Here is a 144179-nt window from a genome sequence, read left to right as displayed (position 1 = left end):
AACATGTGGGTCAAGAATAGGGCCGTACCGTCACCTATGTATCCACCACCAAGACACTACACTTGGAGGGCCATCATACTCTGATGAGGAATAGCCTAAGTAAGGACACAGCAATCCAGATGAAATCTGACTAAAAAGAATAGCGTGGGACTATATTCGCCTCGAACTAGGCACTATACTTGGTGCAGACACATTACTTTCACCCTCTACCGGAATCCAAGAATATATTGGGAAACACATCTTGCATGCCTCAGTCAGCCAGGAAAAAACCCACTCTACCAACTTCATTTTGAAGTTTCATGGGAATAAGACTTGCAGGACTGAATTGTAGAATGATAATAGAGTGGGAAGGTAATTGCTATAATTCAAATGTCAAGGAACTAGTCAACCTATTGTCTCCTCTCTCTCCTCCTCCTCTCCTGCATTTGTGCTTTTCCACCTGCTGTAACCCTGCCTCATTTCAATGGCAGCGACTTGGCACCCTCTCCTGTTAAAACAAGATAATTTTCTCCCTCATCTCCGGCATTCAGAGCACATTTCAAAGCCAAGCAATATCTTTTTTAAAAAGAATTAAAATGGACTTGCAAATCAGTTTCAGCACGGCACAAAAAAATCCCAACAAGTCTTTCTTCTCTTTCTTGTTGAAATTGATTCTGTTTAAGGGAGAATTTAACATGACATGACAGATGGAGTATTTTAGAGGATGCTCTCAAAGTCTCATTTCACCTCAGAATCCCACAGATGCCAGCATCATCCTGGCACTGTCATATTTGGCTCCATTTTTTAACTCTTATTAGGAGTCTGTTAGATTACCTCAATTTTTATCCTTAAAGTTCTGGCAGCTTATGCAAACATTTTCAATTTCACATTGTTAAAAGAAGTTGGAGCTGGGAACACAAAGGATTTCCCCAGGAAGTATTATATAAATCCCTCCATTAGCTGGAATGCCATTCTAGCTTTTCTTTGAAATTTAGGTAAGGCAAGAAAATGTGGAACAGTCACACTTCATCCTTCCTCAGCACATGGTCTATAGGAGCACAAGCAACTGCCCCATTGGAAATCATATCTTCCCCGCACAAAACAGGAACAAAAGCTATATCGGTCTCAGGAAAGGAGAGAAGAACTGGAGGTCTTTATCATTCCTTTCAAGAGAAAGCAAGGGCTAAATCCAAACAACAGTGGCATACACTATGGTTTCATCCCAGGACCCATCTGTTGATACCAAAATCCATGGATACTCAAGTCCCGTTATGTACATTGTTAGTGAAATGGTGTCCCTTATATAAAATGGCAAAATTACTGGATTACTGCAACGCGCTCTACGTGGGGCTGCCTTTGAAGATGGCCCGGAAGCTCCAATAAGTACAACGGCCGGCAGCCAGATTGTTAACTGGGGCGGCTTACAGGGAGCATACTACTCCCTTGTTAAGCCAGCTCCACTGGTTGCCGATATGCTACCGAGCCCAATTCAAAGTGCTGGTCTTGGCCTACAAAGCCCTTAAATGGTTCTGGTCCAATTTACCTGTCCGAACGTATCTTCCCCTATGAGCCCACAAGAACCTTAAGATCTTCTGGAGAGGCCCTGCTCATAGAATCATAGAATCATAGAATCATAGAATAGTAGAGTTGGAAGAGACCTCATGGGCCATCCAGTCCAACCCCCTGCTAAGAAGCAGGAAATCGCATTCAAAGCACCCCCGATAGATGGCCATCCAGCCTCTGTTTAAAAGCCTCCAAAGAAGGAGCCTCTAACACGGCCCGGGGGAGAGAGTTCCACTGTCGAACAGCTCTCACAGTGAGGAAGTTCTTCCTGATGTTCAGGTGGAATCTCCTTCCCTGTAGTTTGAAGCCATTGTTCCGTGTCCTAGTCTGCAGGGCAGCAGAAAACAAGCTTGCTCCCTCCTCCCTATGACTTCCCCTCACGTATTTGTACATGGCTATCATGTCTCCTCTCAGCCTTCTCTTCTGCAGGCTAAACATGCCCAATTCTTTAAGCCGCTCCTCATAGGGCTTGTTCTCCAGACCCTTAATCATTTTAGTCGCCCTCCTCTGGACGCTTTCCAGCTTGTCAACAGGCACGGCGGGTGGGGACGAGAGACAGGGCCTTCTCGGTGGTGGCTCCCCGGCTGTGGAACTCCCTCCCCAGTGACATTCGGCAGGCCCCATCCCTTTTGGGGTTCAGAAAAAAACTGAAGACCTGGCTATGTATGCAGGCATTTGAAGAATAAGCATGTGTTGGCTTCGACTTGGTCTGAATTACAGCTCTTGTATAACGTCTGGTGGATGAATGGCATAAGCACTTTGCATTGTTTTAAACTTTGTATATTGTATTTTATGACTATTTTATGACTATTTTATGATTGTTTTAACTGTTTTAATCATTTTAGTTTATTGTATATCCGTGTAACGGCATCAATTGCCACTTGTAAGCCGCCCTGAGTCCCCTCGGGTGAGAAGGGTGGGGTATAAATAACTGAAATAAATAAATAAATAAATAAATAAATAAATAAATAAATAAATAAATCCAGGCTTGCTTTTCAGATTTTTTGTTTCACAATTTTAAACAGTGGATGGTTGAATCTGTGGATACAGAATCTGTGGATATGGAGGGCCAGCTGTATTCTTTCATTCTTTTCTGCAGCCAATTTTCTTTTTTGTTCTGAGTGGCAATTTGTGTTGATGACATAAATTATTTTTGTCAGTGGAGCAGAAGGATAAGAAAACACAATTCAATGCGGGCGGGGGGGGGGGGTGTAGAGTGATTTAAATAAGATATTACATTTCTGATAAAGGTATAATGATATATTTCACACCAGAACTGAGATCCTACATCAGCATAGTGTAAATATTCACCGGTGGAGATAAATTGTATAAGTCCTATACTGAATACCAATGTAGATCAGCATATAATGGTTGATGTGCATGGCTGACAAAATATTGTGGAACTACGATATACAAAGGCATTGAATAACTGCAATGTGCTTTCATATGCTATTCTGTGTACTTTCATGTGTTACTGCATGCACTGCAATCTCACATATGAAATTTAGCTTATGCCATTGCCAGTTGTATATACCCAATGCAAATTGTCCAAAATCACTTCACATACATAGTGCAGCTTATTCCTGTATACGTCACTAACAGGAGTCCATCCTAACAGCACCATATTAGTTATGGCCAGAATCCTGTTGGAGTCCTATGCATATGATGGTGTCTTTGCATCCTCTGTTATGGAAACTATTTGACATTTTTGTCTGATGAAAAACACCTGCATTGAGTTTAAAAAGTGACAGAGGTGGAGTTTCACATGCAATACCACTGAGCACACAAATGTGCATGCACACACATGTGTGTGTTTAGGTATGTATTTATCTGTGCAACATTGCCATTCAAAATGAGGGCTGACTAGTACAATCAGGGCACAATTTCACATGCAGAGATTTACAATATGCAATGCACATATTTTTTTCTCAATCCCTGTTGTTTGGTGGCTTAAACCTTCAAGGCAGTTTTCTTCTGACTGCAGCTTTGTTCTAATTTCCGGGAAGGGGGGCGTGGGGTGAAATGTCTATGGAAGACAATAGAAGTCTAAAATATAGGACTTTGTTGCATGGGGCAGGCAAAACCTGCACTGAAGCTGGACTTCTGGCCGGGCTGTGGCATAGGCTGGTTAGTAGCCATCTGCAATAAATGACCAAGAGGTCATGAGTTCGAAGCCAACCCGTGGCAGAGTGAGCACCCAACCATTAAAATAAAAAAATAGCCCTGCTCGTTGTTGAACCAAGCACCCTGAAAGATAGTTGCATCTATCAAGTAGGAAATTTAGGTACCATTTATATGTAGGGAGGCTAATTTAACTAATTTACAACACCATAAAAATTGTTCATCAATGTTTGGAATGAGGAAGTCGGCATCACAGTGGATTATGAAGCAGCTGCTCCCCCTGTGGCCGGAATCGAGCATACCCTCAGGATGCTGGAAGCTGGAGAAGGTTAAATTGCCTCTGTGTTTGTCTCTGTCTCTGTCTCTATGTTTATATAGCATTGAATGTTTGCCTTGTATGTGTACATTGTGATCCGCCCTGAGTTCCCTTTGGGATGAGAATGGAGGAATATAAATACTGTAAATAAATAATAAATAAATATTATATGAGGTCATGCACACTCCACTGCTACTCTGCATCCCCCCAGCAACTAACCTGCACTGTTCAAACTGATGTGTAAAACCCATATATAGCTTGCAATCCCACAATGTTCCCATAGGCTACCTTGTGCAATGTGTCTGTTCTGCTTCTGTGCCAGCATGCCAACAATAAAAGGATGCCAGTTGGATTTTCCTCCTCCCTTACTATTGCCAGGCTCTGTGTTTTTATGATTGTTCAATTGTTTGTTTGTTTGTTTGTTTGTTTACATCATTTCTATCCCACCTTTCTCACCCGAGGGGACTCAAGGCAGCTTACATATGTGGCAAGACTCAATGCCAATAAAACAACAGTACAATAGAGTAAAAACATCAAGCAATAAAAACAATTAGGAATTAGAACACATGAAACAATATACAAAACTTAAGACATCTAAAATGCATAAATCCATTTGTCCAAAAACCTTGTGCATAATCCATGAACCAGTTATGTTTTTCTCTTTTATTTTTCATTGCTAAAACTATGAAAATAAAGGTGAAATTTTAAAAATTATGAAGCAATGGAAGTGTAGAAAGGTGTGCGGAAGTACACTCATGGGACCATAGGCTGTCAAACTGGCACAATGGCATGAATGAAGAGAGGTGTGATGTTAAAGCTACTCATCTTGATATGTATCACTCTCTATGATAGTATGGTTCCCGTGAAACAGTGACTTCATGTGATAAAATTCATAGTGTAACATACCCAAGAATGAAAGCTTTTGACTGCAGAATGAGAGAATGAAATGAGTGAGAGACTAAAATTTGTGATACCTAGGTGTCTCATATTTTCCGTGTTCACATTCCTTAGGTAACATCACCTGCTCTTTATCTTTGGATGCTATTTAGAAACTATGTTTCTAAATGCTCAATTCAGGGTTGTTTTTTTTGTCAAATATTTTTATTGAAAATTTTATATTAAAGAATATGAGAAAGAGAAAGAAAAAAAGTTTGCACATCGAAAGTGGTAGAACATTGTTTGTTTATAGTAAAGTAGGAAATAAGGTAGAAGAGAGAGAGAAAAAGAAAAAAAATGAAAAAAAAATTTGCACATCGAAAGTGGTAGAACATTGTTTGTTTATAGTAAAGTAGGAAATAAGATAGAAGAAAGAGAGAAAAAAAAGGTTTTGTTGACTTCCATCTAACTTTAACTGGTTCATCCTAAAAAAACAACTATATATATAAAAATTCATAAATCACCATATCCCCTTCGTCATCGATAACCTCAAAGATTGTCTCTAAATCAGCAGATAGGTTCCAATTTCATTTGTTTTAGATAGTCCTTTACCAAGTCCCAATTAGTCTCTTTCTTCGGTAAACCTTGATTTGAAGATAACCAATATGTGAGTTTGTCCATGTTCATCACCTCCATAACTTTATTTAGCCATTCTTCCTTATTCAGAATCTCCTTTCGTCTCCAAAACTTGGCATATGTTATTCTGGCGGCCGTTACCAAGTAGCTAAACAGAATCTCTTTATTTTTGTCCTGATCAATGTCTAACATTCCCAGTAAGAAAAACTCTGGTTCTCTTTTGATTTTTATCTTTAAAATTGTTTGTATGGCTTCACTGATGTCTCTCCAGTAAAGTTGAGCTTTTGGGCATGTCCACCATAAATGATAGAAAGTGCCCGTCTGTTGTTCACACTTCCAGCATTTGTCCGATGCGTTCTTATAACATTTAGAAATTTTATAGGGGGTGGTATACCACCTATATTGCATCTTTAGCCAATTCTCTCGCATATCGTATGCATATGTATATCTAAGGCCCTGGTTCCAGATCTTCTCCCAACTTTTTAATTGAATCTGATGCCCCACATTCTGTGCCCATTTCACCATACATCCCTTTATCTGATTTTCTACAGTGGCCCAATCTAATAGTTTTTAATATAATTTTGTAATTAGTTTTTGCTCATTCTTCATTATGTTATCCCAAAAACCATCTCTTTCTGCAAAACCTGTCTCTTTATCTACCCTAAAAAGATCGTACACCTGCCTGTAATAGAACCAGGAACATTTTGGAAACAAAAGTTTAATGTCTCTCTCCTCTTTTAATTCAAATTTTCCTTTTTGTTTTTTTAACAAATCTTCATAAGTAGGCCAAATTCTCCATCCCAGTTCTCTCCTCTGAAAAGCTTCCAGAGGGGAAACCCACAAAGGAATTTTTGTGTAAAATTTCAATTTGTATCTGTCCCAAATTCTTATCAGACTGGCTCTAATAAAATGGTTCGAAAAATTTCTTTCTATCTTTGACTTGTCATACCAAACGTAGGCATGCCAGCCCTTCCGTAAGTCGAAACCCTCCAGGGTCAAGATGTTTCGCCTTTTCAAAGTCGTCCATTCTCTTAACCAGCTTAGGCCCGCTGCTTCATAGTAGAGTCATAGGTCTGGAAGGCCAAATCCATCTCTTTTTTTTCATCTATTAAATTTTTCCGATTTATCCTTGGTTTTTTGTTTTGCCATATAAATTTGGAAATATCTTTGTACCACTTGTTAAATATACCTACATTTCTTATAATTGGAAGTGACTGGAATAAATAGAGCAATTTAGGTAGCACGTTCATTTTAATAATTGAGATTCTATCAACAAGAGATAATTTCAAATTTTTCAAATTTTCTAGGTCCTTTTTCACTTCCTTCCATTTTTGTTCGTAATTATTTTTCATCAATTGTGAATTTTTGCCTGTTATCGTTAAACATAGATATTGAATTTTGTCAACCACCCGGAGCCCAGAAAGTTTGGCTAGTTTTTCCTTTTTGTCATTTGTCATATTTTTAGTCAAGGCCATCGATTTCTTTTTATTTAACTTGAGACCTGCCACTTTACCATACTCTTCTATTTTTTCAATCCAATTTGCTATGTTTTCTAATGGATTGCTAATGATACAAATCATGTCGTCCGCATAGGCTCTTATCTTAAATTCTTCATTTTTTATTTTTAGTCCCCTGAGCTTAGAATCTTGTCTAATCTCGTTTAACAAAATTTCCAATGACATAATAAATAATAATGGTGACAGGGGACACCCCTGTCTAGTTCCTTTACCTATGTTAAATGTTTCAGAATCTTGCAGGTTAATTGTTATTTTCGCCTCCTGTTGGTTGTATATTGCCTCTATGGCATTTATAAATTGAAACCCAAAATCCAATTCTTTCAATAATAATTTTAGGAAATCCCAGTTTAAATGATCAAATGCTTTTTCCACGTCCAAACTTAACAGGGCTAACTCTTCTTGATTATTTTTCTCATAATATTCAATAACATTTAAAATCGTGCTTACATTGTCTCTAACTTGGCGTGAGGGAAGAAAGCCCACCTGCTCTTCCTTTATCCAGTCCTTTAAAAAGAATTTAAGTCTTCCTGCTAATATAATTGCAAAGATTTTGTAATCTACATTAAGAAGCGAGATAGGCCTATAATTCTTCACATCTTTGGGATCTTGTCCTTCTTTCTTTAACATTGTAATAGTGGTCTTTTGCCATGAGTCAGGGGGCTTTTGCCCCTGAAGTATTGCGTTCATAATTTTGTGTAAATATGGTGTTACTTCTTCAATCATTACCTTATAATAACTTGCTGAGAACCCGTCTGGGCCAGGGGCCTTATTTGAGTCCATCACCTTTATGGCCTTTTTTATTTCCTCTACAGTAATCTCTTTGTTTAGTCTCTCTCTTTGTTGTTCCGTTATTTTTTCAAGGTTCTGCCTATTTAGAAAGGCCGTTATATTCTTTTTCTTTATCGTATCTTTAGTATATAAATTCTTATAGAATTTAGTAAATTGATTCCATATGTCCTGGTCATTTGTATAAGTTCTTCCCTCTGAGTCTATTTCTGTGATAAACTGCACTTGTTTCTTTTTTCTGATTTTCCTGGAAAGCCATCGGCCTGGTTTGTTTGCGTTCTGAAAATTATACTGTTTAATGAACTTCAATTGCTTGGCTATTTGTTCCGTTTCTAAGTAGTCTTTCTGTGTTTGCCAAAAATTCAAATCTTGTTTTAATTTCTTATTTGATGGGTTTTCTTTTAGACTTGTTTCTAATTTAGTTATTTGTTCCACAACCTTATCATATTTTTCTCTCTTAAGTTTATTTTTCCTGGCATTCTGCTGGATGAAATGCCCCCGCATAACAGCTTTACTCGCATCCCAAATTATTTGGATTGGAGTCTCCTGGTTCAAGTTCAGATGGAAGTATTCCTTTAGAATTTCTCTATTTTTTTATATCTTCTTCTGATTTTAACATATTCTCATTAAATCTCCATTTAAAGTTAATTCTTCTCTCATCTAATCTAAATTCCAATGGGCAATGGTCAGAGATATTCCTTGGTAATATTTTAACTCTGGATATTCTTGTTGAAATGGAATGTGTGGCCCAAACCATGTCGATCCTCGACCACGACTGATGTCTGTCTGAATAAAAAGTAAAGTCTTTATCTTTTTGGTGCGATGTTCTCCATACATCAATTAAATCTAATTCTTCCATCAAATTCTTGAATTGTTTAGGCAGTTGACTCGCAATATTCCCCAATCTATTTTTTTGGTTTTGGGATTTATCCAATTGAGAGTCCAATACCCCATTAAAATCTCCCACAATTATCAGATTATCAAATTGTTGGCTCAATATTTTTTCTCTTAAATCTTTCACGAAAGCTGTTTTGGGGCCGTTTGGGGCATAAATATTACAAAACAATGTAATCTGGTTATTCTGTTTTAAAGTAATTGCTATTATTCGACCATCTTGGTCTCTAAAAGCTAATTTAGAATCAAGTCTCAGATTGATATAAATAACTACCCCTCTCTTTTTTCACTTGCTGATGAGTGGAATTCTTTCCCAATATTTTTTTGAATTAAATTTGAAATATGTTTCTGACATATATGTGTCTCTTGAAGCGCCACAATATCATACTTCTCTCTTTTAATTTGATTAAATAATTTCCTTCTCTTATTCGGGGAGTTCAGACCATTAACATTATTACTCCAACACTTAATTTGCATGATGGATCTTTATTTTAATATTTTATGAATTATACTTTAATTTGTTTCCAAATCCGGTTGAGGTATCTTCTTATTTGTAAGGTTCGGTTCCAAATCCACTTGGGGAGAGCTCTTATTTATAAGGGTCGGTGAGAGAAATCTAGCTCGTTTCTTCCTTCTCTCTTCTTCCTCCTCTGGTGACACCCCGCTGTCTTGGTCTTTCATCAATCTCTCAAAAATGCTTTAGCCTTGTCCTCTGAAGTAATCCAAAATCTCTAATCTCTGTACGAGACCATCATTCCTTCACTCCTCTCCCATCGGAAGCAAATATCTCTTTTCCTCAGTTCATCCGCCAGGAAGTTATATTTCCTTCTCTTCACCAGTATGGAAGCTGGATGTTCTTTGAGAATAGAAATTTTACAGCCCTTGTACTGCTGGGGGTTTTGACTGTTGCTTCTCAGTATTTCTTCCCTCAGATTTCTCCTCGCCAAATGAACAATAATGTCATGAGCCACTTTGTGTTTTCTTGAATAATTTGTCGTAATTCTATATACCTTTTCAATATTTTCAATCATCTCTTCTTCTGGACGTTGCGTCATCTTAGCAGTGATTTTACTTATAATCTCCTTCAGATTCTCATTTGCTTCCTCTTGGACATTTCTGAATCTCAGCTGAAATTCTGTTTCTCTCTGTTCTATTCTTTCTTGTCTAGCTTCCAATTTTGTGCTTAAAGTCTCTAATTTATCCATTCTCACTTGCATTTCTTCTTGAGTCTGTTCAATTTTTTGTTTATCTTGTTTTATCTCCTTTATTTCTTGCTGGACTTGATCAAAATTCCTTTTAATAGTACTGAGTTCGTCTGTAATTTCCTTTCTCATATTCAGCATTTGTTCCTGGAACGTGTTCTGACTTTCGGATAATTTCATTAACTCTCTCATAATATCTTTGAGCCCCAGATTCTCTGGAAGGGATTGTCTACGTTGTAATAACTTAGCTTCATCTTTCACCTTGGGGGTTGCCATTCTTCTGGGTTATTGTCACTCGTTGTCCCTCGTTGTTCTTCGGCCTTCAATTATCTCACCCTCACCCGAACTGTTTTCCCTACCTCTCCAACTCAGAATTGTTATCTCGCTCCTTCTCCCTCGTCCAGTCCTCCGCAGCCCCTCGATCTCAAATAAATTGCCACTCCAACTTTTCTTTTATATATTACATTCACTCAGTCTCTCAGCTCTATATTCCCATCTAGAACATCAGGGGTCAATTATTAATGTTGTTATTATTAATGTTGCTGTTATTTATTCTTTTTTGGCCAAGGGAATCTCTAATCTATTGCTGGGGTCTATAGGCCTCTTTCCTTGTCGCTCTATCTCACGTCTTCCTGTCTCTATGGCTCTTCTTTCTCGATTTTCCCTCTGAGTGCCATCATTTTAATCTTCTTGAGTTTTTCTATATTTAAATGTCTGGCTGAATTAATTTATTCTTTTTTATTACAGAAGGTAGTCAGTCAATTCTCCAATTATCTTCTTTAAACTCTCATTTGATTCTGGAATAAGTTTATTTTTATATTATTCTTTCGTTCAGTTTGTTAAGCAATCAAAGTAGAAGGTAGAATAGAATGGATATAGTGGACAGTGATTCCTTTCCTCCTTTAGCTTATTTCTGAAATTGTGCTAGACTAGTATAAATTAAATACTCCTGTAAATGGGTCTGAGCAATTCTCTTTAATTCTTCTTATTTATTTACTTGTTTTATTATTATTATTATTTTGTAAACTTTGGTTTGAAATTTATTCGTTTTATTTTCTAATAGTTAATGGTTGGTGACTTGGAAAGTTGTTTGATGCTTGTTATCTTACTTGTTTGTTTTTTGTTATTATTGTTATTTCCTATTCTCTTGTCTTCCTCTCTGTTTCTTCTATGTGTCTATTTATGGGTTAATCTTAAATATATTGTGAGTTATTTTTTTTTCTCCAGTAGGGGGTGTGGAAGTACTGTCTTCTTTCACTCTTCTATTCGAATTGTATTATTCCCCTCCTTTCACTTTTGTCTGTAGATTGACTTTCCTTCTTTCCTTCTCCTTTCTTCTCCGGATAGTTGAATGGTTAGGTATTTATTCTGTCCTTTTATTCTTCTATAATCTATATTGCTGTATATTCTTGTATTTCTTATCCCGCAATATTTGATCACGTCGTAAGCCAGCCCACCAGTTTCAGTTTGTTTAAAGAAAGGATTGCGGTAGACACAACTATCTTCAGCCAAGGTCAGTAAAAGAACTTGTTATCAGTGTTGGGAGATTCAAAATGTCGGCTCCGTCTCCCTTCTCCCTTATCTCCCTTCTTCCTCTTTTTAAAAGGAGTACAATTGCTTTTTGTTCCCTTGAGTTAATTTAATTAAGTTGATTCTTTTTCTTAATCATCCATGTAGTATAAAAGACTCGGAGTTAATATCACATTCCCAACCGCTTATTCACCTTTCTTCTCTGCCAATCTTTAAATAATCACAGCAAATTAAATTCCCAATTGCGGAGGGGTATTAAACCAGTAAAGCAGATTCCTTCATTATAACTACTCACTCTTACGGTGCCTCTTCTTGATAACAGAAAGTGGATGGAAAGGCAGTCAAACGGACTCTGTCCGGATCACTCTCCCTGCAGTCCGCTTACCCGTGGTGTGCCTTATGCCGGATCCGTGGACCCCTGCCCTTGAGGAGCAGGAGACACTTGGACCGTCGGCAGCACCCCTGTGGGTTTAGCTGTCTATCAGACTTAAAATTCTGTCTAATAGAGGGGGCCTTCTGGCTCTACCCGACCGCTTGGATTGTGGTGTCCTGGGAGCTCACAGGGCACCCGTCCTGCCTCCATGGCATCCACCCGGAAGTCCAATGCTCAATTCAGGTTTTAAGATATTGCAATGCTATACATTTGGGGATAAAGGAACAATTTCATTTTGAGAAGCAGAATTCTTGTCTTGGAGGCAATGCCTTTACTTAGTGCCTCATATAACTAAAACTAAATGTAAAAGGGAGTTAGTTCCGAGTCATAAAATCATAGAATCATAGAGTTGGAAGAGACCACATGGGCCATCTACCCTGTTTCCCCTAAAATAAGACATCCCCAGAAAATAAGACCTAGTAGAGGTTTTGCTGAATTGCTAAATATAAGGCTTCCCCTGAAAGTAAGACCTAGCAAAGTTTTTGTTTGGGAGCATGCCCGCCGAACAGAACACCAGAGCATGCAGGATCGGTCAATGTACCTACCATAGATTGTTGTACATGGAAATAATGGTAGTAACAAGAAATTCTTGATAGGATTTCACAGTTTGTCTGGTTATGCTGGTTTGTGATGACAACTATTGTACAGTATATAATAAATTTTCATTTTTTTGTTCAACAATACATGTGAATTCTTCTTCATGGAAAAATAAGACATCCCCTGAAAATAAGACCTAGAGCATCTTTGGGAGCAAAAATTAATATAAAGCACTGTCTTATTTTCAGGGAAACACGGTAGTCTAACCCCTTGTCATGCAGGAAATGCATGATCAAAGCACCCCCAGAAAGATGACCATCCAGCCTCTGTTTAAAGCCTCTAAGGAAGGAGCTTCCACCACACTCCAAGGCAGAGAGTTCCACTGTTGAACAGCTCTTACAGCCTTGCAGTATCCTTGGTTCCTACTTGAACCAACAGGAAAGGTGGATGGTCAGTGGGCTTCATTAGTCCCATCAGCCAGTCAGTTACATGGTGGATTTTTGCCCCAGGGAAACAGCTTACTTCTCAAGACACCCTATCATGTTTGCAATTCTCCACTTCTGTTCCCCTCAGGAGGGAGTCCTCTAACACCAGCACACGACTCTTGTTGGGACTGACACTTTCTTGTAATGTGCTGTACAGGACTCCTGAGAACTGGCCCTGTTGCTCTTGGCTGCTATGAATTTTCCAGGCTGTATGGCCATGTTCCAGAAACATTCTCTCCTGACATTTCAACCACATCTATGGCAGGAATCCTCAGAGGTTGTGAGGTCTGATGGAAATTAGGCAAACAGGGTTTATATGTCTGTGGAATGTCCAGGGTGGGAGAAAGAATTCTTTGTCTGTTTGAGGCAGGTGTGAATGTTGTAATTGGCCACCTTGATAAGCACTGAATGGTCTTGCAGCTTCAAAGCCTGGCTGCTTCCTGCCTGAGGGAATCCTTTGTTGGGAGGTGCTAGCTGGCCCTGATAGTTTCCTGTCTGGAATTCCCCTGTTTTTTGTGGGGTTTTTTCTTCTTCTTTATTTACTGCTGCTCTTGTTCCTGTGCCTCTTCACTTTTGACTGAATTCTGTAGCTTTAAACTGACTTCCTCCTCAGAGACATCCCCCATGCATTCATCAAGGACTATCCAGTCAGACATGTCCAAGACCCCTCCAGTATGTTCTGTATCGTCTGTGATTCTTTAACTCCATATTCTGTGTTTGTGAACTCTTCTCTTCCTCAGAGACATCCCAAATGCAGTCAAGGTGGCTGCATGCTCCCAACCACCAACACCACCCAGTCTGTACCAGTGTCATTAGTGCAAACTAATTTTTACCCACATATTCTGTTCCAAGACTTTAAACATATTCAGAGGGAAATAGGCAGATTGCTACTTAAGGGTGAGATAAATCTTCATTTCTTTCAATGCCTTCTCAAGACTATGCAAACCATTGTTGGGTATCACAGGGAGTTAATGAGCAGGAAGATATTCCAAAGTATTATACTAAATTCTGGACCTCTCTGACCAGCTAATAAATGGATAGGATGACTACAGTCGCCTGGAGGGCTTTGCTATCACTTTAGTGATGTGATGTTCATAATGTCTAGAAGCAAAAGTCCATATAAGTAAGAGCTTTAAAATGTAAGGGCTCAAGCAATTAGAATAATAGCATTTGGGGTTGAAATCAAACCAAGGCTCCTGCTCAGTGTACAATTCCGTGTTTTCATCTTTTCAAAAAGTGCATCTCCTTAGCAACAGGAAACACATTTCTTCTTCCCTAAGGTCATCCTGCTCCCAAATGGTCTGTTTGAAATGGAAGGGCTTTTAATAGTGTTGAAACTATATCTCAATATGTGAGGCAGATTAACTGTCCTTGAACTCAGTGGGCTGCCTACAAAGGCTGTTCAAAATGGATTAGATTCCCTCTACTTCAGAAGACAGGGTCAAGGATCATGGCAGTCAATATAATCAGATCCAATATAATGTAACCCTTAATTGAGCCCCATGATTCTTATGGGTCTGTTGGGCTGGAGGGAAGGTTCAATTGGATCCAGGGCTTGGAGGAGCAAGACTTGTCCCAGAAACACAGGTACTGGCATTTTGGTGGCCAGCATTTTCTCATCTATATTTGACATGACAATACTAAGCCCAATGATCTAGTTATTCTGAATCCTTTCTTCCTTTCTTTTTTTAATTTTTTTTTTTTTTTTGCAATGAACATAAGCACAATTAGCATTGTAATTGAACCCTTTTGCAGAGGTGGGGAATTGATAGTCCTCCTCCAGATATTGTTGGACTCCAACATCCATCTGCCAACGCCAATATAGCCCATGAGGAATGGCCCAAGAAGCTACAGTCTAGCAGCATCTGGAACAATACACTTTCCTCACCCCTGATTTAAGGGATCTAGACATTATTCTCACAAATAATACTGAATTTTTTTTTGGTTGCAAAGCCTGTTTCTTGTATATGGATCTACAAAGCTTTCTTCTCCTCCATTCAGTTCTGGGTGACAAATTAAAGACCGGGATGTATTCACACACATACAGATTTGTGATCTTAAGACTTTTATTATAGATCCCCTGGACACTTACCTCAGGCCCTCCTTGTTTTCCCTGTCCTTTTGGCATAAAGACATGGTGGCCTGCTGCATTCTTATGCAGAAAGGACACGGGAGGAAGGCATGCGGCAGCTGAGAGCCCTCTGGAGTGCTCTCAGCCACCATGTGTCTCGCCCTCCTCCCAACATAAGGACAGTGTGAACAACCCTGTGCCTCTCCCAGGAGGACGTCTCAAGGAAGGCATGCAGTGGTTGAGACCCACCTAGCGTGTGCCCAGATGCCCTCCCTCCCAGCCAGGCCCACAATATGGCCCCAAGGCAAAAAAGTTTGCCCATGCCTGGTATAGATTATGGTTGTGGTGGTGGTGGTGGTGGTGCCAATTACTAGTAAATATTCATTAAAAGTGAAACTCTAGAAATTATTCAACTGATGACTGCAATAAGACTAGATCTTATGCATGTGTCCAGGCTCAGAATATATCCTACTGAGCTGAACGGAGGGATTTTTGTAAACATTGACCTAAATTCAAAAAGCATGTTGACAGAATGCCAGCCTTCAGTAGGGAATTTATAGCATTGTTTCGGAATGGAAAATTCTCCTTTGTTCCTATTTGGTCTCCAGCTGTAGGGTTTCTGGTTGCAGCATTATCTCCCAGCCACTGCACAGATGCAGGGGTGATTTGGGAGTGTTGTGGCAGCGCTGTGTACCCATAGAAGATACAGGAGTGTCAGAACCCTGCTACTAGAGCCTGGGTATGGCTCTGAGTTTCAGGGTCACTGACAATGTGGACTGATAAGACACCTGCATCTCGGGAGAAGAAACAGCTGCTGGACTTGGCGGGGAAACTTTGCGGGGTTTTGTTGGGCGGGAAATGCGTTTTCAAATGAGGGGGGAGGGTATATAAAGGAATGCTGGCAGACGCCTCCCATTCTTGGCTTTTTCCATGTCAATGTTTCCTGCAGTAAACTTTCTGGTGACAACACAGCTAGTCTGGTGTATTCATACATTCAGGAGCGGCTGTAGTGAGCCGACACAGGAGCCTCCGGTGGCCTAGGGGATAAAAGCCTCATGACTTGAAGGTTGGGTTGCTGACCTGAAAGCTGCCAGGTTTGAATCCCACCCGGGGAGAGCACGGATGAGCTCCCTCTATCAGCTCCAGCTCCATACGGGGACATGAGAGAAGCCTCCCACAAGGATGGTAAAACATCAAAACATCCGGGCATCCCCTGGGCAACATTCTTGCAGAGGGCCAATTCTCTCACTCCAGAAGCAACTCCGGTTGCTCCTGACATGAAAAAAAAATTAATCTGCAAAGTAAAATAGCTTTTTTATTTTTTTTTCCTTCCTGGAAACTCACTAGGAAGCAGCAGCAGCTAATGGCTTGAGACTGTCACTGGTTCATGGATCACCATATTGAGTAGCACTGATCTACAGAATGTTGGGCATGTTTATCAGCTTAAAGAAATACCATTTTCATGCTGCTTCAGTGATTTCTTTTAAATTTGATTATGCAGCTTCTCTATGTAGAGTAAGCATAGAGTTTTGTATGTAGCCAGCAGAAAATCCTGCGATAGGTTCATCTTAGGACCGCCACAAGTCAGAAACTCACAGCAAAAGAATTTCCAGAATTGACTTTGCTAATATTCTGCAACATCCATACAGAAATAATTAGTTATGTAGCAAGTAGCAACATCATTATTCTCTCATCTCATTCACTATGCATCCACGTATCACCTGCAATCACTTGATGTGACCATAAACTTCATTTGCGTTCAGCATCATCAATGGATCATTTACACAGGAGTTGGACTGCATGCCCTTTGTGGTCTCTTCCAACTCTTTGATTGTGTTATTTTTTCCCTGGTGAGCCAGGCAAAGAGAATTGTTAAAAACTGGTCAGGAGATAATGATCATGGAACTTTTACACTGTGTGTGTTTCAGCCCTTGCATTCTCTATAAGCAAGCCTATTATTCACTGAAGCTAGAGCTTAGTTCAAAAAGAGTTCTGAAATCACTACAAGATTCTTTTGGTTTGGAAGCAACATTTGTTGGCTGAGAATCAACAAGTTTAGGGGTCAGATACAGACAGCTTTTATGTTTTAGCTAGTTAGGACAATGTTTCTTATATGCTCTCAGCTTTCTGAATAAGATTTCATAACATCAAACCCAACTTAGCAATTGCATTTTTAGCCACATAGTTACAATCTGTATAAAGTTTTGTTACTCTCCTCCACCCAATAAAAATAGCAGCTCACACCTCTCCAACACAGCAATTGCTGCTTTTGTTCTTGGAAAAGGTACAGTGTATAAAATCAGGTATTTTTAAGTCTTAAAATGGTTTTTTTTAATTAAGCTCTTTGGGGAAAAATAAAAAAATAAAATTCTTGCCACTTGATTTACAGCATTAATATTCTGAAACTTGATTCATCAACATTAATATTCTGAAACGTATAAAATCAACACATTTGCACAGCATGTAGGTGTGTCAGGAGGAGGTCTCCCTGGGGAGGACTGTATGGTTGCTAAGAAAGGAGCAGGCTTCTCTCACCCGAGAGCCACGTGCCTGCCTTGACTAGAAGACAAGTGGAGCCCTATAGAGAAGAGCTTGAGGGATACAGTATTCCAAGCATTTATCTGAACATGAGAGTTATAAGTGGATAGAGGGATGGAGCCACATGCATTGCCCTCCTTCTGTTTTCCCACTGAGCAGGGAGATCTGACGAAGAATGCAGCTTTGTTCACTCAGGCCTCTTTTACACGGTCATATAAAATCCTGATTATCTGCTTTGAACTGCATTATATGGCATCGTGATATTTTGGTGCTAAGTTCGTAAATACAGTAATTATTACATAGCATTACTGCGTATTGAACTACTTTTTCTGTCAAATTTGTTGTATAACATGATGTTTTGGTGCTTAATTTGTAAAATCATAACCTAATTTGATGTTTAATAGGCTTTTTCTTAATCCCTCCTTATTATCCAACATATTCGCTTACCAACATTCTGCTGGCCCGTTTATGTTGGATAAGTGAGACTCTACTGTAGTAAATTTCAACTGCCAGCCTGGGGAACATTCATACATAGAATGGAAGAAGGGTACCATCTTGTCCTTGGACACACATTACAAAATGCCATGGGCAACAGTGAGCATTTTCCTCTTCACTTATCAAAAGTTGTTGTTGTGAATGCATTCACATCTCATTTTGTGTCAAATAGGGACTGGTGATTTGAAAAGCTACATTTTGAACGACAGAGTCCCCTAGGCATGCTGGCTGCTGGCTTTTCCAAGCTCCATTTCTAAGCCTTGGGGAAGGACCACTGGTGAACCCTGGAGCTTCTGTTAATATCCTGTCATTTTAGTGTGGAATCAGTCCTCCCATCTACCTATTATAGGGAAAGCAACATCTGAGCAGGGAACTGCTCTTTGTGTCATGCTATAGGCTTCTAAGCCATACCTTCCCATGCTGGGATACGTTCACAATCCATAGCTTGTAAGCTGCACTGAGCTCTGCCAAATTAGAATTGTGCTGCCTCCCCTGCATTTGCCACATAGGGACTGAGCATGAGCGGTGGCGGCAATTAAACACACACACCTCCTCAGGGATAAGGGTTCCGATCCCAACTAAGCCACCGGTGAAAATAAGCTCACTAGAGCCTGTCCTTGCCTCTTTTTGCAATTTGCTACAGTTCATAATAATTGGCAGCTGGCACCTAGGAAGAGGCTAAGGAACGGATTAGCACATTTGCTGTAGGTCAAGATTGAGTCAGCTTGGCAAAGCCAAGTCGGGGGGAGGGGGGGTTCGGTCCGCAGCCATCGCTTCTCTAAAGAGGACGGGAAAGATACAAGACAAGGGATTGCAAGGGATATTGAGGGTTTAAATGGCAGGAGAAAGGAAAGTATTAAAGCAAACGGCTGACTTGGCCCAGCTTGCCTTAGATTTCATACTGTGAAGATAACACAATCCTCCTCCTCCTCCTTCTTTTGCCTGACAGTTCAAAAAGGTAGCAAACAGTAAATTCAAGTTGTTGGTGTTTAGGGAGCCAGGCCCTGGTTCAGCTTCTGTATGCTGCTGCAAAGGGATGGAGGTGGAAGGACTGGGAATGTGTATGAGTGCTAAAGATATGCCTGCCTAGGTCAGTGATAAATGAAAACTGTTTATCCCCTAGCTCTAGAAACAAAGCAGCTTCATGCATTAAGGAAGGAGGATGTAAATACATTCCATCTCACTCACTTTTCGTTAGCAATGGAACTGCCTGGCAAAGAAAGATGTTGATGCCATTGGGAGGTTAGAAACAACTAAAGCTTGCAAAGCTGACTGGGCATGAAATGTGTTCATATCTCTGTCCATGGAGTTAGACAGCTCCTGCTGCATAGACTGTGAGCTGAATGTCATTCAGAGCATAGGATGCCATCTGGTACTGAATGAAAATAGTGGGACATTTAGCCCATTGATATCTACTAAAAAGACAGGTTTACAGGAACAAGATACAGAAAACATACAAAACTTCCTTGTTGCAACAGGTACCAGTGTATTTCCAGACAATTTAAAATGCTGGTTGTGACTTGTAAAGCCCTATATGGTTTGGGTGCAAGCTATCTGAAGGGTTATGTGAACCTATCCGAGACCTGAACTCTTCAGAGAAGCCCTTCCTCTCTAGTTCATTGTCTTCATAAGAATGTCTGTTGGGGACACAAAATAGGGCCTTCTAAGTGACTACTCCAGGCTTTGAAACTAGGATGGTGCCCTCCTTGCACTCATTTCCATAGCAAGTGGGTTTTTCCATTCTGCCAAGTTTTTAGGAAGTTCTACTTATTTTTGTCTTTTTAATAGATTTGTTTTAAATGGTTTTCATTCTGTAGATAGTTTAAGGGAATGTTAACCATAATTTTTGTGTGTTTTTACATATGTACTGGCCAGTACTTTAATCTGCATTTATTTTAATTTCTGTAAGCTATTCTGAGCCCCAGTTTTGGGGAAAAGGTGAGATGAGTGAATGTAACAACTGGCAGATCAAAATGAGTCTCAACTTGCCTGTTATTGTATTCACTTATTCCAATAATAATCCAAATAGCCTGGCCCCAAGTTGATTGCAATAGCAGTAAAACTACAGTAGAGTCTTACTTATCCAACATAAACGGGCTGGCAGAATGTTGGATAAGCGAAAATGTTGGATAATAAGGAGGGATTAAGGAAAAGCCTATTAAACATCAAATTACATTATTATTTTACAAATTAAGCACCAAAACATCATGTTCTACAACAAATGGACAGAAAAGGCAGTTCAATACATGGTAATGTTATGTAGTAATTACCGTATTTATGAATTTAGCATCAAAACTTCGCAATGTATTGAAAATATTGACTACAAAAACATTGGCTACTAACAAATTGACTACCCATAAAGATAGAATTGCATAAAATGAACTTACAGTAAAAACATTGTTGGAAATTAAATGCATAAAAAGTTCAGACCTTGCTGCCTAGAGAAATAGTTGTGGATAAGGCCAGGAGGCAGACTGCGTTGGATAATCCAGAATGTTGGATAAGTGAATGTTGGAAAAGTGAGACTCTACTGTACTAGCATTGCAATGTATAATGATAAAAGCCAATGGTATCCACAGGTGTGAGTTACCACTAAAGCTCCAAATCTGTGAAACCTAGACAATACATAAGACATAAAGAAATGTTCCTGATGAAATACAATTGATACTATAGTCCACAAAAGCTTATACTAGAAATTTTATATTTCCAGTGAGTCTCCAAAGTTCTTCCAGACTCCTGGATTTGAAATGTGGAAAGGCCTACCATGCAGAAGTTGGAATGAGCTTGTTTTCTGCTGTTCTAGAGGGTAGGAGCCAAACCAATGGATTCAAATTCAATTCCAAGTAGATATTTCAAAGGGCTTTTTGTGATAAGAGCTACTGGACAACAGAATAGAGACCCTCTGAATAGATATTAGATGGCTACATTGCAGGAGTGCTTTAGCAGTGGATGCTTCTATGGCAAAAAGTTAGACGTGGCACCCTTTGTATTTCCTTCTAGCTCTAATAGTTTATGATAGTAAACTAGACACTCAAAATTATCTCTCTCCTTCATGGTGAGGTCAACAGATCTCAAAAGGCGCAAGCAAATAAAAGATTTCCTACCATCAGAGAGCTATGCCAATTTTCCAGAGATGCTGGGAACTGAACCCGAGATCTTTATGTATTTATGTATGTTGCCCAAATGTGAATCTGAGCCCTTCTGCATACAATGTTCGAGCACCGAGGGATAGCTCCATGGTGCTTGAAAAGCTTTACAGGGGTGTCACAAAATCATCTGTCGTGTGTTGTCATTGTTTTTGTTCTTTTGAAACTCTGCTGTCTCCTTCTCATTCCTGAGAGCACATTTTCCAGGAGCAGCCTCATCCTTCAGTAAAACTATCTATGAAAATGATTCTTATTCCCCGCATTTTTCATTAGGTGTCAAGAGGGTACAATACAGTTGGAGCTGAATGGAAAGAGCATAGCTAAACCTCTTTGCAAATGGGTATCATTGAGAAATACACAAAGAAAAATGCCTTGAACTTGAAAACAAAGCCGGCACTTTCTCCATCGCTCTTCCTATGTCAAGCTAATGTCTGCCACCTTCTGGTTTATTGGGAGCATTATCTAAATGTATGGAATACTGCTGAGAGCAATGTTTTCTCATGGACATGTGTATACGCATTGCAACGACTCTGAAAATCTAACCCTTGTGCTCTCATTATATGCTCCAGTCATTGGTGCGTGATTAATTTATGAAAAACACAGGAGTTTATCTTTCAACTGTAAATATTTGTCCCATAAATAGCCAACTGCCTTGCAACACCAACAACTCCCTAACGGGTTTTATAGCCTCTGTGGAGTCTGAGCATTTTCTCTGTGTTTCACAGCAAGATCTGTGTAAAATACTTGCTCATGCATCCATGAATTCTAGCTCTGGCATGATTTCAAGATACCAGTAAGTTGAAATTCATGACATACATAGTTGACAATCAAGACATAGCTATTAACAAGTTTGAGTTCTGCCTCAATCCCAAATGTAAGGTTTGATCTCAGGTCAATTCGTCACATGTTTCTCCACAAAATTAGCATAATGTCCACATTCTTCAATTACACAATATGCACATTTCTGTCTTTATAAAGAGTCCACACCCCAAAAAGAGCAAGATTTTCAGGCATCTTGTTGCGTCTATATAAAAGGCAAAAATTCACTATAAATGGTGGGATATCATTTGAAGCAACAAGTAGTAAGAGACAACAAGTAGTAGCTTTCTAGTTCTCAAATTATCTTATAATAAGAGATAGCTGGCAACCATATTGAATCCATACATCTGAATCCATTCCTTGTTGCAGGAAAGATGGTATGATAATGAAGCGAAATCATTAAAAAAAAAAACGTGTCCACCATTACATATTTGAATGCACACCCTCCTCTTTTTGCAAATCTATATAGGCTAGTTTAATGAATTCCTTAATAGTGGTGCAAACCTGTGGCCCTCCAAGCATTTTGGACTTCAGCTCCCAGAATTTCTGACCATTGGACATGCTGGCCAGGGTTTCTGGGAGGTGGAGTCTCAAACACCTGGAAGGGCACAGGTTGTGCAACACTGTCCTAAAGGGTTATTCATATGGCTGATAGGCCACTCTTAGTTTTGTTCATCCCCCATGTTGTGGCAGATTGGTCTGTAACTGAATTATTGGGTGTCAAGACCCAGGCTGCAGAGCACCAATAACCATGTGCAGAGACCAGAATCTATCTAATATCTTTATTAAAGGAATATATAAAGTCAATAAAAACAAGTGAAGAATAAAGTTCAGAAGTAGACCTTTCAGGAAAGGTCAAATATAGTCCAGGAAATCAATGTCCAATATGAGATATTAGAATCCAAAGTTATAATCCAATAACCGAAACACACACTTGCCGAGCAAGTGTGGGGAAATGACAAGGTCTTTTAGTCCAATGGAGCTTGACAACAAGGCTGGAAAACAAACTAGATTCTTGGCAAACAAGACTTGATACGTGGCAACAAGAAGCAAGAAGCAAGAACGAGGTCCGAGGCGAGGTCCGGGGAACAAGGCAGGCTTGGAAACAGAACAAGGTCCGTGGCAAGGTCCTGGAAACAAGGAACTGGAGTAGCGTAGTCCACACACGGTCTCACTCCTGAAGCTGACGAATTGACTCCGCAAGGATCTCCTTGCGGGTAAACACCCATATAGGATCTTGTTTTCCCGCCAAGGAACACTTTCCCTGGGGAACAAGAAGTGAAACCCATACTGTGTCCAGATGCATGACTCCTTAAGATTTCCCAAGGGAAACAGGCTTAATCAGCTAATTGTCTGGCAGCGATTCTGGCGCTTCGGCGCTTCGCCTCCCTAGCGCCTCTATCTCGATTATAATTATCCTTACGAGAGAACGGGGGAGAATTCTGCCCAAGGCTTGTTTGGCTGACTTCTGGAGGGCAAACATCCTGCAGGTGCAAGGGCTCCAATTCTGGCTGAAACGGTGGGAAACCAAAGTTTTCCTCTTCGTCTGCCACAATAGTACTAGGAACGGGACTACAAGGCCCATGAGACATCACATTGGGATAGAAAGTTGTGGTATTCATCCCTTTGAGCTCATATTCTTGCAACCTTATACATCTGGGTTTATTCCATCCCCTTCCATAGCTTGGAGAAATTAATTTTGTGGATTAAAAGTATCTATGGTAGAGCTGAGGTTCCGGAGGGACGTCAAATAGAAAGCTTTGAGAATGGGATTTAAGTTGGCCTTAAAAATAATTCTTCCCCCCCCCCTTCCACCACCCCTCAAATTTTTCTTCAGTCATCATATTTCTAACACAAAAGTAATTTTTAAATCCAATTGAGCTCTCTGAGGCAGTTCAGCAGTTGAACTCTCTGGCCCGGAGTGTGGTAGAGACTCCTTCTTTGGAGGCTTTTAAGCAGAGGCTGGATGGCCATCGTTCGGGGGATCTTTGAATGCAATTTTCCTGCTTCTTGGTACAGGGTTGGACTGGGTGGCCCATAAGGTCTCTTCCAACGCTATGATTCCGTGATTCTATGAACCTTTGCTTAGGCATCCAAAGGAAAGGGGCAGGCAAAGTTACCAAGGGAATGTGAACCCAGAAAATTTGAAAATTCTAGGTATTAAATATCTTCAAAGTCCTCCTCTCTTCCATGTTTAGAATTTGGGGACTAATGGAACATTTCATCGGGGAAAGCAAAATTATTGTTTGAGGGGCAATGCCCTTAGTCTCCCCTGTCTGTAGCTATATCCTTAAATCTTGCAAAGACTGGAGACAATTTAGTGTGGTTGAGCATAATAGGCTAGAACGTTTATGAATGAATTAATTTCTTTTCTTATAAGGAGCGACTTGAGAAACTACAAGTCACTTCTGCTGTGAGAGAATTGTCTGTCTGCAAGGACATTGCCCAGGGGACGCCCGGATGTTTTACCATCCTGTGGGAGGCTTTTCTCATGTCTCCACATGAGAAGCTAGAGCTGAAAGACAGGAGCTCACCCCACTCCCAAGATTTAAACCACCATCCTTTTGGTCAGAAGTCCTGCTGGCATAAGGGTTTAACCCATTGCGTCACCGGGTGCTCTAAATGAATGAATGAAACTTTATTTATTTCCTACTCTATCTCTCCAAGAGGACTCAGGGTGGCTTACAACAAATATACAGAGATGTTGTCTTTCAAATAGTCTGGGCCCGAACTATTTAGCGCAGTGGTTCTCAACCTGTGGGTCCCCAGATATTTTGGCCTTCAACTCCCAGAAATCGTAACAGCTGGTAAACTGGCTGGGATTTCTGGGAGTTGTAGGCCAAAACACCTGGGGAACCACAGGTTGAGAACCACTGGTTTGGGGGTTCATGGGTAATGACTGCCTCTTTGTCTTTAGCCTGGAAGCAGATAGGCAGCCAGTGGAGCTGCCGTAACATAGCTGTCCGGTCCCTGTACGGCACTCCAGTTAGTAATCTGGCTTTCAATCTCTGAACCAATTGCAGCTTCTGGACTGTCTTCAAAGGCAGCCCCACGTAGAGAGTGTTGCAGTACTACAAAGGGGATATGACCAAGGTGTGGATTACTATGGCCAAGTCTTGCATCTCAAGGTACACATGTTTTATTTCTGCGAAGGTGCTCCTGGCCTGCCGACACGTGGGGTTCTAGGGTCAGCAATGAGTTAGGATCACCCCCAGACTGCGAACCTGTGTCTTCAGAGGGAGTGTGACCCGTCCAACACAGGCTGTAATCCCATACCCTGTTCCGCCTTTCGACTGACCAGGAGTACTTCCGTTTTGTCTGGATTTAAAGGTAAAGGTTTCCCCTGACGTTAAGTCCAGTCGTGTCCGGCTCTGGGGGTTGATGCTCATCTCCATTTCTAAGCCAAAGAGCCGGCGTTGTCCGTAGACACCTCCAAGGTCATGTGGCCGGCATGACTGCATGTAACGCCGTTACCTTCCCGCCAGAGCGGTACCTATTGATCTACTCACATTGGCATCTTTTCGAACTGCTAGGTTGGCAGAAGCTGGGCGCTCACTCTGCTCCCCGGATTTGAACCTGGGACCTTTTGGTCTGGAAGTTTAGCAGCTCAGCGCTTTAACACACTGAGCCACCGGAGGTTGGATTTACCTCCAACTTATTAGCCCTCATCCTGTCCATCACTGATGACAGGCACTGGCTTAGCTTTATGTTCCTGATATTCCTCTTAATATCATTACTGTATTTCTTTATTGCTTATTATTTCTTTATCCTTTTTATAAATTATGCATTTATAGTTTCCATTGCTTTGTGGTTATTTATTTATGATGTGATTTCTTCCCTATTTCAAAAAATAACTTTTCTAATGTATGAATAAAGCTGGGCCAAGAGTAACCTACTTCATCCTCATTTCTAAGCTGGTGATTTATGTTCCCATAATTGTACAATGTTAAAGAGACATTCACTCCAATGAAAACCCCACGTCCTTTCAAATATTGCATATGCAGGGATAAAGTATGTTTGTATTTATTCAGTTTATACCATTATCTTTCTCCTTTGCTTGGGATGAGAAGTGGCTTACAACATAATTTAAAAGTGTTGACTACAATAGATTGCATATATTAACCTTTTATAACCAAATTTAAGAAAGTCTGCCTTTGCAATGCTGTTTTAAACTGTTTAAAAATACCATCAATATTTAGGATAGTATGTACAGTAGTTTCATTTTCAAGGAAGGGAAACTTGGTATGAGGAGATCCCCTTTGCCATCCTATGGCCAATAGTCCGGTTGTTTTAATTCAAAAGCCCCCTCATGCCTTGCACGTTTATTCAGCAATTTTGTTCCTTTCCCTGTCTTAAGGTATTTTAAGGTCCAAGGAGAGTTATTTTCAAAACCAGAAGTGACTAAAATAAGCATAAAATAGGTCACAAACACCAGCAGCACAATGAAATTGTGCCTACCTTCAGTAGAGCCTTTAGGGAGTTGTATTGGCCATTCTAGGGATATATAAATGGAACAGGAATGGGATATAAATACTGCAGCAGAATGGCCAATAAAACCCATCAAAGGCTTTAGATGAGAAGAGAGCAATTTTATTATGTGCCATCTATATGCCACTATCTTTCCATAGACAGATGCCATGATATGCCATTCTCTGATTAGAGAAAGGTCGTTAGTGACATTTTCTAAATATCTAAAACCCCTTGAAGATAATTTTGCAAAAAATTGTGAGAGGTAGAATGAATCTGTGATTTTGGTTTCTGAGCGGCGAAAGAGGTGGAAGATTTCTGAGGGTGCATCTGTAGAACTAATGTAGTTTGACACCACGTTAGCTGCCATGGCTCAGTGCTATGAAATCCTGGGATGTATTGGTTAGTGAGACACCAACACTCTATGACATAGATGGCTAAAGACCTTATAAAACTACAACTGCCATGATTCCATAGCATTCATCCAATGCAGTTAATGGGGTATCAAACTGCATTAACTCTACAGTGTAGATGAACCCCAAGAGACATCTGCAGAAGCACTGTCAGGCTGCAGCTAAAGGTGATTTTCCTGTCTCTATGCTTATTGTTACCTCTGTGCAATAAAGTCCAAGGGAGGCTGTGTGTGTGTTTTGCAAAGCATATAAATAAAACAAAAGGTTCAAGCTGTCAGGAAACCTGTGATAGCTGGTGGCTTCCAGATGAAACTGTTTTGTTGTCGCGTTGCAATATTTATATGCTCTATTTCTTACAATGTCTAGCTTCCTTGATTCACATTCCATGTTCCTATATGTCTTGGACAGCTTCGGATCCTTTTTCACCCCTGAGCATGTCATCAGCTGACCATACTTTCAGCTTGAGTCCCATTGCATCATTAGCCTCAGGAATACACATAGTTGCCCTCTGTTATACCAAAGCAGTTCCTTGTTTCCCTTAGGAATTGTGCTATCTGAGCTATTTGTGACATAGAGTTCTGCAGCTGAGATAACTTGTTAAAGTCTGGACTAAAATCCAGAGAGCATTTCCCACCCTACTAATGTGGAAGTCAGGGCACACTGAGTCCCACAGATTAGGCAGATAATACCTTTGCCATGAGCCCTTCAACTGTTCCTGTGCACCAGTGATACCTCCTTCCACAAAGTTTGAAAAAGTGCATGTACAAACACAGCTATCCATCCCGGATACACCTGCTTATATCACCAATGCCATGCTGCCTTCTCTGAGCTAGTTTCTTCTCAATCACATCCAGTTGCTGCTGCAGATCATTTCCATGCTTGAGAACACTCACATCTTTTGCAATGGCTAATGTAGAACACAGCAGGTGAGTTGTTTTGAGTGAGAATCGTTAGCTTCCTAAGGCCCAGTTGGTTGATATATTTTGCTTTTCATTTAGGCTTTATAAATGAGACAAAACAAAGGCAGACACCGAGATTGCGTGTTGATAAATACAGGCACTGCTGGGACTCCCTCCAGCTTCTGCACAGCGGGAATCCAAAGATTCGCAGGCATCTTTCTTGCAAACAACAGGTAAGTGAAATACTATAGCCCATCAAAGCATTTTAGGAAACTGCCAACTAAGAAAGAGCTTGAATAAAGCATGCCCACATGCACATTACTATGCTGCTGCTTTCTTAGCAGTGGCCTGCATTTTCCTATCTCTTAATCTCAAGCATTGGCTCCAGGAGATCTGAAGGACTGTATTCTCCCTTAAGACAACCACTATGGTGTAGTGGTTTGGGTGCTGGACTAGGATTCTGAGAGACGAGCGTTCAAATTTCAATTTAGCCATGGAAATCCAGTGGATGGCTTTAGGCTAGTCTTACTCTCTCAGTCTATGAACATGGCTGCATGTATACCATAGAATTAGTGCAGTTTGACACCATTTAACTATGCTGGCTTAATGCTATGGGATTATGGGATTTCTAGTTTGGTGAAGTACCAGCACTTTTTGGAGAAACTAAAAACTTTGCAAAATCACAACTCACAACATGGCATTAAGCTATGGGAGTTAGTGGTGTCAAACTGCATTCATTCCACAGTGTAGATGCAACCTATGAGGTCTCATAGGCTGCATCTACACTATGGAATGAATGCAGTTTGATACCACTAAGTTCTATACCTAAATGATCCTCGATGATAAGAGAAGCTCCATGACATGGGGCGAGGAATTCAATTCTTGAGTCTGAGGAAGAAGCTGAGGCTCTTTATGAGCTTCTGGAGTGGCAACTTTGAATGTACCGGTTTATTGGGAGAGGTTCATAGATGCGAGGAAAGGTTCCAGGAACCTTCAATATCTGAATTGAAGAGCTCCTGAGTTGAAGGGATCTTTACCCAGAGGCACGTCAGAGTCCACAATTACCTCCACAGCATGAGTAGTTGAAAGAGTATAACTTGTGGAAAGAAGTATCACCATTTTCATCCTCATTCATCAAGGATGATGGTTCTCAAAATTTGGTCTTCCCAGTGTTTCAGATCCCAGCTCCCAGAAATCCTGAGCATTAGCCAAGTTAGCTGGAGCTTCCAGGAGCTGAAATTCAAAACACCTAACAGACTAAGATTTGAAAAGCAAAGGCCCCTTCCACACAGCTGTATAAAATCCACATTGAACTGGATTATATGGCAGTGTGTACTCAGATAATCCAGTTCAATGCAGATATTGTGGATTATCTGCCTTGATATTCTGGGTCATATGGCTGTGTGGAAGGGCCCTTAGTTCTCCAGGTGTTTTGGACCCCATCTCCTGAAAATTCCAACTAACTTGACTAATACTCAGGGTTTCTGGGAGCTGTTTATGAGATTTGGAAAAGAGAAAACATTTTTCTTAGTCTGGTCCTAGGGATTTCTTTTTTCTTCCCCTCCTTTTGACTGCCTTTTGACATTTTCAGCAATTGCATCAGATTCTATGTTCAGGCCTTTGCTTTCTGGAGACATACACATCTACTCAAAGAGACCAGACTATGAGTGCATATTTTAGGCCATTGTAGTCTTATTTCTGCTTCTTTATATGCCAATTATTAATCATTGTGTCTCTTGAGAGCCTCTAAATAGCATGTTTTGATTGTGGGGACCTTACTGGAAAGCACAGAACTCATCAACTTGGCCTCCCTGGAGCCAGGCTCTGCTGGAAAAGCCACAGGGTAGGAACAGATGTTCCTTGTTTCCTCAGACCACTTGAGATTAATGGGCTCATTTTCCGTCCCTCTTGAGGAAGATGCCAATTTAGCTGGAATGCACATGCTGATTGGTGTTGAGTAGATAAAGCAATGCTAGATTGCTTGACACAAAAGACTCACAGCCAGAATATAGGAATAGCATTCACCACATCCATCTAAATATAGCATTCCTGGCTATTATGGCCATGTAGTATAGTGATTTTAATATTACTATAAATCAAATCCCCACTGGGCTATAAAATTTACTAAATAACTTAGGATCAGTCATGCTCTCTCACTCTGAACTACCTCATAGGGTGTCTATGAGGATGAAATAAGGAGAAGGGCAGCCATTTATGCAGCCTTGTGTTTACTGGAGGAAAAGAAAGCTATTGGTGTAACTACTTAGTTCTTTAAAAATCCCCACATCTCAAATAAAACTTGGAATGTTTCCAGATTCTTGTCTTGTCTTTCAACCCTTGGACAGAATTCTGTATACAGTTGGCCCTCCATAGCCACAAATTCTGTGTCTATGGATTCATCCATTAAGGCACACAAAAACAGCAATTTTCGTATCTTATTTGTCTTTTGGTTATTGTTTTTGTCTTTGTTTTCAGTGGTACAACAAATTCAAAGATGGCCACACATCAGTGGAGAATGAAGCACATTCTAGTAGGCCCTCAACATCCAGAAATGAGATCATCATTGACCAAATGAGGACCCTGGTGATGCAAGATTGTAAAACTTGGAGATGAGGCAAGCATCAGCATTGGATCCATCTATTCTATTTGACTGAGGATTTGTGCTTCAGGAGAATCTCAGTGATGTTCTTGCTAAAGCTGCTAATGATCGAGCAGAAGCAACTGTTTGGAGATTGCACAGAATGTGCTGAGACTGTGAAAAGTGATCCCAACTTCCTCAACACAATGATCACTGGTGATGAGTCCTGGGTTTGACCCAGAAACCAAGTTACAGTCATTACAATGGAAGCATCCAACATCCCCAAACCCAAAAAAGCAAGTCAAGCAAGGAAGGTCCACAAAGTCATGTTAACCGTCTTCTTTGACTCCAGTGGTGTGTTTCACCATGAATACATGCCACACAGCACACTCATCCCCAAGAGGTTCTGTGTCACCTACATTCTGCTGTGAGACACAAATGGCCAGACCTGTGGGCAGTGGGCAATTGGCAGCTCCATCACAATAATGCACCCACCCATTCTTTGCATTTGATACAAAGTTTCCTGGCCAAACACAGCACACATGTGCTTTGTGAGGCTCCCTAGTCTCCTGACATAGCTCTGTGTGACTTCTGGCTTTTCCCCAAGCTGAAAATGTCCTTGAAAGGAATCAGATTTCGGTCCAGAGAAGACATCATGCAGAATGCAATGGACCAGCTACACACCATCTCAAAAGAGGAGTTTCCGCGCTGCTTCTGATAGTGGCAGAACCATGGGGAGAAGCGTGTGGCCACCCAAGGGGGCTATTTTGAAGGCAATTAGTGTAAGACTGTTGTATCTTAATACAAATATTTTAAAATATAAATAAAGGATACTTGTTGAACACAACTCATATGCTGCATTTTAAAGTATGGGACATAGTCTGTTCACAAAGCTGTACTACCTATAAAATCCACAAGAAGGCAATATTACACACTGCTAAATCACAATAACAGCACTTTCATTTGTTGTACAAGTTCAAGGTTGCTGAATGTTCCTTTCCTAGTTACAATAACTCGATTGAAAGAAAGTTGAGTCCTACATTCTTCTGCATGCAACAAAGCCCATTTTTTTCTTAAAATGTTTTATTTGTTTTACATAATCCTATTCATGTTTTGTATGATAAACCTTAAGCATCTTGTTGAAAACTCTGTGTCAAAAAAGCTCACAGTACTAAGAATTTCAGCCTTTTCATACAGCTAGGAGTACATGCATTACATAAAGAAAGGGTCAGATTCCATCTTCACAAATGGAAAAAAGGATGAAGGTGATGGCAAAGATCTCGGACATTATGCTTGATTTCGATCAATGCGTCCTTCTAAACATTCAGGTATCGTTGCAAAATCAGTTTTGACATCTGAACTCAGTATTCAGTTGTTCTTTTACTAGCATGCTTTTGTGTTGCTTACATTTCTTTGGGATTTTGGTGGTGGTGGTAGTGGTAGGCCCAAGGGAAAAGAGATTTATTTGTGAACATTCCCAGTAACAAATATTCACAATCCAGTTCAGTGTCATGTAAAGCTTTGCTGATAGACAAATGTAGTTGATAATTATTCTAGGTTACAGTATGGTAGAACTGTGCCCAGACATCACCAGGTCTTTGAGCCAGCCTATAGGAAAGTGCTCATGTAAGCACGTAATGAGTATTTCATGTTATTGGTTTGAGCAGGAGTTATCTTGGGGTAATACCTCAATAGGATCTTAGCAAAGATTTAAATCATCAGAGGAATAGACGACAGGTTTGCAAACATAAGGAGGGAGGAAAAGATGCATCTAAAACTTTAACCTTTGTGGGTTTGATTACTGTTTTCACAATTTTGATTAATATGTTATCTCTAGAAACTCCATTGTGGTTCTATGGTCAACCTCTTCCAGAGCTTGACCACAGAATCATGCTAGAGGACCTAGAGCAGTGTGTTCCCAAACTCTGCCCTTCCAGGTGGTTCAACTCTGCTCTTTCAGCTCCCAGAATCCCTAATTATTGGCCAAGGCAGCTGAGACTTCTGGGAGTTAAAAGTCCAAAAAACCTGGAAGAGCAGAGTTTGGGAATCACTGGCCGTGAGATTCCTAAAGAGAACATATCTGTCGATCCTCCAGTGTGATTCTATGGTCACCTTCTAGCAGCCCAGAGTCCTGTTGGAGACCTAGAGATTGTTAGAGAGATATTCCCTCTGATAAAACAAAAATTGAGGTGTGGAGTGGTGGTGATTTGCAGTTTTTTACTTTTTCAGGGGTTTTAGTACCCTACTGTACTAAAAATGTTGGAGCATGGTCAGTTTCACATAGAAAAGTATTCTACCTACTGAGTACTGATATTAAAGGCTGTGCTCTGAATGATTCTGATGTGAGCCTCAGGAATGTGTAATGCCTTCAGAAGGGTTATCAAAATGTTCTCTAGGACTAAATAGATATTTAACAAAGAATGACTATTCTGGATGGGGGATTCTAGGAACTGCCTCCCAAAAAGCATTTTTTCCATGCTCATCATCTAATCCACATTTAGTAAAACACCTCTGCAATAGAGTAGCTTTCAGTTCAAAGCATCTTGAGCTAGTTTTCATACCTTTCTTGAGTCACAGGATCTTCCAGTGTTCCAGACTGTGGAAAGTAAGGCAATTAATTTTGTTTATTTATATCCCTCTTTATCTCTCCATACAGAGACTCAAAGCAGCTCACAACTAAAAGCATTTAAGTACAAATTAATATGTACAAATATTAAAATAGTATCAAACAACATTAATATTAAAACAATCCAGTGCATTCAAATGATGCAATGATCTACTGGATCCAAGACTAGGCAGGAAAATGCCTCCTTCCCCACTCCACACTTCAAAGATTGTAGCATCAATGCCTGAGGCAACAAACACCCCAACCAAATTTCTCTTATGCATGCCAATATATTGAGAACGTGCTAGCAGTATAATAAAATAACCTGATCCATGTGTGTGTGTGTTTTAAAATACTGTGCTGTACGAATGTGCAGCTGCTTTTAGAGGACTGGGGTAAAATGGTCAGATCACTTCCCACACAAACTGTCAAGTTTAAAAACACCTAGGATAATTTCAGCATAAAAAAAGAGTCATGGGAGTTTGCATCAGAGGTATACTTAAGAACAAGTAACAGTTGAATTCAGAAATGGAAAAGAAAGAATTGGTGATTATTTTACTCACAGTTGGGAGACTTATGATTGCAAGGAATTGGAAGATAGTAAGCAATCTCATATTGGAAGCATGGTTTGGGGAGGTATGGAGTGTAGCCTTAAATGAAAAACTATCAATGGAAATGAGAGTATACAGGGGGGAAACTAATAGATCAGATTTTGATTCGTATTGGTCCGTTTTTATAAATATGTTTTAGAGAGTGAAAAGGTAAAACAATACAACCTTGTTGGTCGGGAATTTTGGATATGACATTTGTTTAGTGGTCGACTTATAAATTTTACAGTAAAGTAAAGGATACTTGTTCAGGCCTTGGTGGTGGGAGTATGTGTTTGTAAAATGTTCATTGTTTTGTGTTCTGTTTCACTGTAAGTTTTTGATGTATGTAAATAAAAAATTATTTAAAAAAACAAGTAACACATTGCAATAATTGTCTGATAGTTCTCAGCATTTCATTGTCACTAATGACCTCATCATACCTGCCTTTACCACTTAGGGCAACAGAAGGTAACATGAACCCAGGAGAAGCTTTACTTTACTTAGGTGTTAAGGAGAGCTAGAGGTATAAAAGTTTTATGGTTCTCTCTATGTGTCTATGTTTGCTTCAAGTCTCCGTTCGATTTATGTCAACCGCATACATTTCATAGGGTTTTCTTAGGCAAGGAATACGCAGCAGCTGTATTTCAGAGGAAGAAACAATCCAAAAAGAGGAATGATAGAGGAATGATCTGGAATGTCCCTGCCAAATTAGGACAGCTGGAGGGTATGTAAGAAGATGCTGTTTAAAGCTGTTATATGTAGCTGAGCTCTTGTTCTGCCTGAAGCTGCTGCTTTGAGGCTTGCTCCAGAGGACAGGCATATAGTGTGTTTTGCATACTTGGTAGAAAAGGGCTGAAATTAGTAAGAATTACATCTGAAACCTAGACATTTTGTTTTGACCATGCTCCGCCCCCTCTCCCCCCCAGATGTCTGGAGTGCTACCCCTTTCCAAAATTGAAATTTGCCCATGGGTTGAAAATATTCACATGTGCTGCTTCACGCTACTTCAAGCAATCTGAGGTTTTCTGGATTTCAAACCTAGTTTATTTTTATTTAAAATATTAACCTGCAAGTGAGATAATGTACCAACTTTGTTCATCTGTTTAAAGCATACTGAATTATTTAGTTGCTGATAGGAAAGTAAATCTGGTTTCTGCCTACTGAAGAATTCTGGGGTTTGTAGTTTGGTGAAGCCCAGGACCTGTCTGGCTGAGCTGTTTAAAGTGGATTTAAAGTGGATTTAAAGTGGATCCAAGCTCTAGTGTGATGAGGTCCTTAGAGGGCACAAGAAAATCTCTCCACTTACCCGAGAAATGTATGTAATAGGAGTACTATAGGACTAATGCAGCAAAATCACATGTCACCCACCCTTTCATAGTATGGCAATACATTAAAATACGAGTGTAACATAACATGAAAAGTGAGTGACAATGGTTTTTCACCTCTGGTGTGAGCTTTTTCATTTTAATCTCTCAGTTTGTATGAGACACATCCTCTGCAACGAGCTGGAGACATCTCCAGCCTTGTTTTTTTTCCCCTTGCTATTGCAACTCCCAGCATGTTTGCTGATTATGCCTGCCAGGACACAGTTCCATCACTTACTTTGTGCAATGAGCCCAATCCACTTCTGTGGCGGCATGCTAGCACCAAAGGGATCTCAAAGAGCACAGTTTCCCTCTTCTCCCACTCCGTCTCACAGTTTTTCAGTGGTTACTTTTTTAAATCTGAACTTTAATGGAATGACAAAGTTGTTCTTACAAAAAAAATAAATTCTAGAATAGTGGGAGGATGGAGTTATACTGTTAACTACAAGAATAGTCAGTTGACCATATATCAGCAAAGTCTTGCAGTTCCACAGTGAATAGTATTGTGAGAGTCACCATTTTGCTCAGCTGCTACTATACCCATCATGCCAATGTCATGGGATAAAGTCTTCAGAGAGATGTCCCTTCCTATTGTCACTATCCGCAGAGCAATGATGGGCCTAAAAGGAGAGGTTTGAGTGTCATGTTTTGCCATTGGATAGCCTAACCCAAGTCACAGGGTTGATAAAAAGATAAAAAATGAAGAATACAATTGCATGCATCATCAGAACTCTTTGAAAAAAAAGGCAATAAACAGAACAAAACAGCTGAAATCACTTTTGGGCAATGGAGATCGAAGAGGGTTCATGACATCAGAAGGTACCAGGGAATGAAATTCTAGTTCTGCCATGCTATACATCTCAACAATCCCTTCTGATCTGGCCCTAACGCAGTACGTGTTTGTAGTTGTGTGCCTTTGAGCTGTTTTCAACTTAAAGTGACCCTAATATGAACCTATTACTGGGTTTTCAGTGTGTGTGATTTGTCTAAGGTTATGCAGTGGATTTTCATGTGTAAACAGGGAATTGAATCCTGGTCTCATTGTAGTCTAATACTCAAACCACTATGCCATGTTGGCAGGTTTATTTTTATCAAAACTTCTTCCAAGTCCCCTTTAATCCAACAGAATTACAGTACTAAGTATCCACTTTAACTTCCTATAGCTTCTCTAGAAGTTGCAGTTTAAGGAAGACTATCCAAAATGTTCAGGCAGAGAGCTCCAGTACCTCACCAAACTATAAACCTCAAGATTCCAGATAATGCAACCATAGTAGTTCAGATGGAATCATGGTACTGTATTTGTGAAATATGAAATGATTCTAATACTGTTACATGTGGTAAATGTCTTTAACCCTTATGTTGCTGTGTTCCTCTTCTTCCCAACCTTTTAAATGAAAGGAAAAGAATTCAGAATCTGCTCAGATGTGACAAGATTTTTTTTAAAAAAAATGTATTTATTTTTAAAATATCAAACATGTATAAAAACAAGCCAACAGTTGACAGAATACTTGCAGAAAATCCCTTTGGCAACAAGAAAAAAAATGCTTCTCAGTATCCGCCATCCAATAAGTTATTGCTATCCCTGCTACCCTTTGCATAGACAGAATTCTACCCACTATAGCAGGGGCATGTGAAGTGAGGCTCTCTATATGTTGCTAAGCTATAGTTCTCAGCATCCTTTCTACTAACTGTATTTTAATGCTGTTGAGAGCTCCAGTTCAACCATACCACAAAGCCACTATTCCTCCTCTCTATAGAAGCCTCAACTTCACTTTCAAACCAAAATAGCCTTTTCTACAAGCTGATGCAGAAGCAAACAACTGACAACTCACCAAAATATTTGCTTAGCACCTCAGAATAAATGTTAGCATTTTTTTTTTCTTTTAGTGAAACATAGACCTGGATTGTAAGAAAAGAATACATTTATTTGGTTTGTTTCTCAAAACAGCCACAGTGACTCGTGAGTGGAATTTCCCTCTCCAGTCCTGTATTTGAAGAAATCAGTGCATAATTGGTTGTTCCTCAAGAAGTTGCATCCTTATGAGTTGGGGGAAGGAGGGGAACATGGACAAGCTGCAAAACTTCAGAAGGGTGGCAAAAATATTTCAAATACTTTCTTCGTGGTTACCATTCCACAGATAAACACATCCACAATAGACACATCTACCTGGAAATTCTAATTTTCCTCTGTTTGAGACACACATATTGGAAGGAGGAAAAAAGGTTGCTCTCAGTGGCAGCTGAGCATCCAGAAGAGACAAAATGAAGCCACTCTCTTAGATCTTCAGATACTTGCTGGACATCAGAAAAAGTGGCCTCATTTATCTTCCTTTTACTACAAAACTGCAACTTGGACAAAAGCTGTCCAATAAACCCTCAGGGCTTAACAACTACCTCAAAAAAGTGGACATTGAGTAAGGAGCTAGGGAATTATTCTTTGCACAATGCATACCACAGCCTTACAGAAATCCCCTCCTCCCAGATTACAAATTAGATCACTAGCTCTCCTTTCTCCCCGTTTAGGATAATAAACAAGCACTGTGCTTTTGAGTAGAGACAACAGAGCTCTTTGGGTAAGATTACTATGGGGTTAGGGGAGTGGAAAGAACAAATAAGGACATAGGTTTGTTCTACCTTATCAGCAAACAACTTACATTAATACACAAGAAAAGGGAAAGGAGGGAAACTCCTGCAGGTTAGAAAGCTTGGGAGCATACATAACATGGGGATAGAAGATTAGAGTCCCTGAATTCTTCTGTTCTTCAAAAGTCAGTTTAATTCCTCCACAAAAGGAAAAAATAGGGATTCCTTAAATTATCTTCCAGAGCAGGATCATGTGTGCATGCATTTTCAAGTTCCAATGAATCTGGAAGGATCCTGGCTTCCTAAAGGCCCAAAGCAGTCAATCACTTGCTGCAGATTCTGCCCAGGGGGAGAAACCGAGGTCCCAACAGGTCCAAGAAATCAGAAGATAAGCTGCCGTCATCGAAATCATTTGGCACAGGTAGGGACCAAGAAGATGCGTTTTTCTCCAGTTGACCTTCCCGTGCATAAATGTGGGGGGAGTAAGAGCCCATGTTGTCCTCTAGGTTGCTGACATACTCCACTTTCTGAGAAAAGAGGAAGAATATTCAGATAGCTGCCTTTCTGTCTTTGTCATTCATTTTTTATACTTTTAGAAAAAATTGGAAGTCACTAGTTACGTATAACATAATTTAGTACATAACTTTAGCTATGGAGATACAGGCAGGGTTTACTTTTTCTGCAAATCCTGAATCATTTTCAAGGGTCAACAGGTTGTATGCCTTCACAAATCTCCCAGACCTTGACACTGGAGAGATGAGAACAAGCTATTCTGTGTCTGAAATCGATAGAAGGGAGTTTGAATCGAAAGGGAGTTGAGAAATATGCAAGTTCTTCCCTAGATTCTGCCATAGTTTTAAGATCCAGAAGCACCTCAAAGCTTGTGAGATAAAATAAAGCCAAATGTTTTCACAGCAGATCTTGACATTTCCAGGTTTAAAAGGTTGCCAACATTATTTAATAAAAATGCTAGACAACCTTTACTAAATAATAGGCCTCTGATATGTATTGTCTTCAACATTACCAAATTCATATCTGAACCTTAAGGAAATCCAGCACATAGTATTAGGGAAAAGGAGGTGTAAACCTCCTTTTTATAATCTTCTCACCTGATTTAAGATTCTGCCCACTGCTTCAGAAACTGGATCATGTGGCTTCTGCCAGTTCACCTTACTGCTTTGAGGAATCCTGGTTGCCTGCTAGTGAAAAAAAGAAGAAGCATTAAAATTCATCAGGATGCCATGTCCCCATTTGACTCAAGCAGAAAGGAAAACTAAAGATGGTAACACTTCATGAAGTTACTTCTGCAAAGTGATACATCAGGGGCATTTCACCTATATTAAAGACAAAATAGGTAGGAGGACTGCTTAGTTGGTTTATCTTACCTGAACCCAATCAGGACTAGATTGGAAATCCTCTTGGATGATTAGGGGTGGCACTAGCCTTCCATTTTTTGCTGCAACCTGTGCCTGTGTCATTCCGGGTCCATCCTTGATATGAAAAAAATGGAATATGGAGCTTTAAAAATAACCTAGAAAGACATCATGGTTTTTTTTTTTTGCCACCCCACTCTAAAATCATATTTCAAAATTAGAATTTTTAAAATACCTTTTTTAAAACCTGAGAGACAAATATGACTCTCATGTCAGTGGCCACTGTACTTCCATTCCAAGCTTTATTTATACTCATATTATGTTGTTGTTTTGTTATTATTGATATGTGATTGTTTTTGTACATCAATTATTGTTGTGTTGTAAGCCACCCCGAGTCTCCCCAGAGAAAAGGGGTGAGGTATAATAATGATGATGATGATTATGATTAGCCTCAATTTTAAAGAAGTCATCCAAGGTGGCGAAGCAATTTGGGGAACGTAGTGTTCAGCACCTTAGATAGTTCCCTTCAAGTTCATACAAGGACCCACAGCCAATTCACCACCCCATTATAATGGAAGCCACTGGTCACCAATGCGCAGAGGTAAGTATGGCACAGGAAGGTTTAATGTAAAATTCAAAATGTCTCCCTTCCTCAATTCCATAGTAAGACAGATATCTTGCTGTCTGAGGCAGAACCTCCAATGGCACCTGCAAACTTTTCCCCTGTCTTAAAGATACACTGTGAACATAACCAACTAAAGATTCAAACAGATTACCTCAAATTATCAAGTTTCTAGTCCTTTTTTGTCTTGATTACATCTGAATATCAACAGGATTCTTCCCTCCATCATGCCCTGCCCCTATTTGGGGTTTTTGAATACTTGTGAATAGACATAATGAGATATCTTTGAGAATGGACTCAAGTCTAAACATGAAATTCCTTTTTACTACTATAAGAGTTTCTGTCTTTGTCACAGAACTTTGAAAGGTCACTTGTTTAGACTACAGCTCCCATAATGCACCACTCAGCACACCCAATGATCATACTGACTAAAGAATTCGGGAACCTTTTTTTCTAAACTAGATAAAGTTTGAAACTTCTCCAACACATGGCATACATTTATTATCATTGCAGGGGGTTGGACTGGATGGCCTGTGAGGTCTCATCCAACTCTACGATTCTATTATTCTATGAACTCATTGTTTGTTTATTTATTTTTCAAACTTATATGCCGCCACTCCCCTAGGGCTCTGGGCGGCTTACAAGAACCGGCTAACATCAACAATTTAAAAACATCTTTAAAACATCTTTTAAAAACATCTTTAAAACATCCTAAAAGCACCTTTTAAAACATCAATAACAGAACTCAAAAGCCTGTCGAAACAAGTACACTTCAGTTGAGTTTTTAAAACATTTTACTCACAAACAGGCTTTGTTCATAGTGCACTTGACTGGAAGTTCGTGAATGCGAGGGAGTCACTCCTGGTACTTCCTAAGAAATAAACAGCACAAAAGTACCTGATTTCTTCCTTTGTACAGTGGGAACAATCAATCCCTCCCTCGCTCCCACAGTCACTTCATTTATACCTCATGTTTGCACATTTATATTCAAAATGGCTTACATAATTAAAAATACAAATAAAAACATATGTAGCTAAAAGCATTAAAATCAAGAAGAAACCCCTATGAATGGCCCCAAGTCACCTTACTGCCCATCAGCCCTGCTCAGGTTTGGCAGACTCAGAGACATGATTGAGCCTATCCAACTAGAATGTGGTGTTCCACTTTTCCTACTGCCCTCTATTTTTCCAGGCATTATTCTCTTTTCCGTTGAGTCATGTGTTCTCATGAAATGTCTGAAATTCAACAGATTTTGCTCTCAGGTCCACTTATCTTTTTTTAACAGTCCATATTATCAACAGAATTTCAGCACCACATTTCACATTATGAGATTCTTTCCCTATCAGCTTTCTTCACTGCTTAGTTTTCAAAATCATACATAGAAATCAGATACATCATGGCATGAATAATTCTGACTTAGGTATTTAATGGTATCTCTTTCCACTTGAGAATATTTATTTATTTATTTATTTATTTATTTACAGCATTTATATTCCGCCCTTCTCACCCCGAAGGGGACTCAGGGCGGATCACATTACACATATAGGCAAACATTCAATGCCTTTTAACATAGAACAAAGACAAACAAACATAGGCTCCGAGCGGGGCTCGAACTCATGACCTCCTGGTCAGAGTGATTCATTGCAGTTAATTGCACTGGCTTGCTCTCCCGCCTGCGCCACAGCCCGGGCCTGTGTTGTCTGGTTCCTTCATAGCTACCATTCCTAAAGTTATTCCAATTTCTTAGCTAAAGTCTCCATTCTGATTTGGATTGAATCACAGTATGGAGAATCCTTAACTATTTCAATATCTCCATTCACTACTTTAAAGTTATGTAAATCTTCTTTGGTCATTAATTTTATTTGTTTAAGTTCAGCTGTAAGTCTAACTTTGTACTCTCTTCCTTTGTCGAGTCTTTGTTATCTTCTGCTAGTAATACGGTATCATCTGCATATCTTAAATGATTGAAGATTCTTTCTCCAGTTTTCACACAAACCCTTCCCCTGAGTTTGATCCATCTTTACATATGAAATTTTCAGTGTACATTTAAAGAGATAGTGTGATAAAATTTGTGTACACTACATCCTGTACATTGCATTTTGTAACACTAATCTCTTCAATGATGGTGTGCCTATCAGTCTACTAGTTAGATTAATTCCAGATTCTAGGAACTGGTCCTAAAAGCTATAGTTACTGCTATATCATTATCAGTTACTCCAAAGTAGTTAGTTATTTTATGACCAATAAAAACAGCTGCACGTTCTCTTTTGTAGGCTGTTCCAAATTCTGCAGTATTTTACTTTGCCAATGTCCAAAAAGGACCCATGAAAGCTGTAATATTATCCTAACAAAACACGTCTTCTCAGCCTGGATTCTCCAGCACATTTTGACCATTCTTTGTGTTGACTTATCAATGTGTAAATCCCCTTGATGCTATCAAGGTAAACAGATTCTATATGCCATTATGTGAAAGCACATATTTGACAATGCTTATGTATATTCATCAAATCAACACAGACATAATTGAAGTTATGGGAACTGTTCCTAGGAATCAGTCAGTATCTGTAAACAGCAATTATTCACAGTATGGTAGCAGTAGATATATAGAAATGCCAGGTTTAAGTTTCGCAGGCTACCTTGGGGAAATGGCTTTCATTATCTAGCTTCCTTTCACAGAATAGCTATAAAAAGGATCAATACATATCAACAAGATAAAAACGGCACATAGCAACAAGATACTTCTGGTTGTAAAACCAATCCAGGCACTACATGATCTAATAACAAATGTGTACAATATCCCACTACTGTTTTGATGTTATATATGGGAGAACAGATATCCCCCAAGACAGTATAGAAGAGGGCCCAAATGATTTTAAGTCAAAGTAGAGAGAGCACTTGAATTCAAGGTTCACAGACACTCATTAAATATTATAGCTACTAGGATATATTAGCTTCTGAACTAAATGCTCATTAATATTTAAAAGTAGGCAATCTCTGGGAAATCAAAATCATAACGATCACAATGGATTAAATGTACCATGCAAATTAAATTAAACAGAAGAAATGTGTGAAAATGAAATAGAAACTTCTTCTGCACAAAATCTAATTATCGTGGGGACAGAAACTGCAGGAACACTTATACAATTGTTTTATGCAGAACCTTTCAGTTAATAAGGCCTTGACAATCAATAGATACACAAAGAAATGGAAAGCTGTATTTCAATTAGGAGTTTTCTAGTTACCTTGGCAGTTTGTGATTTTTCTTTTGAAACTTGTGCATACACTGGGGATGATACTGTATGAATCCTCATATCAGGTGTGTCCTAAATGGAATTTCAAAACAATAAATTTAATGAAGTGCCTTGTAATAAAGAAACCGGAATATCCCATTGTAATGTTTTAAGAAAACTAAAATTATATGCGTCATTGCAAACAAAGTGACCAGAAACCCTGCCCGTACAGTGAGCCTCACATTTCATTTGTAAAAAAATTCAATGATTCTTAACTTTTTGGCCCTCCAGATGTTTTTTGCATATCTGTGTGTGCATCTACATTGTAGAATTAATGCAGTTTGAAGCCTCTTTATAACTTCCAGGGCTCAATACTATGGAGTCACGGAAGTTGGAATTCGGTAAGGCACTAGCACTATTAGGTAGAAAAGGCTAAATACTTTCTAAAATTACAATTCTCATAATTCCTTAGCATTCAACTATGGCATTTAAAGTAGTGTCAAACTGCATTAACTTTATAGTGTGGATGCACCATATGTGTTCTGGAGCATGATTTGCCTTTTATATCAATGAGGGTGCATACATAGATTTGATGTTCACACAGTGCAGGTAAGCTTTCATATCAGTGGAAGTGTGGTCTTTACTCAGCAAGGAGAAACTCTTGTGTGGTGCTGAGCAACTCTAGTATTTACATAATAAAGTTGTAAACCTCTGAAAAGTCATGGTTTAAGAATATTCTTTCTCACCTCAGACAAAACATGCTGACTCTCTTCATTGTACTGGATCAGAGACTGGTTGCCGCCTTCATAAGGGATAAAAGGTTGGCCTTTCTCGGTTTTCATGGTTCTGGAACACCACAGTAGGAGACACACAGCCACTAAAAAAGAGGGGGTGGAGTTCATTACTGGCTCTATAAACCTATATCCTAAGGAACTTTACATGAAAACACCTTGCTGACTGCTCAACATGTAGCTGAAGCGATGCTTATAGCTTCAACTATGATATGACCAACTTTTATTTCATAGTTATCCATTATATCAAGTTTTATTTGACCATCATCCTATCTAACTCATAGACCTTTTCTGGGGTGGGTTGATTTCAGACAAGACTTGAAAATTTCACTTAGAAATGCCAGAAATAATTGCAGAGGGTTGACCTGGGTGGCCCTTTTGGCCTCTTCCAACTCTGCTGCTGCTCAGTCGCATAGTCATTTCTGACATTTCGTGACCTCATGGACCAGTCCACGCCAGAGCTCCCTGTCGGCTGTCACCGCCCCCAGTTCCTTCAAGATCAACCCAGTCACTTCAAGGATACCATCCATCCATCTTGCCCTTGGTCGTCCTCTCTTCCTTTTTCCTTCCATTTTCCCCAGCATTGTGATCTTTTCCAAGCCTTCCTGTCTTCTCATGATGTGGCCAAAATACTTCAACTTTGTCTCTAATATGTTTCCCTCCAGTGAGCAGCCGGGCATTATTTCCTGGATGATAGACCGGTTGGATCTTCTTGCGGTCCAAGGCACTCTCAGGATTTTCCTCCAGCACCAAAGTTCAAAAGCGTCTATCTTCCTTCATTCAGCGTTCCTTATGGTCCATCTCTCGCAACCATAAGTTACTATGGGAAATACCATTGCTTTGACTATGCGGACCTTCGTTGCCAGGATTCTAGGATTCTATTATTCTAGGAGTAATACTCTCCTTAAAAAGACTACTCTCCCTCCCACTTTTAAACAGCAGAGTCTCCTGTTTTTAAACTAAAGGGTGAAGGGAGATAACTGTCTCTCTTTTTTTCAAATAAATGGATTCAATGCAGACCTGACAGGTCCCATGAGAAGGAAGCTGGCTCCTGGACTTCAAGAATTTCCCACTCCTGGTTTACAGACGTTTAAAAGATTAAAGCCAGCACTTTGAATTGAAACAGAACAGCTGTTTTAAAAAATCAAGTGCTTTCTCATGAGAGTAATGTGGTTAAATGCCATGTTTACAAGGCAAGTGTACTGTTCCTGATTAGTTAAAAGGAAACATATAGTTAAATGTAAACACTAGGCCATGCTCACATATCAATAAGAGGAATGCAGCTAAGATTGCTCCAATGGCTCCCCCTCCAAGACCCACTGATCTGGAGGCCCGTGCGGTCTTCTCCTCACACGTCATCCCATCTCGGCAGACACAGACTGTAACATGCAAGGTCTGCTCCCTGGAAAACCCCTGCTTGTCTGAAATATGGAGAGGCACTGAATAATTGCCAGGTGGAAGTTTTTCCGTCATAAAGAGCTCAACTGAATCATCTGAAACAGAAAGAGAGTGGTAGAAAGGAGACAGGAAATGATAAATACTATTATTAGGTTATACTTCTTTGCTAAAGCTAACAGTGTAATGATGACACAGACTAGCAGCCAGATACCTTCCAAATACCAATGAATTCTTGGATCCTGGGAAGATTCTGGCAGATCTTCAAGGCAAGAGAAGACCTCTAGAGTTAAGAGAGTTGTCTAACTTGCCCTGAATGCTTTTGGGGACCGATTCTATATCAGCCTGAGGCAATATGCTCACCACTGCAATCAAAAAAGGACCACGTCCCTATTACTACAAGATATACCCAGTCCAATGTTCTTGCTCTTTTCTTGAGTTTGCTAAACTTGGGTTTGTCAAACCAACTCAGTAATATATTAAGTAGTGCAAACTTAAGAACCAGATATCAGACAGCATATTTATCATATGGAACAAGAAGTGGAAAACGTATTTCATAACAACACTTAGTGCCACCAACAAAAGATTTGCAGATCACAATCTGGACCTAGAACATGCACAATTTTTTCCTGTTCATTTCCACCTGCTTTTCTCAAGTGTCTCCTCTTCCATCTGTAAGGAAAAGTTGCTGCAAAAGAAGAGAGCTAATCAAAGGACTGGAGACAAGGAAGATCAAAAGTAGGTATGTGTCCTATTTGTGTCCTAAACGAGAGAGAAACTGATCATGGAGTGTCAGATGTTACTTGAATGAGCTGTTTCCTCACATGTGAACTTCTTCTGGTTTACAGAATATACAGAAGCTGACAATTACAAAGTCTCATTATATAGGCACATATAGGTGTCTTTGTATACATCTGCCACAAGTGTACATTTGTCTTGGCTGCTTCTCTGTCCTGTCAATCTTTCTTACTGGTGCAGTTGTGAACAACTGACCGCTCAAGTTGTTTTTGGTCCACAGCTTCCATCATTCCAAGTCAGTGCCAATAATTGTGGAGAATTATGAACATTGTTCTGAAAGGCCACATTCTTGTCCTTTGGGCTGAAGGTAGAGATAGTCTACTCCCTCCTGTTCTCTAGGCTTTGAATGCAGCATTACAGATGAATTCAGTTTAGCTACAGAACTTTTTCTGTTCTCTAATTCTCCAGCCAACTTTTGCTGTTTAGTTCTTTTACCCAAGTTTTGTCCTGCCTGCAATTCTGACATCTTTGGCTTCTGTTAGGTGCCACCACAATGTTTTTCAGCCTCTCCCAACAGCCACAAATTTTCTGTTTAATCTATAGAGTCAAAGCTTCCTGATATTGGCTTTACTGAAACCAAGTATATCTAAGATCAGGTAAATTGGACATGAAATAAACCAGGTGATTTTAGCTGAGGGCCATAACAGATTGTAAGTCCATCCATGACCACAGAAGTTCTCTCTTAGTTATAAGGTGGCAGCCCTAGACAGAGATCAGTCCTCATTCCAAATTTAGTTTTTCTTTCCATATTAAATATGTTATTTCCATACCTATTTTTTCTATTTGTGAAGAGAAATCTGTTGAAGAGTCAAAATGCCACAATAGTTAGAAGTTAACTTACCAAAATGCTCTCCCAGTTTCCAAGAATGTCCCATATTCTCCAAGGTCTCCACTATCTGGAATGTAAATGGTTCTGCATATGGATGGGAATCTTTATCCTCCGCCTTTATGCGGAAAGGTGTTTTTAATTTTCCTTCACAGACTACCAAAAATGGTGCAACTAGCATTGGAGCATTGTCATTAAGGTCAGCCAGGTAAAGCTGGATGGTTCCCGTGCCAGTCTGCGGTGGAACACCTGATGAGAAAACATTCAATTTTACTGAAAACACACCCACAACCAAACAAAGGAGCAACAGGGCAGGAAAGAGCCTTCATGATAAGAGATGGATTACATCCACTGGCTTTAGGCAACTCACATCTTTAGAAAACGCTTTCCACACTATTATCCGCACGAGGTCATATCTGCTGTAAATGTCAGATGACCATACATCATTCAAGCATGGCCTGTTTTGCCAGTTTTCAAAGGACAGACAGATCAATAGCAAGAGTTCACTGTGAATGGGGTCATGAAAGTGCTTAGGACTGGGAAAAAATTTACAGCGACTTCTCTACCTATTTATTAACAGGATAGGAAAATTCCTTTTAAATCCTTCTGCACATCCCCTCCAATCTCTGCCAAGGAACTCAGATGCTGGAACCACACAATTCCCCCGATGTCCTTGTCAGAGTGTACAGCATAATTTATGGCTTCCCAGACTGAATGCAGCCACCAACCAGATAATAAATGCAGATAGATTCATTACACATTTTAATAAGGACTGGTAAAATTGCAGCCCATCTTATAATCCATAATACAAACATGAGAAAAACATTAGCCCTGAGGAAATACGGGCCTAAATGCTATTGCTAGTCCTAATCAGAGTGGAGCCACAGAATTAAATGGATTTACCTATGTGTAGACTTGTTTCTACACATAGGTAATGCCCCCAGTGGTGCAATGCATGAAACCACTCAGTTGCTGAACTTGCTGACTGAAAGCTCAGTGGTTCGAATCCGGGGAGCAGGGTGAGCTCCCACTGTTAGCCCCAGCTTCTGCCAACCTAGCATTTTGAAAACATGCACATGTGAATAGATCAATAGGTACTGCTTCGGTGGGAAGGTAATGGCACTCCATACAGTCATGCCAGCCACACAACCTTGGAGATATCTACGGACAATGCCGGCTCTTTGGCTTAGAAATGGAGATGAGCACCAACCCCCAGAGTTGGACATGACTAGACCTAATGTCAGGGGAAAACCTTTACCCTCAGACTTGGAGCCAATGTGACATGGCAATTTGAGTGTGAGACTACAACTCCATAGAACAGGGTTTTCATCTCTGCTTGGCCATGGAAACCCACTGGGTGTCCTTGGGCAAATAGCATACTCATAGCCTCCCCATGATAGTGTTGCCATAAGTTGGAAACAACTTGAAAGTAGACAACAACAATTTCAGCCAAAGTATTGTTAAAGAAATTCCTTGAGTAAGGCAGTCTGTTTTCCTAAACAGAATATGCCAATTCTGAAGAAGGACCAGATTGAACTTGGATGAAATGTTGTGGTTCATCTTTAATCCACATCTTCCACAACTGGCAAAAAAGTCCACTGATAGGCAACTAGGTTTACCACTGCCATTTCAAAATGAACTTACCATCATCAATGGCATGAATCATAATGGTGTAGACACTGTTGTTCAAGTACGGTGATTCTCTATCAAGTGTTTTAGCTGTCGTCACAGTCCCAGAATTTTCATCAACAGTCACCCAACCATTTGGGTCAGAAGCTATTTTGTATCTTAAAGAGAAAATCATTGTTTTTTATTCAGATGAAAAGACATACTGAACAGCTCAGAAGATCAAGTAAAGTTTTCTCTTCAAACTTCAACAGAACTAGAAACCCAGATTTTATCCAGCCAAAACAAAACTTGTAAAACACAAACAGGTTCAGCCTGTCATTCTCCTATACTATCACAGAAGGCCTCAGAGCTCAATTGCTCTATGCAAACATTTGCTAAGATGGGTTAGTTTTGCACGCCAGTCTTCTAACACTCATCCTGTGATGTCATATGACTACCTGTCACCTTCGGCACTTGGCTCCCTCTTTCCTGCACCCTCTGGGAGTGTATTTCCTATTTTACACCATTTCCTTGTTTCGTTAGAACTTAATTGGTGCTAAGGCTGAATCCCAGTGTTAGTTTTCAGTGCCAGGGGCTAATCCTGAAATTTAAGGATATACAGGCAGCCCCCAAGTTACATATATCTGACATACAAATGACTCATAGTTGTTGTATTACCAAGAACCAGCCTTGTCACCTTTGAAAATAAAATTTGAACAGGTAAGAAAGGTGATCTTTAAGGTAAGGGATACATACATTTTCTATGTGGAACTTTAGGAGGGTATGTTGATTTATTTCAGTATTTTAAAAATGAAAATGACTTGAACAGCAGGTTCCACCCCATCCCCAATTGGTATAATTAATAACAGTATCTGTAAATAAGGCTGCATCCTCTATACATTAGCATAGAATTGTAGTTCCATACACAGAACCATACTGGTCTCTGTAATGGTTTTTGTGATCATTTCATGTCTGACTATAGAGACATATAGATTTATCATACTACACATTTACAGCACTATAAAGTTGGTCCTTCACATTTGTGGGTTCAGTTTATGTGGGTTTAATTATTAGCAGATTTGATTTAAAATGTACTGTTTTGGAATTTCTAGATCTCCAGTGTGATTCTACGGTCAACTTCTTCTACATGTTGACCATAAAAGTCATGCCGGAGGATGTAGGGATTCCTAAAGAAGTATTATCTTACATTAAAAAACCATTTTTAACTCATGTTTTTCACTTTCACAGGGACACTAATCTCCTAAGCACAGTGAATATAAAGGGATGACTGTATCCACTTTAGCTTCCATGACAGTGTCCTGTGGAATATTGGAGATTGTAATTTGCAAGATGGGGGTGCAGTGCGGGAGCCTTTAATGAATGGAGAGAACAATAATGTCATCATTCACATCAACCAAAAAAGGACACATGCAGGAAGACGTTTGACTTATTCCTCTGTATTATGTTATTATGGGTGCCATCCACAATATGACAAGATCACCTAAGGAATGGATTCCTCATAAGATTAGATTTCATACCAGCATGTACAGACAGACTTCTTCAAACAATCTAGTAAATATCAAGAAATTATGAAGGAACATTAATGCCTACCTTATGCTGTGGGGTGCTGCATCTGGATCTTTCGCTTTATATTGCCCAATCCTAGTTCCAGGCATGACTCCTTCTTCTTGTCGAAGAACAAGGATGGAAGGATTAAACTGTGGGGCATCATTTCTGTCAATTACATTAATGTCCACAGATGTTTGCGAGTATACCGGAGAAGGAACAGTCCTCACCAAACCATTTTCACACAGGAAGAGGGGTTCCTCATTCTCCACTGAAATGACCAGTTTCCTCTTTGAGGTACCATCATGGATCAAAGGCTGTGGGGGGGGGGGGGAATAGAAACATTACAGCAAAGTCTTCCACAAATAAATTCTGACTATGCATAGTAGGCAACTATGACTATGACTATGACTATGCATTGGAGCCCCGGTGGCGAAGTATGTTAAAGCACTGAGCTGCTGAACTTGCAGACCGAAAGGTCCCAGGTTCAAATCCTGGGAGCAGAGTGAGTGCCCGCTGTTGCTCCAGCTTCTGCCAACCTAGCAGTACGAAAACATGCCAATGTGAGTAGATCAATAGGTACTGCTCCGGTGGGAAGGTAACAGCGCTCCATGCCGTTATGCCGGCCACATGACCTTGGAGGTGTCTACGGACAACGCCGGCTCTTCGGCTTAGAAATGGAGATGAGCACCAACCCCTAGAGTCAGTCATGACTGGACTTAACATCAGGGGAAACCTTTACCTTATGCATAGTAGGGGTGGGCAACTGTGGAAGGCTATGGGGCTGAAGTCCACCTGATCCCACAAAGCAAAAAATAATGTTTTGGTCCCCAAATGCCTCCCAATACTCTCTCTAAGAGAAATTATGAATCCTCACCATATTTGTGAGAGTTCTTAGACCATCTTAATGCAAAGGAGGCCTTTTTAACCATAGGATTTTTTCTGATCACTTTCTACTCTCCTGGGCATAACTTGGTTTGAGAGAGCCTTAAAACTTAACAGAAGTGCCCACCATGTCACTTTGAGAGCACTGTAGGACAAAAAAAAGCTTTTGAAAAAATATCACAAGAAAAATTCAATGGCCCAGGTAATTTCCATTAATTGTGTAAATGCCCTTCACAGTACCAGAGAATGGGCAGAATTGTAAAAACTACATTTTAGACTCATGGAAGAGAGGGGCTTGGTAATGCATTTGGACCAAAGACCACACTTTGCCCACCATTAATCTATAGCAGTGGTTCTCAACCTGTGGGTCCCCAGATGTTTTGGCCTTCAACTCCCAGTAATCCTAACAGCTGGCTGGGATTTCAGGGAGTCGTAGGCCAAAACACCTGGGGGCCCACAGGTTGAGAATCACTGATCTATAGCAACATTTTCCTTCGGATATGTTGGACTATAGCTCTCAGTCCCCAGCCAGCAAAGCTGAAGGATCATGGATGGTAGTAGATATAGTTCAATAAGCTGTAGTCAATAGAACAGGGGCAAAGAATGTGAGACAACTCCCATAATCCCTCATTAAATGGGCTAGAGCTATAAAAAAAAACTAGGATCCAACAACATCTAGGAAGACACATATTTCTCAGTCCTGCTATAGGATGATTGTTTTAAATCTTTACCTTTACAATGCTTAGTATCCCTTCATTGCTATTTGGGTCCGTTTCAATGATGAAGTTCTCTCTTTCATTTCCATTCACTATCTTATACTTGGCTCTCCCAGCTGGTGTGTTAGGAGCATCTTTATCTTCCACTCTGAGACGAAGGATGTCATGCGCCTTTTTGCCTTCTAGGATATCCAGTTGATACTAAAAAGGCAGGGGGGAAGCATCTTTATACATCAAAGATCATTTGGAAGCATTTTATTCTACCATCTATCACACAGCTGCATGATGAAGACATTAATTTCAAATGGTTAGGCTCACTGGGAGGAATGGGCATTGCTACAGGGGAAACCATTATACTATTTGTTTGGTGTTTTGCCAAGCATTTGGCACCGTTTTCCCCTCCACATTTTAAAGGGTTGAATGCTTCTCACAAAGCAAAAGGGCTTATCACACGAGGCAGGCAAATCACAATGACAGGAGGACAGCAGTGTCTTTGGCTGGGATGTGATTTCATTCCTCTCATGCCACGCTCTTAGTAAGAGAAAGCCTGGAAAGTAGTTCTTTTGTAAACATAAATATCCATCAATAACCTGCCTTTGTAAAAAAAATAAAAAATAAAAAAACACCTTCCAATGGTCTCCCACTGTGAGAACACATGTAATAAGCCCTGCTGTTATCCTTCTGCAATACAACCCACCTGTTTCATGTGAGAAGTTATATAGCAAATGATTAAATATTTTGGAGCCCACTTGTCTTCATTTCAACCTGTCTATCTCAAGAACATCTCTGAATTTGAAGTCAACCCTTGGGATGAAAGAAATTCCCACCCTTGCCCTACACAATCCTCTTCTTTCATTTTGTCTTAAGAGTACTTCACCAAGGTGGGCTTACCATGCAAAGCAATTATTTTCTAAAGAGGCCCCCATAGGACAAGTCTTTCCAATTCATAATTAAAATACACAGTAAATTCTCTTCTATCCAAATTAGCCCTCAAGTGTTACAATCCTACCTTTGCCTGAGTAAATACAGGCAGGTTATTGTTGCCATCCTCCACAGCAATATTAATTGTTGCTGTTGATGAAAGCTGTGGATTTCCTTGGTCTGCAGCCCTGATCAGAAGTTGGAAAGTTCCAGCAGTCTGAAATATGTTAAAATATAAGATAGTATTACTGTACTTGTTATTTATTTTGAAGTGCATTCTGTAATAATAATAATAATAATAATAATAATAATAATAATAATAATAATAATAATAATAATAAGCCTTTGACAACACAATAACAACAACAACAACAACAACAACAACAACAACCATTCATCACTCACTTCATCCTCGCAGTGATGTTGACCGGCTATATCTGCCTAGGAGATATGTTGGCAGAGGACTCTTACAAAATAGAACAAGCAGTCAAAGAAGAATAACGTGCCCTGGCAGAATATGTAAACAAAAGTGAAGAACCTGCTCTGATTGAGGTCAAAAATCAGAAACTTCACTACAAATTAGAGCTGACAGCTGGCACAACAAAGCACTGCATGGAAGAAGGAGAAGACCTGGCTATGGCTCACGAATGGGACCCTGAAGAAGGAGACAGAAAGCCTGATTCTTGCAGCCCAAGAGCAAGCCATCAGGACAAATGCAATTAAGGCTAAGATCGAAAAATCAGCTAATGACCCAAATTCAGACTGTGCAAGGAAGCTGACGAAACTATTGATCATAAACTCAGCTGCTAAGAAAATCTCACAGACAGACTACAAACTGAGGCACAACTATGTGACCCAAATGATTCATTAGAATTTATGTCACAAGTACCACCTGCCAGCAGTAAAGAACTGGTGGGATCACAAACCTTCAAAGGTAGTGGAAAATGAGCACACCAAAATACTGTGGGACTTTCAAATCCAGACTGACAAAGTTTTGAAACACAACACACCAAACCTCACGGTTGTGGAAAAGAAAAAAGTTTGGATTATTGATGTCGCCATACCAGATGACAGTTGAACTGACAAAAAACAACAGGAAAAATCAGTCATTATAAGGACCTCAAAATTGAACTGCAAAGGCTCTGGTATAAACCAGTACAGGTGGTCCTGGTGGTATTCAGCACACTGGGTGCCATGCCAAAAGATCTCAGCCGGCATTTGGAAACAATAATCATTGACAAAATTACAATCTGTCAACTGCAAAAGGCCACCTTACTGGGATCTGCACACATAATCCGAAAATACATCACACAGTCCTAAACACTTAGGAAGTGTTCAACTTGTGATTTTGTGATTCAAAATCCAGCATATCTATCTCGTTTGCTGTGTCATGCTATGTCTTTGTGTCAATAATGTATATATATATATAATGTAATGTGTGTTTTATTATGGAGTAAACAACAAAACCACTGAACCAAATCACACCAAATTTGGCCACAATAATAATAAGAATAAGAAGAAGAAGAAGAAGAAGGTTTGGATAATTGGATATTGCCATCCCAGGTGACAGTCGCATTGACGAAAAACAACAGGAAAAACTCAGCTGCTATCAGGACCTCAAGATTGAACTTCAAAGACTCTGGCAGAAACCAGTACAGGTGGTCCTGGTGGTGATGGGCACACTGGGAGCCGTGCCAAAAGATCTCAGCCAGCATTTGGAAACAATAGACATTGACAAAATCACAATCTGCCAACTGCAAAAGGCCACCCTACTGGGATCTGCACGCATCATCCGAAAATACATCACACAGTCCTAGACACTTGGGAAGTGTTCGACTTGTGATTTTGTGATACAAAATCCAGCATGTCTATCTTGTTTGCTGTGTCATAATAAAATAATAATAATAATAATTCCATTCTTATACCCCGCCCCATCTCCCCGAAGGGACTCGGGGCAGCTTACATGGGGCGAAGCCCAAACAGGCCACAAGGCCACAAAAGACATAGTCATCCAAAATATGTCTTTCAAACAAAAAAACCTAGAAAAAATAAAGTACAAATTAGAGGAAGAGGAAGAACTGTTTTTTCCCCTTGCTGCCAGTTTGAAGGGTACGCTCTGCCCACTTCATCTCCTAGGAACCCCCTCGGCCAAGGGACAGCCAGGGTTCAGTTAGGCCTCATCCACACTATAAAATACAGATTATCTGACTGGATTATGTGGCAGTGTAGACTCAAGGCTCTTCCACACAGCTATATAACCCGGAATGCCAAGCCAGGATAATCCACAGTATCTGCTTTGAACTGGATTATCTTGAGTCCACACTGCCATATAACCCAGTTCAGTGTGGATTTTATACAGCTATGTAGAAGGGGCCTCATATAATCCATTTCTAAGCAGATAATATAAGATTGTAAATATAATATCTAAAATTACTGTGGTATAATAATACAGAACAATATAATCTCTAAAATAAGGACAGTAAATACAGATCGACACTCTGAAAACAGGGGAATTCCAGAAAGGAAACAACCAGGGCCAGCTAACACCTCCCAACAAAGGATTCCCCCAGGCAGGAAGCAGCCAGGCTTTGAAGCTGCAAGGCCATTAAGTGATAATCAAGGTGACTAATTACAGCATTCATACTTGCTGCACTGAGACTATTCATTGCTATTCAACCTGGCCAACCAAGAATTCCACAAGGTAGAAAGCGACCAGGCTTGCAAGCAGCAAGGCTATTCAGTGCTGTTCAACCTGGCAAACCAAGATTTCGCCTAGATAGAAAACCCTCAGGTGTTGAAGCCATGAGGCTACTCTATCCCATTCAACCTGCCCAAGGAAGGATGCCCCTATGTGGAAAGCAACCAGGCTTTGAAGCAGCGAGGCTATTCAATGCAATTCAAGCTGGCCAAAAAACCATTTCCCAAGAATGCAAGTACCCAGCCTTCCAAGCAGCAAGCCTATTCCATTGTATTCCAGCTCACCAAACAATGATTTGCATAAGAAGAAAACGGCCAGGCTTTGAAGCTGCAAGGCTATTCACTGGTATTCCACCTGGTCAACCAATGATTCCCATTAGCCACAGCAACCAATGATTCCCATTAGCCACAGCTAATAATAATAATAATAATAATAATAATAATAATCTGGACAACATCAAGCATGAACATGTGAAAACTGTGGTCAGCAAAGAATACACACAAAGGGTCAGAAAAATTCTCAAAAGCAAGCTCAATGGAGGCAACACCATCAAGGCCATAAACACCTGGGCCATACCTGTCATAAGATATACTGCTGGCATTATAAATTGGACACAGGTGGAACTGGACAATTTGGACAGAAAAACAAGAAAACTCATGACCATTCATCATTCCCTGCACCCTCGCAGTGATGTTGACCGGCTATATCTGCCTAGAAGATCAGGGGGCAGAGGACTCTTACAAGCAAAACAAGCAGTCAAAGAAGAAGAACATGCCCTGGCAGAATATGTCAAGCAAAGTGAAGAACCTGCTTTGATTGAAGTCAAAAATCAGAAACTCCTCAAAACACAGCAGACAAAAAACCAGTACAAGAAAACTGCACTACAAACTAGAGCTGACAGCTGGCACAACAAAACACTGCATGGAAAGTTCCTTGACAAAATTGAAGGAAAAGCTGATAAGGAGAAGACCTGGCTCTGGCTCACGAATGGGACCCTGAAGAAGGAGACAGAAGGCCTGATCCTTGCAGCCCAGGAGCAAGCCATCAGAACAAATGCAATTAAGGCCAAGATTGAAAAATCAGCTGATGACCCAAAATGCAGACTGTGCAAGGAAACCGACGAAACCATTGATCATATCCTCAGCTGCTGTAAGAAAATCGCACAGACAGACTACAAACAGAGGCACAACTATGTGGCCCAAATGATTCATTGGAACTTATTCCTCAAGTACCACCTCCCAGCAGCAAAGAACTGGTGGGATCACAAACCTGCAAAAGTATTGGAAAATGAGCACGCAAAGATACTGTGGGACTTCCGAATCCAGACTGACAAAGTTCTGGAACACAACACACCAGACATCACAGTTGTGGAAAAGAACAAGGTTTGGATCATTGATGTTGCCATCCCAGGTGACAGTCGCATTGACAAAAAACAACAGGAAAAACTCAGCCGCTATCAGGACCTCAAGATTGAACTTCAAAGACTCTGGCAGAAACCAGTGCAGGTGGTCCCGGTGGTGATGGGCACACTGGGTGCCGTGCCAAAAGATCTCAGCCGGCATTTGGAAACAATAGACATTGACAAAATCACCATCTGCCAACTGCAAAAGGCCACCCTACTGGGATCTGCACACATCATCAGAAAATACATCACACAGTCCTAGACACTTGGGAAGTGTTCGACTTGTGGTTTTGCGAAACGAAATCCAGCATATCTATCTTGTTTGCTGTGCCATACAACGTCGTTGTGTTGAGAATAATAATAATAATAATAATAATAATAATAATAATAATAATAATAATAATAATAATAATAATAATAATAGCAGCGGCAGTGGCAGCAGCAGCTCCCCCAAATGGTCTCACCCTTCTTCATATGCTACCATCATTCGACAGTTTCCTAGTTTGGATGGCTTCCCCCTTTCTAAAAGGCTGAAGTTAGTAACTTCCAAGACCAAGTCAGTTAGAATTTTAAACTAAATATGCTGGCATGTTTGTTTTCTTTCTTTTTTCCCCTTTGGCTCCATCCAGTCTTCTGAAAATAAATTTGACCTTTGGGTTGAAAGAAGTTCCTCACCTCTTATGCAGAGGACATGCCTAAGAGCAGATACTACGAGAGCTTGATGGCAAAGTAGTTGACAAAGTATGACAAAACATGCATCTCATGCAGACTATCAACATAGTCTTTACTTACTAGTACTTTACCTCATAATCCAAGCACCCTGTGCTACGTATCACTCCAGTGAAAGAATCAACAGTAAAGACTTGCTGTTTTAGACGAGGTGTTTGTGAAACCAGGGAATACTTCACTTGAGAATTTGTAGTGCCTTCTTGATCCTTGTCAAAGGCTGTGACATTGAAAATGAAGTCTTCTACAAACAGAAAAAGTGAGGGAATTATAACATCTACAAAGCAACATCATGGACCTTATTTACGTCTCTATGTAAATTGTGTCTAGTGGCCCTTAATGATCTAGAACTTGGAAGAGTTAATTTTAGGGCCAATGACTCCCAAAATCTAGTAAGCTGGAGCAACAGTCCAAAAAAAGTAACATATCAAATTGCTGTTTGCTGTTTTCCAGGATTGCTATAAGAGAAATGAGAATGAGAAATGAATTTGTTCTCTTTGATATTTTGATTTTCAGTGCTCACAAGACCAACTCTTAGACATCAGCCCACAGAAAATGTGTCCCTGCATGTTGCCAAAAAGCAAGGGCCTTTCCCCTTCCTTTAATTTTCCGTTCTTCCTGTCTCATAGCCCAAAATATCCACTAAATGTCCACTAAATAGCTCGGTTATCCATGCTTTTATTAATTCTCGGAGTAGATCAGGCACACTTTGGAATATTTCTCTGAACATATCTCCAACTGCAGATTGCTTTCAATGGAATATATCCTCTCTTTCAATGTTCTGATGCAACTTTATAGAACAATATAAACATGCATATGTTAGTAACTAAAACCACCTACACATGCTCCTTAATATCACAATATCACAAAAGGTGACCACACAATCATTTTCAATTTTTTCATTACATTGTGCAGATTATGGGCATGTAAGGAAAGCCAAAGGGAAGATAACACAATGTGATGAAGCCTGGTGTTGGGTAAAAATACCTAGGACCTTCCTTGAGAAAACTTGAGAAATGAATCTGCTCACTTTGATATTTTTATTTACAGTGTCACATGAGGCACAGATCCCAAAATCTACACCTTCCGAGTCCTTCTGGTAGGTGAACTATCATTAGCATTGAGATGCAGGTTCTCACTGCCATGGTCTACTAGTCCTATCCCCAAGATGGAAAAACCTGCAGTATTTGTTTTCTCTAACAACGGAACTCTCTGCTTCACAAACACAAGTCCCAAATTAACAGGGACTCCATGTGAGCATCTGATCATCATAAGGACCCCATTCTGGCAGCCACAAATGTATCCATGTGACCAGAAAGAAAAATGGGAGATAGCCTCTGCAGATATCAGATTAGGATGCTCATAACAACCATGGCCAGATGGGAGCGACCACAGTGACACAGAAGGTCAGGTGAAGGCCCAGCATGGTCCTAGCCTGACTGGACCATGTGGACATCAATGCAATGCCACAGTGGGTTTGGCCAGGTGTGCCTGGCCATCTTTGGGACCATTCTGGAGCATTTCCGACCCCAGATTTAGTGGCCAGTGTAGACTCACCCTAAATACCTAGCAGTTCCAACTATTTAAGGAAGTGAGGAATGTTCATCAAATTTCCTGTGCTCAGCATATCATAACATTATTGTAAACTACTTGTAAACCCCTATGAGATTTCTCAATTCCTGACAAAAAAAAAAAAATATTTGAGTGGGTTTTTTGTTTGCTTATTTTGGCCAAGGTTTTCAATTTGCACAAGATGTCCCTACACAAGACCTTTAAAGCTCTTCACAATTGAAAAAAAAGATTTTCAATTTGCACAAGACATCTCTGTATGCTTTTGAAGCAAAGCATACAAAAACAAGCATGGGAAGGAAGGCTTCTCGGGTAAAAAGAAGCAACACTTCTACTTTTTCAAATTCTCTGAGACAAGGCAGCTACAACAGAGGTTTTCATTTTTAAATATTCATCCAAGTTCCACAAAAATGTATTTACAAGTATAAATTCTGTTTTTCAAAAAGCATCAACACTTCCTATTGTCTCATGGACATACAAAATAAAACTGAAGTTTCACATTCTCACAAAGGAAAGGAAGATATTAATGATTTACAACTTTTGTGGTTTCCCTATACACAGTCTTTAAACCAGATATTTGTAGCATTGTAACAGAGTTCAGTTCACATATGCAGATACACACTTTTTAAAAATTCTTGATGCATTACAGTTAGGTATGAGAACTGATAATCTATTTTATACTACCATCTGTTGTGGCCCAGCAAAATGTAGTAGTAGTAGTAGTAGTATACAGGTAAAGGTTTTCCCCTGTCATGAAGTCCAGTTGTGTCCGACTCTGGGGATTGGTGCTCATCTCCACTTCTAAGCCGAAGATGCCCCCAAGGCCATGTGGCCAGTATGACTGCATGGAGTGCCGTAACCTTCCAGCCAACCTTTCAGTTAGCAAGTTCAGCAGCTCAGTGGTTTAATCCGCTGCACCATCAGGGGCTCGCTAACATTATATACACATACATGCCCTACAACAAAGTTTTTTTAAAACTGTGCTCCTCCAGATGTTTTGGATTTCAGCTTCCATGATTCCTAAGAGCTGGTAAAATGGCTGGGATTTCTGGGAGCTGAAGTCCAAAATACCTGGACCCTGTTTGAGTAAGACTGCCCTAAAGGAATAGGGAAAAGAGGAAAAGGTTGAAACAACAACAAAACCGGTCTATGTTTTGAGACATGGCAGAGAAGTCCCAGTGTGGTTCATGGTCAATTCAGAAATGTCAAAGAGATCAAACATTTTCTTTCATGTCTCTTGAGATGTATTGGAAGAGATGGAACTGTGGTATGTGTAGAGAAGGGACTCTCAAGGCCTCTCTCCATACTACACAATTATTGCACTATGATTCCACTTTAAATGCCATGGTTCCACTCTATAGAATCCTGGCATTTGTAATTTGGAGAGGGATGTTTAGAATTCTCAGCCAAGGATCTCTCAAACTCCAAATCCCAGATCATAGTGGAATTATAGTGCTATAATTGTTCAGTCTGAAAGGGTCCCAGTTTGTACTCCTCCCATCAAATACACAGTGATACTTGAGCCTTGCATGGAAAAGGCAATCATAGGGGATACATGGTTCCTGTCTACAAGTACAGTAGAGTCTCACTTATCCAACATAAATGGGCCAGCAGGACGTTGGATAAGCGAATATGTTGGATAATAAGGAGAGATTAAGAAAAAGCCTATTAAACATCAAAATAGGTTATGATTTTACAAATTAAGCACCAAAACATCATGTTATACAACAAATTTGACAGAAAAAGTAGTTCATTACACATTAATGCTATGTAGTAATTACTGTATTTACGAATTTAGCACCAAAATATCATGATATATTGCAAACATTGACTACAAAAATGCATTGGATAATCCAGAATGTTGGATAAGTGAGTGTTGAATAAGTGAGACTCTACTGTACACACAATCTCAAGGACTACTCACCTCTCTTATAATTTTCTTTCATTGTGATGTTATATTCCTTTTGAGGAAACTCAGGCGCATTATCGTTGACATCCTTAATTGCAACATTGAAGAGAAGGGATCTATCTACTATTTCCCCAGTCTGCCTATCTGCAACATCAAAACGTATCTGTACAGGAGAGGAAGAAAATAAAGACTGATGATACAAAGCACAAATCAATTTATTTATAAAATGATATGACTATATATTGGTATGATGGCAAAATGATAAGCTTGATCAATATTCTAATGTGCAGCAAAGCCCACTTATTGTGCCAGTTCATTGATTTCATATGAATGTGAAAAGCTTTAAATGCCATAAAATCACTCTAGGTAAGTGTTCTCTCTAGGCACTGAGCATAGCTCTAGAGTCAACTTCCACCAGAAGTTCTGCTGGCCATAAAATTGCTTTGGGGGCCTACAGATAACTCTTATCAAGACATTTTCTAGGTCCTCCAACTTGATTTTATCGTACGCTTCAACATGATGCCCAGTAAATCATTCATTTCAAAGAAGAAAAATAGAATTCTGGGTTACACAAAATTAATATTACTGTATGTAAAGATCATTTGAATAATATGCAGACCTAGGACAATATCACATTAGAGTTTTACTGTCTGGGCTTCCGGTTTCCTATTGTGTGGCCTCCTACCGCAAAATCTTTAGAAATTAATGAACAAACAGGAAACATTTGCAGAATTTACTGGATTGATAGAAAACAAACATTAACTGTGAGCAGTGGCTAAATAATTTACACTACAGTAAAGCTCTCACTTGGCATGATTAAGGATTTTAATCTTTACAAGCATACAACAGCTGATACATGAGGGAAATATATAAAATATATCAATGCTCAGCTGATTTTTCTCAGCCATAAATACCGTGAATGATGGGGTGATTTCTCGATCAATGGTACGATGGACATATACATGCCCCTTAGCATCATCTTCAATAGAAAACAATCCAGCCTCTGGATATTCATCCACACCTGGTCCACTAATATAATATTTTATAGACATGTCTTGTGCAACATCATTGAAGAGCTATAAAATAAGACAAATTGGTGATATATAGGTTTTTATCAAAGCAGCAAAGTTTTAATGTGAAGATTAATTTATGTAAAAATATTTTTTCAGGTTGAGTAATGAGCAATCCTTATCCAGAATTCCAAAATTTGAAATTGTCCACACCTTTGTGACACCTTTGCCTTATGATGGTTCAATATATGCAAACATTTTTTCATACACAAAATTATTGAAATAGTGTATAAAATTGCCTTCAAGCTAGGTGTATCCTAGGCATGTACGATTAAAAAAATGGTTCTAAACTGGGTTCAAAAGTAGGGGGTGCTGGCGCTTTGTTTCTAAAATCCTTTCCAAATTTTGGGGGTAAAAATTTCAAAACTTTACAAAACTTCCGAATTTTCGTAAGTACTTCGTTCATGGCGTCCGCGCATGCGCAATAGGGAAAGCAGAACTGCAGTGAGGAAAATTCAGGAGCTTCTCTCTCTCCCTATTTTTGAGCTATCCTGATGAAATTTGCTACAGTGGTAGAACACATTTACCAACGTTAGCTTACCAAATTTCAGAATGTTTGCTTATCCAGAGATTTTTGGTGAATTTTCAAAAAAAATTTATAAAAACCATTTTTAATAATAAATAAAATCTGTTCCTAGTTTGAAAGTGTTATTTCCTGTTTCATTGTGTGGTCTTTAGTTTGAAAGTCATTGTTCTACTACAGAAACTTTGTTAAATTGGTGGAGACCCAACAAAGCATAATGTGCTATATAATATATATAAGACGATGTCCCTTGCACAAAGACAGTTTAGCAGTGTAATAAACTTTCACCATGTTTTTATGACAGAACCAATTATAAACTGCCATTTATAACTCAGGAACAGAAATCATAGTACAGACACCATCAAGGGACATCTAGACTCACCCCCTTCTTCCGGGCAGAAAGGCACCACCCAAACTCTCCTGACATCCAATTAATATGCTTCTCCTATTGACACACAACCACACAACTTAGCACAGATTTATACTAATACTTACTGTCCTCTTTGCATATTCCATGCAAAAGTGCTAAACTTCCGAATTAGATTCCAATTAAAAGAAATTTTATATATATTATAATAATTAGACTGTCTCTCAACGCCAACGCTAGCTGCTCCAGCCCAATGCATTATGGGAAATGTAGTTTAGTGCAGGCATGTGGCTTTTCCTCACTTTGCATTACATTACTATAAATGGGGAAAATCCAGGGGCTCCTTTCTCCCTCCTTTTTAAAGCTATTGGGGTGAAACTTACTACAATGGTAGAACACATTTATCACTCTTTGCCTATCGAGTTTCATAATCATCCACAGATTTTTGGGAATTTTCAAAGTTTTTAAAAACATTTTTAAAGACTATAAGAGAGATCTCCTCCTCCCCCTCCCTCCTCCATCAGCACTAATTGGCTGAGAGGCATGCTAACAGGTTCGGCTTCACCTCTCAGCAGGGGCTTGGTCACAACTACATCTGAAGACATCCAAGGTTTAAGAATCATAGGCTTCGTTTGATTCAAATTCTTAATTATGGGGGGGGGGGGGGCAGCAAGCAGGTGTGTCAGAACTCGCTTCAAAAGTGCTAAACTTCCGAATTAGATTCCAATTAAAAGAAATTCCAAATGAAATGCACAACCCTAGTGTATATAGTGTATACAGTATGAAACATAAATGAACTTCCATGTTCCAAACATTCTGAATTAAATGATACTCAGCCTGTATGTAAACCACAGGTAAATTAGTGCTCAAATGAGTTGCATTTAAAAAACGCAAATAAATACAAAAGTCACATTACAGTTCTCCCAAGGAATTACAATTAAACCACTTTAATGTAAAAATATGAAATATTGCTGGTCAGAAAGGAGTCAGGTCTGCAATGCTTCAATGAGGTTTTGCATTAAAGGAGGGCGTAGTTCACGAGAACTGAATCTATAAGACTAATGCAGGAATGAACACTGGAGAAATCTTATAGATTCAGTTCTCATGAACCTTATTCTTTAATGCTAAACCTCACTGAAGCAAGGACTAATGCTTAACACCTTCATATCTTGACTAAAGTTTTGTTATGAATGAGAAAAATCATAGTTTTCACGGAGCAAATTAGCAAGGGCACTAGATTCTTCAAATCATTCTTCCCAACTTCTCAAAGAAGAAGAAATACATCTAGGACGTCTGCATGAATGATTTGAAACTCAGAACAGTTCTGATAACTTTAAAAAATAGACCAAAAGTGCTCAAATGCATTTTTCTTTAAAATTCTCAACATACACCTTTTGCATCTACCTCTGTTTAGTGTTTCTAGTACTTTTCAAAAAAAACCAACGTAGATTCTACAAGCCTGAAGTCTCTTTCTATCTGGACTACAGTCTACTTCATCAGATGCTATGTGATTTTGGAGATCACAGCCAGTAGGTTATATATATCTAGGGCTGGATGGAAGAAGGAATAATGAAATGTTGGAGGAGAAGGAGGAAGCTTTTGTAAATGTTTTACCTCTCCAATAGCTTTTGGGAAAGGCCCTTTGTCTTCTTCCTCAAGTTCTAGGGTGGTAATAACCCATCTCCTTTTTGTGCGACGTAATGGACGTGCACTATCCAATTGCTTGAGATCCGGATCCTGAAAGAGCAACAATGCATTTCCATTGTAATACATACAGAGCATGAAAAAGATCATTATTCTCTAAAGCAGCAGCAAAAACAGTGAAGCAAGAGATAACCATCCTGAATCAGTAATAGTTTCCTTTTCTTTCTAGCCAATCACAAATACAACGTAAATGAAATGTCCATTTACATGTACAGTAGAGTCTCACTTAAACAACATACACTTATCCAATGTTCTGGATTATCCAACACAGTTTGCCTCCCACCCCAATCCACAGCTGCTTCTCTAGGCAGTAAGGATTGAACTTTTTATGGATTTAATTTCCAAAAATGTTGCTACTGTAAGTTCTTTTTATGCAATTCTATCTTTATTTGGAGTCAATTTGTTAGTAGCCAATGTTTTTGTAGTTAATGTTTTCAATATATTGCGATGTTTTGGTGCTAAATTCATAAATACAGTAATTACTGCATAACGTTACTGTGTTTTGGACTGCTTTTTCAGTAGATTTGTTGTACAACATGATGGTTTTGGTGCTTAATTCGTAAAATTATAATGTAATTTGACATTTAATAGCTTTTCCTTAATCCCTCCTTATTATCCAACATTTTTGCTTATCCAACATTCTGCTGGCCCTTTTATGTTGGAAAAGTGAGACTCTACTGTACCATTAAAGGCTCAGGAACTAAAAATCAGCCAAGCTGAAAATACAAAGCCATTGAGCCAACATTTCACCAATGAACAAAACATAAAATAATAATAAACACAAGACTTAGATTTTCATTTTAAGCAAATCTTATTCACTGAAGTATTTGACAAAGCCCTCACCTGGTTGCTTCTCTTGTGGACGGCCTTCCTTAGACTATTGCTGTTAACAGCCAGTGCATTCTCCAAGCTGCTCGTAGCAAGAACCTGAAGGGATGGGGGAAAGAGAGAAGGAAGTTAGCAAAATTATGTCTAACAGCTGTTCTTTCAACGGAAAAGCCAGGCAAAATTACCATAACACAAAAGAAACATATACTATTTGCTCTCAATTTATCTTCTCATGCTTTACTTTGAACCATGGAAATGTGTTGTGCATGCACACCTTTGAATTTTGTACTGAAGTGCGTTAAAAAGTGCGTTTAAAAGCTTTATGATCTTTTAAAAAGTCAAAACTGAGGATTTTCTTCAGGACTATTCCCAGCATTTCTTTCCTTTTTCTTAACTTCATCTTGGCAAAAATACTCCCATCTATGGGTATGCATTTTGTTTGCAGCTCTTAAGGTTCAAAACTGGAGACAGCTCCTATATCTTTAGTAGTTGTGCAGAAGAGCAAATTTCCGATGCTGCTGTTTGCCACACAACCTGGAAACAAGCAAAACATGCTGAAATTCCCACTTCTACACAACAGGAACCTTCTCCAGTTGTTAAAAGTTCAATGGCTCTCCGTCCAAAACATATGACATGTTCCAGAATGCTTCTGGAACATGGCCATACAGCCCAAAAAACACACAACAACCTTGTATGACATAAGCTAATCCCCTTTATCATGTGTAAATTGTCAAAAACTTCTTAGCCATCATAGTCATTCTGTCAGTTTTTCCTGGGCCAATATCCCATCAACCAGTTTTGGCAGGAGAGGCTTACTCAGAAATGTTTACTTCAGGATTACAAAATCACAACTGTCCTTTGCAGCCAAAGATACCTGGCTGAGTGATGACTTAGGAAGTGGTTCAACCTGTTCTTTCACTTGCGGTTTAATCTCAAAGTCATGGCCTGGTGTCCTGTCGTTTTCACAATTAAATATTCTCCTGCCATTGGTTGTTGTAGATTGAAAGAGGGAGTTCAAATGGTGGTGAGAGGCCCATATTCACATGCCCCTGGGAAATCTTGATCTTTTATATTCTGTTGTTCTTTTATATTCTGTTATATTGTATTGTTCTGGGCATGGCCCCATGTAAGCTGCCCCGAGTCCCCGTTGGGGAGATGGTGGCGGGGTATAAATAAAGTTTTATTTATTATTATTATTATTATTATTATTATTATTATTATTATTATTATTATTATTATTATTATTAAATCTTGGGGCCAAAACTGTAACCTTGGGCGCTTCTACACTGTAAATTTCCCTTCCTATGGATAGATTTTTCTCACTTCCTGTTTTCCCAACCCCCCACCCCCACCCCCTTTGCAACTAGCAAGTAAATCAGATGTTTGTAACTTGGGGACTGCTTGTATACAGTGCTATTGTCCAAGGGACCATTTACATAACTTTACAGCACATTTTTCTATGTCCACCACAAAGTTGATCACATTGCTTTCAATGGAACTTAAGTGCCCAAAAACTAAAAAAAAAAGGAATTCAGTCTTAGCCTGCTTTTTTTAGCCTGCTTTTTGTAGCCTGCTGAGACATTCCTTTCCCTGGACTTTTGCTACCTGGATGGTGAAGGGGTCCAGTTCACTTCCCACACAAGCTGATAAGATATACAACACACAGGATATTTCAGCTTAGCAAAAAGATAATGGCAGGATTTTACAACAGGTGGGACTGAAGCATACAAACACCTCTTACTATTTCTCAATCAGCAGAGACAGCACCAGTGAAAAGTAAATATACAGCATATGAAAGACATTTTCTAATCAGTCTTCCTCTTTTTTTTTTAGAGCACAGCATGTACCAACAGTCAGAGGCGGTCCAACCATGAGGCAAACTAGGCACTTGCCTGTGGCGCCATCGTCCCAGGGGCACCATCGTCCTGGGAGGAGGGCACCACTCTCCACCTCCTTCTCTTTTGGGCCTTCCAGCGGCCACGCTGGGCCTCCCGGTGCCCGTGCTGGGCTTTCCGGCGGGCGCAGACCCACTTTCGCACCACGTGAGCCCACCTTTGGGGCCTTCAGAGATTGTGAAGCTAGGCATGTGGGGTTTATATATCTGTAGAAGGTCCAGGGTGGGAGAAAGAACTTTTCTTTGAAGCAGGTGTGAATGTTGTAATTAATCACCTTGATTAGCATTTAATGGCCCTGTGGCTTCAAGGCCTGGCTTCTTCTTGCCTGGGAGAATCTTTTTTTGGGAGGTGTTAGCTGTCCCTGATTGTTTACTGTCTGGATTTCTTCTGTTTTCAGAGTGTTGTTCTTTATTTATTGTCCTGATTTTAGAGTTTTTTTTTTAATACTGAGGGCTATCTGGGTTATCTAAGTCCACACTGCCCTATATCCCTGTTCAATGTTTAGTGCTAAATTCGCAAATATAGTAATTCCTACATAACATTACCATGTATTGAACTGCTTTTTCTATTGATTTGTTGTAAAACATGATGTTTTGGTGCTTAAGTTGTAAAATCATAATGTAATTTGATGTTTAATAGGCTTTTCCTTTATCCTTCCTTATTATCCAACATTTTCGCTTATCCAACGCTTTTATTTTTCAGTGATTGGTTTGGGGGGGGGGGGGGGCGCCAAAATTCTGTTCGCCTACACTTGAAAAATACCTAGGGCCGGCTCTGCCAACAGTGCTAACATTACAATAATGACCAAGCCATCTTTTCTACTAAATAATTATACCACTTTGATGCAAATGTAACTATCATGGGCTCATCCTATGGATTCCTGGGATATATAGTTCCATGGGATATTTAGAATTCTCTGCCAGAAAGCTCTGCCCAAACCACAAAAGCATTCCTAACTGTCAGAGTGGGACCCATGTGCTATACACGTTATTACTTATTTATACATTTTTACAGAATATAACAGGCCACTTTGCATACATAATATGTCCCAGCTACAACTCTGTTTGTTTTATTACTTCCACTTCAGATCTACAAACAAACAGAGAGAAAAACTCAAACCCTCCAACATTTCAGAGGGTCACATTGGGCTGTGGGCAAACATTATCAAATGATGATGAAAGACAAACAAGATGTAGCCATTTGCTTTTGCCTGGGTCTACTAGGCCAAGATCCTCTCTGCTGACCTATTTGAGAGCAAAATAGTTTTGAATTTGAATTTAGTTTGGAACAACTGAAGCAAGCTGAAGACAAATGGTGAAAGTGGAAGGCAGGGAAAGAACCAGGACATGTGAAAACCAGCTGGAAAAATGTCACAATGGTGAGTTAATCAGGATCGTCCCTACCAAATCAAAATTATGGACATTGGCTGAAATTAGTCTACTTAAAAACATAGCTATGTTAGTCTGGATCAGTATGCAAAAAGTCTTATAGAGCCTTTAAGACTAGCTGAAAGAAGTTGACAGGATAAGCGGTTGTAAATTTAAGTCTACTTCATCAGTTGCAAGGAGTGAAGTGCCAAGGAACAAACTTTTTATGAGCAGGCAGTGTATGTGAATACCAATAAAAATGCCTACAAAAAGTTGTTTTACCAACTTATTTCTCTCGATTAGTCTCAAAGCTGCTACAATAGTGGTTCTCAACCTGTGGGTCCCCAGGTGTTTTGGCCTGCAACTCCCAAAAATCTCAGCCAGTTTACCAGCTATTAGGATTTCTGGGAGTTGAAGACCAAAACATCTGGGGACTCACAGGCTGAGAACCACTGTGTTACAAAATCTCATTGTATTCATCTACCATATTTGCTAGGGTAAAGGGCACGAGTACCCTGCAAAAGTAGGGAAACTGGCAATTTTTTAAAACCCTGCATTTTTTTCACCTGAAAAAATACCTTCTCAAGAATTGCTAGATCTTACAGTTTGCCTCTCCAGTCAACGCAGGGGGACCTATAGTGTCCTAAATAGAACATACTAGTCAATTCTGTGAATAATCAAACCCACAAATGCAGAGAGCCAACTGTATATCGGTAAACATATCTAAACATATAATCTGGTACTAGAAGAATGAGGCTTGTTCCTTCCTTGTATTTTGTTTAAAGAAGAGGAGGTTGGAAGAGGTGGAGAAAGGTGGAGAAATCAGTAGCCACAACTATTATACTAGTCCCTCAGGCCGATAAGTGATGCAGAACCACTCCACTGTAAATGAAGCAAATGAAGAGACTGCTATGAAGCCTAAGAATTGGGATATGCAACATGCCTTATTTATGTTAACTGGTGCATATCCAACTTTATTTAAAAACCGTTCTTTGTTGACTCTGTCAAGGCATATCGTAGGACAGTTCTTCACTTCTTTTTGCAAGAATGCAGTTAATCTCTCAACAAAAACAAAGCTCTCTCTCCTCAACCTTTTCGCAAAGGTTAATGAAAAGCTGTTTCCTGCTTGAAACATGACCCAGTGATTGCATCAATCTTATCAATTAGTTTTTTTAAAAATTTAACAATGACTCTAAATTGGTAAAAACATTTTTCATCATGTATGTTTTGTGATTGAATGGAATGGAATTCTTTCTGAAATGGAATTCAGCACAAAATTGTGATTTCTGTAAAAAAAAATATTTTGAAGAGGAACCCTTGGAGTTCCACATGGTTCTTCTGGCTTCAGATATCATTGGATCGTTACTCACAAGGTAGTGCAGAGATGGTATTTATACTCAATAAAGCTATAAAAGAATAATAGAAATATTATCTGAAAAGACATTGGATAAGTTGTGAGGAAGTGTCCCTGCTGTCTAACACATTCCTATTCTTTAATAAGAAATTATTGGCTAGTTTAACAAAGTGGCCAAACCAAATTAAGAAGACCTATAGACCCTTGTTGATTGTGCCAATTTTTGAAGATACAAAAGAATCAATAAACATTTTCTATTGATACTCCTCAGTGCAACTTTGTAGTTCCATGCCTTCAAGTCATCTCCAATTCTTGGCCTAAAGCATTACTATCACAAAGTTTTCTTGGCAAGATTCGTTCAAAAGATGGTTGCCAGTGCTTTCATCTGAGGCTGAGAATGTGTGACTTCCCCAAAGTTGCCCTGTGGATTTCCAAAGTCAAATGGGGATTCAACCTCTCATCTCCGGAGTTATAGTCAAGAACTAAAGCCACCACACCATTGGCTCTCTGAAGCAGGAACTAAAACCAGGAAAATCTGGAAAAATCTTGACAGTTTGGCACATGACCATAATTCAGATCTGTTAAAACAGTAGAACGTCCAAAATCAGTCATCGAAAAGTAGGGAATCCCAGTAAAGACAAATGCAAAATTTTACATATAGGCCACAAAAAACAAATGCACAGGTATACTTAAGATGGCAGATATATGGCTCAGCAGTACATGTCAAAAAGTCCTTGTGATGATTGTTAATCATAAACTGAACATAAGCTAGGGGTGTGATGTTGTAGTAAAATATGTGAATGCTATTTTAGTCTGCATTAATAGAAGTATAATTTCAAAGTTGAGAGAAATAATAGCCCCACTCTACTCTGCACTGGTCAGGTCTTATCTAGACTACTATGCTCATTTCTGGGTGCCTCGCTTTAAGAACAATATAGACAAGTTGGCATGGGCACAGAGAACAACAACAAGGTGACATGAACCCGCTCTTTAACTATCTCAAGGGCTTTCACAGAGAGCAGTGGGTAGGTTTGGTCTCTGCTGCCTCAAAAGGTAGGACCAAATCTAAAGTCTGAAAAAACAGGAAAGAAGGTATTAAGTGGACATTGGAAGGAATGTCTAGACAGGAAGAACAATTCAGTAGTAAAACCAATTGCCTAAAGAAACAGATGGTTGGTTCATTTTCACTGGATATCTTCAAAAAGAGGCTGGACAGCAACCTTCTGGGATGCTCTAGTTGGAGATAATTGAATGAGCATGGGATGGACACAATGGTCTTCCAACTCTATGACTCTATCAAGGTATATGGCATCCTTTAATTACTTTTTCATCCACTCTCTTAACTATTTTATCCCCTCTATATCTGAAGACCTCAGGGTAACTTACTATTTAAATTTCAAACAATAAATAGCAATACTGTAATTTGGGAAAGACTAAAATATGCATCATTTATCAGTTAAAATCTAACAATATAAAGCCAGTTAAAACAAATTCAAATAAGCCACTCCTTGAACAATTACTGCTGAGATCACTAGCACCCCTTTCCACTTCTGTTTACCACATTTGTTTCTGAAATGAACTTTGCCCATATGCCTCCATAGAAACAAATACCATTTTAGACTGGCACGTTGTAACTTGAGCCTATTGTTTGTAGTTAAGCTTAACTGAAGTAGCTTTGCAATGGCATGCACATAGCTCAAGGTGGGGAGCAACTGCAGAGGGATGGGAGGCATTTTTTTCATTCCAGTATTCTTCCAGTAGATCACACCAACATGACATCAGGTTGCTTTATAATTTCATTTGAGGAGAGTTTCAGAATAATTTGTTTGGGGTTTTGGGGTTTAAAAAGGTATATTGAGACTGTGACAGAGGCAAACCACTGTGTTTTCTAGGAATTTTGAGCTACTGATGGATATTTAGGACAAAAAATAATCACACTCTCAATTAAAAGTCCTGGGTTTTTGGAGGCACCAGGAGCCTTCAACAGGAGCCTTATGGGCTAAATGTCACCCAAGGCCACAATTTATTTGCTCATGATGTAACTGATAAAAGTGATTACAGCAGGAAGCCTTAATTTAAAAATTGAAAGTTGGACTGAGTGTCCATTCAAAGAGCTTTGCTCCCCTCTGTTTGAACTGTCTTATAAATCTGATCAATAATTTTGATCGTAAAAAAAGGTCAAGAGAGATTGCTTGTTTCCTTGGAATACAATCACACAGAGGTTTGGTGTTTGTTTTTTTACTTATATGCATAGCAAGGTAACTACACTGAGTTACAAAAGTAATAGATATAACTAGATTCAAGAGGAAGGAAACCATGGTTAATCTCAGCTCTTGGAACATGACCAAGATCTCACCTGGAATATTATGCCTAATTCTGGGCACCACAGTTTAAAGAGGATATTGACAAGCTGACACTGAGGAAGACAACTAATGTGATTAAAGGTCTGGAAACCATGCCCCACGAGAAGCAACTTAGGGAACTGAGTAATAATGTTAAGAGATGACATGATGACCATGTTTAAATGTTTGAAGGACGATTATATTGAGAATGTTTTCTGCTGCTCCAGAGACTAGGACACAGTATGTATTTAGACTAAAGAAATTCCACCTAAACATTATGAAGATCTTCAAAATCACTTTGAATTCAGCCCAGAAACAAACTGGTAGCTGGGGAAGCTGTTTCATCAAGGAGTTAGCAACCTAGTCCTGACATTTGGGGCCCACTGAAGTTTCTGAACATTTTACAAAGATGGCCCTGCATTACAGTAATCCAAATGGAATGCAACCAAGGCATCTATCACTGTAGCCAGAACTCCCTTTTCAAGCAAGAGGTGCAGGTGTTTCACTCATTTTAACAGTGCAAATACACTCCCATACACTGCTGAAACCTGTACATGCAGGTTCAGGCATGAATCCAAGAAACCACCCAATTGTAAACCTGAGATTTGTGGGGGGTCCAACTACATCCAGATTAGGCTACATCTGTATTCCTGGATCTGTTTTAGAATTGGCTAGAACATCTCCATCTTGTCTGGTTTAAGATGAAGGAACTGCATCCTTCATCTTCATTCAATCCATTATTGATAACCGACACTGCCTCGAAAAAGCATCCTTTCATTTAGATGGGAACGAAGGGGAGTAGCTTGTTATCTACACATTGGTGGATCAGCATCCTTTCCAAGAAGGACTGGAATGAATGTAGAACAGTGTCCACAATTGCCATCCCAGAAACACAGTCCAAAAGGGTGATGGTGTCGAAAGCCATTGAAATGTCCACCAGAACCTACAAGGACATACATTCTTGGTCCATTTCCTATGTAGTTTGTCTATGTAGTGTCCTTTCCACAGTCAGGCACAAAGAGATCTAGATGGCAAGGCCTACCAAGATGAAGTTTCTAAACTTCTGTTCTAAAGAGCAAAGGTTAACAAGCATCTATAGAAATGATGTGCTCCCTTCGTTTAGAAACTATCCAATTGTTGCTGGATGAAGCTGCTTTTCTCCCCAAACTACTTGACATGTATAACCTATAAAACCTTAATACCTCATGCTATAAAAATGAATTTAAAATAAAATAAAATACAGAGTAGGACAAGAACCAAGTTGTCCAAGTGCTAAGAAGACAGGCAGGTTCCCCCTAGCTTCATTCATAAATTGTTCCTTCTTTGAGCGTTCTCAGATAAAACTTGAAGACTATGCTGAGGGTGCTCTGTGATGATCATTTAATGGTGTGCTGTTTTGTTGATTTAATATCGACTTTCAATTATTTTAAAATGGTTTCAATAATATAACTGCTTTTAAATAAAATACACACACAAAATTGAACTTCTGTATGGTTTTAATCTATATGAATTTAATAATTTGTGAGATGCCTTGAATCCCATTGTGGAGATGACTACAACCACAACAATGAAACAAGTGAAAATAAAAGTAAGAGGTTTGAGATTAACTTTCAATGGGCTCACAAAGCAGGAATTATTGAAATCATTGTACAAAAACCCTATCATGTGACTTTTCTGAAAGTGATATCTGGCTGGTGAAAATCATTATGTGCTTTCCAGAACTTCACAAAATTATTGTTTTAGACTAACACTCCTGAAATCAACTAATTAGCATGCTGTGAGGCTTATTTATTTTATTTAGGGTATTTTCATTCCACTCTTCAGCCAAAGTGCTCTCAGAACTGCTCACAAATTGATAATTTGACAATCACCTGTCCCCAGGCCCACATGCAATATGACCAAGTTAAAGAAAACATTCCATGCAGTCATGCCGGCCACATGACCTTGGAAGTGTCTACGGACAACGCCGACTCTTCAGCTTAGAAATGGAGATGAGCACCAACCCCCAGAGTTGGACATGACTGGACTTAACGTCAGGGGAAACCTTTACCTTTACCTTTTAAAGAAAACAAAGGTCTACTTTTTCAAATACTGGAATGACTGGCTTTCACTGTCTGTGTGCTATTGTGACCGGAACATCACAACACACATGGGGGTTCTGGACTCAGATTCTTGCTTCACAACGAAGCACTGTGTGACTTATTTGGAGGACTTATTGGTCTGGTTTTTTAAAAGTAATATAACCATGGGCAGAACCATGCAATCTGCTCTCTGATCCCTAAAAGAAAACTGAGATTAAGTAAAATAACCACACTAAAGATTCAAAATTGGTAGCCAGCCATGGAGCCAAAAATAAAAGCTACAGATTTGGGTTGCATTAGTATAAGTCCACACTATACATCCCAAATTCATCAGAAGATAGCAAAAAAAGCTTCCTTCTGATAAGCTCTGGGAACATATTGCATAGAAAAGTTGTACAATCACCTTCATGGGAGGTTTTGCAAGGAGTGGCTTTATAGATAAGGTAAATCCAGGTCTGATACAGAATGTTAAACTATCACAGTGCTGTTGAAATCCTAAGAAACTAGGATTTCATCATGCCTACTATAGTAGCAAGCAAACAAACTCTCCAGATGTCTGGACTGACACCTCATGATGACTTGGGTTTATGGGAGTTGTAGTCCAAAACATCTAAAAGGCACCAGGTTGTTTGTCAAGGTCAATTTCCAAGTAGTAAAAACCAGCAAGACAAAATGTCAAGCTCTTTGACATATTTCCAGAACTCACAAGAATGCAGGATTACCTATGGCATTTCAGCTATTTTGCTGACTGACACATGTACTCTCTTGGTGCAAAATAAAGAATATAGATACGAAACAGCACATTTATAATTCAGTGGCATCTGTATTTGTTGCTTTTCATCTGTTGGTGAAACAGTCACTGCTGCAGGACTGGATTCTCTCTGCCACTCACCCTAATTCTGCCCCAGAGTGTTTGGAGGACATTAAGAAGAAAATTCAGAATGAATTTAAGGGAATTAAGTTGCAAACAGTTTGGGAGGACATCCTGATGTACATGTGGCAATCTGATCACATGACAGCCCTAAAACCAAGTACAGTAGAGTCTCACTTATCCAAGCTGCGCTTATCCAAGTTTCTGGATTATCCAAGCCATTTTTGTAGTCATGTTTTCAATATATCGTGATATTTTGGTGCTAAATTCATAAATACAGTAATTACAACACAGCATTACTGCATATTGAACTGCTTTTTCTGTCAAATTTGTTGTAAAACATGATGTTTTGGTGCTTAATTTGTAAAATCATAACCTAATTTGATGTTTAATAGGCTTTTCCTTAATCCCTCCTTATTATCCAAGATATTTGCTTATCCAAGCTTCTGCCGGCCCATTTAGCTTGGATAAGTGAGACTCTACTGTATAAAGACCTTGCTCTATCACACATAAATATCCACTTAGTCCAGCAGTAAATCATTCCTACATTCCCCCAATTCAAAGAAATAGTTATGTTACAGACTGAATCTGCAAAAGCTTAAGCTACAAACTTCTTTCTCTCAGTTGTCATACTTTCGAAGGTACTGCAAGCCCTCTGTATAATATTAACCTACAAAATATTCACAAACATGAGTTTACTACATGTGTTCCGAATATTTTGGTCATATGAGATTGTGTATGTGTTGCTCCTTTATCATTAATCTGAGCAAAATCTTTATTTGTGTTTTCTGGTATAACTAGAAACAAATGATGCACCATGTAAGGTCTCCAACAAGAAATGTTATTATCCTTGTCATTTCTGAAAACAATGTGTCTTCATATATGAACATTGTACCCAGCTTTTTTCACATCTTTTTCTGTTGCTTATATCCATATATGTGCCTTGAAGTCACCTGTCAACTTATGGTAACCCCATGAATTCCAGAGTTTTCTTAGACAAGAAATACTCAGAGGTGGTTTTACCAGTTCCTTCTTCTGAAAGCCAGCCTTCAGCACCTGGTGTTCGCTGGCAATCTCCCAAGCACTGACTAGAGCTGACCTTGTTTAGCTTTCAAGACCAGATGGAATCTGGGGCCTTGAGGGTATTTAAACCCTTTCTGACATGTAGTAATTTTCTTTCTCCACATTATTCAGTTTTTCTGACTTCTGTCAAAAGATTTGAATCCCAGGGTTTCAATCCTCACTTGACTATGAAAATCCACTTCACTGTGACTAGAAAACATTCTGGCCCTAAGGCAGAAACTACTTGAAGGCACATAACAAGAATTGTATTAAGAGAAGATAAGACTCATTAGAAAATATACTAATGGAAGGCATTAAGAAAAAGGGAAGACCGCATTGCAAGTGGATATTTTCAATCAAGGAAGCCACTACCTTGAGCAAGGTCTGAGCAAAGCTGTTGATAACAGGGTGGATTGAAGGTCTTTCATTCATAGAGTCACTGTAAGTCAAAGTCAACTTAATAGACATTTACAATAGATTTTATCCTTACATGAAAGGATAAATAACTACTAGAGTTTTCTCCTTACTGAAAGTGTTCTGTGGACATTGTTGTTTGGATAAAAACCATCACATTTTCTTTGCCAAAAATGCTCAAAAGGGCATTTTGGTGCAGAAAACATGGTGACTGCACATAAAAATATGGGCATTTCTCTGGAGAATAATCCAGATTGTTACCGGGTGATGGCTACAGGGAGAACACAAGTCCCTTGTTGTGGCAGCTTCCCTGGCTGCTGGTCTATTTCTGGGTACAATAAAATATATTGGATTGACTGATATGTCCTTATAGTGCTCAGATTCAGGTTATTTGAAGGACCATTTCTCCCTTTTTGACTTCAGCGTAAACTTCCTTTAGTTGGGTATATGAAATGTATCAGTCGGAGATAATTTCTATTGAACTGTTTTCCATGATGGGATATAAATACTGTAAAGCCCTAAATCCACTTGGTAGTTTCAAGAAGACTAAACCCCTTCAGTCCATAAGATTTGCATTACTGTTGATTCACCATCCAGTTATTACTTGAATGGGTTGATTCTATTAAGATCAACCAATTAGATCCAAAATAAAATTAATAATTACAAGTAAGATCAGGAATAAGACTTATGTAAGTGACCCTGTTGAACTTTCCCTTGCGGTTAATTCTACCCAAATACCCACTAGTTACTTGTTCTAAACTTCCACAAGAAGCATCTTCCTCCACTGTCCATTTCTCTCATTATATCTGCCATGGCCCAATGATATGGAATCCTGGGAATTATAGTTTGGTGAGGCACCAATCCTCATTGACAGACTGCAGATAATGTAAAACTGCAACTCCCTGAATCTCACAGCATTGGGCCATTTCAGCTAAAGTGGTGTTAAACCACATTTGTTCTACAGTGTAGATGCTCCCCTAATTTGTTCTCTTTTTTTTGTCTAACTCATTCAACATTTCAGAAACTCTTGGGGATATTCTCCATTGTTAAAGTTTAGCAATTACACATCACAAACAATTGTTGGATACCCACTCCTGTTCTTAGCTGTTTGTTCTTGCAGTGTTTTGTGTCTGCATATGTGTGTGCCTTCAAGTCTTCTGTCACTTTATGGTGAACCCATGAATTTCATTGGGTTTCTTAGACAAGGAAATGTCAGAAATTCGTTTTGCCAATTTCTTCCTCTGAAATATAGGTGAATGCACCTGGTATTCATTGGTAGTCTTCCATCCAAGCTAACCTAGCATAGCTTCCAAAATCAGGCAGGGTCTGGTACCTTTAGGGCAGTGTTTCTCAAACTGTGCTCCTCTGGGTGTTTTGGACTTCAGCTTCCAGAAGTCCCAGCCAGTTTACCCACTGTTAGGAATTGTGGGAACTGAAGTCGTAAAAACATCTGGAGGAGCAGAGTTTGAGAAACTCTGCTTTAGGGCATTTAGTGTTTTACTGGTTCCTTTTTCCTTAGTTCTAGGCACTGTATGGGGGCCCCTGGTGGCACAGTATGTTAAAGCGCTGAGCTGTTGAACTTGCGGACCAAAAGTTCCCAGGTTCAAATCCTGGGAGCGGAATGAGCGCCCGCTGTTAGCCCCAGCTCCTGCCAACCTAGCAGTTTGAAAACATGCAAATGTGAGTAGATCAATAGGTACCGCTCCGGCGGGAAGGTAACGGCGCTCCATGCAGCCGTGCCGGCCACATGACCTTTGAGGTGTCTATGGACAACGCTGGCTCTTTGGCTTAGAAATGGAGATGAGCACCAACCCCCAGAGTCGGACACGATTGGAATTAACGTCAGGGGAAACCTTTACCTTTAGGTACTGTATGATGGTCATTCTAGTTCCTGTTACTATCTATCAACATTGGGGAAGGTGACTCAACACTTCACGAGAGGGGAGGAAATTGGAGGAACTAAAATACAGACTTTCAACAGATCCATACTGGGTTAAATCAAGTAGGAAGGAAGAATTATCCCTATTTTCCCTAAGGTACTTTTTAAAAGCCTTTTATAGCTTCCCTCTCCTCCACAGCAGTCAGAGAGAAATTATGTTATCAGGCCCAATGCAGTTTACTACAGTAAAATATTGTTAAAACAACATAATTGCATACTTCGAAAAAGTCACCAGAAGTAACTCTCAAGACTAACAATTAGGAAAATGTCCTTTATAGCTCCACAAAAGGCAGATATTCATTAGGTAAAATCTCCTTTCTCCTGAGCCCTGAAGGTGGTTTTGTTTCGGAAGTTTATGGCCCTTCTGAAAAGGAAATTATTTATTTGTGGGCAAACAACACATCAAGGAGAAAAATAGGGTATGAATTACTTAGTAGCAGTGGAAGAAAATGTACTTAGCCAAAATCTATGTATCCTAGAGATAGTGCGATGTAGTGAACTGGGACTTGGGAGTCTGAATTGATATCTCACATTTTCCTGGCATGAGGTAGGTTACAGCAAGGTTAAAATCCAATGACAGGAAAATGGAACGATTAAATTAGTGATCATGTTAGAAAATCAATAATTGAAAACAATATAAAATCATTGAGCTACAAAACCCACTGGAGAATCTTGGGCCATTCATAATCTCTCTCTCAGCCTGATTTATTCTATATGATTTTTGTGAACATAGTCCTGACTGACACCTTCAGTTTAACTGAAGAAAAGGAAGATATAAGTGTAACGACTGAAGAAATAAAAAGTATATCTGGACTCATCTAAAGGAAGCAGTCTATATAAACAGAGTGCTTATGAAGGAGATCTTCCTCGGTATCTTTGTATGTGCTGTAAAGTCATCTATTGAATATGGTGACTCCATCAATTTCACAGAGTTTTCTTAGGCAAGAAATACTCTGGTGCCTTGTTGTTGTTAATGTTGTTATTGTTTGCCTTAAATCCATTTCCAATTTATGGTGACCTTAAGGTGAACCTATCATCTATCACCTGTTATGAGGCTGATAATATGTGTCTCACCTAAGATCACTTTCTAGTAGGTTAGGAGTTCCTGGTGGCGCAATGGGTGCTGGCAGGACTGCTGACCAAAAGGTCGGCAGTTTGAATCAGGAGAGCGGGATGAGCTCCTGTCTGTCAGCTCCAGCTCATGTGGGGATATGAGAAAACCCTCCCACAGGATGGTAAAACATCAGTGCATCCCCTTAGCAACGTCCTTGCAGACGGCCAATTCTCTCACATCAGAGGCGACTTGCAGTTTCTCAAGTCGCTCCTGACACACACAAAAACCTAGTGGATTTCCAATGCTCTAACCACTACATCATATTGGTGTTCTATAATAATGTATAATGCTTATGTAGTGCTTATATTGTGCTATACTAATAATATAATATATTGTGTGTGTATATAACTTGTAAGGTGCCCTGAGTCCCCTTCAGGGTGAGAAGGGCGGGATATAAATGTTGCTAATAAATAAAGGTTTTTGTACAAGGTCTGGTGGATGAATGGCATAAGCACTATGCACTATTTTAAATTTTGTATATTGTATATTATAATTGTTTTAACTGTTTTAATATTTATGTTATTGTACTATGGTGTATTGGCATAAATTGCCAGTCTGTAAGCCACCCTGAGTCCCTGCGGGTGAGAAGGGCGGGATAGAAATGATAGAAATAAATAAAACAAAATAAAATAAATGTATGGGTAAAAAGAATAATTATTGAAATAAACATATAAGTAAAGGGGAGGGAAGGCCTATAACAGTTTAGAAGGAACATATCAATCCCTTGCTGCAACAGTCTCACTAGCGAGTGGCTGATTTATGGACAGAATTCAAAGTGTTGTTAATGATCGACAAATCTCGATACAGCTTCAAATTCCTATTTGCCCACAAAAACCCACAGAGCATGAAGCCCCAGAAAACCCCAGGATAGGTTCAGCTTAGGCTGCCACAATTCAGAAAAGCTTGTAAGCATGCAGCAGCAAAAATTACAGGTATTTTAACAGGACTGCTAGTTTATTTTTTAAAAAAAAACATCTACGTCCTCAAGTTTGTAACTGCATCTGGTTTTTTCACTTGGATGTAAGCTGTCTTGGATTCCTTGTTGGGAGAAAAGTGGGGTATAAATAAATAAAATAGTAACAATTCCTCCTGCCCAGGATATAAAGAAGTGTTAGCGTTCCCCTTAGAATGTATTTCCAATACCAAACCAGGCTCATTGTTGGAATTTTACAAGAAACACTGAAGAAATGCAGACAGGCTTTGAAAGAGAACAGAGCAGGTGTGGACGAAGCACCTTCCAGAAGCGACACTGATGAGACACGGGATCTCTGCTCTCTCTTGAGAAATTAACCCCATTCACCCCATCATGCCATTCAAAACAAAAGGTTTCATTTTATTTTAATTATAGATAATAAGTTATAATTTGTTTTTATAAGTTGGGTTATGATTTTTGCTTTTATGTGTTTATTGGTTATTGTATTTAGGCATTGAATGGTTGCCTTTTTGTGACTGGAATCCACCCTGAGTCCCTTTGGGGAGATAAAGTGGAATACAAATAAAGTATTATTATTATTATTATATTACTATTATTATTATCATTGTATGACACAGCAAACAAGATAGTTATGCTGGATTTCGTATCATAAAATCACAAGTCAAACACTTCCCAAATGTCTAGGACTGTATGATGTATTTTCGGATGATGCGTACAGATCCCAGTAGGGTGGCCTTTTGCAGTTGGCAGATCATAATTTTGTCAATGTCTATTGTTTCCAAATGCCGGCCGAGATCTCTTGGCACGGCACCCAGTGTGCCGATCACTACCAGGACCACCTGTACTGGTTTCTGCCATTGTCTTTGAGGTCCTGATAGCGGCTGAGTTTTTCCTGTTGTTTTTCGTCAATGCGACTGTCACCTGGAATGGCAACATCAATAATCCAAATGTTTTTCTTTTCCACAACTGTGATGTCTGGTGTGTTGTGTTCCAGAACTTTGTCAGTCTGGATTCGGAAGTCCCACAGTATCTTTGTGTGCTCATTTTCCAATACTTTGGTGAACTATTTAGCAGACTAAGGGATGTCACTGATGCCCCAGAACTTAAGAAACATTATGGCCATTCAGTTCCACTAGCCCAACGCTTACTGTTAATCTTTTCTCTATCTTTGTTCCCTTTCCCCGTTATTTGCTGTACTGCTCGTGTTACAAACACAAATTCTGTTTACATCCAATGCACTATTACCACCTCTATGTGAGCTGACAAAATGTTCAATAAAAATAAAGATTTTAAAAAGAATATTGCAACCCTTGTCTTGGGATACTTTTAGGAAGGCTGTGGAGACTGTTTCAAAATGCTAATTTTATTGTTCAGCCTCCATGGGGATAGGTGAGGGAGTTAGTTGTGGCGTAGTGGTTAGAGCACTGGACTACGAGTATATACACTGCAGAAATAATGCAGCTTGACACTCTTTGAGCTGCCATGAGCCAATGCTATGGAATCATGGGACTTGTAGCTTGGGGCCCTTCCACACAACCATATAACCCTGAATATCAAGGCAGAAAACTCCCACAATATTTACTTTGAACTGGGTTATCTGAATCCACACTGCCATATATTCCAGTTCAAAGCAGATAATGTGGGATTTTATTCAGCTGTGTGGAGAGGGCCTTAGTGAGGCACTAGCACCCTTTGGCAGAGAAGGCGACGGATGTTACAAACCTACAACCATAGCAATTAAAGTAGTATCAAGCTACATGAATTATACAATGTCTATGCACTCTGAAGACCAGGGTTCGAATTCACACTAGGTTATGGATCCCATTAGCTGACCTGGGGAAAGACATGTTCTCTCAGCCTCAGAAGAACATGTCTCTGAAAAGCCCGTCATAGGACCACCATAGGTTGGAAACAACTTGAATAAAAACAATTGGAAGCGATGAGTTTTAAAGTCTATTTTAAGTGCATTTATTGTATTTTAATTTGGTTTACCATATTAGGGTTTTTTTAACTTTTGTATTATGCTTAAGTTGACTAACTATCTCATCACACTAGAACATGGATCCACTTTAAATCCGATTTGTGTTTCCTGCAGAATTCTGAGGTTTGTAGTTTGGTGGTGCCCAGGACCTGTCTGGCTGAGCTGTTTAAAGCCCCCTCCCTAAAGTGGTTTTAAAGTGGATTTAAAGTTGATCCAAGCTCTAGTGTGATAAGATAGGATTGTGAGCCTCCTTGAGTATCCAAGGGGAGAAAGGCAGGGCATAAATAAAGTTAACAACAATAATAGCAACAATAACAATAATCAGAATAACAACAACAGACTGTCATGTTACCTACTGCTCTAGAAATTGGAGCCAAGCAAGAACTTGGGCAAAACACACTCCTTCAACCTCAGAGAAAGGCAATGCCGAAACCGTTGGGAACAAGTCTTGCCAAGAAATCCTGCAATAATTCCCCTTAGGATCGGCATACATAGGAAACGACTTGAAGGAACAAGAAGAAGAAGAAGTGCGTCTACGCCAGGCATGCGCAAACTTCGGCCCTCCTTCCAGGTGTTTTGGACTTCAACTCCCACAATTCCTAACAGCCAGCTGTTAGGAATTGTGGGAGTTGAAGTCCAAAACACCTGGAAGGAGGGCCAAAGTTTGCCCGTGCCTGTCCTAGGAGATGTCTTACCACCAGGAGAGAAAACGCAGCCGTTACAAACACGTTGCGCGCCGACATCCCTTCCCCGTCTTTGCTTTCTGCGTCTCTCTTTCTGCGATGGAGAAGAGAAGGAGCTCAGGGCCTCTTTTCTTCTGCTTTTTGGAGACAGATGGGCTCAGCTCCGGAGACCAAGCCTTGCAGAGCTGGAAATCCCCCAGAGAGGAGCTGCAGGAAGAGCCGACAGAGCAACTATACCTTAAGAAGCGGGAGGGGAGGGAGGAAAATAAATACTCCTTGCAAGGAGGACTCGTCTTTCTTAGCCACACCTTCTGCCCTTCTCCGTGGCTTCTCTGACACCTGCTGCTCTTATTTCAAGGAAGAGATCGGGATCTTCAATTATTTATTTCAGGCATGGGCAAACTTGGGCCCTCCAGGTGTTTTGGACTTCAACTCCCACAATTCCTAACAGCCTACCGGCTGTTAGGAATTGTGGGAGGTGAAGTCCAAAACACCTGGAGGGCCCAAGTTTGCCCATGCCAGGTCTATCCCCCACTCAATGGTAATAGTTTAATTGATGGGCAGTTTGTGTTTGCAGAGATCCTGATTTTAAATGGGGCCCATCATTTTGAAACACCCTGTAAGATCTCAATAATAGTTATTCGAAAAGAGGAAAATATTGCAGAGAATCCATGCACCTGAAGATGCCTTAATAAAAGTAATGGTAAAGGTTTCCCCTGACATTAAGTCCAGTTGTGTCCGACTCTGGGGGTTGGTACTCATCTCCATTTCTAAGCCAAAGAGCCAGCGTTGTCCGTAGACACCTCCAAGGTCATGTGGCTGGCATGACTGCATGGAGCGCCGTTACCTTCCCGCCGGAGCAGTACCTATTGATCTACTCACATTTGCATGTTTTCGAACTACTAGGTTGGCAGAAACTGGAGCTAACAGCGGGCGCTCACTCCGCTCCCAGGATTCGAACCTGAAACCTTTCGATCTGCAAGTTCAGCAGCTCAGCGCTTTAGCACACCATGCCACCAGGGGCTCCTAGGACCTAAATCTCATTGATATCCAAGTTCCTGGATATTTCACTCAATATATCTGTGAGGTATCAATAAAGGCACATCTGCATTGTAAAATTAATGTAGTTTGACATCACTTGAACTGCTGAGGCTCAATACTGTGAAACCCTGCACTTGTTTGGTGAGGCACTTTGGCAGGGAAGACTTAAAGTCTTTGTAAAAATACAACTCCCAGGATCCTATAATATTCAGTGATAGTGGTTGAAGTGGTGTCAGATTGCCTTCAGTCTACAGTGCAGATGCAAGCTTGAAGTAAACAGCTTTTGGAGCCTTACAGATGCAGAACGAATAGATGCAGAGTTATCATTATAGATAATTAAGACTGTCAGTGATAAATTCTCACTGCTAAACCAAACAGAACCTTAGTTTTCACCAGTGTTGGAACTTTCTTTCTTTTTTCCTTGGAAGTATAAAATTAGAACGGCAAGTGAGAGCCCTTCCACACAGTCCTTTATTCCAGAATATCAGTTTAAAAGTTTGTAGGCAAGAAATGACATGGTCCTTCTGAGAGCAATTCCCAGCATTCTGCACCTTTGGTGATGCTGGCTATGATGGATGAGAACTTCAGCCCAAAGCACAATTTGAGCATCATCATTTCCTCCTCCTGATCTAGGGGCATGAAGTCAATTCAGCTGCTATTTATGATACTCTTTTATAATACCAGCACTTCCTTCTTTGGTTTACACTCCTCCTTCCTCAGAAAGCAGTGACCCAGCAAGGTATTCCTCCTGAAAAATCCAGCTTGTAATGTACGCCAGATGAATGCATGAACTCTACTTGCATATTAGTAACAATTAGTTGGCATTCAGTTGTGTAAGGCAGCTATGATTAATGCAATAAGCACTTTCAAAATGTGTCCACACTAAATAATTGACTAGCATTATATCAATATTGATATTTATATGGTCAGGATCTTCACTGATCATATAATGCATTATACTGTAGACCCATATAATGCAGTTTAAACTGCACTGAATTGTCTTATATGGATCTATTCTATACTGATCATATAATGCAATTCAATTCAATTCTTCTTTACTTCAGTACTTGTAGATATAGAAATTGCAACATCCTTGGGTCTTTAGTAAGTTTTCCTAGTTAAAGAAAACTTGGAAATAAACTGGAACATGAAGACGTCCCATATGAAAATCCTTTCCACAGACTTATGTATTTTAATATATGAAAATAGTTGAATTGGAGTTAACCATAATGCTGAGGTGGAGAGGACGTTTAACCATTTTCCTTACCATGTTTCTCAATTTTACAGTGTCTTGCATGTTGATGGGAAACAAACAGAGATATTATGATTTATTGGAAAATTGTGACAAAGGTGTACATCCTTCTCCCAAAAATATCCACACATCTATGCACATCCCACAATCGTGTTGCTTTTAACTATAGGGGGAAAAACTCAGTGGAAATTGTGGTTGTAATCTCCTATGTCATGTCTGTTAGAAGATGGATTAACTTGAATGTAGTCACTTCTAACAGGAAGAGTGCTGAATATTTGAAAATTGAGCAGAACTTAAATGACTTTGGGAAACAATAGAGAGAGTTGTTCATTCTAAACCAGGCTCTCTTTTTACATAGATGATATCATGCTGTCATTCAGCCACTCCATTCTTTCATTTATCTTTTGTATCTGACTGATGATGCCTATCTGCAGAAACGATCTGGCTGATGACTAGAATATCTTTATTAGAAAACAAACTGAGCTGCTGGTACAAAATAGGTCAACTGAGACCAGCTCCACATGTGGCCACAAGCTATGTCTTGACTGTCACACAATTCCATTAAATATTTGGACATAAAACTGAAATAGGATTTAGGTTAAATAGTGGTGATGCTATGGAAAAGATGTAGCTTTCCTCGTGAGCAGAGGCCGGCTTGAACCGCTTTTTAATAGTTCAATGTCCTAATCTTTACGATGTTGTCAAGTCACTCAAATTGATTGGTTAGGGCTTTGGGGCTTTGGGCATTGGCGCCACTTAGGCTGGACAGTGAGCACAAATTCCCTATATCAGGCTTGTAGCTGGGGAGGGGGGTCAAGCCATTGTCCCAAATAAGAATTCTGTCCCTCCCCATTCAAATTTTAGTAAAGTGCAATAAGATATGACAGGACAGTACATTAATGTATATTGTTTTAATTGCCTATTTATGTTTTACTTTGATTGTTTACAATGTTTTATATGTATATATTCGACAGTTATTTGATTTTGTATCATATTTTTAACATGTTTGGAATCCACTTTGGGTCTCCACTGTGGGAGAAAAGTGGCATATAAATAAAGATTTATTATTATTATTATTATTATTATTATTATTATTATTATTATTATTTGATACATAACAAGGTTAGTACACAGCAAACAAGACCACTATGCTCACTTTTATATTGGATCACACGTCAAACCCTTCCCAAGTGTCTAGGACTATGTGATGTATCAGTGAATAATGTGTGTAGATCCAAGTAGGGTGGCCTTTTGCAGCTGACAGATAGTAATTTTGTCCATGCCTATTGTTTTCAAGTGCTGGCCTAGGTCTTTAGGCACTGCACCCAGTGTAACAATCACCACTGGGACCACATTTATGGCTTGTGCCATAGTCTTTGCAGCTCAATCTTTAAATCCTCACATCGTGTAAGCTTTTCCAGTTGCTTCTCATCAATTCTGCTGTTGTCTGGAATTGCTACATCGACGATCCATACTTTTTCCCCCCCACGATCATGGAGTCAGGAGTCTTGTGCTCCAAAACTCTTGTCAGTCTTAATTTGGTAGTCCCAGAGTAGCTTGACGTGTTCATTTTCTGTAACTTTTTCAGGCTTGTGATCCCACCAGTTCTTTGTCACAGGTAGATGGTATTTGTCGCACAAGTTCCAATGGATCATCTGAGCAATTTTATTATTATTATTATTGTTGTTGTTGTTGTTGTTATTATTATTATTATTATTATTATTATTATTATTATTATTATTATTATTATTATTAATCATTGAAAACAGCTCACATTAAACCTTTTACACTGCTATATTCACATCCCACCTAAATTCTAAATTGAGTTTTTAAATTATGACAGTGAGAATTGGAATTCTTATTTGGATAAGACAATGCACCAGTTTAATCTCTCATAGCTAAACTCCTGCCTACTCCACTCCAAGATACACTAAAAGATTGTGATGAGGCATGTCCATTTTGTTCTTTCTTAAAGGAAGGAAGGAAGGAAGGAAGGAAGGAAGGAAGGAAGGAAGGAAGGAAGGAAGGAAGGAAGGAGCCCTTTCTCCTACTGTCAAAATGATCACCCTTAAGTAGAGGGGAGAACAACCAGGTATCTATGACTTTGTTCCTTTCTCTTTTTTTCTTTTCAAGAAAGAAAGAAAACTGTTGAGCTAGTAAATATGCCAGATGGTCTCTGTGAAAATGAGTTTTTGTTTTAGGGAAAAAAGAAGTTATCTAAGTGTTTTATTGACTGTTGAAACTTAACAAATGGAAAACTAACTTCGGTATCTAAAATGCCTTTAGACCTAAAACTACATGGGCCCAACAAAAACTGATGATTTTGGTATAGCAGATAGTAATTACTCCTTTGGATGGATGTATTACATCATATTGATTTTTTTTTCAAAAATATCTAAATGATATTTCTAAATGCACAGGTTCTTTTAAATTACATTCCCGTGATGTAGAATTTCACTGCAGTCAATATTTTTGGATTATGTGTGCCTTTACCAATGCAAAAAGATACCAAAATTAGAAAGATAAACAATATATCCACTATGCATTGTCTAATTGTCAGACAATCTTACTGCTTTAGCTGTACATGAATGTATATGTTATAGCATTAAGAAAACATATTTTAGGAAATATGGCCACCTTATATCCCCATTTCTATAAGATTTTTGGGAAGCATGTTTAAGGCTGAACAATAGGGTCGTTTCTCCCAATATCTCTGCCATGGATATCAGTGTCCAAATGATCAGTTCCAGTGTGAGTACATCTGGGACCATGTGTAAAGTGGTTAAGATTTTCTGTTTACATTAACATTACTTGACTCCACCATTCTACTACTGTTTATGACGTACTTGGAGGAAGTGCCCTCAGGTGTATGATAAATTCAGACCTTGTATAGCCACTTATTTAGAATAAAAGCTTTCCTCTTACGAACTTCTTTCCCTCCTTATTTACATCCTGCCCCATCAGTATGTTGCTGGTTTCCTATATTTCTCAATGGAGGGAAAGAAAAGAGCTCAGAGTTAAGCAAAGGGACAAAGTTCGCAGTTGCTCAAATTGTGGTTGGTAGAGAATAAACCCAAATTGGGGAACCTCTCTTCCATTCAAGAGCAGAAAGAAGATAAATCCTTCACAAATTCCTTAAGAGTATTTTGCCACATAATGACCTATTTAAGGCAGGCATTTGTTTCGTCCAATGGGTTTGTTTGATTTATTGCCCATTTTATAAAAAAATGGGTGTTCCAGTTTTTATTTTGTTTTGTTGTTGTATTGATTCTACGCTGAAATAAATCTTGATGAGCTCACTATTTTAAATGTTATTGCACATTACAGTTTGTTTCAGATTGTTAGGCACATTGACTGATGCATAAGCATCGAAAGACAAAGCTATCAACATTTTATACAAAGAAAATAAATATATAACTAACCTCTTCTGCTAGCAGACTAGTCTGCCAAATATTCTCTGTCAACAAAAGGGGCTATGGTACCATAAGGGCAGTTTATCCAGCAGAAAACCATGGTTCATTTCACGCTACACATTTAAAATGATACATAACTGTAATCACAGCATTCTATAGAATCCTCAAAATTCAATGGAATTTGTAGCTTGGTAATCAGGGGAAAGAATTGGCAAAACCATGATTTGGAGGTACATGTGCCCACGCATGGACAAATTTTGGCCCTCCAAGTGTTTTGGACTTCAACTCCCACAATTCCTTACAGCCTCAGGCCCCTTCCGCCCAGCCACTTAAGCTGGGATTAGGGGAGAACAGTTTAGCCACAGAAACCCACTAGTTGACCTTGGACAATTTACATTCTCTCAGCCTGAGCAGAAGGCAGTGGCAAACCTCCTCAAGAAGGGCCCACAATAGCTGGGATTGATGTGATAGTTGGAATACTGTGATTAATAACTGTAATAATAATGCATGTCATCAGCTGTGTACATGGGTTGTGTTGATTTTCAATATTATTACTGCAGGGAGTTACAGTACTTCTAGAATAAAGCCTGTTTAAAGGAGAGAAAATTTGGAGATTTTTTTAATGAGTGCATGACTGCAAATGAAAAGGAATATCTTTTCAAACTGCTCTCTGCCACCATTACTAGTAATTTGTACGTCTATATCATGGGAGAGTTGGAAGCAAATTATAATCAAATACTTTTCTATTAAAATGTAATAAAATAACATTGTGATAAGATATAAGGAAAAAGGAAGAAGAGGCTATTGTAATCAGAGTTGTGATTCACTTCTAGGTGAAATGCCTTTTCCCCCTTCAAAATTGAATAATTTCCACCCTCCACAAATCTTAAAATTATTCCTTCGGGTCAAGATGACACACATAAGTAAATAGCCAGTGGACTATAGCAAAATGTTAATCATATGCAGTATTCTGTGGCATGTGATATTCTGCTCTATTCTATACTTGTTACAACATAGAACGGCACTCCATGCAATCATGCCGGTCACATGACCTTGGAGGTGTCTACAGACAATGCCGGCTCTTCGGCTTAGAAATGGAAATGAGCACCAACCCCCAGAGTCGGTCATGACTGGACTTAACGTCAGGGGAAACCTTTACCTTTACCTACAACATAGAAAGCCCCCAATGGCGCAGTCGGTTAAATCCTTGTGACTTGAAGGTTGGGTTGCTGACCTGAAGGCTGCCAAGTTCGAATCCAACCCGGGGAGAGCGCAGATGAGCTCCCTCTTTCAGCTCCAGCTCCATGCGGGGACATGAGAGAAGCCTCCCACAAGGATGGTAAAAACATCAAAACATCTGGGCATCCCCTGGGCAGCGTCCTTGCAGACGGCCTATTCTCTCACACCGGAAGCGACTTGCAGTTTCTCAAGTCCCTCCTGACACAAAAAAGCAGCATAGAAACTGGACATATGAGATATACCATATTTCCCTGAAAATAAGACATACCAATAAAATAGTAAGATTTTTAAGCATTTGCGCAATATAAGCCATACCCTGAAAATAAGACATAGTGATAGGTTATGCAGTGTACTGGTGCGGAGCGGTAAAGAAGGCAGCCGCCCCTTCCCTCTGCCACGGCTGCAACTGACTTACCAGTTCACACCAGCATGCCCTCCTCCCTGCCCAAGCAAGGGAAGGGCACAAGGCACTCCAAAGTCTCCCAAATGGAGAGAGCAAAAGCAGTGGTAAGCCCTGGTAAAGGGAAGCGCTGCAAGAAGGCGAAAGGGGTGGGACCCACTTGGGCGCTCTCTGCCAGAGGGGGATGCTGGAGCGCTACTCTCTGGGCTGCCTCTCTCGCTATTGCAGGGCTTGGGCGTCACAACATCCCTTCCTTGCAGAAGCAGAACCCCCTCCGGACGGAGGGAGGCATCTGGCCATCATGCTGTCTGAACTCTTGAGTCCTGGCCATGGATATAAAAATAAGTCATCCCTTGAAATATGCCATAGTGTGACTTCTTGAGGAAAAATAAATACAGTAGAGTCTCACTTATCCAACATTCTGGCTTATCCAACGCATTTTTGTAATCAATGTTTTCAATGCATTGTGATATTTTGGTGCTAAATTCGTAAATACAGTAATTACTACATAGCATTAATGTGTAATGAACTACTTTTCCTGTCAAATTTGTTGTATAACATGATGTTTTGGTGCTTAATTTGGAAAATCATAACCTATTTTGATGTTTAATAGGCTTTTTCTTAATCTCTCCTTATTATCCAACATATTTGCTTATCTAACGTTCTGCCGGCCCGTTTATGTTGGATAAGTGAGACTCTACTGTATAAGAAAGACAGTGTCTTATTTTCAGGGAAACATAGTAATCATATTGCCTATGAGTTGGGATACTAGAAAAGACTAGGGGCCCTTCCACATAACTGAGTAAAATCCCACATTATCTCCTTTGAACTAGAATATATGGCAGTGTGGACTCAGATAACCCAGGTCAAAGCAGATAACGTGGGATTTTACTCAGCTGTGTAGAAGAGCCCTGAGGGGGAACTTCTAAGAAGCCTAATACATAAAAAACCAGGAAATGGAAAACAGAAATCATATTAGGAAATCTCTGGAGTTCAGAATGGACCAAAGGTCAGTGTAAAGAAGCCAATGTTACGCAGGAAGGTCAGAAGTTACCAGATGAAACTCTTCAAGATAACAGTTGCTTTGAAAATAAATTGTTCTAAGTGAGAGACATTCCCACCCTGTCTGTGCTTTATGTTGGGCTACTTGTTTATTGTCAAAGAAGATACAAAGCATGTATAGAAAGAAAAAAAATGTGAATATGCTTTCTTTGTTCCAGTTTGGGAGTTTTTTTTGTTTTTTTTTTTCGTGTCAGGAGCAACTTGAGTCGCTTCTGGAGTGAGAGAATTGGCCGTCTGCAAGGACGTTGCCCAGGGGACGCCCGGATGTTTTGATGTTTTTACCATCCTTGTGGGAGGCTTCTCTCATGTCCCCGCATGGAGCTGGAGCTGATAGAGGGAGCTCATCCACACTCTCCCCAGGTGGGATTCGAACCTGGCAGCTTTCAGGTCAGCAACCCAACCTTTAAGTCACTTAGTCCACTACGCCATCTGGGGGCTCCAGATGTTTGGGAGTCAAACATGTTTGGGAGTCAAACATGCAGCTATGTCGAATATGACTTTAAAATAAATATAGTGGATCCCTCTAAAGTGACTCCTTTCAATCCCTCAATCAGGCCCCTTCTACACTGCCATATAACCCATATTATCAAAGCAGATCGTTCACATTATCTGCTTTGAACCGGATTGTATATGAGTCTATATTGCCATATAATCCAATTCAAAGCAGATAACCTCGATTTGATATAGCAGGGGCCTATAGAAGGGGCCTAAGACAGACTTGGAGTGGACAAATCTTCAAAATGAGGAATTCTTTAAGCAGAAAGTTATTTCTTCTGAGAGTCCTTCTAACAATGGATTGTAAAGCAGGAAGTATTGCTGCTTGTATGTTTTACATGACTGCAATGCATGTGCAAATAAAGACCATTTAAAAACACAAAACTGTTCTGCAGGTTCTGGACAGAGGAAAACAATTTCAAATAAAGGTACTGTCAACGACGGGTTACATACAAGATAGATGCCGTAAGCCTCCTGAGTCTTTTTGACAGGTTTTCCCCACTATAGACTACCAATGCTAAAGGTTTACTATTGGTTTAGAATGCACTATTAGTTTAGAGTTGATGAAATAATCCCCAGAAATATGAAATGATTTCTTCAGAAAGTGCTCCCCATCTTTCTGCACAATAGTGTTGCAATAATCAGCAACATAGGAAATTCCATATTTTCCTTTTTTGCATCCTTATGATATCAAAGGGGTGGTACAGTGGGTTAAATCGCTGAGCTGCGGAACTTGCTGACCGAAAGGTTGGCAGCTTGAATCAGCGAAGCAGGGTGAGCTCCTGTCATTAGCCCCAGTTTCAGCCAAGCTAGCAGTTCAAAAACATGCTAATGTGAGTAGATCAATAGGTACCACTCAGGCAGGAAGGTAACAGCGCTCCACGTAGTCATGCCAGCCACATGACTTAGGAGGTGTCTATGGTAGAAGATTGAGGCCCCTTCAACACTGCCATATAAAATCCAGATGATTTGTTTTGAACTGGATTATATGGCAATGTAGACTCAGATAATCCAGTTCAAATCAGATAATGTTGATTATCTGTTTTGATAATTGGGATTATATAGCAGTGTAGAAGAGGCCTGACTGGGACAGTTCCTGCCAAATCAGGACAGTTGTAGAGCATGTAGTACAAGAAGTTTATGGAGAAGGATGCAGGAATTAATAAGCACCTTCTCGTCTCCAAGGCTTCTGGAGCATTTGTTCCAGTTGCACCTTTGTAATCTAACTATTGGAGAGCCTTTGCTCTCGATTGCAGATGAATACTCTGCTAATAGCTTCACCCAGAGAGTGGGACATGCCTTGAAAGTCAAGATTTTACAATTCATGTATTGGCGGTTGGGGTAAGAAAATCTCCACATTTTGCCTCAAGTCTTTGAGACTGGCTCCAGGCAGCAACTGTTCCCTTCGGAAGAACCTAGACTTTTAATGTTTGCCCTTCTCCAAATATGCCCTTTGTTGCCAGTTTTCTCAAACAAAGACATCAATGCACCTGTCAAACTTTGAGTAGCATTGGTCAGAAATGTTTACCCTGACTTGTCAGAGCAGATTCTGTAGAAATCAGGTTAGTACATATCTCATATTTTCCTTCTGGAGGTGGGGGATTCTATAGTGTGACAGATTATGAACATGTGAGAAGCACATCTGCCTCCTAGAAGAAAATGATTGTTTGTTTAGCATCATTATAAGTCATCCTTCGGCCAAAAAGGTTCCCATGGTGGCTTACATATGATTACTTTGGCAGTTCCCTGCCCTTGGGTTTTAAAAGACAAGAACTGCTCAAATAGATCCAATGTGGTGTTCTGGTTTCAATGTTAATAAATTATTGATAATAAAAGGCTGAGGTTACATAGCTTTGTTAATTTGATAGCATAACTTTATTTTTATGGATGGAGGTTGCATTCCAGCCACATCTGCTGGGTTGCAAGTAATTGGAGGCAACAATATTATAACATGAGCTAGAACTCAGCAGCCAACACTGAATGAAATTGCCATGCAACGCTATATATGGTTGCTCAGAAGAAGTAAATTCCGTTAAACTGAATGGGAATTACTTTCCCATAAATGTTTGAGGAAGTTGTGACCCTGAGTTTACAACTTACCAGGGCTATTCATAACAGGGTTTTAGCAGTCTCTCACTCATTGCTTTGTCAACATGACAGCAATTCACAACAACAAATGTGTAGAGGAGTGGAGTTACCCGTGAGAACAAAACATTAAGGGAATCTTCTCCAAACTTTGCTGACAAGAAAAAGGTTAGTTTGATTGAATGGCATTAACAATATCTATCAAGACAGACAAACGGAGGAGCAAGTCCCAATGAATAGTGGGATTTCCTTCTGCATAAACATGCATAGAATTGGAGTGTTAATCACTAGGAGGAACTAATAAACAAATACAGTAGTATTTTGGTTACAATAAGAATAGTCCAACTAGTACTCAGTTCACAATTACAACACTTCCTACATGTACAATTAAACCACTAAATAATGGCCAATTTATTTATATTATTATTTACTGACAACTATATCTAAATGGTTGACAAATGATAGCCAATAATGTTAATTATTTAAGAGGAAAGTAGGTATTTGTTTTGGTGAGTACAGTAGAGTCTCACTTATCCAAGCTAAATGGGCCGGCAGAAGCTTGGATAAGCGAAAATGTTGGATAATAAGGAGGGATTAAGGAAAAGCCTATTAAACATCAAATTAGGTTATGATTTTACAAATTAAGCACCAAAACATCATGTTATACAACAAATTTGACAGAAAAAGTAGTTCAATACATAGTGTTACGTTGTAATTACTGTATTTATGAATTTAGCACCAAATTTTAAGATATATTGAAAACATTGACTACAAAAATGGCTTGGATAATCCAGAGGCTTGGATAAGTGAGGCTTGGATAAGTGAGACTCTACTGTAATTGAATATATCTTTTTTGCAACAGATGCATGGAAGGGATTATTCATTCTACTTTGTGCTAAAAATGCTGCAAACTTATTGGAGGTGAAAGGTTTACATCCATTTGCACGATTTAGATATGACAACTACACGCAAGAGATATATTTGGAATATATTGATGCTAAAACCCCAGAATGCTTCAAATAAATTGTTTTTTCTGCTTCCTTTACTCATCGGTATGATACAAAATATTTTATATTTCTTATTTTAACAGTTAGTTAACATAACATTTTTTGTATTTTTGCTGTTCCTCAGTTGTACTGGAACATAATGTTATAGACCAAACACAGCTCCCAGAACAGAAATCCAGAAAGATAAAAAGACATACGGTGTGAATCTTTATGCAACAGGGAGCCATGGAAGATGCCAACTAAATGAAACACAGGGAAAGACATACGGTACTGCAACAAAGTGTTGCAATATTTCCTCACCTCCTTGTAAGAGTAATTATTTTTCTCAGATACGACATATCAGTTCTACTACCACCCATTTTTCTTTTCTAACCAACAGTCAAAGTTCTGCAGATATTGATGTTCTCCCAGCTATTTTATGGAGTTAGGAACGCAGCATGTGTCATGGTTTGAGCTTTGGACTATGACTCTTGAGACCAGGGTTCAAATCCCCACTCAATCATGAAATCAACTGGGAGACCACAAGCAAGTCACTCTCTCTCAGCCTTAGAAGAAAGCTATACCAAACTCACTTTGACTGCCTCTTGGGGGGGAAACAGTGATAGATTCACCATAGTGTCACTGTAAGTCAAAGACTGCTTGAAGGCAGACAACAAAGCCAAATTGCTCAAATAATCTTCAAGGAGAAAAGCCTGTCTCCTGTCTCAAAGGGCTGCATAAACAGAAGCTGTGCTTATGTGGTTTTATATCTGAGTGTCCCAGATATGCTGGTATATATCTTCTTCATCTTTAGTACAATCCATAGCAAGAAATGACAGTTTGCAAGAATCCTAGAGTAAGCAATTTTGCGTCTGCTGTATTTTTCCACCTTGACTGAAATGTGTCTTTAAAAGATGGGAAAAGACAATTCCTTGGGGCATAAATCACATTTTTAGCCAAATGTTAACTTATTAGTTCAACCCAAAATATCTGTTAAAATTTGACCAGTTTCTAAGAATAAAACTGGAGCTGATAGGGGGGAACTGATGCCATTTTTTGAATCAGCAATTCAAATATTCCCTGAAACAGGTCTAACATTTCAGGCACCAAAATGTGTGTTGGCCTATGAATCCATCATTCTGAAATTGGATTAGGCCAGACACCTGTTGGGACTCTGCCAAAGGTGAGGCTGACCCCTGGTGGAATCAGACCCTTAGCTCATCAAAAGCATTTGTTGCTTCTTGAAGAACTCAGAGGAGCATGTTTTGGGGAGAGGTTTTGTGTGTGTCAGAAGTGACTTGAGAAAATGCAAGTTGCTTCTGGTGTGAGAGAATTGGCCATCTGCAAGGACATTGCCCAGGGATGCCCAGATGTTTTGATGTTTTTACCTTCCTTGTGGGAGGCTTCTCTCATGTCCCTGCGTGGAGCTGGAGCTGATAGCGGGAGCTCATCCGTGCTCTCCCCAGGTTGGATTCGAACTGGCAACCTTCAGATCAGCAACCCAACCTTCAACTCATCAGTCCTGCCAGCACAAGGATCTAACCACTGCACCACCAGGGGCTCCTGGGGGAGAGGTGAGCAGGGAGGACATTCAGGAATCTAAATTATTGATGCATCTACACTGTAGAATCAATACTGTTTGACACCACTTATTTATTTTTTTATTTATTTACAGTATTTATATTCCGCCCTTCTCACCCCGAAGGGGACTCAGGGCGGATCACATTGCACACATATAAGGCAAACATTCAATGCCATAACATAGAACAGAGACAGAGACAGACGCAGGCACGGGCTGGCCTCGAACTCATGACCTCTTGGTCAGAGTGATTTGTTGCAGCTGGCTGCTAACCAGCTTGCACCACAGCCCGGCCCAAAGTGCTATGGCTCAATCCTTTGGAATCATGTAGTTTTATAAGGTTTAATTTTCTCCACCAAAGACTGCTGGTGGTTCATCAAATTACAAGTCCCAGGATTCCGTGAACCATGACAGTTAAAGTGTCAGACAGCATTCATTCTACATTTAGGACAAAAAGGGGGAGAGGTGGCAATGAAGGAGGAAAGAGAAACACATAGGTACCAGTTTGACAGGCACAGTTTCAATTAATCCTCTGCCATTTTAAAGTATCCTGGTTTCTCTGTCCTCCAGCCTTCTTCCTTCCTTCTGTTTTGCTTCAAAAGCTGCAAAATGAGGTCAAAGTGAACAAGTGGTTTGCATTCAACTCAGAAGAAATTAGAAGAAGAGATGGAATCTTGCCTTCCCAATAGACTTCAGCAAAAGCAAATTATCCCAGATTTTCCTAGCTTATGAATTCTTCCTTATTAATAACTTTTGCCATTGTGGCTATTATCTGATATTGCTTAGCCACATGTTAATATTTTATTTGTACAATATTGTAGGGCTTGGGAACAATGATGGAGATAACAGAGGACTGGAATGTCTAAACCTGGACAGCCAGCCAGGTGAGTCAGGAAAACAGGCAAGTTGGAAACACAAAGGTAAAACTAGTTTTCCCCAAGACGCCTTCTACACTTCCATATAAAATCCATATTATCTGCTTTGAACTGGGTTATATGGCAGTGTAGAGTCATATAATCAAATTCAAGGCAAATAATGTGGATTATATACTTTGATAAAATGGATTATATGGCAAGGTTTAAGGGGCCCAAGAAAGAGAATCAGGGATGAAGAGGCAAACAAACTGGATGTAGCAAGGATGGGCAAGTGAGTAAGCCTGTTAGGTTGTGATGTACCCATGTAAGGCATCAGATCTGAGAAATAAGCAATGTGCTTTTTTATCTTATTTTTATTACCACATAAAAATATCTGTAGAATTCACTCATACAGGTGCACAAATAACTCAACCAATCTTGTAGGGGGAGTATATATTTTATTTTCAAAGACTGATTCTCTTTTGAAAAGGCTGTCTGAATGCCATCCTGTCTTTCGAGACATTCCAGAAATTGCTGTGTTGACCACAAGACCAAAAAATCAAAACAAAACCAAATACCACATCTATGTATGATTCCTTTATTAGGGCAACCCCTCCCCCACCACCACCAGAAAAAGGAGTAGGAATCACCGGTTGTTGTTCCATGGATTCAAGTAATTTCCAACTTATGGAAAACCAAATGTAAGCCTATCATGCGGTATGCAAGGAGGGTCCTGATATCAGGGTTGCAGTGTAATTACAGAAAAGCAAAATCAGCCAAAGGGCATATTTCATTTAGCAAGAGTAAAAGGAAACCAAGATCAGAATCCAGAAATTTAACCAAAGAACAGCAGAACCAAAGTCTAGAGCAAGGATTGGAAGTTGTCTGCTACCACAGAGCTACTCCACAGAGGCTTCTTTATTTAGAGATCTCCACTGAGTTTTGCCTCCTACAGTCTCCACCTCATAATCACAGGAGTTTGCGAACCTTTCCTTGTTCCAAATGTTGATTAACCCTTCCCAAGCTTGCTGGAAATACTGAGGAAAAGTCCTCTTCTGCTGGAGACCTGCCCCAGAAGTAGCAGAGCCAGACTAAACAGACTGCTGGCCGTGACATCACATGGGATTTTCTCAGCATCATGTTTTGAGGCAATGGGATTTTTCATTGCCTTGCTCTGAAGTTGAGAGGATGCAACTTGTCAAAGATCACCAATGGAATTTCCATGGTTCAGCTGGAATTTGACCCCAGATCTTCCAGAGACCCACTCTAACACTCAAACCACTATACCATATTTTCTTAATGGATTTTTGAAAAGACAAAATAATTAGGAACAGTAAACACTCATCTGAATTAGCAACATTAACATGCATAATCTGGTACATTGCCCCATTCAGTTTTTCATAAAAATGTTCAGAATTGCCCTGGTCGGAACTACAAGTGCCAATGTTGAAGACTGACATAGTTTGAAGCACAGAGGTTGGAGGGTGACTGGGCAGAGTCTTTTTTCCACATGACATGTCACTCTTGTCAGCTGTGCAACTGCTAGAATTAGATGCATAAACCAATTATCGACAGTAGGAATGATTGTTCAGATGGCTTGAGCATTCAAACATAAAGAACTCCCGACATTAGACAGCTGTCTTGGCAGAAGAATCTGAGCATCACCCACCATTTTCATGAAAATGTACTCAATGCTGCTCTGGAGTACTGGAGAGGATTAAGAACTGTGATCATGGTAAGGGGAATTATGAATAATTCAAAGGCTGGATAGCTTCCATCTGCCACCAGAGTATAAACAAAAACGAAAAACCCAAAGGTGTAGGAGGAGACATGGTATAAGATACTTTGTTCAGGCTACTCAACACTGGAATGAGCACTGCTGTTCCACAAAGAGGTCTTTGGGGAACTCCAATGCTTATTTCTCACCATCATTACAAATATGTTCAGGTTTCTTCTCTTCTCTGCTTTGTGGTCTTTACCGCTCCAATGACAGCATTTTTCCATCTCAGCTTCAGGAGCCATTCTGGGAACATCAACTTTGATTTAGAAGCTCAATTATATCATAACTGCTTGACTACTGTAATATACTTTCCAGCTGTCCTGGTTAATATATCATCCCACTTTTTCAGCTGCTTGCTGTTCTTCCTCATTAATAACATTTGCCATTTCGACCACATTGTGTTATTGTTTGACCACACATGTTCCAGTTTTCATCCCCATAATTTTGGAGGATATGCCATCTTCTCCCCCCCCCCCCCCCGTTAAAACTTTCTCCAAAAATATTAGTGTGGCAGAGCTTCACCTTGCGAAATTCATGCTGATTCTTCAGAAAGTCTTGTCCTTTAAATGCAATCATTTGAATATAATAATTGCCCCTGTCAATTATGTTATACAGGTTGAGCATCCAATATCCAATATTCTGAAACCCAAAATGTGCCAAAAGCTACACAGGTCACTGAGGTAGCGACACCTTTCCTTTCTGATGGTTCTGTGCACACAAACTTCATGTATAAATTACCTTCATGCCATGTGTTTAAAATGTGAATCCCATCTTCAAGATATCTCATGATGTACATGCAAGTATTCCAAATTCTGAAAAAATATCTGTAGTTCCAAACATCTTGATAAGGAAAATCCAACCTGTGTAACAGAGCTTGAAAATTCCAAATTCTTCCTGCTAGTCTTTTGTGAAGTAGTAATTTTTTTACTATTCAATGTAAAAGTTAGTAGTAAATATTAGACTTGAATCTTATTGGTGAGCCCCAAATCCAGCAGACCCATTGAATGTGTTGCTGAATTGTAAAATCTGGCAAAATTACATGGAGTTAATATGGTAATTCTATTCTCTTTGGAATTGATGATAGGTAGGATTCAGGCTACAGGTATTCACTCTGTGACCATGATTAATTGTGCAAAATTACTGGTAATTTGAAGTGCGCTCTACATCTCCTGAGATTCTGAAGAACGCAATTATATTGCATGAAATGCTATACCTCTGATGTAAGATATTTCTTAATAAGTTTGGCTGTTGTAATTGGCAAACATTTTGTTTGGCCTACGCGTTCAAATGTCTTGTTCAACAGGTCCAACTCGTGCTTTGTTTAGGTTGTGTTTTTGAAAGGCTTTGAAATATTTACAATTTTCAAGTCCTTTTGTTGCAAAAGTACATCTTCTGTGTAATACAATCTACTGTTGTTAAACCTAAAACAGACAAAGGTGTTTTCAAAGACTGTACTCATGCCTTTAAGATGAGATTGCATTTGTCACCCTGTGGGAGGAGAATTAGCTGTGAACCAAAGGAGACCCAGATCAAATCTTCCTTCAACCATGGCATTGGCAGGGCTGCCTACAGCTCTCTGGGTGGCCCCAGTGAGGCCCTTCCGTGCCCCAATCGCAATCACAAAATAAAACTAAAAAACATAAATATTTCAAAGCATCTCTGTGCCCTCTAGAAATTGAGGGTAATTTTTCCAACCCCCCTCCCAGTTGTTTAAGGTCAGAGGAGCCCTCCCCACAAAAGTGGAACTTATAGTTACTTCCAGTTTTTGAAGAAAGACTATTTTTGACAACATCAGATGAAGAAACCTGATGAAATTGCCGGTACTGTTTCATTATCAGGGCAGAAGTCAAAAGGGAGTGCTAGGAAGAGAAAGATAGTCCATTTTATGGGGTGCGGGAATTAAAGGAGGAAAACAATTTTCCTCATTTTTGCTGGTTATTTCCGCTCCCCATTTCATAAACGAGGATTGTTTTAATGAAGGTAACATAGGTGGAAATCAGGGGAAAATGGTCTTATTCATTCAGCCTCCCCCCCCCCCCCCAATGGACTTTCCTTTTCTGTCTAACACTCCCTTTGGCCTCTTCCTGGATAATGGAACAGTACCAAATTGCCCTTCTTTGGCTTTAAAAAGGAGACATATAGGATTTTTGTGGTCTTTAAATGTTTGGAGTGATGCTTACCCCTGCTTTTGGAAGCACTATCGCCAGAAATCCAGTAAGCTTTCAAAATGGTTCAGTCTTTTCTGTGCTTGCCTATTTATTATGTCTTTTAACACTTGGACTCAAATATAGTGTGATAGAAGACCACTAATGCTGCCAAAATTAACTGAGCTAGGCCACACTGAGTTCCCCAGGGAGGTAGGGCAGAAGAACTGGTGGGATCACAAACCTGCAAAAGTATTGGAAAATGAGCACGCAAAGATACTGTGGGACTTCCGAATCTAGACTGACAAAGTTCTGGAACACAATACACCAGACATCACAGTTGTGGAAAAGAACAAGGTTTAGATCATTGATGTTGCCATCCCAGGTGACAGTCGCATTGACGAAAAACAACAGGAAAAACTCAGTCGCTATCAGGACCTCAAGATTGAACTGCAAAGACTCTGGCAGAAACCAGTGCAGGTGGTGATGTGATGGCACACTGGGTGCCGTGCCGAAAGATCTCAGCCGGCATTTGGAAACAATAGACATTGACAAAATTACGATCTGCCAACTGCAGAAAGCCACCCTGCTGGGATCTGCACGGATCATCCGAAAATACATCACACAGTCCTAGACACTTGGGAGGTGTTCGACTTGTGATTTTGTGAGACGAAACCCGGCATGTCTATCTTGTTTGCTGTGTCATACAACGTCGTTGTGTCAATAATAATAATAATAATAATAATAATAATAATAATAATTACAATAGACATTGACAAAGTTACGATCTGTCAACTGCAAAAGACCACCCTACTGGGATCTGCGCGCATCATCCGAAAATACATCACACAGTCCTAAACACTTGGGAAGTGTTCGGCTTGTGATTTTGTGATACGAAATCCAGCATATCTATCTTGTTTGCTGTGTCATACAATGTCGTTGTGTCAATAATAATAATTACCTATGATGACTAGGGCTGATAGGACTTCCAGCATCTGGAAGGCCACATGATTCCTGTCTCTGCTCTAGACTCATCCTTCTTAATTCCTTAAAAATGTGAGTAGTTACAGAGATGAGTGATTAAAAAAAAGCTCAGTGGCAGTTCTGATTTCAAAATTAGTTACTTTTATTGTTGTGTTGTTGGTGACTATCTGCCTTCAAGTAGTTTCCAATTTATGACAACCCTAAGGCAAACCTATCATGAGGGTTTCTGGAGTATGCAACTCACACTAAGCTGAAATAATCATAGCCTACCAGAAGACAAATCTGATCTATATCCAGCAAGGATAGGTTTGGAACTGACTGTTCCAACAAATGCAGTATTTTAGATGGACTATATAAAATATAACTCATCTAAAATATAAATAGAAGTTGATTTGTGTTTTCATTTTTGTACTAAGAATTCTTTCATTGTATTGTATTTTTAGGAAATTATATGCTGTCTTGAATTCTATGCTGAGAGAAAGGTGGGATATAAATACATAATATTTGTCAGGCAGGATACACTAGACACTGAGCCCTCAAAAGGGTAGCGGGTTGCTTTTGAGTAAGAAGAAAAGACATTCTTCAAAGACAAGGCCAACTGAAAGCAATGGCTTGATTTGAGGTTACAGTTGTAATGCTCATCTGCAATGAAGGACTTCTTGAGAATAGGGACTTTTATGAGTAGGTCTCCTTGATGGAAGGCTCTTTACCAGCTGGTGATTAACTGCCAAAATATTTACAGCTAAACTCTGAGCAGATCTACATTAGTTTAATGTGAGGCCCAACCTTAGAAAATCAAGTTGAGTTTGACCTATGGCAATTCCATGAATGAGAGGCCTCCAAGCCACTCTATTGTCAACAGCCCTGTTCAGGTCTTGCAGACTCAGGACTTGATTGAGTCTCTATCTGTAATGCGGTCTTTCTTCTTTCTACCACCTTCTTTCTTTCTACCACCTTTCTACCACTTTATGAAGCATTATTGCTTTTTCTAGGTAATAATGACTTAGTGTGACAGTCTTAAGTTCAGTCATTTTGGCTTCTAGGCAGCCTTCAGGTTTGATTTGTTCTGTGTCCCATGTTTGTTTTCTGCTGTAAGCATTGTTTTTCTAGAGTTCCAGGCATCATCAATCATGTTTGATTCCCTTACAAACCGTACCCTGTTGGGACTGCTTTTCTGCTACTTGGGCCTCACACAGCATTTGGTTTCTATCACAGAACCCTTCTTGCTTGTTACCTGCTTTAGCCTCCATGTGCTTTGATATCGCACTGTGTGACTTTGCTTTGGGGCTATTGTTATGGGGAGTGACAAAATGAGGCCACCCCACCCCCCAAAAATATCTCTGCCACTTCAGAATTACATTTTTCTTCAATCTCCAAATGTCTAACATGGCAGAGGGTGAGACACTGAAAATGACTCACACAGAGAACTCTTGTACTTACTGTGTTGTTCTCCCCTTGGTATCTTTACCTGCCCTTTCTCTTTGGATACCTAGCCTGTACAGCAGAGTCTCACTTATCCAACATTCTCTTATCCAACGTTCTGGATTATCCAATGCAGTCTGCCTTTTAGTAGTCAATGTTTTTGTAGTCAATGTTTTCAATACATTGCAATGTTTTGATGCTAAATTCGTAAATACAGTAATTACTACATAATGTTACTGTGTATTGAACTGTTTTTCAGTCAATTTGTTGTAAAACATGATGTTTTGGTGCTTAATTTGTAAAATTATAATGTAATTTGACATTTAATAGGCTTTTCCATAATCCCGCCTTATTATCCAACATTTTTGCTTATCCAACATTCTGCCAGCCCGTTTATGTTGGATAAGCGAGACTCTACTGTATTTCTAAATGCTCAGTTGGGGTTACTGCAATGCTAGAAATTGGTTGGCTGAAGGAAAATTTCACTCATGGTAGAATTCATATTAAAAATGCCCTCTTCTTATCCTCCTGAATCTAAACCTCTGCCTTCCCTCTGCATTTACTGTTCATCAAACCGATACTTTCTCTGACAAAATATGGCTTTATTCCTTAACTCGGATTGTAGATTCTTTGTCTCTGGCTGGTTATTGTTGTAGCACTTGATTGATATTTGACCTTGATCTAGATATCTTACTGCTGTCTCCTTCTCATCCAGTAGTATAGATGCAGCAATCTGCCTTATAGAGACTATAATGTAGACTAGGGCTTGCTGTAAGATTTCTTGTGCTATGTGAAATAATGTGCACATTTTAGAAAATGTTACATAAGTGCTAAGTCTTGTTAGTTCTTGGATACTCCATGGTGAAGATCGGCTCTATTTGGCAAAGTGGGACAATTGTTTCAGGCAATAGATACTGTTGGGGCAAAAGCCTTGCTTTTCCCTCTGTTAGAGATGCATCGCAGTCTTTCTTGGCTCCCTAAACTTCCCTCAATATGCCCTGGAGAAAGCTTAGCTAGCCTATTGTGAGTGTTCAAGTAACTTTTTCCATCTCATATGCACAAACTCACCAGCAAGTGGTTCAAGTAACATTAAACCACAAACTTAGTTATTTTGTGCACACAATATGAAAAAGGTCGGGATTCTATCTTTCGTTTCAAGCAGTAAAATACCCAAGATTGGCCATGATACATTAGCTCTCTAGCAGACAGTATTGTAGGTTCCAGATTTTTGAGTGTAACAAGGGCAAGGGTTGTTTTCTCTTAAAAGTCCAAAATACAGTCATTCCAAACCCTATATACAAGTAATTTCATATTATTGTTTCTTGACAGAAAAAGACGATTTTATTACATTTGGGCAGGGTATTCTTGACTATATACCATAGGTTGTTTTGATATTCTCAGCAACAGCTTATATTCGGAACAATGATGCACTTGGCTTCTCCACTATCCCAGTAACACAGTTAAGACAATAATTTTTTTAAAAAAACACACAAACAGCTTTCTGCCATTCCTAAGAAAATGACATCTACAAAGTCAGTTACAATGAAACAGTCTGTTTTATTCATATTTTAATGGACATCTTAATGATATCAATTTCCATGCTTTCATATTTTATGGAATTGTGGTCAGGCAACGAGGAAGAAGTAAGAGGACATAGAACAACATCATAGTACAAATTCAACCCTTTTAAATATGTACACAGTTCAATTTACTCATTAAAACTTTCATTAAAATCATAGCTGCCAGAAACTTGAAAGTCACACGCACACAAATATATATCTACACATACACACATACCTGTATTATCGAATGTATGATGCTGCTGCAATTATTCAATGGAAGAAGTTGGAAAATATTTTAATTGATCACTCATAATTATTTTCTGTTGTCCATATGAAGAGTTCTACGTCCACTCTGACAACCTTTATGGAGTTCCTGTGTGCAAAAGGATATCCTATACATTGCTAACACAAAACCATCTCTCTAGAGCAGTGGTTCCCAAACTGGTTCTCCAGAACCCTAGCTTTCCACAAAAATATCACAGGGGTTCCACAAAAAATCTATTAATTAAAAAACTTTTTAAAATGTCAATGCCAAATATGAAAATATTGTTGAAATTCTGCTTTAAAAGTGAAATTTGAATCTCTTTATTTCCAAACCTATATTGTACAAAATATCAGGTAATAGAAGATGGGAAAAGGATTTTGTGGGTTCACAATGCTTAATTACAGAGTTAGGGTTCCAAGACTGAAAAAGTTTGGGAACTGCTGCTCTAGAGATTAAGCCCCCGATGAAGCAAATGCAATACTAGTCTCTGAAGACTGGAGAATGCAGGAGAATCAAAGTCTTTAAAGGCCATGTTCTGAATATTATATGCTACCCATTTTTAAAGTACACAGATGAAGCTTCTCTTTGATCTGAATCCCATGAATTGGATTGACTGTTTCTTCAGAACTGTGTCCTCTCCTTCTAAAGATCTATCAAAACCTGACCATCCTTTGGAAGCACTAGCTTCTAAAGCAGCTGTAGAGTTCAAGTACAGTGATCCCTCGCTACTTCGTAGATAGATTTTCGTGCCCTCGCTGTTTCGCGGGTTTCAATAAATATTAATGTACACCATTTATCATGGTATTTTCGCTGTTTCATGGGTTTTGGGAAGAAAGGGAAAGGGGGAAAGGGAGAAATAAAGGGAGGGAGGAGGGGAGTGTTGGAAATAAAAAAGGGTTATTTAGCTTCCATTCTTCTTCTCTGCCAGTGTACTGTATATTGTAACTGCTAAAATAAAGTATAAATATTAAAATATAGTGTCCCTACTTCACAGATTTTCACTTATCGTGGGTGGTCCTGGAATGTAACCCCATGATAAGTGAGGGAACACTGTATTACACTCTGATAGATTTTTAAATATTATTTTAAATAGTTTTAAATGTTTTGGATTATACCAAGCAGAATGGGCAAGAAAGATGGAGGATGGAGCAACTGTGCTAAGTAGAGAATTCACTCTTGCCCATAAATCACTACTGGATGCCATGCATTAAGAATGGGCAACTGCATGAGATCTGGAGCCAATGTCACCCAACCTTTGCTCCTCCCAGGAAGACCTAGTACTGTACCTGTTTTCCTCTACAGTCCTTATCAAAACAGTGACAGGAAGTTACATTGTATCACTTTGAGGAGACTATAAAGAAAAATGGAAAGATTGGGGGGTTGTAAAGGATTCTGGGATGCTTGTAGGGGCAGAGACGTGGTGAAAGTGTTGCATGTTCTCATGCATTTGGGAGGGAGGATTCTATATGGTTTGGGAAAAAATATTGCCAAAAACAGTAGATGGGAGACTTTGGTGGAGAAGGGGGCTTCAGGAACTACAGAAATGGGTTCCACGGATATGGGTCATGCTTTGCTCATCCAGGCCTCTCTTGATACAGTAACGCAATGGATTTCTCTATTGGGCTTAGTACCATGTGACTATGTTTTGATATGTCAGAATTAAACCATGCTGGTCTTTGTTCTACTGCTGTGTGAAATCAAGGTTAATGCTTATCTTTGCTGAGGGCAGTGTTTTCTGGATGTTACTTTATAATCCTACAATATTCAACACCTAACAGAAACTGAACAAGCAAACAAAAATCCTTGTAAGCCCTCATAGGTCCTGGAGAAAATTATCAAACTGAATAGGAAGATCTTTGATTTTGCATAGGTAAAGCTTGCTGGCTTAGTGCTAAACCCACTAAGCTTTTGAAGGAAAAACAAAAGAACAAAGCAAGAATTGTAAATGAGCAAAAGGGATGAATTAATTTTACCTGCTCATTCCAAAATCACAAAGCAACACTTCAGAAGCAAATTACAGCATGAATCTGTACTCTCATAAGAGGATAACGTATTAGAAAACAAACAACGTTCTCACTGAAGAGCAACAGAAGACACCATGCTTAAAATAAAGCACATTGTGCTGGTAAAAGATCAAATATGATGAAGCTTTGGGCAGTGAGACCTCTAGGAGCATGGGGCATAAGCTATCTTGTCAGCCATTTTTCACGGAGGAAGACATACTCTTTCTAGCAGCAATGAACAGTAAACAAGGGTCAAGCTCACAATGTAACTAGAGTGTGTCTTCATGTTCTTTCTTCATCAGAGACTGCCTTGCCTTCCGCACATGGCAAGTTCAATTAATTAACATTGCAGTATCTTTCCCCTATATTTAATTCCCCAAGACTCTGCCCCCCCCCATTACCTTCTTTCCAATTAAATGGCTGACATAAATGGCTTCATCATTATGTCTCACCATTACAGCTCTATCGTGCAGATCTGCAAATTGTCTATCATCCTTCAAGCAAAATAAATATCCAAGTATCTCCAGAAGCAGATGTACTACAAATTGCTTTGGAGACCTTCATTAAGACTGAACTTTCTTCTATATATGACCATAAATATATGCATTTAAAAAGCTTGTCTATCAAAAGAAAAACAGCACCATTAAGTGAGAAACAATCATAATGATTCCATAAGTATGAGGTCTTAAGAATGTGTTCACATGCACTAAAATCATGACAGAACTATGAGAAAATAATTGAAGCTTAACACAGTCTTTCATTACTAGTGCATCTTGATTTCAACACATTGAGAAAACCATGGAAAATAAGCACTTTTCATTTTGGAAAAGCTGTCTGCAAAATCTTATACCAATAAATAAATTCACCTAGATGTGTTATTTACCAGATCCAGCTACGTATTTCATTTCAAATTTTAAATATGAATAAACAATAAATAGCATAAAAACAGTATAGTGCAGTGGTTTGAGTATCAGAGCAGAACTCAAGAGACTAGGATTTGAACCTCACTGAGCTGTAGAAACCCCTGGGGTGACGTTTGGAAAGCCACAATCTCTCAGCCTAAAAGGTAGGCAACTGACACACCTCACCTGAATAAACTTTGCCCCCCTCCCCCCTAAAAAAAACAAACCCTATGATAGAATAATCATAAGTTGGAGTCAACTTCAAGGCACATAACAACAACAAAAATAGTATGAACTACATGAGGTAAGCTCCAAATATTTTTGATGCGGCTATCAAAGGAATCTTGGGAAGACAAAAATGTCGTCTTCCTTTTCTTTGCAGTGGCAGTGAGTACAAGAGGGTGGGTTGCACAACTTTCTTTATTATGTTCACTAGAATGGAAAAAGCTGTGAGCTGTACATGGCTCTTTATGGATGCATCTACAATGTGGAATTAATGCAGTTTGATGTCACAGTTGTACAAGGTCTTTAGCCAAAGAGTACTGGTGCCTGAACAAACTACAAATCCCAGGACTCCATAGCACTGAGGCATGGCAATTAGTGGTGTCAAACTGCATCAATTGTACACTGTAGATGTACCCTATGAAGGTTTACCTCACTGTAGGTCAACCATTCTATTCTTGTCTGCTTCACAGGAAGGGTTTCCAGGGCCCATCATAACAAGCCCTGTCACAACATCATTTAAATTGTGTCTGCTTCACACCATTTGTTTTAAGCTTCTTGTCTGCTGATGCTTTTTTAGAAGGAAGGTAACTGTTCACATTTCCATTCTTCTTGGGATTTGCAGGCACATGGGCTGCTTGCCCCTTGAGAGGAACTGTTGGACTATGGAAGGAGGGGGATGTCTTGAGTGGCCTCATATTGCCAGCTCCTTGGATCATAGAGCTTGTATCAGAAGGATGCCTAGGAAGATGTTGCTGTTTGGTGGTTGGCCGCTTTTTTGCTTCACTCTTCACTTCACCAGATCGCCGTTGGTGAGCCAGTGAGCTAGATGTGGCTCCTCTTGAGTGACCCTCATACGGAAAAAATTGACTGGTTCTTTCCGCATGTGGGTCTCTTCTGGGAACCGAATGGCTGATGGGGAGTCTAGACAAGCTTTCATGGGGAACCAACTGTTTGTTCCGCGAAGGACTATGCAATGATTTGATTTTGCCAGGACTTTTTAAGGTTCGAAGCATACCAGGAGCAGTCTGTGGCCTACTTTTGCTTGCCTTTCCTTGCTCAGCTTGTACTGTTTGTATCTGCAGCCACTCCAACTCCAAAAGCCGATCGATGTACTTGTCCAAAAATCCCACAGCTGGAACTTTTGGCTCTGATTTGCATTCTGTGTTGACAAACAATGAGAGATCTTTCAAATCCCAGGTGTTGTAAGGGGGCGGGAGGAAGTCAGGGTAATAATAATCCAGCCGTTTAGATTTGGCATCAAAGAGGTGTTCAAAATGCAGTGGGTCGATTTCTTCGGCTCGGAGGTTGAGCTCTGGTGGTGTGCAAGGCGAAGGTGGAATGGGAATTCTCTCAGAGTCAGAAAGGTCACTGGCGCTGTCCCCATCAGAGTCCTCTTTCATCATTCGCACGGATCCAAAGTCAAGAAACATGGCATCAGCAGAGGGACCCGGACGTACAGGGCTGCAAGGGTCTGGTTCATCCGGAAGCCCCCCAGAGAGTTGCCCTAAATGACCTTTCTCTTTGCAATAAAAACTCGGCATCAGCATATCTTCAGCTTTGCTGGAATCACTCCAGGTTTTGTCCTTAAATGGAGAAGGGATTTTACTCTCTCTGGCTTCATAATGTTTTCGAACCACAGCATCTTTTTTTATCTGTCGAGCTCCGTATGAGGAAGTGCAATCATCTCTTGTTCTAGACAGAATTTTTTAAAAAAAGGTTATTTTAATCTCAAATAATTATAAATGCTTATTTACAAAATCATCAGGAAAGGCGACATGCCCACCAATGAATATATAAACATGGTGATGGTTTGAACATTAAACAATATTTTGATGATATCTTATATCAAGTCACTTTAATTACACAGAAGGCTTGCGTAACATCATTATTGCATTTTCACCCAGCTTCCACTAGAAATCTGAAATACATTTCTTGAAAAAAAAATCTGTAAACTCCCACACAGCAGCCTAACAACCAGAAAGGAAATTATATTTGGAAGCTTTATACAGGAGTCCACATAACATGAAATGAGAGATATCTTCAATTATATCTTAGCTATTCCTGTGAATTAACCATCTAATGTAAGTGAGGGCACCACATGGTAGCAAAACCTCATAAATGTTTTCATTGAAGCCGGATATTAGCTTGATAAAACTGCACCTTCTGAGCACAAGAGTATTCTGAGGTATTACCATATCTGGCAGGGGATCTTTTGCCAAAAAAGGTCTAATATGAACAGCACAATTTCATACCAACTTAAAAGAATGTCACATGGGGTTTGCTATCAAGTAAATCGCTTTAGAATTGCAGCCTTGACTGAGCTCTCATTTAAGTATGCTCAAGATTTCTAGCATGCTCAAGACCTCTATGGAGAGCTCCTAGTTTTATAGCTTTGCTCTGTTATTGCAGAAACTGAGTGTTCCATGGATAAAACCACTGAACTCAAGTGGTTCTTCCAAGTAGATATGTATAGGATTACAATCAATTACAAGGCCTCATGTAGCCTTCTTTTTAAAAAAATTCTTCAACAGCCTGGAAGGAAAGTCAAGAGCAGTCACTGCTTGAACTGTGGAGCTACAAATTCTCCACTATTCCCTCCCAACACAGGTTTAAATTTGGAAAGTGTAATTCTATTTTCATTTTTTTAAAGCCAACCATAAAATATCCTATCTGTACACACAGTCTGAAAATCTTTTAAATAAAGATCCATATGGGGAATTTGGAGAACGGCAACTACAAAACCTGCTCATGTGGCAAAGAAACAAAGTTAAAGCTATTAAGGTTAACCAAGATTATTATTTCCTGAGTACTTAGCTCAACAACTTTTCACCCATTTGAGTGTAACCAGATGTCAGAACATCAACAATACTTCTAATTGTTAAGTCACTATATAAACAATGTGGTGAATGAATTTCAATCTGGATCTGAAATTAAAGGGTAGTGTTTCTATTTTCAGGGTGGGTGGGATTAGAAACAAAACAGATGTACATCCCTTAGTCTTTCTGGACAAATGCCATGATTAAATCACTTCTATTCAATGCCTTTCATCTGAGTGCTATTCTTTTTCTGACTTTCTTGCTCCCTTTCTGCAGATATGTTCCACAAAGCTTCCTTATTTTAAGAACCATGCCTAATTAGCATATATAGTAAAAAGGAATTCAGAAAGCATCTGGCAAGTTTTCACTATGTAATGAAATAAAACACATTCTCTAATATAAACAGAGGTGATAAAAGCGGCATGGTGGTTTTGTAAAATAAATGAAATCTGCTGCTGTTGCCATTCAATAGCAGTGCTGATGTAGCACCATTCCCCAATCCAAAATGTGTCATAACACACAAACAATTGTTTATTTTATTCATTTATATCCCACCTTTCTTCTAATAAAAATACTCAAGATAGCTCATAATATACTTTAAAACAATCAAATGAAAACCTACAAAAAGTCACTAAGAAAAATATAGTCATTGAATCACAGAGTTGGAAAGGTCTTTATAGGCCATCACATTCAACCCCCCACTCAATGCAGGATCTCCAGTAAGACTATCTAGAACAGGTAGCTTTCCAATTTCTTTTTGAAGAAAGGGAAGGAGATCCCACCACCTTTCTAGAGCAGTCCTTACCTGCTTTCTTGGTGACCTTCACAAAGTTGGCTTTTTTCTTTGCAGTGAAAGGGTATTTGTTTGTGGTCTGGAGCCAGACAGGAACTCTAAAAGATATTAATTAGCATATATTATAATTACAGTAAGAGTGGGAAACAGGCTATGTCTGCAAACAGTTTGCATTCAATAAGACTTGAAAAACCTTCACCTTTTTGGAAGGAGCAGAAACGTTTTTGCTCAGTCTGTTGAAAGAAGATCTCGCTTGGGGTGGTGATGTTCTTAGTTCGTTGGGATTTGGGTCGTTCTTTAGTTCCGTGGCACTTGGATGGCTCTTTTCTCCACTGGAATTAATTATTTAAAGTGGAAGAGAGAGAGAAATAAACAGGAGGGACAAAATTATTTTCAAAAATGAATATTTTAAAGAAGACTGCTAGAAAATCAATTGTCTGTCTGTTGCAGTTTACTGGTTTGGTAATTGGAGATTTTTTTTTGATGAACTAGATAATTTTGAAATACTCTTGACGCCTATAAATGTGCTCTCATATGTCCTTACTTGTTCTTTCCAATGCAACAACACAACAGCAAATTCTTCAAATGTGGATTGTAGGAAGAATCCACAGCAGAATGTTTTTTTAAAATGCTTCAGTACAAGAGTTATGAGATTAAGAAGAGAAATATAAAACTTTCATGAGCTATACACTACCACTGAAGCCCTTTTTTATTCTGCTTGTATAGGGTATGTGAACATTCATATTACCTATGGGAGAAATCCAAAGATTTCTAAACTTGTGACTTTTAACCCCACACTGACCCAAATGCTTGGCCTTAGAAAAAGATTAAAGGAAATATGCCTACTGCTGTCAGATTCTGGAATCCTAAAACTTTCTAGTCTGGCAACAAAGCTGTGTACCTTCAAATCATTCCCAGCTTATAATGACTAATGCTAATTTATCACACAATTTTCTAGGCAAAAATTTGTCCAGAGGATGTTACCTTTGCCTTCCTTTAAGGATGAGAATGTGATTTCTCCAAAGTCACTCACTGGGTTTCCATGGCTGATTGGAGATTAGTCCAATGCTCAAACCACTACACCACACTAGCTCCAGAAACATCTATCTTCTTTATAATCTCAATAAATAAGAAGTACATATTGTGATTGGCATGATCTTTATTTGTTTGCTTTCTTATTCAGAGATGGCATCTGTTGCCTCTAACTCTACAAGGCAGCAAAGTCTTAAATGCTATCATTAGTTCTAACTAGAATAGACCCAGTGTACCAGTGGGATTTGCTTATATATTATTTAACAGTTGAGCCACTGGGTCTAGAGTCAGACTGGGATTACAACTGCATCTACACTGTAGAATTAATGCAGTTTGGCATCAGTTTAACTACCATGGCTCAATGCTATGGAATCATGAGAGTTAGAGTTTTACAAGGTGTTTAGCCTTCTCTGCCAAAGAGTGCTGGTGCTTCACCAAATTACAAATCCCAGGATTCTATAGCATTGAGCCATGGCAGTTAACGTGGTGTCAAATAGCATTAATTCTACAGTGTAGATGCACCCTATGATTCCCCATAAGATTCAGGCCAAACATTTATAAGTCTGCCAACTCAAAATCATATCCTGTAATTTCTTTGTAGCTCTCCTTAGCCTCCACCACCTGCACTAAATGAATGGAGCAAAGCTGAGTGGTTGTATCTTGACTCAAGTCACACAGAGGAAATTAAAACACAGATACTGTCTCTGGAAAAGGACTAGGCAATATTGATTTGACTTATATCTTGCCTTTCTCCAAAACAGGGGCACATAATAGCTTACAACGTGATTGAAAAACAGATACAAACCAGTCCCAAGGGCTGCATGGAGTCTGTGGGCTACACCTTGCCCACTTCAGACTATAAACAGGCGGGTAGCCAGAGAAGTGTGAATACTGTAAATTCAGACTCACCCTTACTCATTTTCCTTCTTGCTTCCCACCTTGCCAACCATTTTAGAAGCCAGCAAATGTTTTACTCAACCAATCTAAGGACAACCATCCACATTTTTGACAACCAGATGGCTTCCTTGTGAGCCAGTATCAACTCCCAGGCCTGAGTCACACCTCATATGGCTCTACCAGAAACAGTCCTTCTTACAACAATTGCTCATAATATGTGGACCTCTTCTTGATGTTTATTCTGACTCATTAGAATTGGTTGCATAAAGTGGTACGCATGTGAGGACTCTTCTAGTGGAAACATATCATTGATGGTGTTTACAACTATCAGCACTGCTACTGTGCCCTATTGTAAATATAAAGATAGGGAAAGATTTGTGAGACAAGAAATACTGGTGTCCTAATAGCACTGACTGCTGAAGCAGTGAATTAATGATCAAGGGCTTTAATCATTTGTAATCTCCAATGACTGCATAGATAGCTGTGCAATAATAAAAACGTGCATTCTGTTAAACAAGACAAATCCTATTCAATTGCAACACATCCATTTTACAATTTAAATTAATGTCAGGGCTGGCGCTATTATAGGCGAGAATGAGGCAATTGCCTTGGGTGGTAGTAGCAATATAGGAGAATACAGTTGCATCCTGGACAATCTGTTGTATACTTCTTAAATCTTTGAGTATACTAGAAGATACCTATCCCATCCCTAATGTTGAAGAAGCATTCAACATACAGTCTAGTTTCTGTACATAAATGGGAGATGATACCATCTTGTTATTTGCTATTCTTAGGCAACAAAATATCACAGGCTGGTTCTGACCAATCAAGATAGCAATACAAACGTCACAAAATGCACATGCCATAGGTTGTACTGACAACCACTCATAGGTCTTTAGAAAGAGACCAGGGAAAAAAAATCACACAGCTACTAGTTAAAAGAAATTGTGTATGACCTTTGTGTTCATGAGCAGTATAGCTGTAAAGACCATGTGCTGGTGCCAAAACTACATAGAATAGTTGCTGTCTTCATGCCCATGCCCTTGTGAGCATCCTAGAAAAACCTGCCTATCCTCTGCTGGAAAGGCCGTGTGAGACTATATTGGAGAGGGCAAATGAGACTTCTTTTTAGCCTATTTTCAGCTTAGTGTGTATGTGTTGAGAACCTTGGTGTTATTGCAAGAGAAAGCCCACTTTACTTTGTGGTGGTTTTGATCAGTTTATGGCAAAAAAAAAATCACTACAGTAATTAAAAACATAATAACTCGTACCTTGGAAGAGGTCTCCCAGAATGTTGCAAAACTGTGCTATGAAATCCACACTGAGCTTGCAGGCCATACATTCCTCACTCTAATCTAAATGGATCCTTTCCCCCAATGGACTCTTGATCCAACTGAGGACAGGTTTCTGTCTTTAAATTGTTTAACTTGAAGAGCCCTTTTGGATCTTAAACCACATATTGCTATACACTATTTAAAATTCTGCCCACTACATGTTCTTTTAGTTGCCTTTCTCAGGCCCCTTGTGTTTGGGCTTGCCCTGCCATCAGACAAGGGCTTAAATTCCCTAAAGCAGGGGTCCCCAAACTTTTTAAGCAGAGGGCCGGTCCACAATCTTTCCGACTGTTGAGGGGCCGAATTATCATTTGAAAAAAAATACAAACAAATTCCTATGCATACTGCACATGTCTTATTTATAGTGCAACAACAACAACAACGAAAGAACAATACAATATTTAAAAATGAAAACAATTTTAACCAACATAAACCTATTAGGATTTCAATGGAAAGTGTGGGCCTGCTACTGGCCAATGAGATAGTCAAGTTAATTAGGATTGTTGTTGTTGTGTGCCTTCAAGTCATTTCATACTTTGGCCGAGCCTAAGTCTAAAATTAATTATTTATTTACTGCATTTATTTACTACATTTAAATACCACCCTTCTGAGACCCAAAGGGGACACAGAGCAGCTGTATGTACATACAATATATTATATTATTAGCATAACACAATATTATTATTAATAATAATAATAATAATAATAATAATAATAATAATAAATTTATTCTTATATCCCGCCCCATCTCCCCGAGGGGACTCGGGGCGGCTCACAACAATAATAAAAACAGTGACAAATTACACATTGTAAAATCAAACATGAAAAGCAGTCATACAATCAATACATACATCACATGTTAAAAACAAGAAGATAAAACAGTTCTAGGCCTAAATAGAGGGCTTCTGTAGCTTCGTGGCGGAAGTACTCAGCAAGGTATCAATAATCATTAGCATTATATATTACTATATTGAAGTATACCACTATACTATTATATAATATGTAATATATAACATATGATTAATATTATTATATGGTATTACTATTAGTATTATATTGTATAACATAAGATTATTATCAATATTATATGTATATACAATATATTATATTATTAAAATTGATATAAAATATTATATTATAAAACTGAGGGTGGGGGCCAGGTAAATTACCTTGGAGGGCATCATCCGGCCCCCGGGCCTTAGTTTGGGGACCCCTGCCCTAAAGGCACTAGATCCCATCTGATCTTGAACGCTCAGCAGGGTCAGCCCTGTTAGTACTTGGACAGATGATCACCAACAACTACCCGATACTGTAGGCTATATTTCAAAGAAAGAATGTGATAAAAAAAACCCTGAGTATTTCTTGCTTAAGAAAACCATATGAAAAGCATGCAGTGGTCATAAACTGACAAGGAGATCTGAAGGCAGATACACACACCATCAGGAAAAGCAAGAAAACAATTTTCAGTGGTAGATCTTCCAGCCATTCTTCCTAGCCATTCCCCTCTATTGTAGCACAAGTGCTATTGTGTGCCATGCTGCCAGTTCTGCACTGCCTGGCCTGGCCAGTTGCCCTGAAGCACAGTGGAGGAACTGTCCTATGGTTTACATACAAAGATGTAAGATTGACTAGCTAATCTAATTGACATCTGTCTATGAAAGGAGCCCCATATTTTCTTTCGCATCAGGCAGCCTAATGTTCTAAACTGTGTGTTCATTTGGCTCTCTGAATTTAAGACAGCCATGGTTCCCAACCTGTGGTCCGTGGACCACCAGTGGTCCACAAGAACTAAAATATGGTCCACAGCTTCACTGTTACTACTACGGATAATAACACAAACCAACCTAAAAAAATTCTTGGTATCTTCTTTTTTAGGCCTGTTCTTGGGGTTATTTGGGGTGCTGATTCAGGAAATTACATTGAATGGACAGTATCAGCTCTAGATGATTAAATATGGTTTTCTGTGGGAGAGCAGATAGCGACTACTGGATGGCATATGTTCTGTATCAGAAATTAGAGCTGATGTGGTTTATCCAATGCAATTTTCTGAATCAGCACCCCAAAGCAAATCTAAAGTTGACCAAAAATTGATTCATAGGCCTTTTGGTACTAATGTTGGAGAGTGGTCTCTGTCAGAGTGGTCCCTGGTCAAGTGGTCCCTGGTCAAAGTGGCCAGAACCACTGCTCCGTAGAATAACTACCATATTCAGGTCTGCAAATAGAGTCTTCAAGAGCTGGCATGGTGTAGCAGTTTGAGTGTTGGAATATGACTCTTTAAGACCAGGATTTGAATCCTCACTCAGTTATAGGAACCCAGTGGGTGACCTTGGGCAAGTCACACTCTCTCATCTTCTCTCATCTTCAGAGGAAGACAAAGAAACCCTCATCTGAACAAATTTGGCCAAGAAAACCCTGTGATGGGTTCAACCTGAAGGCACACAACCAGCAGGACAGATACAGTAGAGTCTCACTTATCCAACGTTCTGGATTATCCAACGCATTTTTGTAGTCAATGTTTTCAATATATCGTGATTTTTGGGTGCTAAATCTATAAATACAGTAATTACTACGTAGCATTACTGCATATTGAACTACTTTTTCTGACAAATTTGTTGTATAACATGACGCTTTGGTGCTTAATTTGTAAAATCATAACCTAATTTGATGTTTAATAGGCTTCTCCTTCATCTCTCCTTATTATCCAAGATATTCGCTTATCCAACGTTCTGCCGGCCCGTTTATGTTGGATAGGTGAGACTCTACTGTATAACCTTTCCCCAGCCCTACTTTGAATGGGAGATGTGATGCAAGAAAAAGATGACAAGGAGGAGTGATTTAAAATATTCATGGTAAGTAATCTGGAATGAAACAGCAGTGAGCACCTATGCATTTCCAAACCATGAGATTAGATTAATTCCGCATGATGAATTAGAGTGCATTCCCATTTTGGAGACCTTTACTTCTCTTCTAAAAATGACCCCAGCGTTTTCGGGCAGGATGTCCAAATATAATCTCTCTCCCCTGTGGCTTGTTCTGCAGCGCAAGCGTGCCATGCCATACCAAATCAGAAAGCTTTGGATCATCCCGACGTGCTACCATACACACCAGCAAGACTGGGTTTGGTTGCCTCAATATTAGCCAATCACTCCCAATATGCGCACAGATGTAGGACTATAAAGACATCCAAATAAAGGCTCGGCAATTGGGCATGAGGTCCTGGCTCTTTTGGTGAACTTCCCAACAGAGCAAGGGCTCATCTGCGTGGCTCAGCAAGAGACAGGAGGAGGCGAGGGGCCCAAAGGCGATCCTTACGTTACCGTTCCTTTTCCTTTGTGGATCTCATGGATCGAGGCGCTCTCCTCCAGGCTCCCTCTGCGCAGCAAGGAGGGGTAATCCCGGATGCCCGGTCCCATGATCAGCGGCTCCTTCCTCCTCCTGCTTTGGTGTTCCCCTCTTTTCCGTTCGGCATCGCCGGTTTAAGCGGGATTGCAAAGCAGCTCGACGAGCTCTCCAAGGAAGAAGCGCAGCAGCGGGTCAGCTCTCCATCCTGGCGCTGCTGCAGTAAACAAACCCCACGCACGCGTGACTTCCTCTCCGTCTCCTTCTGCCGATGGAAGGCCATCAGAAGACCCTGCACACGCAGGAAGGCAGGCGGGCAGCCCTCCTCCGGGAGCTCGCCCACCAGGCAGGGCGCATTGTTGATCCTCAGCCTGGCAAAGGCATCCTCGCAGCTCCCTCGCCAAACCCGGGCCGCGGAGTGGATTGGCCAGCCGCGTCACCAAGGAGGGCGGTCCCAGGGCGGCAGCAGCACACTGGCCAAGGAATGCAAGCAAGGTGAATGGCAGTTGTGGCTCAGTGCTCTGGAATCCTGGGACTTGTCGTTTGGCCAGGCACCAACGCTCTTCAACAGGGAAGGCTCAAGACCTGCCTGGGAAGATACTACTTTGAGCTATAGCAGTCTAAGTGGTGTCAAAACCACAGTGCAGGTCAGGCATGGGCAAACTTCGGCCCTCCCTCCAGGTGTTTTGGACTTCAACTCCCACAATTCCTAACAGCCGGTAGGCTGTTAGGAATTGTGGGAGTTGAAGTCCAAAACACCTGGAGGGAGGGCCGAAGTTTGCCCATGCCTGGTGTAGATGCAGCCAAAGAGTGCTGGTGCCTTATGTTTCCCCTGACATTAAGTCTAGTTGTGTCCAGCTCTGGGGGTTGGTGCTCATGTCCATTTCTAAGCTGAAGAACCAGTGTGAAGGGACCCTAAGCCAGAAAATAGTAAACTTTTGCCTATGTAGTTTTGGCTCTGCATATGCCCCTCCCTTCCTGTGAGCTGGTGCCTTTCTCCAGGAAGTTCCAAGGAGAGAAGAAAGCTCAGAGCTTACATGGGGCCAATCCCAGGCAAAACAGACAATATAAAACACAACAATAACACAAATCAATCAACAATAAAGCAAGTCATAAAACAAATAAAGTCATATAAAACAAACATGCTTGATAAAATCCTGGGTTGGCTCCTAAAAAGAACTGGGCCATAAAAGTGCTAGTAGTATCAGATAGTAGTATCAGTAGTAAACAAGTTAGGTCATTGGTATCACTTGTGCCAAGTGGGTGTGGAAGGTGAGGAAGACCCTCAGGCATTGGTCAATTTTAGATAAGCCAAGATATATATTCTTTGTTAACTGTGCACATGTTGCGATGCCAATTTGCATGGTACGGACCCATTAGAGTGGGTGCCTACAGCTGTTTGCCTTATCATTAGCTGTGATAACAATAAAAGGCTTGTTTTATTGCTCTCTTGGAATTCTCTCCTTTACTTCCCCTACGGGCCAGACCCCAACAAGTGTTGTCCATAGACACCTCCAAGGTCATGTGGCCGGCATGACTGCATGGAGTGCCGTTACCTTCCCACCGGAGCGGTACCTATTGATCTACTCACATTTTCATGTTTTCAGACTACTAGGTTGTCAGAAGCTGGGGCTAACAGTGAGAGCTCACCCCGCTCCCTGGATTTGAACCGCTGACCTTTCGGTCAGCAAGTTCAGAAGCTCAGCTGTTTAACCCACTGCACCACCGGGGTTCCTGCTGGTGCCTTACCAAACTACACATCCAAGGAATCCATGACAGTCCAAACGGAATTCATTCTGCAGTGTAAATGCACACGCAGAGACTGAATTGTAGTTTGCTGGCTCTTTGGCAGAGAATACTATAGACCTTGTAAAACTACAGCTCCCACAATTCCATAGCATTGACACACTCTGAGGATGACAGAGTGTGAGTGCCATTACTTTCAGTGATATGTGGGAGTTGCAATATATAAGTGATGCTAAGGACATCACACTAGAACAGTGGTTCTCAACCTGTGGGTCCCCAGATGTTTTGGCCTTCAACTCCCAGAAATCCTAACTGCTGGTAAACTGTCTGAGATACCTGGGAGTTGTAGGCCAAAACACCTGGGGACCCACAGGTTGAGAACCACTGCACTAGAACATGGATCCACTTTAAATCCAGTTTCTCCCTCCTGCAGAATTCTGGCGCTTGTAGTTTAGAGTGGGGCCTTTGAATTGCTCAGCCAGAGAGGTTCTGGGCCTCACTAAACTACAAACCCCAGAATTCTGCAGAAAGCAGAAACCAGATTTAAGGTGGACCCATGCTCTACTGCAGTGGTTGTCAACCTATGAGTCCCCAAGTGTTTTGGCCTACAACTCCCAGAAATCCCAGCCAGCTTACCAGCTGTTAGGATTTCTAGTTTCCAACATACCTCACACCTCTGAGGATGCCTGCCACAGATGTGGGTGAAACATCAGGAGAGAAAGCTTCTGAAACATGGCTATACAGCCCGAAAGACTCAAAGTAACCTACTAAGGATTCCCTTTGGTCTGGTCTAGAAGGAGGTGCACCATACAGAATCCTTAGTCAGTTTATGTGTGTGGCATGTAAATACAGTACAGTAGAGTCTCGCTTATCCAACGTAAACGGGCTGGCAGAATGTTGGATAAGCGAATATGTTGGATAATAAGGAGAGATTAAGGAAAAGCCTATTAAACATCAAATTAGGTTATGATTTTACCAATTAAGCACCAAAACATTATGTTATACAACAAATTTGACAGAAAAAAGTAGTTCAATACACAGTAATGATATGTAGTAATTACTGTATTTACAAATTTAGCACCAAAATATCACGATGTATTGAAAACATTGACTACAAAAATGTGTTGGATAATCCAGAACGTTGGATAAGTGAGACTCTACTGTAATTATTACATAGCATTAATGTGTAATGAACTACTTTTTCTGTCAAATTTGTTGTATAACATGATGTTTTGGTGCTTAATTTGTAAAATCATAACCTATTTTGACATTTAATAGGCTTTTTCATAATCTCTCCTTATTATCCAACATGTTCGCTTACCAACGTTCTGCCGGCCCGTTTATGTTGGATAAGTGAGACTCTACTGTAACTCAGAACTGAGCCACCAACAGAGGAATTTTACTACAGTAGAGTCTCACTTATCCATGCTAAATGGGCCGGCAGAAGCTTGGATAAGCAAATATCTTGGATAATAAGGAGGGATTAAGGAAAAGCCTATTAAACATCAAATTAGGTTATGATTTTACAAAGTAAGCACCAAAACTTCAACGCAGTAATGTTATGTTGTAATTACTGTATTTATGAATTTAGCACCAAAATATCACAATATATTGAAAACATTGATGACAAAAATGGCTTGGATTATCCAGAGGCTTGAATAAGCGAGGCTTGGATAAGTGAGACTCTACTGTATTTCTCGTTATATTTGAAATGCGACTTTGTTGCCCGATTGTAACCAAGAAATAATCAGATACATGTAACTGTTTTATAGGTGACTAATTTCTTCCAAGCTCTGCCCAATAGGCGCCTCATCTCGTCTTTTGTAAAATGGGGTTTGGACATAGTACTTTCATGGGCATGTATCCAGTTAAATCAATTCTAACTCTTAGTTTCGTTTTCCCTCTCCATTCTTGAGTTTCCTTCGCAGCTGCTATTTCTGTCCTCCTGACTTACTCTCCCCCCTCCCATTCCCTCTCCTTCCCTTCTTTTTCGTATTTAAATCAAGTTCCCCAGGAAACGGGAAGACGGAAGGGCAAGTCGGGCTTCGGGTGAGTGTTGTGCGCATGCTTCGATTGCTGGCGCAGGCGCAGACGCAGCACAAACCAAGGCAGAGGAGGGTCCGCGGAGAGACCGAGAGGGGGAGGCGGCGGCCCGTGACGTCACAGAGGGCTTTCCCCCGCGTCCTCGGCTGGGGAAGGGGCTTCGGAGCGTCACCCCTTGCTGTCAGGTAGAAGGAGGAGCCGCTGCAACCCACAGCCGTTCTGCATGCTTCCGGCTGGGAAGGGGGCGTGAAGCAGGAGTCTGCCTAGAGAAGAAGACCCTGCAGTCTTCGCTGGGGGGCCTTGGGAAGAGCCTGAGCTTTGCTTGCTGCATGTGGGGCCCAGACGCTCCCAATTCAGCTTCTAGCCATTGCCATAGCTTGAGCCATCCCCATCCATCGTCTTCCTCCACCACTGCTTCCAGCAGCAGCTCAGCCCAAGGTGATAACCTCCAAACTTCTTCCATCCAAGAAGAAGATCTTCAGACTCCTTCCAGTTTCTCCAACAGCCTCCAGGCTCCCTCCATTCAAGGCAAAGGTTTTCAAGCTCCTCCCAGCTTCTCCAACAGCCTTCAGGCATCTTCCATCCAAGGAGAGGGTCTTCAGACTCCTTTCAGCTTCTCCATCAGCCTCCAGGCATCTTCCAACCAAGGAGAAGGTCTTCAGACTCCTTCCAGCTTCTCCAACAGCCTTCAGACTTCTTCCATCCAAGGAGAGGGTCTTCAGACTCCTTCCAGCTTCTCCAACAGCCTCCAGGCATCTTCCAACCAAGGAGAAGGTCTTCAGACTCCTTCCAGCTTCTTCACCAGCCTCCAGGCTTCCCCCATCTTCTCTAATAGCCTTCAGACACCGCACAGCTTCTCCAACAGTCTCCAGGCCCTTCCCAGCATCTCCAACAGCCTTGACTCCCTCTCTGCCCAATCGAATAGCCTCCAAGTACCTTCCAGCCCCAGCAGCCTTCTGGATTCCTCCAGCATTCAGACTGACAGTCTGGATTCACTCAGAGAGCACTGTCAGAGCCTCGCATCGGTTCACGCTCTTTGTGCCCCCGGCCATCCACTTGACAGCCTGGAATCCGTCTGCCTCCAGTGCAGCAACTTCCGCTCCATCTTCAGCCTCGGAGACAGTCTGGAGACATCCAGCATCCAACTGGATAGTCTCCAGTCGACAAATAGTTTGTACGACAGCACCCAAGCCTCCAGCATTCAGTCAGACAGTCTGGATTCTCCCTGCAGTCTCTGTGATAGTCTTGAAACATCCATCGTGCAACATCGTTGCTCTGGGTCCTACAGTGTCTGACTCAGGCAGGTCGCAAAATTCTCTAGGGCTGAGCACTACCTGTCCCAACACCTTAAACTGCCCTGTGTTGAAACAATCCCTTGGCCTTGCCAACTTGTGCCTCCTGTCTCATTAGTTCTGGGCCTTATCTGCGATGTCTCAACGAAAGTTGTCCTCAGGAGTGGCAGTGTCTGCTCAAGCTGCTTGCCTACCTGAACAAGTAGCTTTGAGGCCCCCACGAAGGAACCCCAGCTACCTCTCTGGTCTTTATCAGAACATGTTGCAGGAAGAAGCCCAGCGTGAGGGGCAGAAAAGGTACCCGCCAGTACACAGCAGCATCAGCCTTCTGAATATTTCAGCCAGTGAAAAGCTTCAAGAGAGACATCTGCAGACTCCTGTGGTTGCAAGCTGTGACCCACACCTAAGGCCCATCATGCGTCGCCGGGCCAGGTCTTTACCCAGCTCTCCGGAAAGGAGGAGGAGCATGACTGCACCCTGCCGTGTTCCTGGGTGCAGCACTGGCAGAAACCGAGTGAGGTTTGCAGATGCACTAGGCTTGGAGCTGGCTGAAGTGAAAGTTTTCCAAGCTGGGGAAGATCCATCCATCCCTCTACACGTTCTCTCTCGCCTGTCCATCAATTCTGATCTTTGCTGCAGCAGGCTGGACCTGGAGTTCACCATGCAGTGCCTCGTGCCTGATTTCCAGCAGCCTGTCGACTGCGAGGGATTCTTCAACCATCTTCAGCAGCAGAAAGTGTGCCTCGAACGAGTGACCAGCTCATATTTGGGTCTGAATGGCACCATCAGAGTCATCAATGTTGCCTTTGAAAAGCAGGTGGCTGTGCGCTATACCTTTAACCACTGGAGGAGCCAGCATGAAGTTGCTGCTCGTTGGCATAGCAGTCTTCCTGGCAAGGATGGGCAGGACCAAGTGGATGTCTTCACCTTTTTCCTCCCTCTGCCCCCTTTCCTCCTCCAGCTCAGTTCTGTGGTTGAGTTTGCAGTGTTCTTCCGAGTCAGTGGGCAGGAGTATTGGGATAATAACCAAGGCAAAAACTATAGCCTCACTTGTAGAAATCACCCACTTAAAATGCCCAGGGAATGTGAAGAGAGCTGGATCCACTTCATTTAAGTAAAAGGAGGAATACAGAAGAGCTTACAGCCTTCTCACTATTGCTAGTCTTGTGTCTTCCTTTGGCATTTCTCTTCTTCCTGATACACCAAAGGTGGCCTTCAGAGTGGCAAAGTTCCTTCAGAATTAAAATATATATATATACAAGTGATCTCCACAAAATGAGATCAGAAAAGATGGTATCTTTTAAGAGATAAAGGGCCATAATCTTCAGCACTGATTTATAGCCAAGTATTGACTTAACACCTAGATTTAATCTATATGTATTTTTTGTATGTATCTATGTGTTTTATGTGTGAGAGCATGCGTAAACAACAGCAGAAAGGACACTATCAGGGAAAACAAGACAATTTCTGTTGTTTTGATTAACTTTTGTGATAGATGAGACTATATAGAGAGTTTGAATATTTAAAATGTAGTTATTTTTGCTATGATTGAAGCTGTAGATTTGCACTTCAGTCAATGCACTTTTGCACTTTGTTTTTGATAGAATTTTTAAAAAGGTGAAGTATGGGCTGTTTGATTTTGCTCCTTAGCAGCAAAAAACTCAGTGCTGCATCATTTTTAAGCAGCGGTGAAATATAGCAGAGCCAGGATGTAAAACGTTATGGTAATAGGTATTATAATGATCTAAATATATTTGCAAACAATGCATTTTATAAAGCATACTGACAGACTAGTGCCCTATTCATGAAGCATTCAAGTCCTCAAATACTAAAAAATTACATGTGAAACATTTTGTTGCTAAAGGTAGAGCAACTATACAGTTTACATTTGAAGGGTAAGTTCCTTTCCTTGCTGGTTAAAAGCAAAGCCCACTTGTAGATGAAAAATAACACACTAGGTTGTTTACCTGAGTAAAATAAAGTTTTGCACTTTTGTACTGTATCCCATTTGAGGCTATCAGAATAGGTTATATGAATCATTGTCTCCAGCTGTGTATTGCTCACTTAGATTGCTGTAAATTAAAATAAAGAAGTGAGCCTTTTCTGCACTGATACAACAACCAACAGGTGAGGCGCTTGTGCTTGATTTCAAAAAGGAAAATATTCTCTGAGATGCTTGGGTAAAAGGTGAAGATATAGGCACTGTTGCTAATGAACTATAGCTAAATGGTTTTCTAAGGGTATTCGGTTTTGTTGCAGCATAACAACCAAATATCATGTAGCCTGTTAAGAACGAATAATTTTAGTTGACATAAGCATTCTTTGAATAGAGCTCACAAAAGCTTTTGCCAATTTAAACATGTTCGTCCTTAAAGTGGGGGGGGGGGGGGGGGCTCTCTCTTGTGGAATGTGTGATTTAAGATATGAATTGTGCTTAAGCTGCAAGAAATCTTGGATTCAAATACCACCATGTCATAATGAAAATAAGAGAAAGAAGATGATACACACTCATGAGGTTATGAAGATGAATTTATTTCTTGGAAGTTCAGTCTTTGAGATTGGGTTGAAAGCCTTTCTTTATCTGTCTATATTTTGCGAATGGGTGTATTAAGGATTATTAAGAATGGATTTATATGTTCATGTGTTGTGTGTCTATGATTGTTTTTGTATGTGTGTGCCAAAATCATTTCTTTCCTAGCTTTCATTAAAGCACTGATATGCACTAATGAAAATAAGAACTCCTTTAACACACACATTTTTTATAGTGTGCTACTGATAACTTGCAAAACAATACATGGGAATGTAGAGTTCTGTAGGCCTAGACGTTTTGCCGATACATAGGTACATATTAGCTGAAGACTGTATTTGATAAATAGGGCTCCTCTATGATACCTCTTCTCACTCTTCAGATCTATCTATCTATCTATCTATCTATCTATCTATCTATCTATCTATCTATCTATCTAAAAGGATTGCTGTGAAGATGTGATTCATTGAAAAATATAAAGAACTAATATTATTTTAGCTAGCTAAACATAATCAGCTAGAATTTATCAAATTGAATATTAATGAATTAGATTTATATCCAAATTTTTTCTTTTCCCTGCCTTGCAACACATTTTCTCAAAGAAGCTGCTTTATCCTGGTAGCTCAGTAGTGCTTCCATACAGTAGTGTTTAGGTTGTTAGGCAGGATGTCTTTTCCCCCTTTCCCTTTATATGTTCTACATGCAAACATACCCTCTACCAATCAGTTAACTTCCATGTTAACTTGTTCCTACACAATGTGAGAGTGGTTAAAGCACATAGTTTCAAATTTTCTGTTTTTGTGGAACAGCATTAGGCCCTGAGAAACTTGAAGGCGGTTATATTGCAACTCAATCCAGACATTCCTATTCTGTGTCTCATGGCAACTGGATCCCAAAGACCCAGAGTAGAAACATATTCCAGCTATGCATTTGCTAAAGAGGGCTTTTTGATGAGCTGTCTTCTCAAGGGGCCATTCTTCAGATTTTGGCAGTCCTTTGAAGTGCCTAGCCAACATATGTTGAAGACAGAGTAATGGAACATCTATTTTCCCTACTGGTGACCAAGCAAAGAAGTGTATTCTGATTTCTTGCTTATCAGTTACGAGCATTGAATGAAAAGTAATGCCTCCACCTTTGTTACTTGGGTTTGGATGGGAATATTTTAAAAAATCAAATACAGAAATAATCCTTAGAATGTGCTCTTTAACTACCACTATTCACTTTTCCACATAATCACCAGACAATTGGATACATTTCTGCCAACGAACAAGTTTTCTGAAGCCGTCACGGAAGAAGTCGACACTCTGTTTCCGCAACCAGCGTCTCACAGTACCCATCGTGCACAGATCTTCCGATAGCTAAGCAAAGCAATAAATGTGACTCACACGTTCTTGTGAAATGCTGATTATGCTTGAAATTTCTCTCTGAGTGATACGACAATCGTGCTGAATCAATCTGTCAACCTTTTGCTTGTGAAACTTGGTGGTTGCTGTCATAGGACGTCCAACTCTTTGTTTGTCACGCAAGTCAGATGTTCCCACCTCAATATCTTTAAACTTACTCGCCCAACAACACAAAGTACTCACATCAACACAATCACCATAAACAGCTTGCATTCTCTGATTAATCTCCTTTGACACCTTCTGCTGTCAAGAATTCAATGACTGGACATTGATTAAGTTGCACTGACCAACAGGATTCCATACTTCATACTTTAACAACACAACCATTCAATGCTAAGGCTTCCCGCCAAATGGAACTGTAGAGGAGAGTCTACTGAACAAGCCAGTACCTGCCGCATACCAGTACTGCCATCTATTGAGGAGTTATGAAGGTGGAAGCATTACTTTTCATTCAACCTTTGTACGTAATAGGGAAGCTCAAATCAGATCTCATGCAGTTTTTTTAAAAATTTCAATAGAAATACTGCATCCACACGTAATGGGAAGGGTTATAAAAATTGTAGAAGTGAAAAAATAGGTTCATGCTTGGGAAGAAAATTCCAAAGAGGGAGGGGAAAACCTAGAGCAGCATGCACCACGAAATTGGAATGGAAAAAGGAAAGGGGTGAGTGTGTGAAAGGGAGAATCATGAGAAAATGTCTAGCTGACTGATCACGTAAATTGCAACATTCTGTAGCAGGCATCATTTGTGCAAAATGTTTCAAATTCAGCCTAGAGTAGACCAATTAAACCCTTTACATTTATTTATGTGATGACTCATAGTTAATTGATTGAATGAGTCTACTCCAGTTGTATGTAAGCAGCAGGATATTACTCTGTGCGTGCTTTTGTTTGGCCCTTTTTGTTTTTTTTAAAAAAACAATAGCTAATTTGGTTGGCAAACTGTTGAAAAGTATTATAATAGTGGGAGGTATACCATGCAAAAACAAAACAGAAATTTGTCTAATTTTTCAATATATACTTATATGCAGATCTATACACTTATGTTCTGATTTTTCTGATTCAAATAGCAGAGTTGCAGTGGTCTCATACATTATTTAAAGAAACATGGTGGATGAAGAAAGAAATGTAGACATACCTTTAAAGAAGATTCTATTCCCATCTGCCACTGAATTTCCAAACATCTCCTTTTCTGCTTTGATTTTCCAGTAAGAAGTGATTCAGTGGCAGATGCCAAATGGATGTGGAAGATTTTATCGGCTGCATAACTGGCACCATTACTTTTGGAAATAGCATCTTCATCATTCTGATTATTTAATGTGTCTTCATGAAAAGTGCATTTTCTTGGATTCCTTACAGCCTAGCCTCTCTGTTGGTCCTTGAAGATGCAAATCATGCGGTGGCTACTGTTTGAATGGCTGCTTGCTCTGGATCCCAATGGCCAATAGTTCTCAGGTTGTACTATACCTGTCTTTCTTGTCTTGTGAGGGCCCAATGTTTCTTTGCCCTTTCTTTGTATTCCCTGCTTTTTCCATAGTAACAGAGAAGAGGAGTGAAAACCACATTTAACACTAGTCTGGTGCTGGATCAGCCCCAGTTCACTGGTACCCAGTTTATTTACTACAACATTGTCAAACCTCACATTCCATAATGGAAAACACATTCAAGATAAATGGATCCCATGCAAATGGGGGGAAAAGTTGACTTCTTTTTGCCTTCATTGCCACTTTTCAATGTACTTTTAACTGATATTTCTAAATCAGTAGTGTATTATTTCTACGTGGTTTCATTGTTAAGAGATAATTAAATATCACTTTGTTAAGAGATAATTACATAGGCTGCTTGGGTGGAAAACATGTATGACATAATTTCTAGGGCATTTCCATGCTTTACTGCAGAGAATCTAGGGGAGTTTTTTTCTCCACCATGAAGTGTAAATCAGGAACACAAGAACAAGAAATGATGTATTTAATAATCCTTGGGGTCTATATCCACACTTACCTAGGACCAAGCAAAATTTAACTTAATGGGACTCATTTCTCAATAGCTATTAAGTCTGGGGCATAAATGACTTATTTGGCAAATTTTACATCAGTTAAAAAGTGAGCAGGAATTTATATTGGATTGTATTTGTATTGCCTTCTGTTGGATAGGCAGCTCCCCCCCCCCCCCCCCGACACACACACACATGTGGCAGCTGCCTATCCAACAGAAGACAGTACACATTCTTTGCATTTTTCTGATACACAATTTACACTTCGATTTTTTAAAAAGGAAGCAAAAATGTGTCAGGGAAAAAAATCAAGACTAATACATTGGAAAATCAGGAAATAGCCCTAAGAAATCCCTGTAGAATGCTGTCTTTATTAGAGGCTGAGCTTCTGCCAAACGGTGACATACGTGGAACCCCTGGTGTTAGTGGAAGCTTCAGACTGCATTAACACTGCCAGGATATGCTAAGCCAAGATTCTCTTTAAAGGTTATGTCAAGTATTAGTGGAGAGATTGACAGGAGAAGTCTGGCTTATTTCTGTAGTGAAAAGATTTACTCACGCAAAGCCCAGTAATTAAGGCCTCTAATATTCAAGTCATATTATCTGTTCCTACAACTAGTGCCACTGAAGAAGCAGAATTTGTAAATCTCTCCTATTAAAACAGTTTTTTGGCCTTACAGATGGCATGAGCAGAGTTTTAAGGTGATCATTTTGACAAACTGCCCCCCCCCCCCCCCCGGAAAGCATAAGTTCATATGGAATTGGGGTGCTATGTATTCTCTTTTGCCTCTTAAAATGTTTCCTTCTAAAACCAGCAAGATTCCTGTATTTTAAAAAATAAAACTCTGCACTCATTTGCCTTGACTTACTTCCATGGTATCAAGAAACCTTTGTCAATTCAGTACTGTTTTCAGGAAAATCAATTCCTGTAGATTTGTATTACATTATCTACTCAAGTTAAATTGTGGATTTCAGTTATGGTTTTTGTCACATGGAAGCACTTTTAAACAATTCTGCATTTTAAAATACAGCCAAATGAATGCCCGTCAGTACATATCATGTAAAAGTATTTGATGTTCACTTGAAAAAGGTATTGCTGAGAAGAAAATATGTAAATTAATATCTATAAAACTGCATGAGAATAAAGTTAATCACAGGTTTACTTTTTATTGCACTAGAACAAAACATCTTTTAAAAAACACTTTCTTGAATCAACAATTTCATGACTAATGTATACCATGTGTGCTGATTTACCTATTTTCTAAAACATGCTTGTAATTTTACTATAAATGCATTTTTCACTGTTACATGAAATGTTGCTCTACAATGTTTGTCACAAATCAAAAATGTATTCCTAGAATGTCTTAATATGGGACAGTTATATCAGAATTCATGCACAAACAAACACATGCAATATATATAATTTAAAAAGCTTATTGAACAGTTAAATGTGTTTGGCCACACTGTAAAATGATTCAAGTACAGTATGTGGCTCATTCAAGGTGCTGATGTTTGAAATCATTCTATATTTATTATTATTAACTGTATTTATACCCCGCCAATCTCCCTGTGGGGATTCAAGGCGATTAACAGTCTTACACTTTGCCAAGTTTAAAAATGCAATACAAAAGTTAAAAACAATTATGCCGTCACACCCAGGCACCTTTTAAAGCTTTAGGATGTGCTTCTTCCTTTGCCCAGGTAAACTGTGGGGGCCTTACTTAGAAGCTCTGAAAATCCCAGTAACCAAAGGCACTTCAAGTAGAACAATCAAACAAAATTTTATTTTCACAAAGTCCTTGGCAGACTTGGCACACATAATTAAGGTTGCAAATATAAACAGTCAACTTATAAAACCTTGCAGATGATCCTTTCTTGCTTTTCCCCTTTAGTTGCTGGGTTAACTTCCACCAAAGGCGAAGAGATCCTGAGATCCTCTTTACCCTAGTCCTGAGCTGCTATCAAAAAGGTCTATAACTATCTAAGCTCAAAGCTAGATTTTGAGGTGAAGTTGGTAGGGCTTCTTCCAGTGGCAAAGAAATCAGGAGATGTACTTTGCCCCAGTGCTAAGCTACTAGAAAGAACAGGTCTTTCCCCTATCTATGCTCAGCACTGGTTTTAAAGGCAGGTCAGTACTTACGATGGTTTTGTCAGAGTTGGCCTGGCTTGGCCACTCAAGCACATCTAAGTTCTTTCTTCTTCAGTCTAGAAGGCAAGAGGCTTCTCAAAATGGAGCCTTCTTTCCCCAGGAAAAGGGGCAGTCTCTAGAACAAAAGATACATTTGCAGGCTGCAAGCAGCAAATACTTTGCTGAGCTGGCTACAAACTCTGCTAATAGCTAGCTATCAGAGTGCTGCAGAATTTGCAGCAACCCTGGAACAAATGCAAACAGGTGCTATTTTCTACAACTATAAAAAAATGCAAACCAAACCTCTGGGGAATGGAACAACAATTAAATAGTAACAGTGTGGTAAAAACAAATTAAAATGCAATTGAAATACAATAAATAAACTTAAAATTGCCTTTAAAACTCACAGGCACCCCCTCCCTTCCCAAATGCCTGCCGGCCGAAGAAGGTCTTGACCTGCCTGTGGAAGACCAGCAGAGATGGGGCCAACCTGATCCCTTGGGAGAGAATTCCACTGTTTACTTTATTTCAAAACTCATTCTGTTATTGTACTTCAACCATTTATATTAAAAACTAGCTGTGCCCGGCCACGCGTTGCTGTGGCGTATGGGAATTCTTTGTTAGGTAGGTGGAATAACAGTGAATAGCTTTGTAGCCTGAAAGCCTGGCCATTTTCTTATGGGAAGCCTTGTTTGGTGAGCTGGAATAGAAAGGAATAGGCTTGCTGCTTGGAAGGTTAGGTAGTTGCCTTTTAGGGGGGTAGAATTGTAATGAATAGCCTCGGTGGTTCAAAGCCTGGGTGCTTGCTACCTAGGGGAAATCTTTGGTTGGTCAGCTTCAGAGTAGTATCACTGTTTCAAAGCCTGGTCGCCTTTTATGAAGGTTAATATTTTATTGGTGTGGTTGAATTGCACTGAATATCCTTGCAGCTCCAATGTCTGGCTGTATTTATTATTTTGTATTATATATATATATTACAAAATATAGAAAGCATGGCACATTGCCTGTTGTGGGTTTTGGCCTTTTTTTGGTGTTGTGATTGTGTTTTTTGTGTGATTGTGTTGTAACTTACTGGAGGCAGGGATGATGGATTGTGTTGCCAATTTTAGAGTTTGGGGGGTGTTGGGTTTTGTTGTTTTGTGAGTCGCCGTGATGCCAAAAGCCTTTTATATATATAGATTACAAAATATAGAAAGCATGGCACATTGCCTGTTGTGGGTTTTGGCCTTTTTTTGGTGGTGTGATTGTGTTTTTTGTGTGATTGTGTTGTAACTTACTGGAGGCAGGGATGATGGATTGTGTTGCCAATTTTAGAGTTTGGGGGGTGTTGGGTTTTGTTGTTTTGTGAGTCGCCGTGATGCCAAAAGCCTTTTATATATATACTAGCTGTGCCCGGCCACGCGTTGCTGTGGCGAAGTCTGGTGGTCTGGGAAATAAAGTATTGAGGAATTGGTGGTAGTTAAGGGCAAGGGTAAAGGTTTCCCCTGACATTAAGTCCAGTCATGTCTGACTCTGGAGGTTGGTGCTCATCTCCATTTCTAAGCCGAAGAGCCGGCGTTGTCCGTAGACTCCTCCAAGGTCATGTGGGATGACTACATGGAGCGGTGTTACCTTCCCGCCAGAGCAGTACCTATTGATGCACTCACATTTGCATGTTTTCGAACTTCTGGGTTGGCAGAAGCTGGAGCTAACAGTGGGGGCTCTCTCCGCTCCCCCAATTCAAACCTGTGGCCTTTCAGTCCAGAAGTTTAGCAGCTCAGCGCTTTAACACGCTGCACCATCAGGGGATATTATTTCCTAAAGGTTGTGAATATACAAAATTTTTGATTGTTTTTGTCTGTTGGAGGCAAGTATGAATGCTGGAATGAGGAAAAATGATTAGCATGTAATGGCCTTGTAGCTTTAAAGCCTGGCTGTTTCCTCCCTGAGTGAATTTTTTGTTGGGAGGTGTTAGCTGGCCCTGATTGTTTCCCGTGTGGAATTCCCTTGTTTTCAGAGAGGTGTTGTTTGCGATATTTTATGTGCTTCTACTGTCTGTGGTCCTGAGAAAACAGAGGAATTGCCAGACTTTGATGATGGGAATACTTTGTTGGGAGGTGTTAGCTCGCCCTGATTGTTTCTTGTCTGGAATTCCCTTGTTTTCAGAGTGGTGTTGTTTGTGATATTTTATGTGCTTCTAGTGTCTGTGGGCGTCAGAAAAGAGGATTTGCCAGACTTTGATGATGGGAATACTTTGTTGGGAGGTGTTAGCTGGCCCTGATTGTTTCTTGTCTGGAATTCCCTTGTTTTCAGAGTGGTGTTGTTTGTGATATTTTATGTGCTTCTAGTGTCTGTGGGCGTCAGAAAAGAGGATTTGCCAGACTTTGATGATGGGAATACTTTGTTGGGAGGTGTTAGCTGGCCCTGATTGTTTCCTGTCTGGAATTCCCTTGTTTTCAGAGTGGTGTTGTTTGTGATATTTTATGTGCTTCTAGTGTCTGTGGGCGTCAGAGAACAGAGGATTTGGCAGACTTTGGTGATGGGTATACTTTGTTGGGAGGTGTTAGCTGGCCCTGATTGTTTCCTGTGTCGAATTTCCCTGTTTTCAGAGTGTTGTTCTTTATTGAGTGTTCTGATTTTAGAGATTATATTGTTGTGCATTATTGTACCACAGTAATTATTTCATCTTACAATAGAATCTCAGTTATCCAACATTTGGTAATGCAATGTTCTGGATTATCCAACGTAGTGTGCGTTTTAGTAGTCAATTTTTTTGTAGTCAGTGTTTTAAATTGTGATACTTTTTCTGTCAAATTTGTTGTATAACATGATGTTTTGGTGGCTAATTTGTATAACGATTACCTAATTTGATGTTTAATTGGGTTTTCCTGAATCTGTTCTTATTATCCAAGAGATTCAGTTATGCAATGTTGTGCAGGGATGTTTATGTTGGATAAGTGAGATTCTACTGTATATTTATAATTTTGTAAGGAAGGCGTTTGCGTCATCCCCGGGCACTGGAAAAGGGTAAATAAATAAGAGAAGAGGAGAAGAAGGCGCTCTGTACCTGCTCAGGGGCCAGGCGGGAGGCGTGGTGGGGTAAGGTCTGCCCTTCTCCTTTGCCCCTCCATCCCGGCCCTCCCTCTCCTACCGAAGGCGGCACCGGTGTGGTGGTGGGTTGGCAGGCCTGGTAGGCCAGGGAAGAGCGGGCTCCGGTGGAGGCGCAGGCCCGGGGCGTAGCGGCTTCCTCCCCGCCTCGCGCTTCCCGGTGCCGGCCTCCATGTTCTTCCCGCGGAGGAGGATAGGAGGAGGCCTGAGCAGCGGCGAGGAGGAGGAGGGGGAGAACGGGGCCGGGAAGGCGGGCGATGGGGCGCTCATCCGCCGCTGCAGGGCCGAGAGGAAGGAAAAGGGGTGGGAAAGGAACCTCCACACACACAGAGAGAGGCAGGACTCACTTTCCCAGAAGCGCCTCAAGCGGAGGTAACATTGTTGGCGCGAAACACCGGGAAGGTACTGAGGGAGGGGGAAAGTAGCCTTTTTTGTTTCCCAGGCGAGATGTGAGGCCAGGGGCGGGCCAGCATAGGCCCTCCGGGTGTTTTGGAGTGGAACTCCCAATTCGAGGATGGGGAGCTCAGCCTCGTGAGGCGGAGATGTGCCTTCTCCTGGCGAGTCTCTGGCTTCGGCGGTGGAGGCGGCGATAGAGGGGGAGGGAGGGGGGACGGTTTTGTGTGTGCACGCGCACGCGGGGGAAGAGTTGGGAGGATTGTGTTTGTGCGCATGCGCACATCGCCTGTTGTGTTTTTTTGGTGTTGTGATTGTGTTTTTTGTTTGTTTGTGTTGTATCTTACTGGAGGCGGGGATGATGGATTGCGTTGCCAATTTTCGAGTTTGGGGGGGCTGTAGATTTGTTGTTTTGTCCATCGCCGTGATGCCATCACTCTTTTATATATATAGATAGATTACAAAATATAGAAAGCATGGCACATTGCCTGTTGTGGGTTTTGGCCTTTTTTTGGTGTTGTGATTGTGTTTTTTGTGTGATTGTGTTGTAACTTACTGGAGGCAGGGATGATGGATTGTGTTGCCAATTTTAGAGTTTGGGGGGTGTTGGGTTTTGTTGTTTTGTGAGTCGCCGTGATGCCAAAAGCCTTTTATATATATAGATTACAAAATATAGAAAGCATGGCACATTGCCTGTTGTGGGTTTTGGCCTTTTTTGGTGTTGTGATTGTGTTTTTTGTGTGATTGTGTTGTAACTTACTGGAGGCAGGGATGATGGATTGTGTTGCCAATTTTAGAGTTTGGGGGGTGTTGGGTTTTGTTGTTTTGTGAGTCGCCGTGATGCCAAAAGCCTTTTATATATATAGATGAAAGTTGGGTGCATTCAAGTTTTTCACTAAATAATTGAATGCAGTATCTTGATGAAGCAACCAGTCCAGAATTCCCTTTCTTTTCAAACTGCTGCCAAGCAAAAGAAGATAAGAAATATTACTCTGACCATACCTACTTACCAAAATAAGGACTACACTGTGTGATCCCTGATCATTTGTGAAAACAGACTGTTAGGAGTAGCAAAGAAACATAGCTATTATGAACTGTTTTACATGGTGGCAAAGATTCCCATAAAAGATTGCATCAAAAAAGTTCAGGACCTCAGACAATTCTTTTGCTGAAGGTAGCCTCTGCGTAAGCACATACATATACCTTCAAATATTGTCTTAGCTGCAAACTTAAATGGTTCATTCAATTGCCTCAGAACTCTTCCACTTCACCTGTGAGGTTGTATGGCAACTGGCTGAAAAATACTTCCCTGTAGTGATTATATGAAATACAAATATTGTTTTCCATGTCTTGCAGATCTATGAAGTTACATCTTAGATGTTGAACTGCAGCTCCCAGCATTCATCATCCTTAGTTGCACTGCCTAGGTCTGCTAAGAGCTGCTGTCTAGCAACATCTGAAGATCTGCTTGATTTCCACAACTGAGACATTTGCCTCCAGTGTTTCAGATCATCTATTGTTATTATGTTTATCTAGTAAAGCTTTATTAAAGGTAATGCATATGTACTGGTGGCATCCACGTTCACTATTGAGTCAACTACTGCATGACTGAAATTATTGCTGAAAACCACTACCAAGCATAGCAGATGCTCATGTGGGTGGTAATACGGACTGTGACACATTTTATAAATAGGCATCATTTTGCCCAATGAATTTATCTGTACATGAAGAGAAATGAAGCACTTCTCTTGTTGTATATGGACTAAGGTCCACTAAATTCAGCTAGTTTAAATTCTGTGGAAGCATTTATAGAGTTGCACCATCTTTTATTGATATCCATAATTTGTCTTTTTATTAGAATGTGCTCAAGAAGCCTCACAATGCTACATACAACTAATATTACACATATTTTATCCTTATACAAGATTTCATTACCAAATCTGTTGAGTAAGAGGGCTCACAGATTACCATATACATGTAGTCATAAAAAGTTTTGTTTTGGACAGCATGGAAATTCAACTCTACTTTGTGAATGTTTGATTACTCTGTTCCTATTGTTCACACAAATAAACTGCAGACTGGCGTTATTAAATGTAAAATACCTTATAGGTGACCTTGATAAAGCTCTGGTTGGGGAAAGTCCTGAGTATGTTGCATGCACAAACTGAGAACACTAATTGGAGCTAAAAAGGTGAAAGTATCTCACCTTACATTTTAGTTCACCTTACAGTGAACATGTGGCTGTAAAGTTATAAATAGATCATAACTGGATAGGATCCTAGATTTTTTCCTTCATGTGATCCCAGAACTGTCAGTCCCGGTAACCTCACAGACCACCTTGTTATCACTGTGTCATTTATGAAAAATCTTTTTGCAGCTGGCAATTTATTTTTTATTTATATACCGTTTGTCTTACTTAGTTTGTTGACCTTCCCATTTCTCTTAGACAATCTGAGTCTGGCTTTCTCACGTCACCCTCTGCACTCTCTCACTATATTCAACTATATGAGTGTTCTAGGAGAGCTCTCTATCATGGCTGGGATCTACCCCTCCTGCCCTCCGTCCCTTCCTTCCTTCGTAAATTGTGTTGTAAATCAGGGCAATGCATACTCTTTGCATACTTGTTTGAAAACAGGAACAGTGGAGTTAATGAAGATATGATGGTCAACATTCCAATTTCTGTATGATGATGGGACCTTATTACACCATGGGTAAATGGAGAAATAATTTGTGTAGTGAGTGTTAAATGCTTACTCATTAAACCATGTAAAGAGTGCAAGTGTTGGCACATAACCAGGACTAATGCCAACATAATGCCCTGATAGGATTCTAGCCTTCTTATTTTTAGAAAACGAATCCATGAGTTGCGCAACAACTCTCAGGATTCCATAGTATTTGGACATGGCAGATGATGATGATGTTTATTTATATCCCACTATTATCTATTCTAGATTGAGACAGAAAGTAGATAAACTGGTGTCAAATTGCATTAATTCTACAATGTGGATTTTGTCTTAAATGCCATCAGAACCTTTTGTTAAGCCCTAGTTTTTATTATCAGCTTTCTCTGCCTCACAGATGCTTTAATGTTTGCTATCTATAGTAATTATGTTTAAAATCTAATAATTGCTAAATGCAAATTCAAATCTTATTTATCTCAAAACATTTTAAATAAGTCAGGTGTGCATGTAATTACAGTTAGATGTTGGAGGATGAAATATGTAATGCCAGAAATGACAGGCTCTAATTGTGATGCACATTAATATTTTAATGATGATTTGGCATTGCTAAATTGTATTGGGGAATAAAACAATTGATATACTAAATAAATGATGGCATATTTGTGGCTCGTGTTGGGTGCTGTCAGCAGCACTTTACATTACAGGAAGTTATAGGGAAGATGAGCAGCAGAAAGGTCTGTTCAGCTCTGAAATTGGCCTGAGAGTTATAACAGAGAATCAATTCCAGATAAATTGGGCATTTTCTTATTAATTTTTCATTATTATTGTTGTTGTTACATCTTTTCTTGCCTTTCTACTTTAAAGAACTGCACTCAGGGTCGCTAGTAAAATTATTAAAATAATTAATACAAAAACAATATTTACATGAAACATATAACTGTTGAAACTGTTGAAGCTGTTGAAATTGTTTCACTGTGACTTTGCTTATTTCCAGGCAGAACTGAAAATGCTTATAGCACAAACAGCTTACAGGCGTAACATAAGTGAAATCCCAAATGCTCCAAAATAAAAAATGTTAACTCTCTTGGAAGAGAAATTCAGTGCACTAGAGCTATCTGTTGTATCCCTTCACTGCATCAGACAATATGGGAACATACTAGATAAAATTATGTAATATGTATAATTGACGACGGAATGGCCTTGGACTATGATTTTCGGATGATGTGATTTTAATATTGAATGCAATGTTTGTAAATGTTTAATATGTATTAATTTTAATTTAATTGTTTTTAGGTCTCTATTTGTATGTATTTTAAAGCATCTAATAGTTGCCATATGTAAGCCACCTTGAGTCCTCTCTGGGGTAGAGAAAGGTGACGTAGAAATAAGGTAAATAAATAAATAAAATGTCAAAATAATCAACCCTACAGAACCAACAGGAAGAAACTGCTGAGGAAAATGAAGAGGCCTGTAACAGTAAGAACGCATTCCTGAGGAAAGTCAGCCCATAAAGAAGGGATTCAAAATTTTCCAACGGAGCAAACACTTCTACAGTTTTCCTGAGGATAGCAGCAGTGAAAATGCTCAAGCAGGAAACCAGCAACAAGGGATACTGCATGTCAAGGAAGAAATCAAGGTAACAACCGACTACAAAAAGAAAAAGAAAAGAAATATGCTACTGATGTTGGACTCATTGCTCAGGGATACAGAGGTACCTTTGTGCCGAACTGACAAGATGAACTGAGAAATGCGCTGTCTTCCCAGTGAAAGTATCCAAGATGTCACTGACAACTTGCCAAAAATTTGACATTACAAGAGAGTAAATTTCAATTGAGCATTAGAAGGAATTTCTTGCCGGTGAAAGTGATTCAGAAATAGAACCAATTGCCTAAAGAGATGCTGGGATCTTCTTCTGTGGATGTCTTCAAAAAGGGGCTGGACAGCTACCTGCTGAGGACATTTTAGCTGGAAATTTAGCTGGATTGGACTCAGTGACCTTCCAACTCTATTATTATATGATTCTATGAATACCAGGTTCATTTCAGAAGACAGCAGCTGCACACTGCCTCTTGCCTAAGAAATCAATGCAAAATGAAGTTGCTGTCAGTTGACAGGTGAATTGAAGGCATATAAAAATATTTTATACTCAGATTTTAACTTAGTCACTGTTTCTCACAAAAGATGTGTCAACATTGTGTGAAAAATACACAGATGGTGCCTAGAAAAAGAACCAAAAGAAGCACTACTATACTGATCCATTGGTCCATAAAGTCTAGCAATGCCTATTGTGACTGGTAGCAGTAAATGCAGGTATCATTGTTGAAATACAGCAAGAGGTTGCTTTGCATATAATGAAAAACAACAGGTGACACATAGAGGTTGAAGCACACAACCTGATTTGGATGTGAAGTTCTATTGTCAACTTTTCCTTCAAATCACCTTCCAAGAATTCATTTTTTAAAAAAGTTTTCTAAGTCTTCAGTTTAATCCCAAGTTGTCATTCATGAATATTTATTTTTCATTGCATTCCACCACAGTATTTTCTTTCCAGAGCAGTAGAGCTGCATGTTCTTAAGGAGGCAAAGCTTTATGCTGACAATAGCTATTCTGCTGGTAGAGTCTCAGAAGACAAATAGACATTTGCTGAGAACCCACACTAAATGTTAAGATCTTAAGGCACTAAAGGGAAAGCATCGAGCAGCAACAGCAGTGTGTAGAGGATGACACTGACAAAATATCTCCTACACAACAACAGTGACATTTTAGCTACCTCTTGTTAGTGTCGTGTAGAAGGAGGCATTGGTAAGCTACTGCTGAATGTCTTTTACCATAAAACCTCTTAGCTGAGATAATAACACAAAGCTGAAGCAAGAGATAATGTCAGACGATAAGTCCCCCAGGCTGGAAGGCCCTAGGAGAAAAAAAGGACAACTGAACAGCATCTAGATGAACAGCATCTAGTGTAATGACTCAAGCTGAAAAGATGTTCACCTGTTGACACGTTCATGTGAAAGGAAAATCCAAAACTGTAAACTAGATATAACAGGAACATAAATTGGGAAAGTATTGATGAGGAGAAACTAGAAACTGTAGAACAGGAAATGGAATGAATAAACATTGCAATAATATGTATGAGAAACTTAAACAATATGACTAACAGAAAATAAAAAAGACTAAGAATACTGATAAATGTTGAAGAGTAAAGTCCAGAAGCAGGATTAGAGCTGAATATTTGGAGAACAAAAATAATGAAAACTGGTTTACATAATCTAAACGTGAATAAAAAAGATATCAAAATAGACAATTACTGTAATAGATAATAATGAAAACATTGAAGACATTGAAACAGATATTTTATATCTTGGCTTATACATTAATTGAAATGTGAACTCTAGTGAAGAAATCAGGAAGTGAATGAATTTATTTGAAATATGGTGGAAGAGAGTTCTATGGATACTGTAAACCACCAAAATCTTATGGGACCTACTTTCTACAAAACTATTAATTACATAGGATTGCTGGCTGGAATAATACATTTTGGTGCTCAGGTGATGCCTACATTCTATATATATATATATAAACCTTTGAGCCTCACAAAGATAAACAAGAGCTAGGCTAAAATTTAGGCCAATAAATGCATCTAATGTTAGAACTAACTTCTCTCCCTCATGATTATGATTTCAGACCGAGAGTAGTGGTAGTTCATATAAACAGTTTGGGTTTGAACAATTATAAACATTCCAGTCCGTGTTGCTTTCTTGGAGGCAATTATACTGCATCATATAGATGTGATATATTGTCCTTAATTACAGACAAACATGGGGTAGTTGGTTAATTGTTACTGGGACTATAAAGCAAAGAAATGTTGTCCTTTTTCTCCACAGCTACCGTACATTCAGAAGAGAAGTCACTTCCTGCTCTGGCACACCTAAATATCTTAGAAAGACATCCCATTTTGTTCCAAGGGTGGCTGACTAGGAGAAGGGCGTTCTTCCTAATGCACAATTGATTCTGATTAAAGAGAAGCTAAAGACATGGCTGCACATTATAAATCCAGCATAATATTTACTTTGTTCCTTAGAACCAGTATATTTTACATTTGAACCATGGTGATTTTTGAAGTTCTCCATTGAAATGATCTGAACACAAGAACATTTTATTCTGAATCCCATAAATTCTTTGAAGTTGAAGGCGAGAAATGCATTCATGATTTTTGCGCTGTTTTGATTTTAATCAAAAATTGTTTCATCAGCTTGTCTCTTCTTTCATTTGAATGCTTCTAGAAGCCATCCAGTTATTCAGAGAATGAGGGGGAAATGTGGTGCTGGATGAAACTCCTTTGTTTAAAAAAGGAGTTTCATTGGCTGGTTCTGCACTGACTATATAATGCAATTCAGTGCTATTCAAACTGCATTATATGGTCAGTGTAGATCCAGCCAATGTTAGAGGCTTTGTAAATTGTGGCATGCTTTGAATTATACTTTTTTTTCTTATGTTACAGTGACATCTGGCGGTTTTTAAAAAACATGTTCCACGAATTAGTTCCACAGTAGATATATAACACATTATTCAATCTTTTGCCAAGACTCGTATCTGATTATTCATTCATACCATTCTGCTGTAATAGCAGTCTCCTCATTTAATGGAGGGTATACAAATTGCACATGCTAATTTGAGTAAGGTGATGGTAGTACTGCACTGACTTTTTAAAAATCTGTTTGACTCTCGTCCTTGCTTTTCTACATACTTTCTGGACGTGCAGTGAACAAAGTAATCAGTTCCTTTCAGTGAACAACACACATTCATCTTCCGAAAGTTCACATGTTTAAAAAATGATGTGATAATTTAGTCATGTAAGAAGGCAAAAGGTTTCTGGACTGAGATCCATAAAACTATAGAAAAAGTCTTAAAAGTGAAAATACTAAAAATGATGCGATCATTTAGGAAAGGGTTGAGTAGTTTGATGTTTTGCGCAGGTTGGCCAGTACAGTGAGTTCAGGAATGCATTTTCCATGGATTAGCACCCATGCTTGTTGTAGCCAAATGTTTTAAATAGAATGGAAATGATAGTTTGAGATTAGCATACAGCAACTCTGCCACCAGCAATAATTTGTAATCTGCAAATTATAGAGAAGATGGCACTCTTTACACATCTAAAGGGTTGTCACAAAGGGGAGGATATGTACTTGTTCTCTGTTGCCCTTGAGGGTGAGACTAGGGCTGGATCTACACTGCCCTTTATGCTGGGATCTGATCCCAGATTATCTGCTTTGAACTGGATTATATGAATCTACACTGCCAGATAATTTGGGATAAGAAGATAAATCTGGGATCAGATCCTGGGATAAAGGGCAGTGTAGATCCAGCCTAGGTCTATTAGTTTTGAGTTACAAAAGAGTAGATTTTGATTAACTGTTAGAAGGAACTTCTTGTCAGTAAGATTGGATCGGCAATGGAACCCATTACCTAGAGATGGTGAGTTCTTTTTCTCTGGATGGGCACAGAATTACTGCAGTTTGATACCATTTTAATTGCCATGGAATCCTGAGATTTGTAGTTTGGCAAAGCACCATGATTCTTGCAGAGAAAGCTAGACACTTTATAAAACTACAACTCACCTGATTCCAAAGCATTGAGCCCTGGCACTCATAGTGATATCAATTATAAACACAGTAGAGTCTCACTTATCCAACATAAACGGGCCAGCAGAATGTTGGATAAGCGAGTATGTTGGATAATAAGGAGAGATTAAGGAAAATCCTATTAAACATCAAATTAGGTTATGATTTTACAAATTAAGCACCAAAACATCATGTTATACAACAAATTTGATAGAAAAGGTAGTTCAATACGCAGTAAGGTTATGTTGTAATTACTATATTTATGAATTTAGCACCAAAATATCATGATATATTGAAAACATTGACTACAAAAATGCGTTGGATAATCCAGAACGTTGGATAAGTGAGTCTCTA

General features: G+C 39.7%; 3 protein-coding genes across 5 annotated transcripts; 1 reads left to right on the top strand and 2 right to left on the bottom strand.

The window, feature by feature from the left end:
• Positions 1 to 36299: 36299 nt before the first annotated feature.
• Positions 36300 to 83304, bottom strand: cdh26 (cadherin 26). 2 transcript variants are annotated; one of them, XM_008110146.3, is made up of 18 exons: positions 83020 to 83304; positions 64986 to 65069; positions 64053 to 64175; positions 61393 to 61554; positions 60494 to 60641; positions 57078 to 57244; positions 52263 to 52391; positions 51269 to 51454; positions 49698 to 49969; positions 48123 to 48265; positions 46494 to 46727; positions 44722 to 44952; positions 43415 to 43545; positions 42681 to 42761; positions 40241 to 40309; positions 38829 to 38933; positions 38553 to 38642; positions 36300 to 37970 (listed from the first exon to the last, which is right to left on the bottom strand). In XM_008110146.3, exons 1-18 carry the CDS (start codon positions 83065 to 83067, stop codon positions 37767 to 37769), a joined length of 2607 nt encoding a protein of 868 aa, XP_008108353.2. In that variant the 5' UTR covers positions 83068 to 83304; the 3' UTR covers positions 36300 to 37766. The 2 variants fall into 2 exon arrangements, with proteins under 2 accessions (XP_008108353.2, XP_008108354.2); XM_008110147.3 differs by having other exon boundaries at positions 38553 to 38639; positions 83020 to 83303.
• Positions 83305 to 105280: 21976 nt separating this feature from the next.
• Positions 105281 to 119359, bottom strand: fam217b (family with sequence similarity 217 member B). Of its 2 annotated transcripts, none has more exons than XM_008110144.3 (4): positions 118885 to 119359; positions 112509 to 112641; positions 112322 to 112407; positions 105281 to 110392 (listed from the first exon to the last, which is right to left on the bottom strand). In XM_008110144.3, the coding sequence occupies exons 1-4, from the start codon at positions 118983 to 118985 to the stop codon at positions 109213 to 109215; spliced, it is 1500 nt and encodes a 499-aa protein (XP_008108351.2). In that variant the 5' UTR covers positions 118986 to 119359; the 3' UTR covers positions 105281 to 109212. The 2 variants fall into 2 exon arrangements, with proteins under 2 accessions (XP_008108351.2, XP_008108352.2); XM_008110145.3 differs by having other exon boundaries at positions 118890 to 119359.
• Positions 119360 to 123982: 4623 nt separating this feature from the next.
• On the top strand, positions 123983 to 125145 carry ppp1r3d (protein phosphatase 1 regulatory subunit 3D). The gene has a single exon (XM_008110143.2). It carries the CDS (start codon positions 124129 to 124131, stop codon positions 125104 to 125106), a length of 978 nt encoding a protein of 325 aa, XP_008108350.1. The 5' UTR covers positions 123983 to 124128; the 3' UTR covers positions 125107 to 125145.
• The last annotated feature ends 19034 nt before the right edge of the window (positions 125146 to 144179 follow it).

This window comes from Anolis carolinensis, chromosome 4 (genome assembly GCF_035594765.1).
Source record: "Anolis carolinensis isolate JA03-04 chromosome 4, rAnoCar3.1.pri, whole genome shotgun sequence".
NCBI classification, from domain to species: domain Eukaryota; kingdom Metazoa; phylum Chordata; class Lepidosauria; order Squamata; family Dactyloidae; genus Anolis; species Anolis carolinensis.
Note: the sequence above shows the minus strand (reverse complement) of the source record. Positions and strands in the feature narration are given on the sequence as shown.

Coding starts and splice junctions, on each gene's coding strand:
- cdh26 (XM_008110146.3), bottom strand. CDS start 83,067: ATGTCGGCGCGCAACGTGTTTGTAACGGCTGCGTTTTCTCTCCTGGTG. Junction 65,070..83,019: donor CTGCGTTTTCTCTCCTGGTG/GTAAGACATCTC, acceptor CCATCCCTTCAG/GTTCTTGCTACGAGCAGCTT. Junction 37,971..38,552: donor TGGGCAGAATCTTAAATCAG/GTGAGAAGATTA, acceptor CTCTTTTCTCAG/AAAGTGGAGTATGTCAGCAA.
- fam217b (XM_008110144.3), bottom strand. CDS start 118,985: ATGGGACCGGGCATCCGGGATTACCCCTCCTTGCTGCGCAGAGGGAGC. Junction 112,642..118,884: donor AAAGGAAAAGGAACGGTAAC/GTAAGGATCGCC, acceptor AATTAATTCCAG/TGGAGAAAAGAGCCATCCAA. Junction 112,408..112,508: donor TTTCTGCTCCTTCCAAAAAG/GTGAAGGTTTTT, acceptor AATATCTTTTAG/AGTTCCTGTCTGGCTCCAGA.
- ppp1r3d (XM_008110143.2), top strand. CDS start 124,129: ATGTCTCAACGAAAGTTGTCCTCAGGAGTGGCAGTGTCTGCTCAAGCT.